The sequence below is a fragment of the Theobroma cacao genome, chromosome 1 (genome assembly GCF_053813885.1).
Source record: "Theobroma cacao isolate CCN51 chromosome 1, ASM5381388v1, whole genome shotgun sequence".
Taxonomy (NCBI): Eukaryota; Viridiplantae; Streptophyta; class Magnoliopsida; order Malvales; family Malvaceae; genus Theobroma; species Theobroma cacao.
In genome coordinates, this window is record NC_142639.1 from 36083791 (window position 1) to 36225367 (window position 141577).

Consider the following 141577-nt stretch of genomic DNA (forward strand, 5'->3'; position numbering starts at 1 on the left):
CATTTTGAATAAACCTCTCAATCAAATACAAAACAATATCCTCCTCTCCACTGCAAATTTGCCAAATCTTTCTAATTATTCTCTCTTCTGACCACAAACCTAGAGAAGCCTTGACTAAAGTGCTCTGTCACACAACTTCACTAGATACCAAATTTAATATCATCAATCATTGCACTTACTAACACCAAATGGAAAGTCATAACCAATACATTTTCCTCAAACTATTCAGTTCTGAACCCAATATTCAGTATGGAGCTCTGACCAACCTAAGCCATTAGTAGGCAACAATTTGATTCCCCAGTTCTGAAGCGAGCAAAAAACCTTCAACATTATAGGCTTGGCAGGATCTAAGCTATAAAGCTGTCAAATGTGCATAAAGAAATCTCAAATCCATTAATGATGACCAATACCAAAGCCCTCCCAATCCTACAGTTGAGCAATAAAGTCTTACAAATGAAGCCTACCCAGTCTATATTTTAGAAACAGTTCCTCAAAATGAAAAAGTAAACATTAATTAAGAGGGAAAGAAAGTGCCAAAAAGGCTGTTACTTTATTTCTCTTTTTCCCCTCTAAGGAACAAAATCTTCTAACCACATAGCAGATAAATTAAAAAATAGGAATTTTAGACTTATAGGGCAATTGAAGTCAAATTAAAACATATTAACCTAACCAAAATTACTTTATAATGCACGATTTTGAAACCAAGATCTCTACAAAAGTTATCATAACAGAATGTCATCTTGAACAGAAGAACACAAGATAAAGGATAAAATAAACAGAGACTGAGAATGATCACATACTGGACGTAAAGGAAGTCCCATTGGGCTGAGGACACAATTTGTTCGTGGCACAACCCTGTCTCTAGGATGATGATACCTACAAGATGATCCAAATTTACAGTCACCAGTCCTCAAATAGTATTGGCATTCAGGTTCACCAGGTCTCTCCGGAAATGTTTGCTCCTTCTGGTTACTGCTTGCAGGGCCAGTAGAAGAAGGCACGGAGGAATAAGGTCCTGCAAGTGAAGGTGTTGAAGAAGATAGCTGCGTTAGTCCATAGAGAGAAGTTGCTCCAACAGCAGGTTGTGCACCAGGAGAGAGTACTGGGCTTACAGGCGCCTGCACCAAGACAAGCCAAAAACAGCTTCAGGAATCCCATATACTTTTGGCATTATCTTAATGCAATTATGCTCATCATCCTACCGAGTAGTGACTCCAACCCGGAATAGGAACCACTCCTGGGGAAAACAGTACAGGACCATAAGCCCCTTGAACATATGACCCAGGTAATAGTGGAGGCCTTGCCACTCTCACACTGGTGGATGCCCCCCCATACTGTTCAGGCATAGGGACTGAAGGAGACTGCACCGGCTGATAAAACTGAGGTGCAGACGCTGGCATTGATGTGCCAGCTGGTTGAGGATGATGGAATTTACAAGTAATACCAAATTTGCATTGCCCCGTTTTCAAATAGTAGGAGCATTCTTTCTCACCCTGTTAATAAATGCACACAAAATAGGGGTGTGGATGTTTCAGAAATCATCAACCTAGATAAATACAAATTGAGGAGGAAAAAATAATAAGAAAAGAGATCATCCAAACCGGTCGTAATGGGTATCCATATATATTCAATGGAACATGGCTGAAGGATCCGCCTCCATGTTTTGGATGGTGGAACTTACAGGATGCACCAAATTTACAGGTCCCAGTTTTCAAATAAAACTGCGTATATACACCCAAAAAAAAAAAAGAAGAAGAAAAGGCACAAGTTAAAAAATATGAAAAAAAAAAAAAAGGTCTCTGCAGCATTAATTAGCAATGGAGTTGGCTTGTTGAAAACAATTTTACATGAATTAATAAATAAATTTATCTTTTACCTGACATGCGGGTTCCCCTGGTCGTTCAGGGTACTCCCCTGTAGCTCTTACAGCGGCCTCAACCTAAATGGCATCAAAACCAAATCAATATGAGTAACTGAACTCTCACAAAAGGCATAAAGCTGAGTATAAGAAAAAATTTATCTCTGTTTAAAACCACAGACTAATGAGAGGAGGTAAATATTTACTCTAATATTGTTCTTTTCTATCAAGAACTATCCCTCCATTAATTTGTAACAAGTAGAAATGAACCATAAAAACAATAATTTGAATCATGGAATTCTCATGCCTGTGCAACAAATAAAAGAAAACCTGAGGTTTAGCTTTAAGTTGAGATGGGTCAACAGGAAGCAGAATTCAATAGTATATTATCCTCTTTATTTGCTTCACTGAACCACAGATTAACAAAATATTACGGATAAAACATATTAAACAAAAAAGAAACCGACTTGCCCAGACATCTGACAATTTGGTAAAAAATATTAGCGTGCAAGACAAGGGCCAAGCCAATGACCAGTGTTAGGAAGATGCTGAAGAAATATGACTACATAAACTTAAGTTGCAGGTCATTTAAATCATCTAAATCCAGAACACAGGATGTCAGCATAACTTTCAAATTCCAGTATTCCGTTTCTATTTGGATGGAAAAATGACATTAAACAAGTGGTGTCCATCGCAGCCCCTACAAGTTGTAAGCAATAAATATATAAATGCAATTATCAGGAGAAACTACTGACTGCATTTGATAACTACCACATAAGAGTTTTCTTTCATTGTTGCAGTACAAATATATATATTACAACAAGGAAAGGTTGCTTTGGTTATACACTTAACGACGCATCAAATTGTACCGTGATAAGTTCAATGTTCCTAGTGCATTTTCTACTTTCATTGTTGATCTAGTTACACACCGCTGTCACCAGTAACAGTCAAATTCGACAACATCAATAAATATTCTTCATTCCATTTCATATTAATCAATATCATTTCAACGCAGAACCACACATTGCAAACAAAACCAAATAAACAAAAGAAAAACCCAACTTCATTTAAGAAATGAACGAGAAATTTACCGCAGCGCGGTTGCGAGGGTGATTGTAACGGCACCTATTCCCGTATCCACAGAACCCGGTTCGCATGTAGTAAACACAGTCGGGTACCCCGGGCCGTTCCGGGTAGGATTCGGTGCCCCTCAACGACAATTGCCACATCGATTCTGCATTACACCAAAGAAATACTAATAAAAACCCTAATTCACTCCCCACATTATAAAAACCCTAAAACCACAAATAGAAATAAGCTTTACCAAACAACATCGTTACAATGCGAGTAGAAAACCGGAAAAATATTGAAATGAATGGAAAATACCTTCGAGGCCGGTTTCAGGACCGGCGGGGCTCCACTCGGGCTGGTGACCCGACTGCGACCCATTCCGCCCCGGGTTGCGACCGTACAACTCCATCAAAACGGGGTTCTTCTTCTGGGGGGTTTTCTGTACAGTAGTGCCTTACCGGCTCTACAGAAAAAAAAAATCAAAAAAAAGGGAGAAGAAAAAAATTGGAAGGTTCTACGGAGAATTATGGAATGTTCTAGAATGATCGCAGAGAGCTCGATCGATAGTGGAACTTTGCTAAGAAGAGTAAGAAGGAAGAAGAAGAAGAAGAGAGATAGAGATTCTTTCACTGTAATTGAGCTTTTGTTTTTTCTCTCTCTACTCTCTCTCTCTCTCTCTCTCTCTTTCTCTCTCTAATGCCGTACGACCTGGGTTAGGGGGCCTTTTTTGGCTGTTTGATTTTTCTAGTTCTTTTTTTTTATTTCTTTTTCCTTTTGGTTTTTTCTCTCTAGCTTTTCTATTTTTGTTGTCTTTTTTTATAATTTGAAGGTTTTTTTTCCGTACCCGCCAGATAAAGCGCACCAGGAAATTTGGTAAATTTTCAGCGGAATTGTTTAAAACCCGGTTTGTGGACATAAAACAGGTAACCGACACTGGTTGTAACTGAAATTACCTTAAAACCCTCCGTTTTTGTTCGGGCATCCTTGTACTTTTGAACTGCTTGTGGGTGACACAACCGGGTTTCCTCAGAGCATGTGTTGAAGGCTTGTCCCGCAAAGGGGACAGGTTTGTCATTTCGACTATAAAGTGTACGAACTTTACAATTTATTGGGGCAGGCTCTGGTTCTCCGGACTGGAGTGGAGGGCAGTCACAAGGGAGAGAGCATTCATTAGGGAGCCTTAAGGCTTGGCAAAGCTAGGCTTTTTCTTCTTTTTTTTTTGGAAAGCTTTGGTCAGTTATAGTTCCAACTGCGCCGCGGACGTCTGGTGTGGTTACGCTCGTGGCATCTAAGTGAGTGGGGCAATGCTACATGGCGGATACGTGGAACAGCCTACCTGCGTACCCATGTATTGATAAAAAAAAATGGTTAGGTTTTTTAATGCGATTAATGATTAATTGATTTATTTATTAAAAGGCCAAACTCTTTCTAGATTTTTGGACCCATATGTCTTGTACTAGACCATGCTAAACTGTGTCTGGGACGTAAATTGATAAGAGGAGTAATTTGTCCAACTTCCACAACAAAAATGTTATGCGTTTATTTATATTAAAATCGGCCTACATTTGCTTTCACCAAATACAAAGTTCTCCATTGTGATATACAATGTGGTAACAAGTTTTAATTCAAAGTATTGATCAATTTAATTGATTAGCATTTTTACCATAGGTTCGACTTTACATTTGTACGATACATTAGTACCTAGTGATGATAGAATTTATTTAAGTAAAGATTGATTGATTGATAATAAGGAAAGGTTCTTTTGATACTTAGCTTTATGGCTTTTATCGAGATTGATTCATATTTTAGCGACTTTGCGATGTTTAAAAAGTTGTTGCCTTCTGACGGTCCAGAGCATTCGAGCGTTACCGCATTTATTTGCTTCATAGACCAAACTTGGTTTCTTTAACAAACAACTAACGGGACTGTGTCGGTTGAAAAGAAATTTTATTAAAAAAAAAAACAAAAGTATATGCCAATAAAAAGAAAGGAATCTTTTATTACATTTGGCTTTATTTATTTAATATTTCAAAAGTGATGTTCATTAAAATTCAACACGTACACAAAAGAAAACTATTAAAAAAATTCATGTTACTTTTGCGTATGCATGTATATAATTATTGTATTCTTATTTTTTTCAATCGAGTTTTCTTAATGCTACATGGATGATTGCGTTATATGAAACTAACATGTCCCCGTAGAGACATCCCAATGGATAGTGATTACATTGATAGAACTTGTGAGATCATAAGTCATAACCAAAACAAAAGCAAACATTGAACAGTCCAAGGGGATCACATAGAAACCAACTCAACTCAATCTTCGGCCAAAGTAACAACAAAAAAGGAAACTTTGACTGTGAATGCTTTGATTCTTCTAGAATCTCAAAGGAACCTTAATTTATATACTTGCTTCTTTAGGAAGGCCAACCTAAATCCAGCTACCATCTTTCTTTCAAAATTCTCATGGATTACAATTGAAAAGAAGCTTTTGTCATATGTCAATTCTCAAGTATACTTTCTTTAGACCAAAGCAATTTATTCATGTTACTTACGTACCAAAGAATTAAAAAGCATTTACTCACCTTCTCTCATCACGGATGGTCCAAACAAACCACAACAAATCTCCTGCAGAAAAAGAAAAGAAAAGGAATCGGGACAGATATATGGCATTGGAGACTTCATAACTTATGAAAGTAACCCTACAAGAAAATGACACGCAAGCTTTCACTCATGTTGAGTCAGCAAGGACTCGGCTGCTTTATCTTTACAATCATGAAATTTTGGAATGAAAACGATGCCTGAACCGGTGAATCCCCTTTTCTTTTTATGCTAATAATGCCTGAACTTCTCCTTTTAGTTTTCTATTAGTACTGTAGATAGTATAATACATTTGTCAGGGCATTGTTTGGCGAAACGCATGACTCCAATCTTAATGGTTGGTAGTCCCAACTCCCAACGGATAGTCAGTCTCCTATTTTTGGCATAAATAGGTACCATTCATTGTTCTCGTCCGTTGGATCACAATTTGTCCTATTCTTTGACCACAATTTATGACATGTGTTTTTGTTTGTGATGGTGATGGCCTAAGATATCTGAGAGAATTGTGGCTATGCATTGGCCTCGAGGCCCAATATACATAGAGTTCAAGAGGCTTAATCTCCAATGGTGAGAACTCTGGAGCCCAAATCAGTCGACAAATTGGCAAATCAATAACTTATGGGAGGATTGACACCAACCGCTAGGACAGTGACATTAGCACGCAAAGGTTCTCGAACGGCCTAAGATAACTACTTCCTCCCTCGCCATCTTTTCTTTTTCATCATTCAGCTACTGACTTAAGCATCGGAGTATGCCATGGTCTTTTTTTTGTTTCTGTGCTAATTCAGTTATTGATTTGAGCACAGGAGAAATTCAACTGGAGCTTCCTTTGATATCTTTCCCCTTTTTATTCGCAGGTCGTTTGGCCTATGCATTCGGTCCAACTTTATTCTCAACAATCTTTTATTTCTTAATTAGCAATTAGATCACAATTACCATTTCTTTATCCCACTCTCTTTACTTTATAATTTCTTCCTGCTTAGTTTATTGTACTTTCAACAACTTCGGCATTATTTTCACCGTTTTTGGAGAGGATGAGGTAAAAACACGACATAATACTTCAAAAATTTTGTTTAATTATTTTAAATAATTTAAATAATTTTTTTTATTTTATTATATTTAATCAATTTTTATTTTTTACTTTTTGAGACCATAATGTATAGATCAATATCCACTTATCGTAATCAACTCATCTTAAGTCCGTAAGAGCCTCATTAAAACCCTTTTTATAAAAAACCCAATGAGATAAAAACCATAAATAAAGAAAAAAGAATACTTTTACTGTCATATAATTATTGGGACATTTACATCCATATTCAACTACCTAACATAATCAACTAGAGTCTTTAAGCTCTTAATCAATCACTAATTAAATATGCCTAGGCAAACCAGCATTGATTCTCCATAAATTAATATATTTACTCATACTTTTCGTCGTCTGTACCACCATATAGACTTGGTAATTTTAAATACAATACGTTAACACGATACGAGAAAACACTAGTTAAATAAGTTATGAGTTTACTCTTAACGTGTTTCGTGTCTAAACGTGTCTGACACGTTAAGACACGAAAATTTTTGTGCCTTAACGTGTCAGACACGATAAACACGTTTAAACATGTTTATTTAATCGTGTTATCTTGTTTAAACGTGTACACGTAACATGTTTGTTAACCTGTTAAACATTAATAATTAAAGACTATTTTAACCTCATATAAATAATTTTAAATAATTATTTTAATTTTTTTTTAATTTTATAAAAAATATTAATGTAATTATACATACTCAAGTACCTTAACCCTAATTTTTCACCTTTGGTTATTATTTTGGATGAGGCAACGGCTAATGCACGGCGCACCACGGCACCACCACCAAACACCAGTCACAAGATCTTTTTGTCTTCACCAGATCTTTCTTCTCTTCTTCAATTTCTTTTTCCCCTTTCACTTCAGCAGCTTTAAATTGGGAGTGTTGAGCGGGTTTCTTCAACAGCTTTAGATTGGGAGTCTTTAGAAAAATGTCATTTAGCAGTTTATTAGTTCCTGGGTAGTTGCCCCTTATATATGAATTTTGTTGGTTTTCTGGGTGGGCTTTCTTGGAGAGTCAGGGGAGGGATATCATAGGGTGAGGTTGGAGTGAGACGTAAGGTGGACATTCTGGAAGGAGGAGCGGGCTGTGATGCTAAGTGCGGCTGCGACTCTCTATCAGGAGCTGCGACTTTTGGTTGTTGAATGGTTTTGGGCATTTGAAATATTGAGATTACATTTACTTTTGGAATGGGCAAGTTTGTTTATGGGATCTGTATAGGGAATGCTTGTTCTTATGCATGCAACGGTTTATTCTATTTTGTTAAAATATTGATGCTTTAGCCACTTTTGGAGTACCCATTTGATGCATTTGAAGTAAATCTTTTTGCTTCTTGTTTTGATAAAGCTTTTGTTTTCAGTTTATTCTTCATCTTCATTAGTTTGTATTTTATTATGTTTAATTTAAATTTAAATAATAAAATTATATTTAATTATAAATATTTTTATTTAATCGTGCTAAACTTGTTATTAATCGTGTCGTGTTGTATATTGATATATTTAATAAACGTATTAATTATGTCATGTCGTGTTACATGTGTATTAAATGTATACGTGTACGTGTTTTAAATTTAAGACACGAATATTAAACGTGTCGTGTTCGTGTTTTGTCTTAACGTATTTCGTGTCTAAACGTGTCTGACACATTAACACGAATTGCTAAGCCTACCACCATATGAGCCACCTTATTGCATGCTCTTGGACAATAACTAATAAAGTTACAGCTAGCATGCCCCATTAGAAGCAAGGGCGACTCAATAGTCTTGCAGGCTTAAAGTTAAATATTCAAATAAAATTTTTTTTATTAAAATTAAAAAAATATTAAAATTTTAATTAAATTTATAATTTAATAAATCAACTATCATATAAAATAAAGATAATATAATATAAACTCTAAATTAAAGTAAAAAAATTTACAAAAATTAAAATAATAATACCTAATTGTTGGATGATTATTGTAAATAACAAATGAGACTCACAACTTTATAAAAAAATAATATAACAGATTTCGTATTTTTTGAATGAAAATTGAAGGTAAAAGAATATAGAGCAAATGAGGAAGAAGAATTCAAATGGATATTATAAATTGAATAAAAATAATTAATTTTATATATAAGAAAAAAATAGATGTTGCATATCATTAAATACATATTATTATTAATTGATTGCAAATAGAAGAAATAGTTGAGAAAAAAAAGCTATTAAAGATCATTAAATATATATTACCATTACTTGATTGAAAATAAGAGAAATTGTTGATAATTATATTATGGTAAGAATTAGAAAGTGATAAAAAATTTAGATTTATTAAACACATAATTAAAAAAGTAAGAGAATATATTATTTTATTAATTATCTTGACTTTTATATAAAAAATGGGCTCAATAGTTGATAATAAATAAAGATATAAAAAGGAGATAAAATAAATATTTATTAGTCCTCAGAGATAGGTAAATATTTTAATAATTATCTTAATTTTTATATATTTTTAATATAATTAATTATATTATTATTATTATAAAATTAGAAGGCTTACTAAAAATTTAAGATCTAAAGCTACCGTTTTGATGGTTTTACCCTTGAGCCGACACTGATTAGAAGGACACAATCCTCCACAATATTTCCGAGTGCACCAAAGAATGTTTTACTTTTAACCCAACCCGCTACACTTTGACAATTCATTTCAATTTCAGTAATCTCCAACTTTTCCTTATAACAGTGCATATTAAAGCCTAGGCTAACGCCCTTAATTCAGTTTCCTCAATGCTAGCATCATATAAAAATTTGCTCACACCTACAAGAGATAGTTCAGCATTTGAGTTCCGAACTATAAACCTGCACCAACCCTTTTTACACTATCATCCGTGAATATCGCTGCATCCACATTTAGTTTGCAAGTGCGTGGTCGACACCAAAAGACTTTCCTATCCAATTTCAAGGAGATCCCACAGTCACTTCCTACGTTAGCATTTCTGTATTGCCTGATCATATTGCATCCCATCTGTACTACCTGCACAAGATTCAGCCTTTGACTTTTAAAATCAGCAAATTTCGCGCCTTTCATATGGCCCATAAAACTCCCACAAAGTTCTCAAACCCAGTCTCTTCCAATATATTGCACAGATGTTGCAACCAATCCACTAAAGTAGCAACACCTGCCTGAAACCACACCTTGATGTCATCCTGCTCTTGCAAAGAGGCAGCAACACAAGCAATGATACCCAGTCTCCAAGTCTTCACCACAAAAGGGGCAATCTAACTCGACACATATTTTCCTCTGATTTAGTGCTCCACATGTAGGAAGATTACCATGCACTACTCTCCACACAAATATAGTCAATTTTCTGGGAATCCTTAAACACCGTAACCTCTTCCATAAATCCGATACAGTGCTTGCTGAGCTACCTCCATCCGTGTTCATAATGGAAAAACAAATTAAATTATAACCCGATTTAACATTGTATACCCCCTGTTTATTACCAGACCATATTTACCTATCCACAAGTCTTCGAATACTAAGAGGTATTGATAGGATTAAACTGCATTCATCTGGAAGGAAAACGCAGGTATTGATAGGATTAAACTGCATTCATATGGAAGGAAAACGCTCCTTACTTTGTCTTCATTCCAACTCATTAAGCCTTCATCCATTAAATCACACGCATCGAGTCATCTATTGCATCATCACATATCATGACCGGCCTAGGAGACTTATACGATATCCAGCAATCTCTTCTCACACTTATATTTTTACCATCTCCAATCCTCCAAATTAAACCCCTTTTAAGAACGTGATGGCCTTCTCTTAAGCTTCTCCACAAGTAGCTTGGATTAGTCCCAATTGGAGCTTCCATAAAATCATTTTGTGGGAAGTATCTAGCCTTAAGCATCTTATAAGCCAAAGTATTTTCTTTCATTTGCAAGCTCCACCTCTGATTAGCAAATAAAGATAAGTTAAAAGCTTCTAATATCTAAAAAAAAAAATTTTAATTATTCGAAAAAAATTTAAATAAATTTTTATTATTTTATTATATTTAATTATATTTTTATATTTTTATTTTGAGTCAAATAAGCACATATAACTAATAGTTTACTTAGTAAAAATATAACTTATCATTTTATGTCACATGTTATTAATGTGATATATTGACATGTTATAATGAATGATAACGTAACATGTTGATGTGACACGATAATATGATTATATAATATTTTTTACTTTTGATATCAATGTTATATGAATATAAAATGATAAACGACATTTTGAATAATGACAATTAGTCAACTATTATTTATAAAAATTTATTTAACCTCAAATAAAAGTACAAGAGTTTAATTGAATACAATAGAAACAATAACTTATTTAAATATTTACATAATTCAAGAGCTTTTTCAAGTACTATATCTTTTTATTTTTAGTAAAATTAGTTTTATTATTAATAGTTAATTAATTATTATTAATCAAAATCATCACATAAAATGATAAGTAATATTATGACTAATGATAATTAGTTAAGTTAGTCGTAAGAACTTATTTTAGTCTAAAATAAAGATTTAATTAAATGTAATAGAAAAATAATATTTATTTAAAAATTTTTAAATAATTTAAAATTTTTTTGGCGTATTATATCTAAAAACATGAATGACATAATGCAGAGTATAATTCTAACTGGTACAGGAATTCGTTATCTGCTGTGGGAGTAGAGTAGGAGAGATTTCCAAACGCGCCCCTTAACTTGCCAAAAAGCAAACAGGCGTGGAACGTTATCAGTTGGGATAGTTCCGCTGAGCCACCGTGTCTTTTCCTTAGCCGCTCGGTCCCGCCCTCCAACCTTTGTCGCTCACTTCACATTTTATCCGTCATTTATTCAAACAAATTTCTCTCTCAGAAGTATTAGCTGCGACCGCAGCAATGAACGGCCTTGCGATGAGCTCCACAGCTCGAATGTTTACTAGCTTCAACCACTTCCCAATGAGACACCGTCTTGCTCCTCAGTCTAGAGGTTTGGTGGTGGCCAGACCTTGGCTTACATTTAGAGCTCCGAGAATCGTTTGCATAGCGGTGCGTTGACAGGAACTTCGTCTTTTTTGAAGAGAAAAATATTGGCAGAGATATGGCAGAAGTAAAATTTTTGCTGATTTTCTTTTGGGTTGATTTTTACAGGAGCCATATTTGATAACCAAACTGGAATCTGCAGAGAAGACGTGGAAGGAATTATCGGTACGATTTTTAAATTTTTGGTCTATCTTATGATTACCTAGTTTTTGATATCAAAATTAGGATTGGATTTATTGATTTCCAAGCGTGTTAGATTTATTATAATTTTTAAAATGTTTTCCGCATGGTTTTTGTTGGCTTGCTTGGCAGAGAATGTAAAATGCTTAATGGAAGTTAGTCATTTAGCCACTAATCCAGTAATAAGGAAACATAAAATTTGCTGAAAAAAGAAAAGAGGAAATCCCAATTCGCCTATAGTCTCACCTATTCTCATAAATGCAAATTTATTCCAGCCATTGTGGACTAACATAGAAGGTCTGTCTTCTAACCTTATCATAAAGCATAAAAGTTGCTACCTCTTTAGGAAGTTTTTCATTTTAGGCATCTACTGTTTCTGATATTTGTAGGCACAAGTATGGGAACGGTTGTGTTTCTGTATGGCAGAGGAGTAAAACTACCTATCTATGGTTTCTCCACCTTAGGCATGGAAATGTTGTTTCTGTGCCCTTATGTAGTCACTTCATGCAGTTGTTTAAGTAAGTTTTGTGTTTCTTGAAACAATGATACTGTAGGTTAGGCTTGCTGATCCAGATGTTGTCTCAAATCACATTGAATACCAAAAACTGGCACAATCTATGGCAGAACTTGATGAGGTACTGAATTTCATCTTGCTTCCTCTTATGCTGACTATTGTACTCAATCTCTGACATAGGTAATTAGAGTTTTCATTGAAATAGATTTTGTGTTCTATTTTCTTGATGGATAGGTTGTATCAACATTTAGGAGATTTAAGGATTGTGAGAAGCAGTTAGAAGAGACCAAAGGTTTTTCTTACATTTATCTTTTTAAAAAATTTTTTACTGTAAGATAAAAGTTATTCAACATCCTCTTTCTTCTTTGTAATTTTTGGCAGCTTTATCAGAAGAGGAGGGCACTGATGAAGATATGGCTGAGATGATAGCATCTGAAATCAACTCTTTATCCAGTCAATTGAAAGAACTTGAGGAGAAGCTTAAGGTTTTTGGCAAAAACTTTTGCGCTATACCTGAGTTGCATCTCTATAATTATTTTCAATATTTTGGAGCCATTTTCCCATTAAATAAGTTGTGTGTATTGTCTGCTTGGTCAAGTGCATGATTAGTAGTTTCGATTATTTCTTTTTGCATTGTAAAAATGTTTCACTGACTATTTTGGTTTTCAACAATTTGGATTTGATTTATACTTAAACTATTTCTGATTGGATATATTTTATATAATATTGTTCATTGATGAGCATTAACCCTTATCGGGCCTTGTAGAGGAATCACCCTGTGCTTTTTGTCGTTCTAATTTCTAATTATCATTCATCTTTTCTTGGTTGAATATGTCCTGTTTTTGCTGCTCATGTTATCTTTGCTTTTTGCTCCTCATAAATTGTTTCTCAAACTACAAGTTACTTTCTGTTTTGACAGGTGCTGCTGCTTCCAAGTGATCCTCTTGATGCGAGGAATATAATGCTTGAAGGTAATTATTACAATCTTTCTTAATCTTGTTGAGAAGATATTTGAGTAACCAAATTTGTAGGGTGCACAACATTCAGGCTTTAGCAATACCTATCTGTCACTTTTGTGCTGCATTGTGAGCAATATTCATGCGCAGAAATAGGCACGATTTTCATTCCTCTTGGGTGGATGGTTCCATCTACTTAAGCAATGGTCAAGTTGAGCATCCCATGTGATACAAATAATAGTTATAGATGCATCATCTGAACTATGCTTGTCCATTTTCCAGTGAGGGCAGGTACTGGCGGTGATGAGGCTGGACTATGGGCCGGTGATCTTGTAGGTACATGTTTCTTTTATCCTTTCAAATTTATGGCTTGGAATCATGCCTTATCATTGTTTTGAATGATGTAAGGCAGTCTAAATACAGTTATTATTTATATGGCAAAGAAGTGGAAAGAAAATTTTACAGTTAAAATATGTAGAAAAAATTCATGGCCTTGAAACAGGAAACCATTTATTTTTCTGTATCTGCTTATTGTCAGCATCACCAGCTTCATGGAACTAGGCTACATGAGATATTTTACTTGTTTCTTGACCAATTTTCTGCTATATTGTTGAATAGAAATGGGCTAACCTTGCTTTTAAACACATCTTAATGGACCTTCAATATCCTTTTTCTAAATACCCAGGTCAGGATGTATCAAAAGTACAGTGAGCGGAACTCTTGGAAATCCACCCTAGTTTCATACTCTGAGGTATTACTATACGTCTTATTACAATAATATTAAGTTTACATTTTTAAAAAATAATTTCTTACTAAAATACTATGGGTGTCATTAGCAACTCATTCTATTAAACCATGACTAGTGGTTAACATGACCTTTGGTACTTATTGCCAACAATTTTTAGTTAAAATTTTGTGTATAAATTTTTCTAGCGTCACTACTTATAATTTTCAAAGACCAGCAGAAATATCCAGCCTATTGTTCTCAATATGACTGTCAGAGATGTCTTATATTTTCAAGGCTGAAAAGGGAGGATTCAAAACCTGTGTGATAGAGGTCAAAGGGAATCGGGTCTACAGCAAATTGAAATATGAATCAGGTGTTCACCGGGTTCAACGTGTTCCTCAGACAGAAGCACAGGGCCGTGTACACACTTCTACTGCAACTGTAGCCATCATGCCTGAGGTAGTTTACATTTCAGACCTGAATCATGTTTGCCTTGAGACATCTTGTTTGTGAGAGATGTCATTTCCATGTTGTTTCGAGTCAAGGGATAAATGTTTATTAGTTAAGCCTATTGAAGGGTTATTATTTGCCTGCATTTGTTTAATATTGTAATGTTACATTGAATCTTAGCTGCTGTGTTCTATATATTTCATCACAACTTTTTTTTTTTTTCATTTGAACTCACTTGTGATTAAGATGAATCTTGGGTTAGGCCGATGAAGTTGAGGTGGAAATTGATCCAAAAGACATTGAACTTACAACTGCAAGATCTGGTGGCGCTGGAGGTATATATTCACAGAATATGGATTGTATCATGATCAAGAAAATTTGCAGCTCTTCATGTTGTCTCCCTTGCTTTCTCCCATGTGTTGGTGAAGATTTTCTTATACACAGTTATCATGCAGGCCAGAATGTCAACAAGGTCGAGACAGCAGTTGATCTCTTCCACAAACCAACAGGGATCCGCATCTTTTGTACTGAAGAAAGGACCCAACTTCAGAACAAGAATCGTGCTCTTCAGCTACTACGAGCAAAATTGTGAGGCTCAACTTAACCATCTACTGCTATTTTCTAAATATTCATATTACGTTTACTTTACTTTTATTCTTAAAAATATTTTGGAGAAAAATGAAATTTCTTATGAGGTGCTTTTGTTGTGTACAGTACTATTTATTTTACTCAATAATTATAAATTGTTACCTGAGATAAGTAGTCAGCATCCTGGGTTTCTTTTCTCTCAAAATTTGCTTGTATCTTCCTCTTTGGTCCATTCCTTATGATCCATGTCATCCTTACAGGTATGAAATAAAAGTAAGGGAGCAGCAAGAGCAGATAAGGAGTCAACGAAAATCACAGGTATGTACTGGTTTTTGTTGATGCTTGTTACACGAGTTTGCAGTTTCATGGGAGCTAATTAGAATGGTTTTTGATGTCAGCTTCAAATTGCCCCCATTCCCTCCCTTCTTATTTTGCATGTACATTATAACTGTTGGACAGCAACTTGGCAATTTTCAATTGTTGGTGGGATTATCATCGTCATCATTAACTTTTAGGTTATAGGCAGTAGCTAACACATACAACTAAACACTGCAATTATTGTTTTCTTAAGAGAACCTAGGGGAATGTTTTGAAAGTCTTCCATGTATATGGACATCATGCTCACTTATGTATGTTAGCAACATCCTTTGCTGGTCATTGTTTTGCCTTTACTTGTTTGTAGTTTCATATTCTCTCTCTAAATATCAGGATATTCTTTGAGTGATAAACTTCTATGCATAGGAAAATTGAGTTGATTTTGTGTAATTGCTTTCTTTAAAATGGAATTTACTTTTCTATGATTGTTTATTGGGTATTAAATGTCAGGGAGTGGATTGAAGTGCCTTATGTATGTATGTTTATATGTAGGTTGGTACTGGTGCTCGTGCTGAAAAGATTCGAACCTACAATTATAAGGTCTGGCTACAACATTGCTTTTGCTAAGTTGCTTTTAGCTCACTTGATACCACATTTTCACCTTATTAAAACCATATATGAACATTTGAGCTAAATTTACGCAATTTGAAAAAAGAATTCACACACACACAGACGCACATATAATTGCTCATATGACTAGTGGTTAGTTTTGTTGCCTTAGTTAGAATCCAATGGCTTAGTACAAGACATTAGTATTATGTCACTTGTGAAAACTTACGAATATTATGCTACCATTTATCAGGACAATAGGGTTACTGACCATCGGTTAAAGATGAACTTTGAGCTTATGTCATTTCTTGAAGGTGATATCGAGAATGCAGTTCAGGTACTATTTTTATCTCCATTTCTGTTTCCATAGTCCTTCTCTTTTTGTTCCCAATATTTTGTAATAAACTTGTTTCTGGATAAACTAGAAAATTAGTAGAATAAGGTTCCATTACTTCCGTTCAAGAATGATTGAAATTGCACTGCTAATTCTTGCCTTTTGCAGGCTTGTACTGCTATGGAACAGAAGGAACTCTTGGAAGAGCTTGCCGAGTCTGTCACTGCAACACCCAGCTAAACTGCAGCATTCTGTGATTTGTGCATTTGGAGTATTTGGATGTAAGGCAAGAAATGGCGTAAACTTTGAAGAAGTCAAGAAATTACCCATCAACAAAGAGTCAGCTGGTGAAAGTACATGGAGGTCACTTGCACTACATACCAATGCTTTCACTTAGGTGGCTGAAAATCGTCCAAATATAAGGGCAACTTCACATATAAAAATGCAATGACCGGGTTTACCAATAGTTTAATCTTGATAGATCGAAAGGCAAACCATTTTCATTTGTAAAATTTAGACGCTGGAATGAATTTTATTGTAATTGTAATCCTATACACTCAATGCCCGTAGATCCAATAGTTCAAGGAGCACCCATTTAACATGGTTGTTGTCCAGTTGTACCCTCGAAATGACAAATAGACTAGATTTCGCATTTCTGAGATCGCAAGTATTAACTGATGCAGTGGGGAGATGGGCTAAACCCATCTAGTATTGGCCAGTTAATAGGCAGGTACTTCGGAGCTGATGTGCTGTCCAAAAAGGGGATTTTAAAGTTTAGACTAATTCTTAGATGACACATTAATCTAATCTTTATAGTTTTACTTTGTATGATGATGAATTTGATGTGAATTTTTTTTGTAGTAAATATAGGATTAACAAATAGAGTTGTACTATTCCCCACCGAACTTGTGGAGCTCGGTCCTACCCTACGACTCGTTTAACTTTTTTTTGGTTAAATTGGAATTTTTGTTATGAAAAAGTGCTTTGCATAAGGACCAATCCAAGAGGTTGCATTATTATTATAAGCTTATTGTTATTATTAACATCCGCTACGTAGAAGAAAGCGTTCAGCGCAAGTTTATCCACTGGGAGACTTGCTGGACGCGTGGGCAGTTGTCACACCTGAAACCCCGTCCAGCACTGAGATTTCCACATGTCACATCCTTCTCGTCACCATATGTCACTTCCTCCAAAATCGTTGCCCTTCTGTGTCTTCCGCTTCCCCACCGCAACCTCAACCTCCCCTACTCCCTATAAAGATCCTCCTTCTTTTTCGGTTTTTTGTGCTCTTTTTCTCCATAATCTATGCTTAAAACTCTGCTTCTCTTTTCTTCTTCTTCTCCTCCTCCTGCTTTCTTTTCGCGCCATAATAGATTCTCTTCATTACCAAGAAAATTCCCATATACCTACGCTCACTGTCCTTCACTTTCTTGGCCTTTCTCGAGCGTTTTCCCTCGACCCATTCACGCCTTCAAGGTCCTTGCCATGGCTGAAGGGACCACGACTTCAAGTTCACACTCACATAACTACACTAATCGTCTCGCAACTGAGCATAGTCCTTATCTTCTTCAACATGCTCATAACCCTGTAATTCTATCAATTCATTTATTTTGGGATATGCGACTAATGAGATTTTTAACATTCCAGCTCAGCAGATTTTAGTTTTTGTTTGATTTTATAAAATTTAGCAAAATAAATAAATATCATTTCAATAAATCACGGCTTTGTTCTAGATTTCACTTTCTTATGTTATTTATATGTTGGTTTAATTTGAAGGTTGATTGGTATCCTTGGAGCGAAGAAGCCTTCGCAGAAGCAAGAAAAAAAGACGTGCCAATTTTCTTATCAAGTAGAATCTTTTCATACATAGTGTCCTTTGGATAATTTGCAGTTTTATCATTACCAATATCTTACTAATTTTGGTTATTTGGTCGTGTACTTGATGCCGGTCTTCTATTTGAAGTTGGATACAGTACTTGCCACTGGTAAAAGTCTTTACTCGTTTGTGCAAATTGACATCTGGACTACTTTGTCATTTAATGTAAATAGTGAAATTATGACTCACGGAATCGTTTTTAAATCATTTGTGAAGGTGTCATGTTATGGAGGTGGAGTCTTTTGAAAATGAAGAGGTAGCAAAGTTGTTGAACGATTGGTTTGTGAGTATTAAGGTGAGTGTGAATTTAGTTAGTTTTCTTTTTGTACTTTGTACATCTTTTTGAATATCTAATGTCCAATTCTGCATTGGTAAGTCATGAACTGACCAAAAGGGCTTCTAAAGCATATGATCTCCCATACTATTTTAATTTCTACCATGCCCCTGCTACAGGTGGATCGAGAAGAAAGGCCAGATGTTGACAAGGTAAATGTGATCTAAAGGAATTATTTAGCTCTTTTGCACAGTAGGTCTGTTTGTTTGTGATTAGTGACTACATAGTTTAACACAAATGAATGCCCTTGTAAGAAAGAAGAGATGCAATGTACCAGAGAGGCACTTATATGCTTATACTACAGTTAGGATGTTATATATGATTTGTATTGCTTGACAACTGGTAATAAGCTAAATGTTGATCATGAACATTTGTCAGATTATCATCCAATGCTTAATATATATCATGCTAACAAAATAATTTCATTTTTCTAGGTCTACATGACATATGTGCAGGCCCTGTATGCTGGTGGAGGTTGGCCACTATCCGTCTTCCTTTCACCTGATTTAAAACCCTTAATGGGTGGAACTTACTTTCCTCCTGAGGATAAGTATGGAAGACCTGGATTTAAGACCATTTTAAGGTTAGCAATATTTTCTTCCTGAAACACAAACTTTTTTTTTTTTGTTTCTATCTTCTTTACTACTTCCTTTTCGGTTGGGTTGTAAGCAGTGGTTGGTGACCCTTCTAGGTGGTAGTGCTAAAATTTGAGTTTAAACTTTCCCTCTCAATTTCATAGTGTTTCAATAATGTATGTTATTTTTCTGCTTTGCTCATTGTATTCCTCCCCTCTCCTTCCCTTTCCTTCGACTGTTTCAGAAAGGTGAAGGATGCTTGGGATAATAAAAGAGACATGCTTGTTAAGAGTGGAGCCTTTGCTATTGAACAGCTATCAGAAGCATTGTCAACTAGCGCAGGTTCAAATCAATTGCCAGATGGGCTCCCTCAAAACGCACTACGCTTATGTGCCGAGCAGGTATGCTTCTATCTTTTGAGAACATGACATGGCCTATTCAGGAACACACATAGCTCAATCAAAATTAGTAGTGTTGGTATAACTTAATAGTTGATTTTTATTGATCTGGTAATTGTCTGAGTCACCTTATCTTTTTCTACAAACTTTGTTTGTATAAAAATGGAGTAAGCACTTTACTGTACCATTTGCAGCATTTACACTCATCTGATAGGACGAAAAAGATTAAAAAGTTTTTTATGTATAAGTACACATTTGTTGATGAGGAACTTGTTTTTAGCCATCTTCAAAAAAAAAAAAAAAAAAAACTCAATTTTTCATGTTGATGAAGATGAAACTTCAGTGTAGTTATCTCAGTTTTATATGTCCTGTTTGCAAGGGAATTTAATCTTGTGACTTGATGGGTATGAAACTGTTATTCTTTCCTGACCATCAATAATGTACCATATAGATCAATATTTTACTTTTCTGGAGTGTCTTACTGCATTTCTTTTCAGCTGTCTAGAAGCTATGATTCAAGGCTTGGAGGGTTTGGATCTGCTCCTAAGTTTCCTAGACCAGTTGAGATTCAATTGATGCTCTATCATTCCAAAAAATTAGAGGAAAGTGGAAAACCAGGAGGTGCAAAGGAAAGTCAGAAAATGGTTTTCTTTAGCTTGGAATGTATGGCAAGAGGGGGTATTCACGACCACGTTGGAGGCGGTTTTCACAGATATAGTGTGGATGAATTCTGGCATGGTCAGTTTCTCTTTTTTCTTTGTCTTTTCCTTTTTGACTTCCAAATAACGAAAATATATTAACATGATTGCTACATATTTATCTCTATTTCATAGTCTACTATTCATAATTACCACATCATCTATTTTTGTTCTTACTTTTTTTATGGTGTATAATTGTTCCAGCAACTTTTTTTAATAGTAAATTTTTTTGTTTCTTCTTTTGTTATGATGGACATCATTGTAACTGTTATCCTTTCTTGCAGTTCCTCATTTTGAGAAAATGCTGTATGACCAAGGGCAACTTGTCAATGTTTACTTGGATGCTTTTTCCATCACTAAAGATGTATTCTATTCATTTGTCTCCCGTGATATCCTTGATTATTTGAGGAGGGATATGATTGGGTCAGAAGGTGAAATTTTTTCAGCAGAGGATGCTGATAGTGCTGAATTTGAAGGTGAAACCAAGAAAAAGGAGGGAGCCTTCTACATATGGACAAGCAAAGAGGTTCTTTTCCATCAATTTTGATTGTGCACACATAATTCATTAGATTAGAGTTCTTGTGCTTAAGTTATAGTGGGAGAAATAAGATTTTATTCAGCAATGATTCTTGTCTCAATATGATTAGGATTTTAACATTAGCATTCCTGTGCTTCGGTTAAATAGTGGAAAAATAATTTATTTATTCAGCATGATTCTTGTCTCAGTATGATGAGAATTTGGTTTTGAATTATTTTGAATGTTTGTTTTTTACCTATTTCTCTTCGGCTGGTTAGAATGACCGTGCCTTTTATTGTATTTTTCATATCTTAATTGAAGAGGTTCTAGGTGTATGCTGCATCATTGTTTCTATCTGCCGGTCTAACACCTCCCACTTCATCTCTCACCTATCTGCTTTAAGCATACATGCTCAGAAACAATTAAATTGTTGTTTACATGGGTAAGTTCATTTTACTCTAATTTCAAACTTCATGGTTGAATAAAAGATGGTCATTCTTGTTGTTGGACAATGTCAAATAACCCTTTCTGCATCTACTAAATAGTTTTCTCAGTTGAGCTGTGTATGCAAGCTGTGCATGTGTTTGTGATTAGCCATAGCGGTTAGCATTGGGTAATGTATATTCTTTTCTATTATCAAATGTTTGAAAATTTTCCCCCTCTTTATCCTAAATTTCTGAACAATATTGTTGATCTTTCTTGTTTAAGATTGATGACATTCTTGGAAAGCATGCTAGTCTTTTTAGGGAACACTACTACGTGAAGCCCTCGGGAAACTGTGATCTTTCTAGAATGAGTGACCCACACAATGAATTCAAAGGGAAGAATGTGCTCATTGAAAGGAATGATTCTTCAGCACTGGCATCAAAACTTGATATGCCAATCCAGGAGTATCTTGATATTCTAGGTGAAAGCAGAAAGAAGCTTTTTGATGTAAGGTCAAAACGACCCAGGCCACATTTGGATGATAAGGTATTTTTCTGATAAATTGTGAAATAATGTTAGGTGACTCATCTATTACCTTTTTTCTTACCGGTCATGCACACTTACATTATTTGCTTGCTAGGTGATTGTATCATGGAATGGACTTGCAATTTCAGCTTTTGCAAGAGGATCTAAAATCCTCAAAGGTGAATCACAGGGCATGTGTGTCAACTTTCCTGTAGTTGGCTGTGATGTAAGATTTTACTTTCACTCAGAGAAGTGAGTTGAATTGTCATACTTGAATTAGTAGCGGTTGAGCTTAGCATCATGGTAATGGTTCAACCATGCTTATTTTGTTTAGTTCACGTCCCAGCTCAGATGCATCATGCCATTTACCGAATCAAATCTATAGCAGTAGGAAAATAAATGCGGTTGATTTTGTTTGTAGTAAACTATGCATGTAAGACCTTTTGCAGCAAACATGCTAATAAAACTGCATTTAAGTGGTTGTTGAGCTAGTTCTCTGGGACAATATGCATTTTAAAAATTTTGTCTACTGTCACTAAATATTAGATTCTATTTGTATTATCTTAGTGATTAGTGAGTTCATCTGATGCTGGAGCTTGGTTATGGCTCAAATGCTTAGCCAAAAAGTTATCTCCAGCTCTTGATTGGGACATGAAGATCCCAGGAATCTAATTACATTTTCAATGATTTTCAAACTCCATGAGTAACGTTGACAGCAGGGGCTGTATTTTCTTGCTATTCATTTTTTATTATTATATCTTTTTGCTGGGTAATTCTTTTTTGAATATTAATTTTGCTAATTTGATAATTCCAGCCTATGGAGTACTTGGAAGTTGCAGAGAAGGCAGCAAATTTTATTAGAAGACATCTGTACAATGAGCAAACACACAGGCTTCAGCATAGCTTTAGGAATGGCCCATCCAAGGCACCTGGGTTTTTAGATGATTATGCTTTCTTAATTTCAGGGTTGCTGGATCTTTATGAGTGTGGTGGTAGTACTGATTGGCTAGTTTGGGCAACTGAACTGCAGGATATGCAGGCCAGTGTTATAGATGGTCCAATTTCCATAGATTCTTCTACTATTTTCCTCCCCAATATTCTTCTAGCTTACTTTTCACTTTTTGTGGTCCAGGATGAATTATTCCTTGATAGAGAAGGTGGAGCCTATTTTAACACACCAGGAGAAGATCCTTCAGTTCTTCTCCGTGTAAAGGAAGATCATGATGGAGCAGAACCATCAGGAAACTCAGTCTCTGCAATCAATCTCGTGAGATTGGCCTCCATGGTTTCTGGCAGTAAATCTGATCGTTACAGGGAGAACGCAGGGCATCTTCTGGTCTGTCTTACTTCATTGAGATTGATTGATTGATTGATTGATTTTCCTCGACTTAAGCTTGCTTTTATAAATTGTGGCTTGATTTTGGGACTGTGTCTATGTTTTGCAGGCTGTTTTTGAGACAAGATTGAAGGATATGGCAATGGCAGTGCCGCTGATGTGTTGTGCAGCCGATATGCTGTGTGTTTCTTCCAGGAAGCAAGTTGTATTGGTTGGCCATAAGTCTTCAGTAGAGTTTGAAAACATGCTTGCTGCTGCTCATGCCTCATATGATCCCAACAAAACAGTAAATACAATACTTAAATACCTTTTCTCGATCTTGTAGTAAGTTATCTACTCTGACCTTGGTCTCATTCCATACGTGGCAGGTAATTCCCATAGATCCAACCAACACAGGAGAGATGGAATTTTGGGAAGCGAATAATAGCAAGGTTGCCCTCATGGCAAGACAAAATTTTGCCGCTGACAAGGTGGTTGCTCTTGTATGCCAAAATTTCACCTGCAGCCCCCCAGCAAGCAGCTCTAAATCCCTAGAAGATCTGCTCTCGAAGAAGACCACCTCGGTTGTATGAGTCAATCAGAAGCTTCTCTGAAAGCTTCTGTCTTAATACTGTGATCAAAACTTGCAACATACAGAATGGCAGGTTCACTTGTAGTACACCGTCTCGAGTGAATGAATAATTGTAACAGAAGAAACGGTTTCATAGAATACTTTTTTCATAGTAATATTACATTCTGTTTTCTGCTTCTCTCTTTTCTAGTAAGAACTTTCTGCATAAAATCTCGTCTGTGCCGAGGGTTTAGACCTTTTAGGAATTCCGTACTGTAGTCTAGTTAAAAAAATAAAATAAAATACACATACTTTTATCAACTTTTGATACGTAATTATATTTGAGTTTATTAATTTTCAAAATAAAAACTTAATCTTAAATGTGTAACGGTGTTAATATCTAAATATAAAATATTTAAATTTTTTCTTTTTCATTTTTTTTTCTTTTAAGTGGATTGATGGTGTTGTTTTACACTTACGATTACTTCACGGCCGAATTTGATCATGAAATGCCAAATGTGATTGGATCTCCCTAAGGGAGCATGAGATTTGGCTGCACATTCTAAATCTCGAGCTCCTCTTGGAAGGAGCACTAGATCGAATTTTTTTTTGAAAAAAAGAAAAAATTTATAAAAAAAAACACAGTTTATATAATAATAATTTTTAAAATTAATAAAGAATAAATTTATCCGAAAATATTATCATCTTATCAAATTAACGAAAATATTGACAGTTGACTAACAAAGAGACTTATGTATCTAATGAAAATATTCTTTTATGGTTGAGTATTTGTTTTAAAAATTAATAAATTCGTATGTAATCATAATTAAAAGTCGAAGAAATCATAAGATTTGACCCTTAGTTTAATTTTCTCTCATAAAAAAGATGGATCTATTAATTGGGCTGTTGGCTTTGGCTAGTTATACAAACACTTATAATATTGTATCGATGTTTGTGATTATAAATATTGTAAATAAATGTATTTTATCAGGAAAAAACAATAAAGAACATACTGAGACTGAAAGATAATTTTTAATTTATAATAAATATTATCATTATAAATGTTCAAGGTAAAGTGGAAAATTTTAAACTTCACAAACCAATTAGAGAGTTAATGTGTTTTATTTAAGTTAAACTTTTTAAATATATTAATAAAATAATACATAATTTGGGCATTCCATGGTCCAAAGTTGAAGCCCACTGCGAAGGTGGGAAGAGAGTTGTCGCAAATGGTTTGTTTCTGGAATGTCCAAAGATACTGATCGTTATCGTCATCTTCATCCTTCACCGTCCACTCAAACTCTACAATGGCAGCACACCAAAATTTTCAGACCGTGAGACTGAACTATCTTTCAATCCCTTCTGTACTACTCATTGCGAAAAAGCCAACCCAACTCAAAAGCCCCCTAGCTGAGCTCAAGCCTACACTCGTCTCTCTTCAAAACGAGGCTTCCGTTAAACCCATCACCTCCAAAACCACTACCAAGCAACACTCTTTCACTATTACTTATCTTATAAACTCATGTGGGCTGTCCTCGGAGTCTGCCATTTCAGCTTCCCAAAAGGTACGGTTTCAGTCTCCAGAAAGACCTGACTTGGTTTTAGCCCTTTTAGAAAACTACGGGTTCTCCAAAATCCAGATCTCAAATCTCATCAGGAAGCGCCCTGTGCTTCTTTTAGCTAATCCTGAGAATATCCTTTTGCCAAAGCTTGAGTTTTTTCAGTCTATAGGGCTGTCAAGTTGTGACCTTGCAAGGACTCTTTCGTCAGACCCAACCCTTTTGACAAGAAGCTTGGAGAACCAGATTATACCTTCTTATGATTTTCTGAAGAGTGTCTTGCTATCCAATGAGAAAATTGTTTCCGCTTTAAAGCGCACTACGTGGATTTTCCTAGAAGATCCTTCAAAGAATCTTATGCCCAATGTTGCTTTTTTGAGAGAATTAGGTGTGCCCCAAAAGTGTGTTGCTCTGTTGTTGACTCATTTCCCTGAGGCTGTGATGCAAAAGCATGAAGACTTTTGTGGAATTGTGAGAGAGGTTAAAGAAATTGGGTTTGAGCCACGGAAATCTATGTTTGTGTTAGCGGTGCATGCCCTTTCAGGGAAGGGCAATAAGTCAATATGGGAAAAGTGTTTTGAGGTTTACAAGAGATGGGGTTGGTCTAAGGATGATATTCTTACAGCATTTAAGAAGCACCCTCATTCTATGATGTTGTCAGAGAAGAAAATCATGAAGAGTATGGATTATTTTGTTAATAAGATGGGGTGGCCATCACGAATGATAGCTCAATGCCCTGTGGTCTTGTTTTTCAGCTTGGAGAGGAGAATAATCCCTAGGTGTTCAGTTTTTCAGATTTTGTTGTCAAAGGGATTGATAAAAGAAGATTTCAGCTTAACTACTGTATTGCTGCCTGTTGAGAAGCGCTTCTTGGAGAGATTTGTGACCAAATATCAGGAGGAGGTACCTGACTTGTTGAGTGTGTATCAAGGGAAGGTCAAATTTGAGGGAGCATGAAGTGTATCTTCACTTATCAATTGCTAGTAAATATCAGTTCATTCTCATTATATTAACTAAGCATTGGTGGTTCTGGGCACCTAAGTCTCACTGGTAGTTGCATTTCATGTATACAGTGCCTGGACCTGGAGTAGTGCATGGAATTTTGCGGTGTGTATTATAAGTTGCTTTTCATGTATATATTGGTTATTGTTGTTGTCAGATATTTTTGCAGTAAGGTAAACAAAATGGCTGTCCTAGATGCTTGTTTATTTGAATTTTTCTGGCTTCTGTCACGCAGGACGATGCCAGGAAGTTTACTCTTGAACCTGATATAAGTTTTAATGTATTGAAAGATCTCAATTAGTTTACCTTCCCTCAGAAAAGAAGAAATTCATTACTAGGGATGTGGCAAGTAAAAGTAGAAGGTTTTGAAAATTTTCATATTCTAATTCTACTCCCTGATAAGTTGCAACTAGAGCCTTGGAGAAAGATGAACAACATGTAAAAATACTAGCATTTTCAAAGAAGGTGGTGCTGGAGTTTCGGGCAATGCAACCCCTTGGGAGACACAGAGAGAAAAGGAACGAAGGTACGGCATTTTCGCCATTTTGCGGCATAGTGAGTGGCTCTGTGGCACCCCGTACTGGGTCACAGGCCCAAACAAGCCCTGAAAGTTTTAATGCTTTGTATCAAGCTTTAAGTTAAAGCCCGGCCCAACCGAATTGCTGACATTTGAAACCGTTATATAATGGCGTCAACCTCTGCAACGAAATGAGACCAACTTACGAAGAAAGGGGCTTTCATCGATTTGTGTACTTCAGACTTCACGGTCTCATCCAACTTCAACTCTGGAACTGGAACTAGACAACCATGTCTCCTTAACTTCCCCATTTCTCCCCTCTTACTCATTTCTATGATTAAATCCGAATTAGGGATTTTGCCGGTGTTTTTAGGATGGTGGGAAGAAGGAAGCCGCTGGTGCTCTCTTCCACTAAATTTCTCGTCCACTCGGTACTGAGTTCCGCGCGACTCGATGAAACCGGCCCAACCAATCTTTCTGCTGACGGCTTGCATTTAAAGGCGGGAATTCTTAGGTTTTCGAAGGACGAAAACGACATTTCTGATCCCAAGTTAGCTTCTCTCGACGATTCTGCTTTGGTGGGGCTCTCTACTTCTGTGTTGAAGAGACTGTCAATAGTATCCGGCTCGCTGGTGGGTATAAGTTTCTGTTTGGTTGCTTAGAAAATATGGGAAAAGAAAATAACTGAGCTTTTAGCTTAATTCTAGTTGCTGCCTTTGTAGCTTAGGCTTACTAGTAATTCCTATCTGGCTATGCATCAAAACCTTTTTTTTTTTAGCTCTGTTTGTTTGCTACGAAAATGCTGTACTGAAACAGAAATGAAATTTGGACTTTTTTTTTAGAAATTATTAAGGTGCATGATGTCAATTTTTTATTTGCGTTCAAGATTTCTCTTGCTTCAAAATCAAAGTCTGAATCTTGAAATTGATATGATTATCAGTAAAAAGTGGAATTAATATACAATAATTTTAATGTAATAATGATGATGATGATGATCATTGCAAAAAAAAAAAATCATGTGCTTAATAATGTTAAAATGACTGACCTCAGTTTTTTTTTTTTTCCCTTTTTGTGTTTCTTAAAAATTATAGGTGATTGTTAGAAACGTGGAGACAAAGATACAAAGAATTGCTCATGCTGTTGTTTTGGATCCTCCAAATGCCCATGTCGACACATCTCAAAGCAAAGAACTCCTATCCCATTCTCCACATGTAATGCTTAAGTTTCCTGCGTACAGTTTTCCTCAAAATGACTCTGTATTATTAGACTGTGACGTTGCCTATATATCTCCTTTATTAGCTTTTAACCTTAACCTGCACATATCATGCTTGAGATCTCTTGTCCATGAAGGGAAAGAGACTTTAGCATCTCTCTTTGAAGCTGATGTGGATGATAAGGCTGGCAGGGAAGGCACTGATACTTCTGTTGTCAGTCTGTGGTTGGAACCTTTGGGTCGACTGCCAAAATATGCATCACATTTGAGGGTTTCCTTTGTTAAGATACCAGAATGCAGTTCCCTGGAATCTTTGAGAGGAATTTCTTCTATTGAAACTGAAGATCGCCAAGAAATGATTGATTCAGCATTACACAAGTACTTTGAAGTTGATAGATATTTAGCAGGGGGAGATGTTTTCAGCATTTTCTTAAATTGGAACTGCAATTCATTCATTTGCATTCCTTGCTGTTCAAGATTGCAAAACAGGAGTAATAATATCATCTATTTCAAGGTAATAGTTTTAGTTTGTGTACATGTAACCAGTGGAACCATACACACAAGGAACGTTACAATGTTCCAGGCTGTCATCAGATGGTAATTCTTGTCTTCAGGTTGTTGCTATGGAGCCATCAGATGAAGCAGTTCTTCGAGTCAATCGTACTCAGACTGCTCTAGTTCTTGGAGGGAGTGCTCCATCTGCTGTTCCCCCTGATATGTTGATTGCTGGAACAAAAGGTTTTGTGCCTTTGCAAGGGGACACAGTGAAGATTTTAGCATCCATTCTTACACCACCTTTATGCCTCTCTCCACTTTCCTTGAACTTCAGAGTTTCAGTTTTACTACATGGTCTCCCAGGTGTGCTTGATGCTGTTTGATACATTCCTGGCTTCTAAACTGCACTGCTTCCTTAGTTCATAAATATTTATTATCGGAAAATGAAATCTTTGATTGATGACACAATTTTATGGTCCTCCTCTTTGCAACTGCTAAAACTATGCTGGCCAAACTTGTTACTAATTTGAATGACGCAACTTGGTTTTCCTAGTGACGGCAATAAGTTATAATACAAGATTGATTGCAGAGAGGAGGATTGCTTTTAGCTTTTGTATGCATGTTAATGTATAGTGTAGCTATGTCCTGATCAAGTGCTTATTGCAGGGTGCGGGAAGAGGACCGTTGTTAGATATGTTGCTAAGAGACTGGGTCTACATGTAATTGAATATAGCTGCCACAATCTGACAGCATCTTCAGAGAAGAAAACCTCTGCTGCATTGACTCAAGCTTTCAACAGTGCGCAAAGGTGAAGCAGCTGACTTCTTGGGAACATGCCCAATTGCCTATGGTTATCCTGCTGCCTATAGATGGAAAATCAAATGCATATATTTTCAAAATTTACGAAAGTGTCAATTGCGGCTCCTTGTGATAAATGTCCTATATCAGAATGTGTAATATTGCATCTCTAACATTTTATCATCATATGTATAAATATCTTAGTTTTGGAAATATTTCATGATATGTTAGCTTCTCTGACTATTCAATTAAGGTAACAGAGTAATATCACTCCTTTCAAACTTGATGCTTCTATGATGACTCATATCACGCAAAATAACTTCTCTATTTATATATTTGGTGGCAGATACTCACCAACAATACTTCTACTTCGCCATTTTGATGTTTTTCGGAATTTGGCCTCTCATGAAGGTTCCCCAAGTGATCAAATTGGGCTTTCCTCTGAAGTTGCATCAGTCATCAGAGAGTTCACTGAGCCAGATGAAGATGGTTATGCTGAAGACATATCAAATGGTGATTTTGTAAGACCCAACTAAATAGCAATATCTTTCAGTTGATTAGATTTTCAGGCATGCTTTTATTATCTTCTATTGGTTTTTGTTCTTATGATTTGTCATTTCTTATTTGATAAGATGTTTATTTTTTTTTTCACTGTCTATTTAAAGTATCCCCCCCTGTAGGTTTGTGTACTCTCTTGATTTGTCATTTCTTAATTGATGAGGTGTGCTTTATGCACTTTCCTGAGTGCCACATAGATCTGTTATATCTAGCCAGAACTTGAATTGAGGAATTGAAATCTAGGAACAGAAAATTGATTGTGAGAATTTTGCTTGCTATTCATTCTGGAACTTAGAACAATAATGCTTTAAACTTATCACTTGTATGCTGTTGATGCAGCCTGTAAGAGAAGGTTATTCCCCCCTGTAGGTTTGTGTGTTCTCATGATTTGTTATATCTTGATTGATGAGGCATGCTTTATGCACTTCCTGAGTGCGACTTAGATCTGTTATATCTAGCCAGAACTTGCATTCAGGAATTGAAATCAAGGAACAGAAAATTGATTTTGAGAATTTTGCTAGCTATGCATTGCAGAACTTAGAACAATAATGCTTTAAGCTTATCACTTGTATGCTGTTGATGCAGCCTGTAAAGGACACTGGAAATGTGGGTAGGCATCAAGTGATGTTAGTTGCAGCTGCTGATGGTTCTGAAGGTCTGGCACCAGCTATTAGGCGTTGTTTCACCCATGAAGTAAGCATGGGTCCCTTGACTGAAGAACAAAGGGCTGAAATGTTGTCCCAGTCACTGCAAGGTGTTGCTGAACTCCTTTCTAATGTAAGCAAAGAAAACATATTCCATCTCCCTTTTTTTATAACTTTGGCTGAATTTCTTTATGAATAAATTGAACCTGAGCAGGGTAAAAGGTTAATGTCTTGAATGCCTCATTGTGTAACATATTTACACCAGCACTGAACCCCAACGTTCAAATTTTATATAAAGGTTGACAAGGATGTCATAACCTGTTAAGTTTATCGAATATGGAAAAATAAATTGTAACTTGTATATGTTTTTTGGAATGAATAAATGAATAAGTAAAATCTCCACATGTGCTAAAAGCATTTGTAATTTTTTTTAATTGAGGTGATTCCTTGCAGACTTGCTTAAAGGAATTTGTGAAGGACATAGTAGGACAGACATCCGGCTTCATGCCTCGGGATTTGCATGCTTTAATTGCTGATGCTGGTGCAAACTTAGTCCCCAGGAGCAATTTTCAAACTGACGAAGCAGAATTGTCACAATCAGATGGTCCTCTTAGAGTTAAAGCAGTACAGGGTACGTCAAGCAATACTGCAGCTTATACTATGGGGAAAGAGGACTTGGCAAAAGCATTGGAACGATCGAAGAAGAGGAATGCCTCTGCATTAGGTGCTCCAAAGGTAACTTGTACAAAGCAAATATAGAACATAATGTCATGTAATTGCTAATTGTAGTAAAGATTCTTCATGTTTTACATATTTTAGTATTTTGGTGAACTCGCAGTGAAGTAATTATTTAGATTGCTGACTGTAGGACAGATTTAAACCTCAATTTATTTGCTGCAGGTTCCTAATGTGAAATGGGAAGATGTTGGTGGGCTGGAGGATGTGAAGAAATCAATTTTGGACACTGTCCAGGTAGGTTTTCCTGTATTTCTGATGACTTTTTACCAATTATAGATCATATTTATCTAAAATATGTCTTGAGCTTTTGTTTTTTGGCCAATGTCCCTTGAATTTTAAAAGCATACCATTTGTTGAATAATTTTAATCCCTCCGTTCCCCTTAGGGGGACAAAAATGCTATTTGTGATCATAGGATGTTTGTCAATTGAAAATATAAAGATTATAGGAAAAACATGGTACATTTTTGCTCATAATACACATGAAATGACATGTTTGCTAAATGGTGACAATGATTGAGTATGTCAGCCATCGATCAAATGCTAAGGAAAAGATATTTAGAATGGTTTTACAATTGCACATTATCTGGTCTCCAAACAGGTTTCTATTCAGTTTATGCATATGGGTGGTCCATTTTGCTTAATATTTTATGGAATTGGAAGCCTGCTAGTCTTGAATTCAATTACTCAATGTTATTGTTTAACTCTGCAGTTACCTCTCCTGCATAAGGATTTGTTTTCATCTGGCTTGCGCAAGCGTTCTGGTGTTCTTCTCTATGGTCCTCCTGGAACAGGGAAAGTAAGTTCTGATGGATCAAAATATTATTCTCAACCTTCCAAATTGTTATTTTAAGATACCTTCTATAACTTTTCTTTTTCCTATTTTTTTATTGTTGCTTTAAATGTCAGACTTTGTTGGCAAAAGCTGTAGCAACTGAGTGTTCCTTAAATTTCCTTAGTGTAAAAGGGCCTGAACTAATTAACATGTACATAGGAGAGTCAGAGAGGAATGTTCGAGACATTTTCCAGAAGGTAAACAAAAATAAACTTGTTTTGAGTATAAAATTCCGTTTCTTGGTAAATTGGGTTGCATACAGGCTTTTAGTGCATGTTATGCTGTAACTCCAGTGTTGTGATATTGTAAGTCTTGCAGGCTAGATCAGCGCGGCCATGTGTCATCTTCTTTGATGAACTTGATTCTCTTGCTCCTGCTCGTGGTGCTTCTGGGGATTCTGGCGGTGTTATGGACAGAGTGGTTTCTCAGGTGATGACATTATTGCTATGGCATTATTTGATCAGCTCTCTTTGCTTTCACTTGTTGTTACTAATCATGACAGTTTCCTTTTGTTTCTAGATGCTTGCAGAGATTGATGGCCTTAATGATTCTACACAGGTTGTTTATGCTACTTGTTACTAGAAATACTATATTCCACTGCTTTCTGTCCAAATAGCATTGAAACTAGTCCTCTGGCCGGTTTTCCAGGACCTATTTATTATAGGAGCAAGCAACAGACCAGATCTTATTGACCCAGCTCTTCTAAGGCCTGGCAGATTTGACAAACTGCTATATGTTGGAGTCAATTCTGATGCATCTTACAGAGAGCGGTTAGTTTATACCTTTGGCCCTTTTTTTTTCTATTCATGCTTGTATGTTATACCTACTTTTGAATTTGATTTTTGTTCTTTTATATGCCAAATTCCATTCTTGGTCCAGAGTTCTCAAAGCACTTACAAGGAAGTTTAGATTGCACGAAGATGTATCCCTTTACTCAATTGCAAAGAGATGCCCCCCAAACTTCACTGGTGCAGATATGTATGCCTTATGTGCAGATGCTTGGTTTCATGCTGCAAAGCGCAAGGTGAGTCAAGATCAGCGCTTTTCACTGAAGAAACCCAGTGAAAGTGTCATATCTTCAATGTCAATGCAATGTACATTGAGGAATTTGAGCTTATCGTGTATCAAGATACTACAAGCACTGCCAACAAACTGTTCTCTTCATTGCTTAGACTGGTTTTTTTTGTGTAGGTGTTGAGTTCAGATTCAGATTCTTCTTGCACAGGTCAAGCTGACTCCATTGTTGTACAATATGATGATTTTATGAAGGTATGATGTGCATCTTTGCTGACAAGCAGAGCTTTGGTAGAAACACGTGTGAATAAGATTTTGAATTTTGAATGGCAATTAAATAGCTGAAAGCTAATAAAGAAATGAGGTGAATAAACCATGAAGAGATGTGATTAAATTAGCACAAACTGCAACCTCATGGTTATCACTGCTTGCTAAGTTTCAGTTACTAAGATGAAAGATGCAGCTAAAGTGCACTTTAAATCACAAATCTTGCCTTAACACAAATGATTCAAAGCATGTTTTAAAGTCTAATTACTGGATGGCCATATTTACATGATTCTGCAGACATTTCAGCATTTTAATTTGATATTTACAGAAAAATAATAATAATTCTCATAGTTTTTATGAGAATGTCTTGTTTAGACTCCTTGCCTTGGACAAGCGTCAAATGTCTAAATATTAATTACTGACTGGGTGCAGGTGTTGGGAGAGCTTTCCCCATCCCTTTCCATGGCCGAGCTTAAGAAGTATGAAATGCTTCGAGATCAGTTTGAGGGGTCTTCGAGCTGAATCTGTGGTCAATTCTACAAGTATGTATTGCAAAAATACAAGCTAAAAAGAAAAAAAGCCAATAGTTTAGATCAATCTTTATGATAGATGAAACTGTATACAAAGCTGAAATTTTGTATCATTGTCAATGTTACACAGTAGAATATTCAAATAAAATGCTTGATTCTAGAGATTGGAGCATTCATTTTCTTAACAGTATTTCAGATTCCATGTTTCGCATTGCAACAATTCTTTATATATATATATATATAGGTACAACATGCTGGCTTTGTACAGTTGTAACACGGTTGTATTGTGTATGCTTGGGTTTGGCTGATGGGGTACGACAATTAAAAGTTGTCATTCCGTGAGCTCCTTCATGTGCTGTTTTAAGATTGTGCTGGAACGTTGGATTTTGGGACATCACTTTCCACTCTGATTCCTCATTGTTGTAATCTTCTCTAAACCACATCGATAAAGTTGGCGTCGAGCAGTGCGTGAATGTATTTAATTTTTTAAAAAAAATATTACAAAAAGAATATTAGGATTTTGACTCTTAAAACTATTGAATTACTTTCTTTTTTAATAGAAAATAGAGGTATTTTTAAAAATAACCTTAAAGATAAGATGTTTTCAAAAATAATTTTTTTTATAATTTTAATTATTTTTAATCAAGTTGAACAAAATTACTTTTACTAAAATTACACACTATGATGTTACAAGTCATGTACAAAAATATGTTACACGTCACGTACAAAAATATGTTACATATCATGATTAAGTTGTTACACGTCATGTGCAAAAACATGTGACACGCCATGGTTAGGCTGTTATACACTATGTATAAAAATATGTAACATGCTATGTACAGAAACATGTGACACGTTATGATTAAGTTGTTACACGTCATGTTGAAAAAATACTGTTGTCACATGCCATGTACAAAAACATATTACACGTCATGTTGAAAAAAAATACTATTGTTACACGCCATGATTAGCTTGTTACACGTCATGTGCAAAAACATGTGACACGTCATGGTTAGGTTGTTATGTATAAAAACATGTGACACTCCATTGTTAGGTTGTTATATGTCATGTTGAAAAAATACCGTCGTTACACGCCATGTAAAAAAATATATTACAAGTCATGGTTCAAAAAGGTTGTTTCACATCATGTTGAAAAAAAATACAGTTGTTACACGGCATGTTGAAAAAATATTATTATTACACGTCATATTTAAAAACATTTTGTTACACTTTAATATCTAAAATATTGTTGTTACTTACGAATCAAAATTTCAAATTCTCTCAACTCTCTACATTTCTTTTTTTTTTTTTACAATTTGACACTGATTAAAATGTTTCTAACATATTTTCATAAATCAAAACATAAATTTTCTTATCTAAAACATCTATTTTAACTAAAAAAAAAAAAAAAATTTATTTGAAAACCTAGGTTTATAAATTTCAATTTTTTGAGTTTATTGGTATCTAGGTACTGAATTGATTTAATTGAAAGCTATTTCAAACATCTATGACAATTTCTACCGTTTTAGTTTTACCCAAAATACCTAAAAATCAAATTTTCCCAATAGTTATCCACCCAAGCACATCAAAACTATTGTTTGGTGTCTTGAAAGTGAAAGAAAGAGAAGTTTGAAAATATGAGAGAGAGAAATCGGAAGCATAGCAGACGACTGCTAAAGAGATAAATCGATAAAATTTGAGAGATTAAGATGGTGAGAGAGAAATCAGAAACACAAATTGGAAGAAATTGTGATGAATGGTTTAATTTATTTAAAATATTTTTAAGTGTATTTTTATCAAGTCATGGCTAAATATGGTTAAAAACAGTTAAACTTATTTAGATGGTTATTTTTAAAATGTCTTTATCAAGAAAGACTATTTCTCATAATTACCTTAAAAAGAGAGAGAATATATGAGATGTACGGGACCCACTCCCTTTCAATATCTTTCCTATCATTAAAAAAGAAAGAAAGATATGTATAAAGTTTAAGGATGAAGCAAATAATTGCCAACTTCCTAGTTATAATTGTGATTCTTATTTTCCTAGTTCCAACATACTTATAATATATTCTGTCTGTTAGGACGAGTTATCCCAACCAAACTGGCAGTTGACAACCTCCAAAATTCAATTTAAATTTCATAATTTTACGAGGACTTGATTGAAACCTTTGCCTTAAATTTTTGTTGCACATTTAAAAGCGAAAAGATATTCCAAGTTTGTTGGAAGAAAAGGCATAATTTTGCATGCGCTTTGATCTTAAGATATAAACTTAAAATCAATATGGTAGTAGAAAGCAATTGGCAAAATACTAGATTAATCCCAACAGAGGGGCACAAATCGGAGCATATCCATTGATCCGGAAGGTATCCAAGAGGCTAACAACACCCTTTTGTGGATTTGATTTGGGTTTCTGCCACGTGGCACAGTCGTGTTAATTTAGTGTATCATAAGTCTTTAATTTCTTGAGAATTTTCAAAGCATTTTAAATAGTTTTGAAGCATGAGGTACAAATAGACTTACAAAATTATGATCAACGTACTTATCAAGTTTTTGTATTTATGTATTTTGTTTAATTTAATTTTTATATTTAAAATTAAAGCACTTTAATCTATTGATTTTGAAAATTGTTTCAATTTAATTTCTCCTACTAACAACATTCAATTTTACCGTTAAAAAAATGAGATCAGCGTTGACATCAGTATTAGCGTGACATATTTTGATGGCGTGGTATGCCACGTGACACCAACTTGATGACTTGGTAGTGCCAAGTGGCTCTAATACGATGATGTGGTAATGCTGATATGTCATAGGGATTAAATTAAATAAAAATATATAATCTAGGAACTCAATTGAATAAAATTGAGACATTGAGATACTAAATTGAAAAAAAAATTTAAAAATATAAATCTTTAAATAGATTATAAATATATTTATTGATAAACTAAATATTTAAGTGTAAAAATTTTATGATGTTAACAAATATATATAAATATTTTCATACTTGATTATTTGATTATAAAATATGTACATTAATTTATCTTCTCTGTAAAAATTAAGTTTGAATTCTCTTTCTATAAAAAAAAATGAAAAAAAATTTCTTATCTAAAGTCAAATTTAAATAAATAACTTGTATTATGTTGAAATAAAATAATATAAAAAACTAAACAAAATTTTTTTCTATTTGTAATAGCATAAAAATTTGAAATTTATTAGACTTAGTTTTTAACTTGAGTTAAACTCAAATAAGCAACATAAGTTGATTTAGTTACAACTTTCACAATTTTTAAACATCCATTCTTTTGAAATTATTTAACTCTTATCCAATTTACTTTATATTTAAATTTACTCAAAATTTATTATAAAACGATTTTATTTAAGTTCAAATACTACAATCAAATTATGTTAAATTTAAATTTATATTATTAATTTAGATCTATCAAAAATTTGTAAATACAAAATAAAATTGTATAAATATTTATAATTATATTTAACTCTATCAACCATAAATGCAGTATTTAATCTAATAAATTTTAACCCAAATAATATAACTTGAAATATTAAACAAAATAAAAATATAAATAAATAAATAAATAATTGAAAAGGTTAAGTAATTCAGATTCTATGGTTGTAATAAGAAGTTTGTTATGTCCAAATTAAACAAGTCACAACGAATAATTATTTTTATAATTAACGCTAGCTCTATATCTCCTTTCTTTATCTAACATAATGCAAGTTATTATTTAAATTTGAATTTAGGTATGAAGTTTTTTTCAATTTTTTTTTTTATAAAAGGAGAATTTAAACTTAATTTTTACAAAGAAAATAAATTAATGTACATATTCTACAATCAAATAATTAAGTATGAAAATATTTATATATATATTTTAATACCAAAAATCTTTTACACTTAAATATTTAGTTTATTAATAAGTATATTTACCATCTACTTAATTTAGTCATTGTACAATCAATTTAGTCATTGTACTATATATATATTTTTAATTTAATCTCTATAGCGTGACATAAAAATTCTTTTTTTGAAAATTTTTTTATTTGTCACGTGGCATTGACACGTCAACATGTCAGTACCACATCATCACATTAGTGTCACGTGGCATTATCACGTCATCAAGTTGGTACCACGTGACATGTCACGTTATCAAAATATATCACATCAGCATTGATGTTAATATTGACGTCATCATTTTAACGGTCAAATTAAATGCTGTTAGTAAGAGAGACTAAATTAGAGTAATTTTTCAAATTAAAAGATTAAATTATTTCGATTTTGAGTACAATGATTAAATTAAATAAAATATATGAATACAAAGACTTAGTGGATATTTTGATCAAAAATATTAGTTTCTTGAGTTTGAGATTATCCTGGACATCGCTTGACAAATTATTATTATTATTATTATTATTACGAGTATGAATCCGGAAGCAATATACAAGAAAGAAAGCTTACCCCACACCGTCTCTACTCTAGCGGTGGGTCCTTCAATTTCTTTTCGTGTTTCATGATTGAGATGTTTTCAATTTCCCACCTTAACATTACAACACCTTTTTTCATTTTAATCTGAAAGTTCATCTCACCCTTTACTGTTTATCATAACATCACTCGCACAAGACAAAAGTTCGTACGTATGTTCTATGACCACTATCTCTGTTAGTGAGGCAACAATCAAAAATTTTTTTCTTTGCTTTTCATAATTTATTTCCAAGCTCTTACATGTAGAAAGAGATGATTAGCAAAATGCACTAAATGAAAGACATTTGACAAAATTCATCTAAAACTACAGGGAGATAAAGTTAAAATCTAAATGTTCCTAATAGTATCTTAAAACAATATTTATTTTAAATTATAGTATTTTTTTTAAATGCATTATGGTTTAAAAAGTTTCAAAATTATTTATGAAAATTAAAATAATTTTTTATCTTTTTACATTGAATCAAATAAATATTTATGATTAACTGTCATTAATCAAAATATTATTTATTATTTTTTTACTCACATGATACTTATGTTCTATTAAATTAAATGATAAAAATGATACGTTGTCATATCATCATTTACTATAACATATCAATATATTATGTCAGTATTATATAATATAAAATGATATATAACGTTTTAACAAATATAGTTAATTAACAGTTAGTTATAATAAAAATTTATTTAATTTAAAATAAAATTATAAGATTTTGATTGAATAATAAAAAAATAAAAATTTATTTAAAATTTTTGGTAAGTACACGTGAAATGAAATGAATTGAAAATAGTTATATTACTAGTCTTTATTTATTTTGTAAGTACAGCTAGAAAATTCTGCACGTCAAAAGCCAGCTAAGTTGACATTTTCTCAACGAGTCAAACAAAGCCACCTTCCACCTTCCAGTTCCAGACTCCAGTGAAAGTCTTTTAGCCGCTGTTGCCAGCCGCTTCCCCCCCACGTGGTTAATGTCTACACGCTGTCTCCTTCTCATGTGTAATTTTTTACTTTGCCTAGTTAGAACACCGATTGACCAAGCCATATTGTATTAGCCTAATAACAATTTCACCTACACCAATAATGGGTCAAAAATAAATCATGGTAGATAAAATTTACGATGAAAAATCAACTATTAAATAAGTTATTTTCTGACGTATCAGATAGTGTTAAAACATATAACTGTAAAATAAGAAAAAGGTTTCAAGACATGTATCAATATTAGTGCCTTTTAAGATTTTATTCACTTTCACTTATAATGTAAAAATAAGATATTGACATATAAATTTTAAAAATACAATAAAATCTAGTGATTGACTACATTGAGTATTCATCAAAATATGACACTACAAAATTTTTATGCAATAAAGCACTATAAAAACAATATAAGAAGACGAGATGAAGAAACTAGAGAGAATGATTGTAATTTTGATTAACAATAATTGATCAATTATTAATTATAAAGATTTTATTTTACTTAAAATAAAATACAACAACTTGATTAAATATAATAAAAAATAAAAATTTATTTAATTTTTTAAATAATTTAAATACCTTTTTAAATATTATATATATATTTTTTAAGAAAATGACAAAAATAACCACATGTATCATATTAAAGTGTCACAGCTTGTTTTATTTTTTTAATTTAAAAGCAGGAAAACCATGGTCATGGATTTCAATGGGTTGAAGTTCAATTGACATAAAATCCTAGTGAAGATGCAACTTTCACTTATTCCATCCAATTTACTATGTAGAATGTGGATTATGATCAAAGCTGGTTGACTCAAGTAGCTTGAGAATATCGGATAAGCTTGAAAGGTGAAACATTCTAATATTATCCATCCACAAACATCTTTATGTCCTCTCTCAAAGCATCGAAATGAAAACAAAAAACCATTTACTTTATCACTTTTTAATAATCATGTGTTTTCTATTTAAAATTCAAATGGCTTCAACCCTTCTCTCTTTTCTCACTTTATCTAAGCATCAGTTTCCAGTTTTAAGTTCAAATCAAAGTAATAATAATAAAAAAAAGCAATAATGATGGTCTTAAAAGTAGGACAAATATTATTGTTCAAAACTTGGAAGATGACGGAAAAAAAAAATAGAAGAATTGAGGGTCCCAGGGTTTGGCCACGAGAACCACACAGGCATAAGGGCAAAATTGTCAATACAGATTGCTTTCGGGTCAACTCGACTTCTGAAGTGCGAACCGTGGGGTAACATCAATTTCGTCAAAATTTCCAAAATAGAGAAGAAAATGAAATGAAATACGTAAAAGGAAAAGAAATTATCCAGAAATTATATATATATATATCTATATAAAGTTTCCAAGGAGGAAAGAGAAAAAAAATAGTAGTAATGTTTTGTGACATGCTGGATTTAGCCGCCTGACACACATGCGGCCAAGCAGTCATCGAAACCCACGCGCTTCCGGAAAAGCGTTTTCCCAGCTCCTTTTCCACAGCATGGGTTAATCGGCTATTAATGAATTGGATTTTAATTGTAAATATTTTTAGGCATGTTTTTAATCATTCATTAATTTGAAAGGTGCTATAGTGAAAGTAAATCATTCTATTACAACATTTAAGTGAGTCAAGGATTCATCATTAGATATATATTTGTCTAAAAGTTAGCAACAATTTAAACTTGCCATTCTTCAAAAAAAAAAAAGGAAGAGTTTAACTTGCCTTCAAAAAATTGTTTTTACATTATATGCAACGTATTATTTTAATTCTCATAATTTTCATTAATATTATGAATATAAAATTATTGACTTAATTAAGATAGAAGTTTAAACATAGGTTAAAGCAAAATCCTTGATTATCAAACTATGACAAATAGAGGGATAAAAATAAAAAAATTTCATTAAAAATTTTCAAGTGCAATCTTAAAGATCTATTTGGTTTGATTAGAGTTTTTGTAGTAAGAAGTATGGTTCAAGTAGAGATGCTTAAAATTACTATAAAAAGAAACTAAAATAGCATTAGGTAAATTGAATGTAAAAGTATTATTGAACATAAAAAATATTTAATAATATGTTAATTTATTTTTAATAACTAAAAATAAAAGAGCTCAACTTTGTTCAACAAAATCCTAAATATGAGGATGAAAGAAAAAATAAAACAGAATAAAATAAAATTTATTAATTAAAAATAATAAAATAAATTAAATCAAGAGAAAAAAAATTAACATAATTTTTCTTGTAATTTATGAGTTATTGATGGCCAAAGTAAGTAGTCAAAGAAGTCTTATTAAACATTATTAGCAGACATTAATATTTGTTTGAAAAAATTTTGATTTCTCATGTAAAATAAAAATTTTAATAACCAAACATTTTACTTTTTTTTTGTGAAGTGAAAAAAAATTATTTGATAAGTTAAATCAAACAGGCACTTATGAATAATAATAATTAAAAACTTAATGATAAGATTAAAAAAAATTATCATTTATATGCATATATTGATAGACAATATATCATGTGCAAAAATATCCATACACTAATAGAAACCATTATATGATTTGGATATGAGAATCTCATACATAAATTCATATATGGTATTGTTATTAAAGTAGTCTATCACGTAATAAATTTCAAATTCAATCATAAGATCACGTTTAGATTGAATAAAAAATGTATTAAATAATATTTTACTTTTTATTTAATATGTTTATTTGAAAAAGAAAGAAATATCTGAATTAACTTGGACCATAAGGAATAAACTTGATCAAGAACTGAAAAAAAGAAAGGCAATTATTATGAATGATTATAAACCTTTTTTTCCGATACAAGGATTTTGTGACGCACTTTCCCTTTATTTGAACTTTTGCTACTCAATTCCGATAGCTTCTGCGACAAGTTTATTTTCCACGCGCTAAAACGGCGCTGGCATCAATCACCATATGTTTATTCTTCGGACAAGACGCTTGAGTAAAAACGAAAAAACAAAGGGACCAAAAGGTAAATAAGAACAAACTCAAAATTTCATGCTCGGTTTAAAAAAAAAGGAAAAAACATAAAAGGGAAACCATTTTCTCTCATCTTTGTCTCTCTGTGGTTATTTCATGTGGACTTTAAAACAATAAAATATTTTCCTTCAAAGACAAAGAAAGAAAGGGAAATTAACAACCCCCCTAAAAAAAAAAAAAAAAAACAGAGAGCAAAAATAAATAAAAAAATAAAAAAACGCGGCTGCCCTGTGCACCAAAACCAGAGGGAGTCCCTCTCTTTCTCTCTCTCTTTCTCTTTCTCTCTGTGCTAATCGATTCCAGCTAAAGAGATCGCACCAAAAAAAAAAAAAAAAAAAATCCAAAAAAGCCCCCCAAAAAATAAAATTTCGAGAGATCCATGTGTTTAAGTCGCTTTATTTTATTTTTCTGAAATTGAGCCGTTTTAAAATTTTGGTTTGGTGTTGGATTCGCGATCGAGTTTCAGTTTTGATCGAAATTAGGGCAGAAGCCCCCCTTTCCCTTTGGTGGGTTTTAGGGAGTTGTAAATAATGGTTCGAAGAAACTTCTGGGCTTTCAATAATAGAAAATTTCGTTTGAGAACTTGATTATTGGGGTGAGGTTTACTTTATTATTATTTTTCTGTTGAATGATTTCTTTAGGGAGTAACGATGCGAGGAAGGGGCTAGGGCTAGGGTTTGGTGGGAGAGAAATGGAAGATACTGAGCTTGAAGAAGGAGAGGCTTGCTCTTATAATAACAATAACGATGATGATACCACCACCGACCCTGAGAATGATCTATCTTCTCTCGCTTACATAGTAAGAAATGTTGGCTTTTCTTCTTTTTCTTATCTGCAAAAAGCTTTCCTTTTGTTTTTTGAGTTAATGTTTAATTATATTGTGTTGACTTGTTTTGTCTTTGTTGGGTTTTAGATCCAAAGTTAAGATTTTTATGCTGAGTAATTGCAATGTTGGATGTTGTATCTTGAATTTAAATTTGTTTAATGTTTAATTGTGTTGCTTATAGAAATATAAGATATGGATTTGGTATTTCAGTTTTTTTTTTTTAATTCTAATGTAGCTGAGTTATGTTTGGTTTATGATGGAGGTATGTAGAGAATCTAGTTTTTAGGTGGTTTAATTAAGGGAAGAGAATTATTTTCTGCAACGTGTTTAGGGCGGTTATAGATGAAGCTTTTTCATGTAGTGGTGTATCGATGGTTTTAGGGTTTTTTGAGTTGTCGGATGTTAGTTTGACACCACATGTTTACTGCAGAAGGCATTGTCGGTAACTTTTGTTCCATGTAAGGTTGGTGATGTTTGATGATGATAATCTTGACTGTAACGCTACAGATTTCATAATTGGAAGTTAGGAGAGTAAGATTCAAGCACATTAGGTAGCCTAAGTCGTTTAATTAAGTGAGGAAAATTATTTTCCACAACGTGTCTAGTGCTGTCATAAATGAAGCTTTCTTGTCTTGTGCGGTCATAAATGAAGCTTTTTCGTGTAGTTGTGTATTAATGGTTTTAGGGTTTTGTGAGTTGTCGGATGTGAGTTTGACACCTGTTATTGCAGAAGGCGAAGGCGTTGTTGGTAAGTTTGTTCCATGTAAGGTTGGTGAGGTTTGATTATGGTAATCTTGAATGTAACGCTAGGGATTTCGTAATTGGAAGTTAGGAGAGTAAGATTCAAGCACATTAGGTGGCTTATAGAGTTGCAGTGTGTTATTACTGCTTCTAGAGGATCAGCAGCTAACTGTAAGAAATAGGACTCAATGTAAGTAGACCTTTTGCAATGTTTTCTCACTTGTCCGATGCATGTTCTTAGCCCCTCTCCATGTGTTTTATGATCTTTTAGTGATATGTGGCTCCTGTAATGTTTTTGAAGGACGAGAAAATCCAACATGTTCTCGGACATTTTCAAAAAGATTTTGAAGGTGGAGTTTCTGCAGAGAATCTTGGTAAGTTAAAATGAAGAGAATCATGGTTCTTGTGAGGTCAAGAGTCACCATAAGTTGGAGTTAATTTGAAATTGATGATTTTGGGATTGTTGACATTTTGCCACAGGGGCAAAATTTGGTGGGTATGGATCATTCTTACCTACTTATGCACGTTCTCCTGGTTGGTCTCATCCGAAGAGTCCACCAAAAGTTCAGAGTTGCAATGCACCTAGATCCCCAAACAATATGCAATTGGAGGTAGAATTTTTACAATTTTTTGTCTCTTTTTCCCCCTTTGGAAATATAGTTCATTTTCTATAAGGAAGGAAACTTCACTGGATCTTGGTTGATTTGAGAAGTCCAAGTTAAAGTGAGCACGTAGTTTGTTTTGTTATATAGGATGGTCGTAATAGCTCAGCAGGTTGGGCAAGTGGTTCACAAGCATTGAGGCCTGGACCTCCTACAAATTTTGATACCCTCCCTGCTTTGAAGGCACCATCTTCGAATGACTCGAATAAACAAGAGGTTGGTGTAACATCCACTCATGCTGATGAGCTTGCCTCTAGGTGCGAATTTGCAAACAAGAAAGCTGCCAATCTGCCAGACCAGAAACCGTTGAAGGTGCGAATCAAAATGGGGTCAGATAACTTGTCAACGAGAAAAAATGCTGAATTCTACAGTGTTGTTGGCCTTGATGTCTCACCATCTTCCTCCTTAGATGATAGCCCTTCTGAAAGTGAAGGGATGTATCGGGAGACACAAGAGCCATTATTTGAATCTCCAACCAGTATTCTTCGGGTAAATCCTCCTGTAATATTTTCATTAATCTCCTCCTTACAAGAATTTTTCTCTTTTTTCCTGTAATCTTGTATCTTCTTACATCTTATGTACCTGAAATAATCAGATTATATATAACTTTTTCTGTATATTGTTGAGCAGTTTATGACTTCGTTCCCAGTGCCTGGAGAGGCACTACTATCACCTCTCCCTGATGATCTGCTTAACTTCACTATAAAGGAAAAGATTTCAAAAGAGAACAGATCTGATTCTGGCAAGGTTGATGGAATAATATTGGGAGACAAGAAAGCTAAGTCAATGGAGAAAAAGAATTTTCCAGCAGAAAGGAAGAGTGGCAATAACAGGGAAACAAGGAATGATAATGGTATCATGTCAAAGAAGGAAGCAGATATTGACACGTTGGCTTGTGAGGAGCTTGTTTCTAAAACATTGAAGCTTCCTCTTTTATCTAATTCATATTCTGCTATTGACAGGGTAAAAAATAAGGGCATAGCAAGAAACAGAGGTGCCCATGATGTAGCAATGGAGGAATCACTGGAGCCAATACTTACCCAAGAGGTTGGCTGGGATAAACCAAGGGCTGGTTCAGCTCGAAAGGTTTTGGAGGAACAAAAGACAAGTGTTCTCAATGATATTTCAGGATATGCAAGAAAAGATGGGTGTAGTAAAGCAGAAAAAATTTATGATCCCATGAAAGCTGACTCCTATACTCTTAAGGGTAGCAAAGCTCTAAATTGTGAACCAGTAGATCCTCCCAAGCAGAAGGTCAGCCAGAGAGCTACATCATATGAACAAGACAATATGAAGTTACCTCCTGCAAAGCAGCATACCTCTTCTGGTGGAAAAAGAAAATCAAAAGGCAGTCAGGGTCATGGCAGTCTAGCTGCAGAGGTACCAAAAGAAAGCTTGAGGGCTGGTCCTTCATCGATGCTGAAAAATAAGCAGACTGCTCATGTTAACAATTATACAATCAAAAGGGAATCAGGAGAACCAAAGTTAGAAAGGCCTTTTCGAAAGGCTGAAGATAGATATAAAGATTTTTTCGGAGATATGGGGGAACCGGAACAGGAAGAGAACCTAAAAATTTCATTGGAGATTCCTTCTGAAGATCGGCTGAAAGAAGCGGATAAGGTTGAAAGAAATATATCAGCCATTAACAGTGCATATAATGATAGACTAAGTGTTAAGAAAACTGAGGATCTATTGGCATCCGAATCATACCCTAAACCAACTATGGATGGTGCTTCTAATTCTGCCAATGTGAATGTAGCTGGAACTTCCCATGCATCTGCAGCTCCTATATTGATAAAAGAAAATTGGGTTGCTTGTGACAAGTGCCATAAGTGGCGTCTTCTTCCATTAAGCATAAATCCAGCTGACTTACCAGACAAGTGGTTATGCAGCATGCTTAACTGGCTGTAAGTTCTTTATCAGCACTACTTTGAAAATTTTTATGAATGTAAGTTTAGTGGGTCAGACACCTAAAGTTTTTGTATTGTTAGAATTATGTTGGACTGAACATGTGACCATTTGTGTTGATAGTTAACTTTGTGATGGATTGTCGAATGTTATTTCTCCTCTTTCAAATTTCTAACATTTTTTGTCTTGTAAATGTTTAGGCCTGGAATGAATCGCTGCAGTGTTGATGAGGAGGAAACTACAAAAGCTGTTTTCGCATTGTATCAGGTTCCTGTTGCAGAGAATCAAAATAATTTGCAAAATAATCCTGGCAATATAATGTCCAGATTACCCTCAGCTGATGCCCTGCAACCTGACCAAAACCAACGGAGTTTTGGTTCAAATGCCATGCCCAGTGCTGGAAGGAAGAAACATAGTTTAAAAGAAACATCAAATGCAATGGATAAAGATGGGCCAACTCCTACAAAGAAGAACGTGCAGTCATCAGCCCGATCTGGAAGCCTAACTGATGTGACTCGATCTCCTGTGGTAGGTGAACCTGGTTTACAGCACCTAAGCAGATCTTCTGATTTATCTGTCGAGAAACATAAAAATAAGCAGAAAGAGAAGCATAAAGTGTCAGAGCACAGTTCTGATGGAGGTATTCTTTTTAAACAGATATTTATTGTACTTTTTAAACTTCATTTTCATAAATTATTTAATGTGTTGCTTTCATAAAACATGCAAATAGGTGATGACAAAACTTCGAAGATGAAAGGCAAAAGGGTCACTGATCAAGATTCTTTAAGGGCCTCCAAGAAAATTAAGACTGAAAGTTTGCATCTAGCTGATGAAGATTGGGTGTTTGAGCATGCTGTTAAGGGGGGGCCTAGCACAAGTAATGGTTTGCCTACCACATTGGTAGGAAAGGATCAGCCTAAACACAGTGAACGTTCTTCTCATCGGGATTCAAAGTTAGATAAGGACCGACAACAGGCCTATGTTAAAAGACTAAAGGACAAAGTTCAGGTTTCCTTAACTGATGGATCGCTGGATATGGCAAATTGTGATGGTGGGGAAATTTCAAGAAAGAGGAAAGTTGATGAATGTATTGATTGTCAATTAAATACAGGTTCCCTCCAAAGTATGGGTAATAACCTCCAGGATAGCAGAGTGTCTGTAAAGGAAGAGTTCAGCGAGAATGACTACAGAAGGGAAAAGAAGGCCAGGGTATCTAAGTCTGGGGGTAAGGATTCCTCTGCCAGTAAAAGCAGTGGTAAACTGGAGAAAAAAAGTAGGCATACAAAGAATCACCGAAGTGGGCAAGATCCAGATATCACTCTGTCCCAAAGGAGCTTGGATGGTACAGATTCATTGAAAAAGGATCTTGGATCTGCCCAACCTTCTTTAGCAGCTACCTCAAGCTCATCTAAGGTTTCTGGTTCACATAAATCAAAATCTGGTTCGCATAAATCAAAAACTGGCTTCCATGAAACAAAAGGCTCACCAGTAGAATCAGTTTCTTCATCACCTATGAGAATTGCTAATCCAGATAAACTTTCATCAACAAGGAGGAATGTTAGAGGGAAAGATGAGTCTCGTGATGCTGGTCTTTTGGTTGCAGGTAGCCCAAGAAGATGCTCAGATGGTGAAGATAATGATGGGAGTGACAGGTCAGGGATAGGAAGGAAGGACAAAACTTCTGCTGCAGCTCAACATGGGTCCCTTGAGTCCTCTGCACTTCATTTGCAGTATAAGGACGGTGGTCAATTAGGTGACAGTAAAGCTAAGGGACCAATTGAATCTTCTCCTGATATTAGAAAAGGTCAATTTATGAATGGTACTGTTGATTATTTAGGCCAAGAGGCTCAATATGCTGGTAAATTAGCTACAATGGATGAACACTGTGATGAAGAAAATCAGAATAACAACCATGTTCTTGCTGATGCTTCTCGTCCAAGAAAGTCAGGCAAGGGATCCTCACGGTCAAAGGATAGAAGTCGTAGTTTTAAATCTGATTCTGTTGATGAACAGCAAGATCGTGCACCGTCATATGAGGTAAAACCTAGGGATCAAAGAAATAAGTTTCAGGAGAGGTTTGGAGTCAAGTCCGATCAAAGTGAGAATAGATTTGTTGATAATAAAGAATCTGTGGGAAAATTGTCCGGTGAGAGTAGCAAAAGAGAAAGTCAATCAAATGTTGGGGTTCAGGGCCGTTCGGATGCTAAACCAGATGCCACAGGAGTTCAAGATGTAATGTCTACTGTGAAGCAGAATATTGTGCAGGACAGTGATGGTGAAAAATATACAAAGAGGTTCCACCCTGACAAATCTGATCATGCAGAAATTGCTTCTGGGAGAGGGAAGTCAGTATCATTACCACCCTCTGGAGGAACTCAAAATGAGATGCTTTCTCGTTGCCCCCGCCCAGTTTCTGGGTACCAAAAGGGAAATGGAGTTGATGGATCTCAAGGTGATGATGCATTGAAGATACAAAAACAAATAAAGAAGGCTGATCTTCAAAATGGAACTCAGCACAGTAGTTCAAGACATACTACATCAGGTGGACGTAGGATCAGGGATGTTGATGCACCAAGTCCACTGAGAAAGGATTCCTCAAGCCAGGCAGCTACCAATGCCTTGAAGGAGGCTACAGATTTAAAGCATTTAGCTGATCGTGTCAAGGTTTTACCTTGCTCTTTTATCTTATCTGTTGCCTTTTTCCCCCTTTTTCCTAACCTCTAGCAAACTGATTTTTTTTTAATATTTGTTAAAAAAATTCCCTCAGAACTCTGGTTCAAATGTGGAGAGCACTGCACTTTACTTCCAGGCAGCACTGAAGTTTCTTCATGGTGCCTCTCTACTTGAATCTTGCAACAGTGATAGTGCCAAACATGGAGAGATGATTCAGAGTATGCAAATGTATAGTAGCACTGCGAAGCTTTGCGAGTAAGTTAAATATTAGGTGCTCCAGCATTTGTTCTCTTCCTTTTGTAATCCTAAGTTGCTACACTTTGTTGGAGCTGATCATGTTTTAGTTGAAAAAATTCCTGCAACATTGAATCATCTGTTATTGCATTTTGTTTTGGGATGATTTCATTTTTGTGGTTATTGATTTTTTGTTGTTGTTTATCAATTAATTTTTCAGGTTTTGTGCCCACGAGTATGAGAGATTAAAGGACATGGCTGCTGCTTCTTTGGCCTACAAGTGTATGGAGGTGGCATATATGAGGGTCATATATTCATCTCATGCCAGTGCAAGTAGAGATCGACATGAATTGCAGACAGCTTTACAAGTGGTTCCTCCTGGTAATTCAAAGGACCCAGTGATTGTACTGGCTGAAATCCTTCTTGCTAGTAGTCTGTGTTGCGTTTAACATTGAAATTGTTGTTTAGTGGCTCTTCTGCACCTATGCAGTGATCAGAGAACACCGGCCTCTGATATTTACTTTGGAATTTAGTTGCTTAATTTGTGAAAAGATCTCTGCATCAGAAAGTTGCATCTTAGAAGCAGATCAAAATTGATTGCTCTACATGAATGATTAGTTTACTTGCTTCCTGTGTGTGTCTCTTTTCTTATATACTGTGAATGTGTTCTTTGGTATCTTCAAATCAGAGGAGCTTCAGACATAATGTCTTTCTGGTCACTTTTTTTTTTGGTGTTGTTTTGTTCACGCAGACACAGATTCTGTATTAGTTGGTCGACTTGAGTTTGTATATCATCAGTGTTCTAGTTGCTATTTGACATGCAAGGTTTACCAATTTTTATAAATTTGGCATTGGACCTAAGTTTAGGACAGGCCTTATTGGTATGCATGCATATGAGTAGATATTTTCAAGTAAGCCTACTCATCGGTCTCTCGGTTTTTCCAGTCCCTTTTATCACCTTCTTCTTTTGTATGTTTTTTTATGGACATTCAATGTCTCTATGAATAATGTTAATATGGCACTGAATGACACAAAGTTACTTTTAACTTCTTCTTTTAATAATTGTTGTCTTCATATCAGGTGAGTCTCCTTCTTCTTCTGCCTCTGATGTTGATAACTTAAACCACTCAACAACAGCAGACAAGGTTGCTTTTCCGAAAGGTGTTACTTCTCCTCAGGTTGCTGGAAATCATGTTATTTCTGCTCGAAACCGTCCTTACTTTGTGCGGTTGCTCAATTTTGTAAGTTGAGAGTTTTGCTTCCTATGTAATTTTTTTTATAAAGCTTCACATATAATTTTGAAATTGTAATTCATGTGTTTTTGATATGGTATGAGAGTGAAAGCATTACTGAACACCTCTCCCCCCACCCCCAGTTCCCCTTTTTGCTCAAAACAGTTTTTCTTTGGTATTAATCCCCAAAAGCTTTTTTTGCTTTCTCAGTTCTCCCAAACCTTTTCTCCCTTCTATATCCTTGACCCAAAGGCTACTGGTTCTGTATGTTGAAATTGCACATGTGCCCTAGCAGCTTTGTGCTTCGAAGCACAAGAAGATTTATATTCTTGCCTGTGACCTGTGTCTGTTGTCTCTTACTACATCATGTCACTCTATGATCTACAGCTTTTATCTCTTACTTTAGAGTCTTATCATAACCAAAACCAAATGTGATTATTTGCAGGCACAGGATGTAAATTATGCAATGGAAGCTTCCAGGAAATCACGAATTGCTTTTGCAGCTGCTAATTTAAGTTTGGGAGGGGCTGAAAGTGGGGAGGTTATATCTTTTGTGAAAAAGGCTCTTGATTTTAACTTCCAAGACGTAGAGGGACTGCTACGTTTGGTACGCCTGGCAATGGAAGCCATTAGCCATTAAGAAAAAAAAAATGTGGTTGCTGAGGATGATTTTATACTGGAGGAAATTTCATTTTGACGGTTTGTCCTTGGGTATGAAGTCCTAATGGAGAAAAGGGGCCAGTTCTTCCTGCTGCAATCCCTAACACTTCCATTGTAAAACCGACAAGTGCCTGCTTTCCAACACTCACTGTACATGTGTGCAATACTAGATAAATCTGGGGTTTTCAGTGTATTCTTTCAGAAGCTTCAACTGCATTCTGACACAGCAATGGGATGTCCTCTGTTAATGTCCTTCTCAAGATGGTATTGAGGACATGTAATTCATAAGGTTTATGCGAAATTGTTTTAAGTTGTATAAATAGGTGATTATACTCCAAAAAGGATAGTGGTTGAAGAAATAATTTTGTATAAAGATAGAGAAGCCAATTATAGATTGAGGCAGGGTGGTAGAATTCTAATAGTAGAGTTTGCCATTGTTTTGACATTATTGTTCCCCAGAGGCAGTTTTAGTTCACCTGACTAGTTAATTTGTTAATACTATTTTACTTGGAGACCTCTTTAGGAAAATACTGGGATGTGCATCAGCATGTGCTTGCTCTTTTGCCACAGTGACTGCTGTTTTCTCAGTTCAAGCACTATGAAGCAGGGCACTCTACTTTGCAGTCTCAGGTTTGCTACTCTTAGAGCCTGCTTTAAAATATAAAAATCACCACGTCGAGTCAATTTTCTTTCTGTTTTCCTTATCCTTTTCCATATCTGCCTTTCCATTCTTTCAGTTTCACCTTCAGTATTTGTATTTGTGCAGATCAGCTGCTGTAGAACCTGCCATGGCATATACTTCCGATTGATCAAGATGAGTAGAAAGAATATAGGAAAAATTATTTGGTGCAAATTACAGTGGTAGAGATCCAAGCAAGGTTGCAAATTTTTTTCTTTTTTCCCTTTAAAGGTTGGTGTACTTTTTGTTGTTTATTTATTGCATGATGTACTGTTTTGGTGCATATAGTTGTTTCTAACCGTTCTTATTTTTGTGGCAGTAAATATTTATGTAGCATACACATCTCTGTATGATTCTCATTTTGGAACGTGGCAAGTGCTTTTGTTTGTGGGAGAGATCATTCTAATATCTTCAACTTGGCCGTCTCAATGCTGACAGGTAAAAACTCTTTCAGTGGCCCATACTGTTCTTTTATTGAATGACAATTCTCTTTTAAATGTCTTTGCAACATTAAATTTGTTTGGACTTAGGAGGGTGCAAACAGTTTTACTAATCCTCATTAGTGGACTAAAAAAGCCTTTGCTAGCAATTGGTATCAGAGTCTATAAAATCTGCAGACAATTGCCTTTATTTTAGGAGGCCTGACACAGGCCGCAAGAGCTACCTCAGCAGACTTTTGAGCTGTAGCTGAATTGCATCTACCATGGGCATAGTGGTAACAAGCCAGTAATCCATATTTAAGGGGCATGAGCCTCACGTTCCCTGTGTGCATGTCCCTATATTACTGGGAAGCTGTGCCTTTACTGTGTGGTACCGTTGGGTGGTTGACTCATTTTTACACAAGATACCAGTTTAGGGATTATACTTATGAAGCAAAATTTGAAAAAATGAGATCGTTCAATGATTGAATATGTGAGTCACAAGAATTGACTGTGCATTAATCAGAGCGGACACGTCTTTGTTGAATTATATTACTGGGAAGCTGAGCCTTTACTACTATGTGGCACTGTTTGATGGTTGATTAATTTTTATGCTAATCGATGATATGTCTGGATGACTGAATATGTGACTTGCCTGTGAACAATTATTAAGTGGCATTAACGAGAGCTGAGACATGTGTTTGCTTGTTGAATTTAGCAGTTCCATGTGGTTAGGCGCATGATTTCTGCTAATGACACAATATGTATGGGAATGGTTTCAGGTTGAACAATGTGGGCAGTTGCATCAACAGCGAAGCTGGCTATGGATCGACTGCGATGGCAAAATTGCTACTTTATCCTCCCTCTTTTTATATCTTGGTGACATCTATACGACAAAAATTTTGATCTGATTACTGCACGTCTTCGTTGTATGTACATAGCTATAATAACATTTATTCAAGTCTTGAATAAAATTTGAGCCTCTGCTTTTGGTCATGCATCTCAGTAACTCTGCTCCTCTCGCATGCTGGGGCACTGTTCCTTTCCTTTAACGACAACCTTTAAACATATTAAAGAAATTTAAGGATAGAATGTGCCCTTCATGTTTATCTATTCCAACCCATAATCATCTGATTCCCACCCTGTTTTGTTTTATATCGTAAAATTATTTAGAAAAATTCAAGGTTTGAATTAAACCTTTATCCTTTATTTTTATAAAGATTATATTAACTTTCTATTTACACCCTACTTGTTAAATCATCGAGTGCAATAACACATTATGACAACAAGGTACTTGAAACTTAATATATCTCATTTGCTTCGTTCTTGAAAATTGCTGTTACAACGTTTGGATCCAGCCACTGCTACTAGAATTATTTTTTGCGGAAAAAGAGAAGCAAACTTGTTTTAAAAGGTAAACTACGACTTACGTAAATACTAATTAATTTGAAGTGAAAATACTCAATGGAGACAAAAATTAAAATTAAAAATAAAAAAAGGACTTTGTTAAACTTGTACATACTTACATATACTAGCCAAAAAAAATTTAGGATTTCGGTAGGGGCAAGTGCATGCCCCCATTGCTAAATCCGACTGTACCATGAATTTAGGCCAAGTACCTAAACATGTTTGCATTATCCTTGTCTCTCTCCAGATAGTCTCGTGTGATGAGATCTTCCATCCGCTTCTTGATGGCTTTAATATCAGGCTGCGTAATCCCCAAAACCACAGCATATGTTATTGCTGCTCACTTGGTGCCAACAATTCCAAAAACAAGATGCAGTAAAACGCTCTCAGTTATATCCTTTATTTCGTTCTTCTTGTTTTAAACTCATAACTCCCATCACCTCCCCTTGCTTCTCTTTTTTTGCTTTCGCATTAAACAACCAATCACACCTACTTACTACTTTCCGATTTCCATGCTCACAGACACAACATATTTAATCACACCTACGAAAGTCTAGTCTATGCTCTTAATCCTACTTGATAACCTCCCTTTTCATTTAAGCTAAAAAATGGATCACCTCTCATCTTGTATTACATTACATGCATCAATCCCTAAAGCATACTCCCTTTACATAAGGTACCACTTTCATTTTTTTCACCTTTCTACCCAAAACTCCTACTACATCTTTTTGTCTTCTAACTTTGCATTCTTTAAATAATTATTTTCATACAGTGTATGTTAAACTAGCATGCATGTTTGTGTGTCTTTTATGTCAGTTAGGCAACCAGAAATCCACATTCATACATCTAATGTTTCTCTCATCCACCAGGGGGAAGCATAGATTAATACCTTGAACATGCGACTCAACTGCTCAACGCACTCTGAAACTAACTGTTGGTGGCCCAAAACTTTCCGACTCTTCATTATGCGCACAATTGCAGCATCAATAGCATAACGCCGGTCTTTATCAACATCTTCCACAACTTTCTTCCTTTCATCCACCGGAGGGAGAGGAATCTACATAGGATAATTTACAAGTTTATTACCAAAGTTGAAATCTTCCCAAAACAATAAATATAAAAGAGAGAGTTACAAAACTGTCCCACACCTTTATCCTCCTCAGCTTGTCAGTAAACTTAGAGTTGAACTCAAAGTAGTCACTTTGGGAGATGGTTTTTGTGTTCGGCTCTTTACTTAGAATCTTATACTTGGCACATGACAGCGAATGTAGTAATCTGACCAAGTCATCATGGGTCAAGTTCAACTGAGCCATGATCTCTGAATAGCTCAGCCGATCAGAAGCATTAAAGAGCAGAAGGACAGCAGCCTGTTCAAATTGGCAACTGGAAATTAGTTCCCAAAATCAAAATTGAACACAAGAACCCAGCAAGAGGCAAGACATGAATCCAACCTAACCACAATTTTTTAATATAAAAAGTGCACAGTCTAAAGAGTCTGTTTACCTGATAAGTTGAGACAATGAGTTCAATAGTTTTCTGCTCAAACTTGCCATTAATGTGGCAAGTTCCCAATGAGTATATCCATGTAAGCTTTCTGTGTTTTGTTTTTGTTTCATAAAATCCTTTGAAAACTTCTACACACTTGACCTGAAACAATGACATTATTAAATATAAATAAAATTTCTGAACACATGACAGAAGAAGAAATTTAATAGTGTCATCATGAAATAACATTTAAAGTCATTACCATCTCAGCAGGGAGATTGAGATCAAATGATTTATAACTTGGCCAGAATCCTGTGGTAAGAACAGTAACTGTTAAATCAATCCCAGGATGTGCAGCTGAGTTACTTCTAAGATAGTCCTCAAAGCTGGCCTGGTTTTCCCTTGCCAAAGTCAAATCTGTGACCTGTTAGGAAGGTAGAAGACAACTCACATCACACCATAATCAATGCAGACAAATTAACTAGGTAAAACCCAATCCAACTCACCATGCCCTCCATCTTCGAAGTGAACTGTCCACCACATTGCTGCTTTAGCTTAGTCAGAATACTCCTTTCGTGATCGTCATTAGCACTTCGGTCAAAAAGCAGTCGCCGAGCAAGCTTCTTCCTGTCAATGATTGAACACAAAAAGTTAGGATCAAAATGTACCACAGAAATGACTTTACAATTTAATTTTTTTAAATAATAATCATAAAAAAAAAAAAAAGATAACAAGAAAACATGAAATTAATTGACACAAAAATAAAACCTTCACCTGTAGAATTCAGCAAAGAGGTCTTTATCACTAATATAGGCAAGCAGCTTAACTACCTGCAGAAACCAAACAGAGAGTTCAGAATCAATTTCAGATCACAATAAATTTAGCATCAAAAGGTTGACAAAGCTACCTTCTCAAGTGTTTCTTCAATGGCTTCATCACTTAATTTCTCACTTCCACCCTTCTTGAGGATATTATCACAGAAAGTTGCCAAAAGCTCTGCACTTGAGCTGCCAGCAACAGTTTTGTTGCAAAATACCTCAAAAGCCTCTTTCAAGGCCTATTAAACATTTTTTTTACAAAAAAAAGACATGTTTTAGTTGAAATGATTGAAAACAATCCATACTACAAGTTTAGGTATTCCGACACAAACCTTGTGGAACAGAGTATGGTTTTGAAAACAATCAGTCACATACGTCATATACTTGTCGTGCAGCTCAATTATTTTCCTGATAAGGACCTGATAATAACAACAATACATCAATTTTCAACATCTATACTGATTTCAAGAGAATCCATATAGCTGTATAAGTTGGGAAATTCACCTGTTCCTGCACACCTGCAGCATTTGAGGCCTGTGGAAATGAGTGACTATCAGCACTTAGAACCGGACACAGGTGAGAATTAGAAACAAAATAAATTGTGTAGATTATCATCTATTTTTTCCCTAAATGGCTGAAAATCTCAGCTCATACTAGTTGGGATTAGTTCATTTTCCCCTTTTCTTTTTCAGAACAAGAAATAACAAGGGAAAGTTTGCAACTGGCATGTCAAAGCCATATCAAACTTAACTGTTAAGAGAAGCGCACAACCACAATAACAAATGAAGATAAAAAACACCATGCCTGACTGATGCTTAAATACTACTCTTGCACCCATTAAATTAGTTCAAAATAAAAAGATTTCATCCCCTCACAAGCACACAATTACTATCCAGCAAAAATCTGCATGAATTATCCTTATTACAGAAGGAAATCAATATATGTATCCTGTGTCCAACAATTACACTTTCTATCAGAAAGGACAATAACAAAATTAACCTGGTTACTTGCAGCATCTTCTGCCTGTTGAACCAAGGCTGTACCCTCAGCAGTAATATGCTGCAAAAAGGAAGTACTCAGAAAGAGTCAGTAAAATCATAAAATAACATGAGAAAGATGGCCATTTAGCTTGCAGAATAGAGTAAATAGAAAAGTCAAACCTGCTTGAATATATTAGCAACAGGATCCAAGCCTCGAGGTATTTTACAATAAAGCCTGTACATCCTAGAAAGATCCTCCACCTACAGAGTGTAAAGAAAGCTAAATAACTATCTAATGCATACATTTTGCCAAAGAAATACCCAGAAGAGTAAACATTGCTAGCAAAGAACAAGGTTGAACAATACCTTGTCATCTCTAAGCAAGGCCCTGCATCCAGAATGCTCCTTATCAAGTAACTGATTAGCATGCATGACCAACAACTCATGTTGCACTTTCTAGATAAAGAAGAAACAGATATAAGTAGAATGCTCTAGGAATTACAGAGCTGCCTTCATAGGATGACTATGCAAATGCTTATCACAAGCATAAATCATTTCATGTCTTTCAAATATATTAAAATCAAGCAATCTCAATCACCTTGATGAAAATAGATAAAATAACCAGATCTTCCCATATAAAGAGAATTCACACAAGTTCTAATGTAATATCTTAGCAACAACTTTGACACATCAAACACTATTCATTTAAGTCACCTCTTATAGCATCAGTTTAATGAATTTTCTCTAAGGAAAGGAAAAAAAGGTGCACCATCAAGCCAAACTTAAGCTCAGAGAGCAAGCTATTCATTTATCCTAGAAATTTACAACCATTCAACTAACCTCAGACAATTTTGTCTCACTGCTTGAATGCAGGTAATGAGACACTCTGTCCCTTTCCTTCTTCAAGCACTCTTCAGACTGCAATTACCATTAAAATTAAAATATTATATTAGAACCATTATATTAGAACCATCACGGTTAAAAAATTTTAACCTATAAAAAAAATGCAGAAGCACTTAATCACTTGCCTTTAACATGTAATCTGGACAAGAATCTTCCAGAATCCAGTTTGATGCCTTCCGTGAATAGTAAGCACCAGTATCCTGAAGCATGTGTGCTTCAAAATCTTCTTCATAACGATCCATTAGTCCCATGCCAATCTCAACAAAAATATCTAACACATTCTTCAATAATGCTCGGTCTATCTGCTCTCCCTCACGTTCTTTATCAATCTGGTAAGAAGTAACCATTACTCTTAGTTCTTTATTCAAAATGTGGCCTAAAAATACAATTAACCATGAAGCAATGATGTAAACTTACAAGGGTAATTACAGCATCTCTGACTTTGACATGCACATCATTATATACCTGAAATTAGTAAAACAGACAGTGAACAATTAGTTAAAAGTATATTTGAAACAATGGGCAGCAAAACTCTAAAAATCCAACTCATTACAGAATAATTAGTATTGGATAAGGGTGTCATTATAAGAACCAATAACAAACCAGATCACGGAAGCAGGTCAGCCCAACTTCATTAAGAGCAGGAAGTGACCTACGGGCAATGAAGTAGCGGTCAAGGTAGTGGAAGAAGCGTGATAGCCACCTAACCATTATTTTATGGTTCGCCCATCTTTTAACAAGCTCCCTCAGCATGAACTCATCATGCCTCTCCCTTAAAGATGGCAACACCTGGTTTGGAAAAAAATGGAGGAAAATTAAAACAAAAAGCAAATTTCCCACAAGTAGATGGAGTCATAAATTGCTTTCATATCGAATCTATTAAGGAGAAAGCTATTAAAAAAGAAATTTACAGAAGTATCCAACAATAAAACCATAGAGCTTTAAAAACAATAAAAAAAAAAAAAACGAGTAACTCCAATCTTTAAACAACAACATAATCTATAAACATCAAACAAATGCAATGAAAGTTCTTTAAATATAAAAGCTGAATCAGAGTTTATATGAAACATAACATCCGTTTCAGCCCTTGTTATATGCATTGTAAAAGATGCAGGTCAAATCCCTTTGTCGTAAGGTAAAACATACAAGGGTTCAGTAAGATTTCACAGAGAGAGTATCAATTACATTAACATCCTTGAAATCATAGCAGTAAAATAATGCCTCCAAAATAAAACTGAATTTTTAACACTTGTATCTACACAGACCAGTAGTCAGCAACCAATGATGGCTGACACAACACCAAATTCCTTACCGTTGAAGTAATATATTCTTCAAATGCCTCTCGGTACTTGTCATAAAGCTGTTGAGAATAATCATGAGGTGGCTTTTGAGTACACATGTTGTAGATAGTCCTGCAGTAGTTCCAATCAAAAAAAGATGAGAAGGATAAAAAATGCCAGATAATTAAGAATAATAAGTAAGTAGCTCAAAAAAAATCAAGAAAACTAAAAATAAGTTAGAAGAGATACGTGTAAAGCATCATATATTCTTCTGAGCTAAATGGCGGCTCTGGCAAACCTTCCAAAATCCTCTTAAGCTTTGTGATCCCCTTTTGCATATAATCCCATCCCTGATCTAAGTCAATAGTCTTGCGCTCCATTGCAGTAAAGAAGGAGCTAAAGATTTCTTCAAATTAAAATCTGCAAAAGCAAATGACAAGGAAACCATCAAAACCTCAAAATCAAACAATCGAACCACATAAATTAACAAAACCCTAGCATGAAAACTAGCAAACAAAAATTCAGCAACCAAAATTTTCATATCATACAGGCCAAACATTGATGAAAACCCTTACAAAGAAATCGGTAGGAGGAAAAAAAAAGGCGAAAATACATATAATTTTAAAACAACGTCAAAATATCAGAAGTCAGGGCAATCCACCGAATAACATACTCAAACAGTCGATCACGCAAAAGATTGAAAAGAAAATAGAATTGATTACGATTTTCGAAAGAAACAATAAAAAAAATGCTGAACTGAGATTACCGATTATAATAAACAAACACGCAACGATCAATGCCGTTGTGACATATAACCAATTATTAATTAATCATCAATAAATTAAAAAAATATAAGCCGAAGAGATATAAGCAAAACCCTAACGAACCAAAAAAAACCATAAAGTACGTACCAGAAAGATGATCGAATTTGAGAGTACTTCTGCAAAAGAAACCCTAAACCTAGCGCTAAAGAAGAGTAGAGAATCGGAGAAGGTAATGGGGGGAAATAATTATATACGAGAGGAAAGGTTAAAAAAAGTCTGCGAAATATGGGAAAATAGAGAGAGAGAGAGAGAGAGAGAGAGATGGGATTTTCTTGCCTGCGACCTGTGTTGTGGCTTTAAATAAAAGGCTAATGAAATTCTAGCAAGGACTCTTTTACTTCACTTCACAAAGAAAAATTCCATATGGAATGGACTCTTAAAAGAGTATATAGGTTTAATTTTTTTTTTGCTTTTATTTACTCCTAAATATGTATAATAATAGTATGAAAAATAAAATATGGTACAATAATGTTGGATGCACATGACTTGCCTATCATTAATCCTAGTAGGGAAGTAGGGATACGTCCAATTCCATCTCAAAGTCTCTTTTGCTTCTTTTCTAGGGTGGTTAACTATGGTTAGGATGTGATTAGCTTCACATTTTGAGTTGTATCCTTTTTTCTGCTTGAATATAACAAAAGCTAATTCTTTCCTTTTCAGAAAAATAACACAAAAAATAAAAGCTAACTTTAGCTAATAATAATAATCAAGTTTAAGCCTTTTGACTCAATATGTCTCAGGCATCAAGTATTTTGTTTTTTTTCTTTCTTCTATTAGGATGTCTATTATATAGAAAATGTTTCTTCTGTTTTCAATGGACAATCATAAAATTAAATTACTAATTAACTATAATTGTCCCTCGTGGATGTATACATTGCATGTACGTTTGTACCTGTGATCTATGTTTGTGTTGCATTACTTGTGTATATACATGTCCATGTATGTAAATTTATTTTTTACAAATATCTAAACAAAATTTTAAAATGGTGTTCGATCTCTTCGTTTTTTTTAATATAATTTTACTTTTTTTTTATAATGAGTTTTACTAAATTCTTCATTCCCATAAATCTTTTAAAAAAATAATTAGCTAAAGTCAAATTAGTTGCTGCTAAAAGATTGTGCCCTGGTAAGAACTTCTTGACTCCAATGTGTATACAAAAATAGTAAAAAAAAAAGAATTAAAGCCAAATTAGGTGCCACAAAAATATTATCTGAATATTTTTTGTTTCTTTTTGAAGATCCAGTGACATCCAAATTTTAAGGTAAATTTTCATTTCCTTTAATTAGTAGAATGAAACTACATGTTTGATGTCTGTATCTAGGCGATCTTTTAATACTATTGGATATCCACGCCAATTAATGCTCATGCTCTACAACGTGGCATTGGGGCAGAAATTTCTTTAACAAGGTGACCTTGTGGGTTCCGGCAAGCTAATCGCGGTCAACCAAGAAATCTATGGTGACGCGTGGTTCACGACATAAAATAAAGTAAAATAAGATAATTATTTTATGAAAATAAAATAAAGTATTTTTATTTTTATATATTTAAAAATAAAATAAAATAAAATTAGATATTAGGTAACTTGATTCTTGAAATTGATAATATGACATATTTAAATTTTAATTGATAAAAATAGTTTTAGAATAATAAAGAAATTAGTAATAAAACTATAAAAATGTATTTTATTATAATTTATGATTTTTTATATAAAATATTAATTTTTTTATAATTTATAAAAAAATATTAATAATTTTTAATTAAAAATTTAGTCCAATTATTTACTTTTGTGTTAATTTTTAAAGATATCAAATGTTAATAATTTATAATTTATTCAAAGTATTTATAATTTATCATTAAAACTTTAATTTGATTTTTAATTTTAAATATTATTTTTGTCATAATTTATTTAAACTATTAATGGTTTTAATGCTTTATAATTAATTATTAATAATTTATTCCTATACTTTTTATTTTATAATTAAAATCTCATTTTCTTATAACTTATATAAACTATTAATAATTTATTAAATTAATTTTTAATAATTTTCAATAATTTATTAATTATTGAATAATAATTTACTAGTATTAACTGTCAATAATTTATAATGAAAATATTAATAATTTATCTTATTAATATTTTTAATAATTTATTTTATAATTTTTTAAATTTATAATTAAAAGGTTAATTTTTTATAATTATTTAATATATTAATAATTTATATTTTATAATATCAAATGATAATTCACAAAATAAAATCTATTTTTGTCTAAAAAAATTTTAACTCATTTTGACTTGTATGAAATAGCAATTTTTTTTTTGGAAAGAAATTATTTATATTAAAATCAATCTGAGGAGACAAACCCCTAACATGTCATACGTGATAATCTCTTTAACACTCGTAGAAAGGTCATTATAAAATAAAAAATGATTATTCCAAAGAGAACCTTCTATATGCCATAAAGTTTGCTAAGACATTCTTTTCTTTGTATACATCTTTTATATGAACATCCCATTGTCTTTGAAGAAGCATCTTGATAAAGTTTATAAGGTCCAAGTTGACACATGGATTCGTCAACTATGAAGAAATGCTATTAACCACTAACAGGCGATCAATTTGTAGATCAATCTTGCGAAATCCCAACTCCTATGCCAACCTCAATCCTTTATATACACCCCACAGTTCCTCGTGGTATGCAATGCAAATATTTAGTTTCATTGCAAAGCCACCAACCTTTCTTTGGTTGAATTTTTATGCTTCCTTCTCTTGATACCGCTTGACCTACATTTCTTTTAAGTACACCATTTATATTAAGAGCACACCACACCCCTTGTGGAGTCGACCATCTTACCAGAATTTCGTTATGTCTAGAGTTGGAGCAATTGATACAATCTGCTGCCACCAAGTAAGAATTATGAGCTGCCAATGAAAAACTCTTAATCAAGGTCAATCGACCTTCCGTTGGTATTCTTCTACCTTCAAACAAAAACATGTTTCTCCATTTCCATAAAAACCAACACATGGTTCCAAAGATTACACTCCCTGGTATTCCGTCTACTAACCAATTGTACTTACTTAAATTATGCAGTAACCACTCAACTATAGAAGAAATATTAAATTGCCCAACGTTACCATTTAGAAGTAACTTGGTCCTGATCACTTTCGTTGCAGAACAGTCTATTAAGAAATGCAAAGTGGATTCCTCTTCTATGCTGCATTATGGACAAAATGAGTCATTTGACAAACAAATGATGCCTGACATGCTTTTTATTTGTAAGCAGCCTTTTTTGTAGACACATTAGTAGATTGTCTCTCTTAAAACTCAGTCTCATTTGACAAAACTACTGAGATATATAATCACTGTGCTGTCTTTTTGCATATAAGTTTACTTAACAAATAAGTAAAATAATTACACTATTCATTTTATAAATTTTACCTAACAAATAAGTAAAATAATTATACCATGCATTTTATAAATTTTACCTAACAAATATGTAAAATAATTACACATTGCATTTCATAAATTTTACCTAACAAATAAGTAAAATCATACAAAATATATTTATATGGTACATAGCATTTTACAACATATGCAAAATAATTGAATTAACAAACATTTGCTAAACTCATATATATATGTTTTGGAAGAAAAATAATTTCTAATATATAGAACATATTAAAAAAATGTGGTTAATTAACATATTAATTAACTATAGTTATAATGCATGTGAATTTAATAAAATAGTAACATGTTAAAAGCATAAATAATATTTTGATTTTTTTAAAATTTACGAAAAAAAAATTTTTTGGAGTCATTATGTAAAAACAGAAACTCATGAGGTAAAAATGTAATTAAGAAAAATATATCATTTGGTGTCATGTGGCTACCACATGAGGCATTTTATGGCAATATCTGAACCCTTTTGGTCTTTATTATTTGCTGCACTTTTATTTTAAGGATGCTTTCTTGGTGCAGTGGTTGAAGGATATTTTTAAAGTCTTAATGACCTTTTCTTAGTGTAGGTTCGAATCTTGCTTGTTGCATTTTCTTTTCTCAATTTTTTTTTGTTGCCATCCATAAGGTACCACGTGGCCTTAGACCAATGCACCTGTTTACATTGGATTAAAGCCTACTCCTTTTTATATCAGTTTCAAAATTAATCAGTATCGGTAATCATAATCAAAACAAACTTTCAAAATATATACAAATTAATAGGATGAAAGCAAGTCAAAACCTTCTCTGATACCACTGTTGGGATGTAGACTTACCTTTTCAACAGAATATACCACTCCCTTTCTGATCGAAAAAGCTTGCCTTACAAATCTTCCTTCGTGCACACAACAATTTCTTTACTCTCGTTGTTATGGAGTGGCTATTAGAGTCCTCCACAAGGACTTACACGTTCCAAAACCCTCTAGCTTTTGATGGTGCCTCAAGAATGAAGAGAAAGAAAAAGTGAGAAAAGAGTTTTTTGGTTTTTCTAACTTACAGAAGAACTTGCATTCACTCTTTTTCTATGTGTTGAAACTAGTATGTATATTCACTATTTATAGACGTATTAGAGATATAGAGATAGGATATTATGTTTAAATTTAAACAAATTAAATTTAAAAATAATTAATCATTATTTAAATTTAAACAAATTAAATTTAAATATAATGGATAGATAATTTAAATTTATCCTATCTCAAACATTTATTATTAATTATTCAATTAAGTTATATCAGAACAATATCTAATATTAATCAATTGAATATTAGTTAATTATCCAAAAATAATTAATAAAGTTGCATGCCATATGGACGCACCACATTTAAATGCAACACTATCAATAAGATTCTTAAATACATTTTCAGAACAACAGAAAGGGGATTTTTCAAAGCTAACTTTTCCACTAGAACAAACATAAAAGTCCTTAAGAACTCCCTTTATAATCTTTAATTGTGAAATTAATGCTTCTGCAAAAGGAATTAAGTTATTTATGAAAAATATGAGTAAATGGGGGCCCTTATCGACTTAACTGCACAAGTTTCCATAACCCTTGGGACACTGTCTCTTTAATTTCATAGGATAAACGTTCCATGCATAAGACAAAGAGATACAATGATAAAAGGATCTCCTTATCATACGCCTTTAGAAGAAATGAAGTTATATGAAAATTCATCATTCCAAATAATTTGCGACTTACTACAATTCCAACTTCGAATTATAATTTCAATCAAAGAGTTAGGAATTCTAGCTTTCATTAAAGTATAGTAGATGAATTCCCAATGAAGTTTATCATAGGCCTTCTCCCTATCAATTTTAATCATCCACCCTAATCAACCTTGTTTCTTTTGAAAAGAGTGAACTACTTCTTGTACAATGATAATGTTATCTATAATATGCCTTTCAGGAATGAAGCTAAACTATGTTTCTACACCTAAATCACTCATATGAGATTTTAAGCAATTGATAATAACTTTCATTAGCATTTTAAATACCACAAGCAATAAACTAATTGGTTGAAATTGTAAAATATTTTTATGAACATTATTTTTAAGAATCAAAGTTACTATTGATCTACACAATTCTTTACCCACATTTGTTCTCTCAAAAACATTCTTCACGTATTTAACGATATTAGGTCCTACTGTATTCCATTAGGATTGAAAGAAGAAAGTAGGAAAATCGTTAATCCTTTATGCCTTCAAAGGTTTCATCTCAAACAAAGCATCATATACCTTCTTATATTCCACAGCTTTAATCATTTCATCACAAGCCAATTGATCATGTCACGACCCGGAACCTCCCTCAGGCCCATGACAATCGCCGCGACGTCCCGATTGACACTCATTATCCGGAATGCCAACCGGAACCCCGCAAGGCTGACATATCAGTTTCTTTCCTTTCTTGTGAGCAATCATTGTTAGATATCGAGTCTTTAGAGAATATATACTATTTTAGATCAAAAACAATCAAAATAAAATTTTCGCCACATAGGGGTATTTTGGTCATTTTTTTCTCAAAAATTTCAAAACTGGCTAAAACGTAATATACAAGTACAAAATACATAATTCATATTCAAAATGAGTTTAAAAGTCTAAAATCTTCATTTAAAACGAAATTACGATTATTTGAATAAAATAAGAAAATAAAAGAAATATTAAGGGAAATATTCTATTTTCTTATAAAACAATATTTATAAAGTTATACGTGAATAATTTTTATAGCGTAAAAGCTAAATAAATTTATACATACTGAAATACAGTAAGCCAAAATATTTAATTTAATTTACAATAACCAGAGGGCCCCCGAATAAACAAAAGTAAAGAGGACTGTGAACCTACGATTTGGAAAATGCAGATCCAATAGTAGTCCTCGATGAGATCAGCTATCTACAGTCTATACTGAACCTGAAATGGGTGGAAAGGAGTTGGGTGAGATTTTGCAATCCTAATGAGTAAACAGACATTATCATAAATATCTAAAGGCGAGTAAAATGGAGGCAAGTTTAAACAATAAATTTCAACCCATTTCATAATGTTTTCAATTTATTTCTTAAACCATAAAATATTTGTAATTTACCAAAACAATTGTTAAGGCTTATGTCTTTTATAAAAACAAGGCTCAAGCCAAAACTAATCCTCGGGGATACCTTGACCGAGGCATCTAACCGAGTCCGCCAAGGGTGTTAAAATATTCACACGTGAAACACATTTTTATTTTTAAAACCAGCCGTTCCTTGGCGTTGGCCGAGTTACACATTCACGTGGGGGTTCGACGTGAAGTGAACTCTAATACTACCCCAGGAGTTACCCTCCTCGCCTCTACAACCGGAGTAACTATATAACTGGGTTTACCGTGCCCCTCTAATAGGCAGTCCACGGAACCCCGTCACTGCAGTGACTAACCCACCAATTTTAATAAAATTTCGACAATATAACGTGACTTTTATTTATTTATCCAGCCTGCATAGTAAAACAACTTACATAAATTTCCCAATGCATTCACAAAATATAGCCACATATACTCATTTCTCATAAGTCATTCCTAGGAAAATATATATTTTTCAAGTCAATTTGTAGCCTCCAATTACTCAATTTCATAATTAATATAATATATTTTTATTTGTCACATTTATTCCTAAAACATCAAAAATCTCGTTTTAATCTCGTTCTCATTTCATAAAATACATAAAGGGCATTTAAAAATAAACTCTAGATAATTTACAATAATAATAAGTTTACTCACCGTTTGTACAAAATAAAAGCTTTCTAAGCGCCCCGATCACTACTCGTCGGGTACGACTTCTTTGCCTTTTCCGGAAGGCTCTCCTCCTATACACATTACAAAAATTTACACAATTCATCACATTGATGCTAAATCACTATATAATTAACTTAAATCCTATACTAATGCATGGTATGAAATGCAATAGCCTAAAACGACTTAAATGCGGTATTAACCTATTTTTGGCACTTTGCCCGATAAATTGCTAACGCGCTCCATTTTAGCTCTAAATCATCCCATTCTCTCTCCAACATTTCTAACCATTAAATATCAGCCAATAACCTTCTAAAAACAACAAAATCAGCTCACTCCCTTCCTTGGAAAATTCGGCCAAAAATGGGACATTAACTCGGTAAATTTTCTACTTTGTTTTTCTATCACGTTTAATCGTTTTTCATCATTTCTCTTCATTTTCCTTAGAATAAAATCAATTCATCATCATTGTACAGCATTGAGCATCCAGCCAAGAGTGGGTATTGTGAAAATTTACTGATTTCTTGCCCAATTTAATTTCTAAACACGTTTAACTAACTAAAACTATCAATTTAACTAAAAATCAAAACCTAAAAATTTTAATTTCTCTCTCCTAGAATTTCGTCCAGCCCTTGATATCACTTTTTGATCTCTCTCCTCAAGCATGCTAAATGGAAATAAAGGCATAGGAAAGGTAGAAATCAAGCTAAAATCGAAAAATCTTACCGTTAGACGCGTAAACGGTCGAAAACCGCGAATTTCTCTTTGAATTTTCTTGTTTCTCTTTGGTTTTTCTTTTCTTCTTCCTTTCCTCTCTATTTCCTCTGTTTTTCTTCCTTATGGCCGGCCAGCACTCAAAATTTGGGTTTAAATGGCTGACTTTTCATTAAAATAATATTATTTCATTTAAAAAATGCCATGTGTCACTTTCCCGTTGGCCCATTTTTAAAATTTCATCCATTTGTTTCCAAATTTTCACCATACACTTGTCTCATATATTCATAGCTTAGATAAAATTCTCAGACTCATCCAAAGTCTCGGTGGAGTAATTTTTGCAATTTACACTTTTGCCCCCGTAAAAGTCAAAAATTACATTTTTGCCCCAAAAATTGAAAAATTGCCCATAGACATATTTTTCATCCCTTATACTCATACCATTCTCCAATTTGTCAAATTTGATCAAAATTCTCTCAAAATCTCAAATTTTTGTCCATGGGTGGCAAAATTACGATTTTGCCCCTACACTCCAAAAATCACCAGAATTAAACTTTTTCACTTCCTATCATTAAATTATACTCAAAATAGTTAATCTTGGTCAAAAATTTCACTCCATGATCAAATTATTATCTTAGGTGGCAAAATGACGATTTTGCCCTTGAATATCAAAATTTCTAATTTTACCCCAAATGAACCCTCGAACTCCGAACAATCATTTTTAGTCATTCCTGAACTATAAAATATTAAATTTCATCCTACAATTCTTATTTGAACTAGTTTGAGGTTAAATCAACTCAAGTGTACCGTTAGGTACGATATCGGGTTTCGTCTTTTCTTATGTGCTTTCCTAGCATAATAACATGCTACTCAGTGCATGTATGTCATGACATGTATTTATAGGGTTGGGTTTTACAGATCAAGTCGTGGAAAAGTATTTCTAATAGGGTACATAGGAATCACCTCCCTTTATTTAGAATGCAAATTGCTAAAGAAGTTAGTGGCATGCAATTTAAGTGTGTTCTTATCATTGCACCATTCGCCATTTTCTAACCGTAACCTAAGAATCTTGAGCTTATTGCTCTTACAAGTTGATTTAAGGTGGAAATATTTGGTATTTCGATCACCAAACTTCAACTAATCTAATATGGATTTTTACATCCAAAATAATTCTTCTTGTTGTAACATTGTTTCATACTCCAAACAAAGATTAAATTCAAGCTTTTATAAGCCATCTAGAGGATCTATTTTCAAAAGCTTCTTCAATACGTCCCAACCGTGCCAATAATCTTTTTTTTTTTCTAAAAAAGATATTGGCAAACATTGATTTGTTCCACTGTTTAAGTTTAGTCGCAAAACTTTCCAAAGCTTCACGAATGCTTCTTGAACCATCCCACGAGCTTTAAACCATATAACTAAAGTCATTGTGCATTACCTAGGTAGCTGGGAATCTAAAACTCATATGTTGTTGTGATGTCCTATTATCATTCAGTCAAACCAGCAAGGGGCGATGGTTTGAGTAAATACAAGGGAGATGTTGGACAGTAGCATCTTATAACTTCACCCTCAAATCCTAATTACACAACGCTCTATCCAATCTTTCAGAAACCAAACTTCTCTGCCATGCAAACTTTGGTCCTTGAAACCCCATATCCAAGAGACAATAGTTAGGCTTGTGCAACGACAATTTCAACCATCAGCCTTGTTGGCTGATCGGTTTAATCGCCAAGAGGGATTCTCTCCCCCGAACTGACTGAACAATTGATCAACCTATATATTTAAATTTGGGAGGGGGGTGAAATATTTGTTATACCCTTCATTAAACCCCTCCAATTCATTCCCCTAGTCGGCCAACCCACTCTCCTAATAAAATCCCCTAATTCAAATTTCCTTCCCCTTTCTTTAAACCCTAACTCTCTTAATCAACATCTCCCTTACCTGTCATAGCCTGACCAGCACCATTTGTCACCTATGACGTAGCTCTAGAGAGTAGCTAGTTAGCCATTGCTTCCTCTAGTTATTCTTGGCACCAAGGTAATTTTTATTACCTAATGATATGTTTGGTTTTTAATGTTTGGGAATTAATATTTTTTCTCAACCATAGATTAAGTTTTATTACCCAATGACAAGAGAACCTTGCTTGACATTGAACATTTTAAAGAGCTTAATGTTTAGGAATTATATTAGGGAATTAATGTTTAGAATTGATATTTAGGTATTCAATTAAAAAGATTGATAATATGCTAGAATTAATGATTGGAATTAATATTTAGATATTATTTTTTGTTGTAGATGTCAACTAATAAGGAAACAAAATTGGCAATTAGTGAGACACCAACACCATCAACATCTACACCTCATGTTAGTGCTAGTTCTACGGAAACCAACAAAATATATGAAATTGTAAGTAAAGTGCTAAGCAAAGGGAACCACCTCAATTTACATTGGTTGTGTGGGATCACTCATCAAATTTGTTGATAAGAAAGGTAATAACAAGACTAAATGTACTCATTGTGATAAAGAATTGTGTCTTGATACAAAAAAAAAAAAATGAAACATCTTCATTGAATAATTATATTAAAGTTTGTTCAAAGTTGAAATTGGTCTGTGCTAGTGAGGAGAATAAGCAAATGTAAATAGTTTTTACTTCGGGAGGAGATGGGTTGGGTAGTTGGAAGTTTGATCAAGAGGCAATTAGGAAGAGTTTAGCAGAAATGATCATTTTAGATGAATTGCCTTTTAAGTTTATGGAAAATCAAGGATATATGAAATACATAAAAAAATATGTCCTAGATTTCGTATCCCGTCACGATAGACTATTGTTAGGGATTGTTATAAAGTTTATACTAATGAAAAAACTCGGATAAGAAAATTGTTAAAATCATGTCTTAGTAAAATATGTCTCACCACTAACACATGGACTTTGGTACAAAGAATTGATTATATGTGTCTGACTGTCCATTTTATTGATAATGATTGAAAGTTGTACAAAAAGATTTTGAACTTTCGTCCCATTACTAGTTACAAAGGTGAGGCCATTGGGAAAACAATTAGTAAATGTTTGCTTGATTGGTGGATCCAAAAGATTTTTTCTATCACTGTTGATAATGCTAGCTAAAATGATGTTGCATTAGAACATTTGAAGGCAAAATCTAATGTTGCCGGAACTAGAATTTTAGGAGGTAGATTTTTTCATGTGAGATGCATTACTCATATTGTTAATCTTATGGTGTCTGATGGATTGAAGGATATCAATACCTTAATTGCTGATGGTAAAAGGGCAATGAGAGAGGGGTAATGAGATATGTTAGATAATCGGTTGGTAGATTAGCCAAGTTTAAAGAGTGTGTTGCTGGTGCTGAAATTGAGAGTAAGTATTTATTGTGTTTAGATGTGAGCGTTGATGAAATTCTACTTTTTTTATGTTGAATACAATTTTGAAATTTTAGAGCTTTTGCATCATTTGAGTTATGTGATAATTGCTACATACTTAAGTTATGCATTATTCATATTGTTAATCTTGTGGTGTTTGATAGATTGAAGGATATAAATAATGCAATTGTTAATGTTAGAGGGGCAGTAAGATATGTTAGACAATCGGTTGGTAGATTAGCCATGTTTAAGGAGTGTGTTGCTAGTGCTAGAGTAAAAAGTAAGTGTTTATTGTGTTTGGATGTAAGCATTAGATGGAATTTTACTTTTTTATGTTGGACACAACTTTGAAATTTCAGAACTTTTGCATCATTTGAATTATGTGATAATAGCTGCATACCTAAGTTAATGAGGTTGGGAGATGGGGTGCCCGATAATAGAGATTGGGCAGATTTTATGAGGATTTCTTATTTTTTGAGAGTTTTATGATTTGACCTTAAGTGTTTCAGGCACATCTTATATAACTAGTAATTCTTTTCTTGATTCCATTTATAATGTGTATACCATTTTGATTGAATGGCAAAATGGTGTTGATGTTGATTTATGGTCTATTATGTCTTGTTCTGTTTTGTCTAGTTGCGGTGTCTTTTTTTGTTGATCATAAACATGGGCACCAATATGTGCAGATGTGATGAAAGGTTATTAAGTTACAATATGGTTATGTGAAATATTAGTGTGATACTTGGATATAATGAATGGAATATAAAACATGTATTTAAGACATGAATGTTGGATTTGTACAAATTGGTAAATATGAATTTCATGTGAAATATGTATATGTTTATAGACTTGCATGGGCTTTGTGGGCTACGTCCATTGAGCCTTCGTGCGAGTCACAATCCAGTAATGGGGTGTGATAATTTGTAACTTTGCAAATAAATATTACTTTCATGACTTTACTGAGCATGATAAAATGCATCTAAACTATCAATTGAATCTATTCAAGATTGATTTCATAATTAGGCTTTGAAAAATGTATCTACACTTTTTGAGTTATGTCAAGTGTTGAAGAAAATTGAAATATCAAAAGTTTACTTCTTTGTTAACAAATTGATCCAGCTTGTCTTGACTCTTCTAGTTTCCACTACATCGTCATAACGTTAATTTTTTTCTATGAAACTCGTTAAGAATGAGATTTGTAATAAAATAGTTGATCATTCTTATTGAAAAAGAAATCATTTGAAGCTTTGACATTGATTCATTGATAGATGCCTTCAACTCTATGAATGAACGTTGAGCTCAATTAAAGATGCTTAATCTTAACATGCAATAATTGTTAAAAATTTTATTTATTTTGTACTTAACACATAGTTGGAGTTATTTGTATAATTTTCACATGAACTTTTTCCATCTAAGTTATTTTATATTTTTTGTCAAACATTGAACTTTTGTATGATTATTTTATAGACATTGTCTTTGCCTCCCAAACGTGAAATCTTGGCTTTGTCATTGTTTCACTACTTGGTTTATCACCCTTTGAATCCACAGATTGTGAATCCATATCATCATTAGAAAAAGAAATCTTCCCCCTTTGATTGTAGCAATGCCTTTTTCAAAGAGGGATTCTCATGAATAACTAGCACATCATTCATAGAAGTAGTATTGATACCGTCATTTCGTAATCTCACTTTTTTTTCTTGAACGGTTGTCTAAAATCACTGGTGATTGAGATTTTTGGAGAGAAACCTTGTTCATCGCGGCTGTCGCTATATTCTCTATCTTTTTATTTCAAATGTAGAGCTTAAATAGTTAATATTAGGTGAATTGGTATTAATTATTCCATGTTTTTTAAGAAATGATTGTTCCCTTAGATAAAAAAATGAGACAAAGGAAAGCATATGCGATTCCTTCCATCAAAACATGCTGTTATTACCAATCATTATATTTTCTATAATTATGTAATATGCATTTTTTCTAATATAAATTTTTATATAATATAGTTTTTGATGTATTTGTTTTTTGACTATAAAATGAAAAATAAGCCTCACCTTTTGACAAACTTCATCTCTTCTTATCTTGAAATTTCAATTTAAAACTTTCAAGAGAATTTAAAAAAAATTAATTAATGAAGACTTTTACTAGAAACTATGTTAATTTAAATTTATATACAGCAACATGTTAGCAAACACAAAATCAACAATAAACATCCATTATTTATAAAATAATAAACTCCACTTACATATGATTTCAATTTTTTCATATAACACATTGAGTTTTTATTTTATTCCAATTAATTATTTGGTGATAAGTTGTGTTTCTAAAAAAATTACATCATTAATTTCACTCGATAAAATTGTCAAAAAGCTTTAAGTTCAAAAGTTAACTTATTTATCTATAATTAAGGATATTTTCATAATTTATTAAGAATAATTAATGGTGTAACTCCTTACTCATTCACACAAAAGATCATTAAAGAAAAAAGAACATATAAAATATTATACAAAAAAATGAAATTAAAAAATTTAAATGAAATTTACCTTTAACGAAAAGCCACGATGCATATCCAAATCACACATTAGACAGGTGACATGTTGAGTCAATAATGCTTGTTAAAAAATATTATAGTAGCAGGGGTAAGAAAAATAAAAAAAAGAAAAGGCCGAAAGGAGAACAAAAAAAAAAAAGGGGTCCCGGTCCAGAATATACGCGCGCCCTTGGTGATTAGAGCGCGTGTTTAATGCCTTGAAAGTGTTTGTTTGGGCTTTACTATCCTACCTCGTCTGCACCCCCATCCGCTGCTCTTTCTCTCTCTCTCTCCCTCTCTATTCGATTTTCTTTCTCTAATAGCCAAACCCTAACCCTAATCAGTTGTTTTCGATCTAATAAACTTCAAGTTTTGCCCCCTTTTTAATTATTCTTGGTCTTTTAATTACTGATGCACTGAACTCCAATGCGAGGCAGGCATCGATCTGGTGCGTGGAGCTTAGAGTTATCAATCTGGAGCGTCGACGATGGACGTTTTGAAGGAGAATTTGGCGGAGGTAGAGATTGGGAACACCGTGGAGTCGCTTCAAAATTTCATAGACTTGCAGAGGGAGCTCTTCCACAGCCAGATCGATCAGCTTCAAAACATCGTCGTTACACAATGCAAACTTACAGGCGTCAACCCTCTCGCCCAGGAAATGGTTCGTCAAATGAGAATTTCTCTTTGGTCAAAGATGACAAAAGAAAAAAAACTGAAGCCAAAATATTACTAAAATTTTTCTTTGTTTACTGTTTTGCAGGCAGCTGGTGCTTTGTCAATAAAAATTGGTGAGTGTCTACTAAAGTTGCCTTTTGGGGTCAATTAAGATCCTGTTAGGAGCTTCATTAGTATTTCTTAGAGAAAATATGGCTATAATTATGTAAATTTTTTTGAGATTGTTAGCTGCAACTGATTTTCGGTGCTTATTCTTGGCCAACTATATTCTAATGTAGAATATGGGATATGTATAAGTTAGGATGGTGGTTTGTTACATCACTATCTAATCGTATGATTGAATATTTATTCTAGGAAAACGACCGAGAGATTTGCTAAACCCTAAGGCTGTAAAGTATATGCAAGCTGTTTTTTCCATTAAAGATGCGATTAGTAAGAAAGAATCTCGTGAGATTAGTGCTCTATTTGGTGTTACACTCACGCAGGTATGTATTTAATGATTTATATCCTTAATTTCTTTAACATTAAGTTATGTCCATTCCCTTGGGCCAATGTAAAATTTGGAGAACTGGCTTTGCTGTTATCTGAGTGGATCATCTTTTAAAAGTGTTGTAAATTCAAAATTCTTATTGCATATCAACATGACATTGTTTCCAACAATACCATCTGTCAGAGAATGCGGTAAGATTCCTTAGGCTGTCATGTTAATATGCAGGTGCGCGATTTTTTTGCTAGCCAACGCACTAGAGTAAGAAAGCAAGTTCGGCTGTCGAGGGAGAAAGCTGTAAGATCTAATGCATGCAAAGAAACAGAAGAAGGGGTGGTTCTAAGTGAGTCTGATGCCATGATACCTGTTGAGCCAGTTCCCTTAAACTCTGTTGGCCCTGTTAATGCCGAAGAAGCACCATCTTGCTCAACACTGGATGATGCTCTTACTGGCATAGATGAGTTGGATAAACATTTTGTCGAAAATATATTCACTAAGATGCGGAAAGAAGAAACTTTTTCTGGGCAAGTGAAACTATTGGAGTGGATCTTGCAGATACAAAATCCTTCAGTATTATACTGGTACCTATTGAGGAAACTTAATACACTCAACAATAAGCATACTGCTTCTTGTTTTATCTGAGTAATGTCTCTTTATCGTGTAGGTTTTTAACTAAAGGTGGTGTTATGATTTTAGCAACATGGTTGAGTCAAGCAGCTGTTGAAGAACAAACTACTGTTCTCTTTATCATCCTCAAGGTATAATTAGATTCTATACAGATGATTTACAGTCCTGTACTTGTAATTTACGAAGGTTACATTTATCGTCTGGAATGTAGGTTCTTTGTCATTTACCTCTACAAAAAGCTCTCCCTGAACAAATGTCAGCCATACTGCAAAGTGTGAACAAGCTGTGTTTGTACAGGTTTTCAGGTATGCATTTGTTGGTTAGTATTTAATTCTTCTTCAGCCCTTTCTTATCTCCATTTCTCATTCTTGTGCTTGTCTCATTATGGTTGGATCATTATCTCAAATTTATTCAATGTGTCAGATGCTATAACGATTTATGGCCCTATTAAAAGTGTTTGCACTTCTGTATGATTGTGTTAATTTTGCTGGTATAATTAATGCTTTGGTTTTCTTTTCGCCCTTTCTTTGAACTAAGTTGTTTACAGTAAAATGCTGGGAATCACTTTACATGATACCTGCAGTCTCTATGCTTATGGAATCTATCTTGATGGTTGCATTTGGTTTTCTGACTATACCCTCTATAATGTCAGAAGAAAGGGAAATCAATTATGGGAAATTAGAGTGGTTATATTCTTTCATATTGGTCATTAAATGATATGTAGTAGGTATGGACGTGCTTCAGTTTGTGATAAAAATCTGCTTGTAAAAAATCATCATTTATGATGAAAATAATTTTTGTGCTTAGCTGTATTTATTTATATGCTTTGTGGTACTTTGAATCTCATTTATCTGATTGGAAGATCAGACATATCACACAGGGCAAGGCTTTTGATATCACGGTGGAGCAAGATGTTTGCAAGAAGCCAAGCCGCGAAGAAACCTAATGGTTTGAAGTCATCTGCTGATGCGCAGAATGAGTTGTTACTGAAGCAGAGGCAAGTTTACTTCGTTGCCTCCTATATTTGCTTGGTTTTCCTACCACTGAAGCATATGGTTTGAAGTTTCTATTCATTTCTTATTATTGCAATCTGGCTCTGCAGTATCAGTGAAATTATGGGTGATGAACCGTGGCAGTCAAATGTTGACAATTCTGTAAGTATACTACACAAAATTAAACAAAAATATGTTAAATATGCTTGTTTAGTGTTTTCTAATTAATGTTAATGGTTTTCCAGGAAGAGATTCTCGCTACTTCTAATGTCAGGTGTGGATATTTATATTTTTAATCTGATAATCTGATATTTTTATGCTCTGGTTGTCATTCTTAGTATTTTGTAATTGTGGAGATACTGAGGGTAGACTTATTGTTCAGGAAATTGGAGTCTCCACAAGTTCTGAAACTGCTGCCGGCATCCATGGATGACTCCACAAAGAAGAACATCCTTGGTGTATCTGGTTCCCGTATCCTTGTCATTGTTGGGTTGTGTTTCTTGATCGTCTCTGTCGCCTCTCTTCGTTGTTTTTTTTTTATTTGTTATTTCTTTATTTTTTGGGTAGGGGGGGAGGATGTGATGCATTTTGACTCATAGACCATCTAAAGAATTAAAAAAAAAAGAAGAGAAAATCATTTCTTAAGGAACAAGTTCTCTTATCAGTTTGAACTCTTAAGTATACTTAGTATGATTTGGGTCATTTTTGGTCACTCCTATCAAATATTTTTCATATGAAGTCATTGACATCTGATGACATGTCTAAACTAAAGATATGTTAATTGCTTCTCACATAAGTGGTAGGCTCAGCATCTGTTTTTTAAGAGTTTACAGTTCCTAAGTTCATCTAGGAGGTTGATTGTATCTCATCTGTTTTAAGGGTTTGACCTTTTTGTTTTCGCTGGGGAGGGGGGGGTGGGGTTTACTGATTTCTTTGCTGCTAATTATGATCCATTTGCTTGAACTTCTCAGCAAACTATTCTTCTCTTTTGCCACTCTATCTTAATTGCTTGAAAATGTGCAAGATTATGTACATGCAATTATTTGGTTCCTTTCAAGAGTAGCATATTGCCTTAGCTAGTCCAGATAGCAGGGAACGCAGGAAGGTTCAGTTAGTGGAACAGCCAGGGCAAAAGATGGCTGGCAAAAGCTCACAGACAACAAGAACAGTACCTATCAGCCAAAGTCGCCCCATGTCCGCTGATGATATCCAAAAAGCAAAAATGCGTGCTCTATATATGCAGAGTAAATATGGAAAAACGGGTTCCTCCTCTAATGGAATGAATGAAGCAAAGAGTGAAGGTCTAAACAAACCTTCAACTTCTCAGGCCAGCTTTTCTCCACCAGTTTCTAAAGTTCATGTCCGGCCTGCTGAAGAACAAAAGAAACCTGTAATACTTCCCCCTAAAACTTCTAACAGGCTGGGAACTTGTCTTGATCCAAAACAGAATATGGATTCAAAGGAGCCTCCATGGGAGAAATGCCAGAAGGTCAAAATCCCATGGCACACACCACCAGGTACATTTGCTTCTAGTGTTTTTTCATTAGTTGCTTGTATTAACTCCCTGAATTTTAGATGGTAGAGTGTGCCCTTTAAGTAATTTCCAAAATTATCATGGAGGAAGATTCAATTGTCTTTGCAACCACAGCTGCCTACTTTCTTTCATCCTCCATCCCATTACCCGCAATCTTTTATCTTTTCTACTTTTTTCCCATTAGGAATAGAATCACAACCTGAAAATATTATTTGTGTGAAACTTGGGAATTGTTTTCGTTGTATATACACTTAACCCTCTTTTCCTAAATATTGAAAGTAAAAAAAAATTGTTTCAAATATATCTCCTGATATGTGATCATATTTATGATAATTGTATCGCCAAGGTGGAAATGTCCTGTTGTTGAAAACATTAGAATTCCCGTTAATGAATATATTGACTTTTGGTCTATTGCAAAATTCAGTTCTACACTTGATTGTTTTTATTCTGATGTGTGCACCAACATTTGGAATGCGCTTGCAATAGCTTTAGTGAAGTGCCATCTGGCTCATAACCGTCAAAAATTAAGGTGCTGGTGAGTTGTACTTCCAAAACGTTTTGCAGAGAAAATGAAAATCATTAGTTTGAAAATTTGATGACAGCTAGTCATGGTAGATAAAATTCTTATTCATTTAATGAAGCTTTTGCTAACATAATGGTTAGTCCTTATATTATAATCTCTACCAGGTTTTCATTATCAAACTATGGAGGATGGAATTGCTTCAATAGGATCAATGCTGGCCGTTTGAAATGTGTGTGCCTTGATCCAAGGCAGATGTTGCCCAAAGGCTGTTGCTAAACCAATAACATGCAATCATTTAATATTATCCTTAAAAAGAATTTGCTCAATTGAGTTTGATTGAAGCCTTATGGAGCTTCAACCTTGAATGACCAGTGATTCCAAGGTGTAATGATCAGACTGATGGCAATAAGGGATTTTCCTTTATCCTATTAACTTTGGATAGCTGGATGCTAAGAAATTGAAATTGAAATTTCTCTGGATAAAAGTGGTCACACTTGTTCTCTGAACACATTTGGTTTAAAATGTGGTCAAAGCAAATTTTTTCATGATTTTGGAACCAAAGTTAGGAGTATTTTGAAGAGGTATTATTTTCATCAGCAAAATTGACCAAGGAGGCTTGATGATATCACAGATATATGGGGCCATAAGGCAACGGTAGAGGATTTTTCTTATGATGAGCTTGAAGCCACTCCAAGTTGCATTGACATGCATTGCTTGTTGCCAGTAAATTGTTGTTGAAAAAAAAAAATTCAGGTTTCTTCAACCTGCCTCTAATATTTTCTGCATTTTTAAGCCAGTGTCAGTAACAGTACCAGCTCAATTACTATTCATCTATGACCAATTTTCAGCTTCAAAGGAATTGTCAGAAAAGTTGAGGGAGGCAGACATTTTAGTTGAACTGTTATCTTCTACTTTGTTTCTGATTTTCACTGGTTGGAGTATCTTTCGAGGACATTTTTCTTCTCCCCATCATCTTTCTTTTTTTGTAATTTTTTCTCCCCTTAACAACCATCCCAATTACGATGATTCAACAACCTTATACAGTGCTAGGCCATCTGTAAGACGAGCAATCAGATTGTACCGCTATGACTTTCTGACTGCTTGATTTTGATTTCATTCTCTTTCTCTCTCTAAGCTTGTTTTTGGTAAATATTCTGTATCTTATTCTTGTTGGTGTCATCTCTCACTCATGTTACTCGATCTGCGGGTTTCAAACTGTTTTAAGTCCTTTTCTTTTCTGCAGAAGTAAAACTCAACGAGCTTTGGAGAGTTGGTGCTGGTGAGAATAGCAAAGAGGTTGATGTGCAGAAAAACAGAAACCGTAGAGAGAGGGAAACATTCTATTACACAATCCAGGAGATACCATCTAACCCCAAGGAACCGTGGGACCGAGAAATGGATTATGATGACACGCTGACCCCAGAAATCCCAACTGAACAGCCACCTGATACTGACTCTACTGAAACACAGGTTACCCATGGTGAACATGTAAATAGTGCAGCCACTTTGGCACCTTCTTCCTCCCACATAGGTGGTGGCGTTGCAGCTGAACCAGATCTTGAGTTGTTAGCTGTACTGCTGAAAAACCCGGCTTTGGTTTTTGCCTTGACTTCTGGCCAAGCTGGTAACTTGACAAGTGAAGAAACAGTGAAGCTGCTAGACATGATTAAGGCTGGTGGGGCCGGTAATTCAAATAATATTGGTAAAAACGTGGAAGAGAAGGTTGAAGTGTCTCTTCCATCCCCAACTCCATCGAGCAATCCTGGAACGGTGCGTGATATTGGCTTCTGCCAAGAATTTATTTTCAGTTTCTTAGGGGCGGGTGGATTAGCTCCTCGTTGCACTCCTTTGATCCACATTTCATACATAAATATAAAATACCAGATATAGAGGATTGGCATGCACTGGAAAAGAATTAAATAATCCCCGTCGAAATTAAAGGTTAAACATGGGATCTGCAATAGAAAAATGGCTGACTGTTAAGACGTGGGCATCCCACATGGGGGAAAGCGAATGGTTAACGTCAACTAGTGATGGGTCTCTTCATCAGTTATCCAGCAGGGAAAACGTGGCAAAGGGTAGGGTAGAACAGGTTAATCAGGCCGTGTGGGTTCTTTTTTTGTGGATGCCTGTGCTCTGGGTCTGGGAAATTACAGGAGCCTTCGCATCATGCTATTGACCCTGACCCTCATCGTCGTTACTATATTTCTCAAATGATGAAATATAGTACTTTTGTACTATGTCCGAAGATGATATACTTATCTAAAGAATCTCTGATTTATGACATCATTACATTATATGTTCATGATTTTCATTTGACCTCTAATTATCATTATTATCTCATTATACGAAATTGAAGTATTTGTTTAACGTGCAGAGTGGATGGAAACCGGAGGCAGTCAGGAACCCCTTTTCACAGCAAAGTCAAATTGGAAACACAGTTGCCCAAGCTTCTCTTGGAGTTGGCACCACCACTCCTGTTGCGGAAAGGCTTCCTGCTACTAGCATGGCGGCGCCACAGCAAGACGCAAATGGCCAATTATTAGCCCAACAGCTTGCAGCGGCCATAGCACAGTTGTTGCCTCAATCAAGCGCCATGACTCCTGAAAAGCGACAGTCTCCTAATGTTGCTTTTTCACACCATGGTCATCCATCTAATTCTCCAGCTATGCAACCACCGGCTTCCGAGATAGCCTTAACCTTGAAAAATCTACCCATTGCTAACTCTTCCTTAACAAACTTGTCAGCTGCAGCTGGTCCCTCATTGCGGGTTGAAACCTTGACTAATGTGAAACCTGCACCAATCTCCATGACACCAAACGCACCAGAAAAACTGCATTCTTCATTTTCTATTTCTCCCTTGATGCCAACACTGTCACGGCCGCAAACACCACCACATCTACGGCCACAACTACCCCAAGTAACTGATCCTCCTCTTCATACGCATCTATATTCATCGAGGCCCCCAGTGGGAAACATAGGTCCAATGTCTGATCCTTGGAGGGCGAGGCAGAGTTTGGCTTCTAATCCTCTTTCTCAGGCTAATCAAACCAATTATAATGCATCGTTTGGAGGATCTGTGCAGCCTCAGTCGCGGTCAGGTCCTCCTTGGGAAGGAAATGAGTATGTGGGGCATGACGGGTTTGAGTCATGGAGTCCAGAGAATAGTCCAAATAGGTTTTCAGAGTATGTGCCAGGAAGGAACTACCTGGAACCCAGAATGAATTCCGGTTGGAGTTATAGACCTGACAGGTCATGGCAACGGAGTACTCCTGGTTACAGGGACCAGAACAGAGAGGGAAATAGAAGATGGCGTGATAGAAGATGACGAGACTTGCTCTGCCATTGTTACCTTGGTTGGAAATGCCGGCCTGTCCATACACAGTGAGTGTTCTATAGTAGTAATAAAATTTTTTGGTGGGTAGAGGTGGAAAATGGAAGGTAATGGGACAAGCGGAACGTTATATATACTGGACATTACAAATGCAATTGCAGCTTTTTGGATATTCCGGAGCTTGCGCTTGGTATTCAATTTGACAAGCACATGAAAAGACAAAAACAAAAAAACCTCTGCCTGGAGTTTCTCTTTTGTCTTTCTCTATCTCAGCCCTCACGGACGAACCCCAGTTTGGACCGTGCCATCATTGATCAAAATCCTAAAAATAGCGGTCAACGTTTTTATCCAGAGAAGAACGTTGCTTCCTCGTGATAGTAAATGGAACTATTGTTAAGGAATTTACTTGTAATGGATCTGGCAACAAAATTTTGGGCCAATGGCTGAACACCGAACCTAGATATGAAATTTTGAATGGGATCCCAGACTCAAAATCTTGTTGTGGGCCGTGTGCCCATTTCTAGCCCATAAATAACACAGAATGCGTGCGCCGAACGCCGCCGGCGAATACACTAATCAAGCAATCCTAGGAATAGATTTCCCCAAGTTGCAGTTCATTGACACGGCACCGCTCTTCCTGCTCCAGTAGCTTTCCTAATTCAATAACTAAGCAGATTGCTAGCTTCTCTCTATATATATATTTTCCAATTTTGGCTTTTGAGAAAGGACTCCAAAACAATAATGGGATTCAGGTTCCAAAATCTAAATCCCATGTACAGGTCCTACCTCTCAAGGCTCTCTTCACCCAAAAATCCCCATCCCAACCCCGTCATAGTCCAGTCCCTCAATCCCCATTTCCATATCTACTCTCCCCCTCTCTTCTCTGATAACCCCAATTACAGCATCCCCAGACGGTGGCATTTTGGTCATTCTCATGATCATCACGATCACCACCATAATATAACCAAGGAAGGAGAGAAAATATTCCGGTTGGGTCTAGGAGCGGATATTGGGTTAGCTACTACTAAAGCTTTGACTGGTTATTTATCTGGAAGCACCGCCATCATCGCCGACGCAGCCCATTCTATTTCCGACGTGGTAAAATTATAGTCTTGCAAGAGTTTATTTGTTAAAACTTGTAACTCAAGCAATTGATTTTGTTGGAAATTTCTTTTGTTTGTAGGTTCTAAGTGGGGTTGCATTATGGTCATTCAAAGCTGCAAAGGCTCCCAAAGACGAAGAACACCCATATGGTCACTAATGATTGTACCTACAAGCTACTCCATTTTTCTTAATTTTGCTCATAGTAATGAATGTTATGTTGTAGTAGCTTTTTTCCTTCTCTTTTTTTTTTTTTATTTCTTTTGTGTATTGCTTCGACGTCTCATTATTTTTTTTATTCTCCTTAGGACATGGTAAATTTGAAACTCTTGGAGCCCTGGGAATTTCTTGTATGCTTTTGGCGACTGCTGGTGGTATTGCTTGGCATGCTTTAGATCTCCTAATTGTATGACCACATTTGTTTTTCTTCCTATATTTTATGATTTAGACAGAATAAGGAGTTAAAACAAAAAAAAAAAAAAATCCCAATATCAATAATGCTGAAACAATTTCAAAGTATACATTACTGAGAAAAAAGGTTATATTTGAAATGAAACTAGATTGGACCTTACAGTAAGTTGAGCATTCTGTGTTCAGGGGTTGCTGTCCACTGTTCCTGAAGTAGTTAATAATCATTTGTTGGCTCATGGACATATCGATCATCATGGTGGAAATCATCATGGAATTGATATGGATCACCCTATACTAGCTTTGAATGTGACCATTGTAGCAATATGCGTTAAAGAAGGGTATCGAGCTACCCTTTTGTTTATTCTACTTTCACTTCTTTTTTGATAACAACTCTGTTTCTTCTTTTTCACATGTGTGGTTGCTGCTCTAAAAGTTATTTTCTGTATGTTTACATGTAGGCTTTACTGGATAACAAAAAGAGCTGGGGAAAGGCAGGGCAGTGGACTGATGAAAGCAAATGCATGGCATCACCGTGCAGATGCAATTTCATCTGTAGTTGCACTTATTGGGGTTGGTAAGAGATCTTTTCGCTGATTATCTTTTTTGTCCTGTATTCTTCTGAGCAATGCTTTGCTGAATTGGTTATAGTATTGGTAAGCAATACAAAATGGAAGTCCTTGCTTTTGGCTTGAGGATTGCTAATTAATATTGGTTGTTTTAGCCTTTGGCTTGTTCTTTACCCTTGCCTTGTCATGGGCTAGGATTTGTCTCTCTTCGGAAGGAATTTTCCACATTCAAGTTATACTAATTATGAAGATATTTTTTTCTTGATTATTGTATCTGTAAAATTACTGAAACTTCAATAACATCCTTTGCCAAGCTCCTTTTTCTTTGAAAATCTCTCTTGTTGGGGGTGGTTGGTTGTTGTCTGGAAGGTCTTTACTACTGGATGGTTTATTTGTGAAATGAAAATTTCACTGTGCTTGATTGTTTGATGAATCTGAATTACAAATTAGTTACTCAACTAGTTTCCACCTCCCTTCCTTTTCCCTACCCCTTTAAATGTTTAAGTCTATTCCTGTGGATTTCCTTCGATTGAATTGTATGTAAGTGAACACTCAATGACTATATGCCTTGTCCATCATGATCTAGGAGGCTCTATTCTTGGAGTAAAGTTTTTAGATCCTCTTGCTGGACTGGTTGTCTCAGGAATGATTCTAAAAGCTGGTCTGGAGACTGGATACCAGAGGTGCATTGCTTCGTGTCCTTCATATAGCTCCATTTCTCTTATTGTTTGCTTTGTCATGGTGTCCTTTTAGGCATGTGAGCTTCAAAATGATTGTGGCTATTCTGCAATTCAAGAGGTCAAATGGTATCAGTCAGCGTGGAAATAGTCAAACATACTGTTATGTTTAGGATCTAAAATTTCTGCATTTATTCTTTTACCTCCAGTTTATTGGATAGGGATGAAGTTATCATGCTCATGTCTTCTTGATTGAGTGGATTTATACATCACCTGTTTTTGCCGTGTTTCTTGATTTTAGGTATGTTCTAATATGTTTCCATTACAGAAACTGATAAATTGATAAAGTTTGGCTCATAATTTCATGTTTGTAGTCCTATTATAATTGGTAAGCCTTGTTTCGCTGGAAGTCTGTCTGCAATGTCTACCGAATATTTAGGCTTGGTTTTTAGTGTTTGAGATAACATAGATATAGATGACATGTTGTTTGTATAGAAATCTCCATAATTTACATCTTCTTTTTGGCCAACTTTGTAGTGTCCTTGAACTTGTCGATGCTGCAATCCCTGCAGAACAGTTGGAGCCCATAAATCAAACAATTCTACAAGTTGAAGGAGTCAAGGTAAGTACCATAATATGTTTGTGTATCTGCATATGAAGACCAGATACAGCTCTGTACCTAAAATTAATTTCTCAGTAAATATACTTCATCATTCTAGATGCATGCTCCCGGTATTTTATATCATGATCTGTTGGCTTGTTGCTACTGGTGAAATTTACAATTAAGTTTTGCCTTTTCCTTTTTTGGCTGTCTTCCTTAACTACTCTTTTCACAATTGTCTGTAGGGATGCCATCGTTTGAGAGGAAGGAGAGCTGGTTCAAATCTGTACCTTGATGTACATATTGTGGTGAGTTTTTACTACATTTTCTAATGCTGGTGAAATTGCAAAAGGACATGAATGGAAAGTATAAAAATTGACCTCATTATTGCTAGGCTTACTGTGGATATGGTCTTGAATAGAGTACAATGCCACAATGTGAACCATATAGCCAATCCTAAATAGTGGGATAGGGCTTAGTTTGTCGTTTCTAGTACTTTATGTTGTTCAGTTTTAAGTTTGACTATAAAACTGCTTATTTCCTGATGCCCTTCATGATATTTCCTTTATTTTTGACCTGCAGGTCGATCCCTTTTCTAGTATTAGTGCTGCACATGGCATTGGTGAAAATGTTCGTCATCAAATTCATAAATCACACCCTGAAGTGACTGAAGTTTTCATACACATAGGTATGTTGCATGGTTACTTTGTCTCGAAATTGGCTCAGACAAATTATTTAAGATGAGTGCTGTAATTTTGGCATTGGCATAAGATTTTCTGTTGGAAGATGACTATCTAGAAAAGACAACTGATTGTTAAGGGAAAGAAGAAAAAGAAGAACGAAACTAACTTTCCATCTAGGTGATCACATCATTTGTCTTCTGTTGATAATGTCTCCTCACTGGGTAGTTACATTATTTCTAATTTCCATGGATGATTTCTCCTACCATTAAGCTTGATGAATTTAACCTGTGGTCATGGGGAAACAAATGTTCTTGCAGCATGTGACTTTTGACCAGTGTGAAACCTGAAAACTGAGCTAAGATGTACTTCTATGGAGTTTAGCATGTAATGAAACTTTTTTGTTTTGCCTGGTAGAATATCATGGTAGATATATGATACCTATGGAAGAGATTACTGGTAAATTGGACTATACAATCAATGCCAAAGTCAGTCTGTGCGTCACCAAGTTGTTGGCATATTTACATTCTGATAAACTTTCTTTTGGCCTTCAAAATTGTAGATCCTGCATATGTAGAGTTCTCTCCTGATGTAATGGACCAGAAAGAAAGTTTGAAGAGAATCATGGAACAGAAAAGTAATATTTCTGCCAGGGAGGAAGATGTTGAAGCAATTGTTTGTGGCACGTTTTCGTCAAAGTTTCCAGAGGTATCTGTTTGCATTTTGTTGAGTGTTTAAGTTTAGGCTCACTATAAATAAAGTATGCCGTAGATAGAGCATCTGAGCACTGAAGTAGCAAGGCAAATGTGGTTTGGACTTTGGTCAAGCTCAAGTGGGCTAAACTTTTAACTATTGTTGAAAGGGAAAGTGAATTTTGTTATTTGCCACACCACACTTTCGCCTTGAGGAATACATGGGTTTGTTCCACCTTTTTCCTACTGTATTCTGCCATACTTATTGTCAAACAATGTTTTTTTTTCTCGAATGTGAATATGCAGAAGTTTGTGGTTGAGCGCATAACCCGTCACATGTTGCGAGGAAAGCTATTACTCGAAGTTGAGGTTGGCATGCCTCCCGATATTATGATTTGGTATGGTACAATCTCTCTTCTTTTCACCTCACTACATATAGAACCATAAAGACTCTGACATATTCAATACCAATTGGTTCCAGCGATGCTATGGAAGCGGCGAAGGAAGCAGAAAAGGAGATACTGAATGCAGCTTCAAACATTGTTCACGTCAATGTTCAGCTAAGATTAGGGCGTCCCATTCCAGAGTTCAGGTACATATAGCAAAGCTTCAACCATAAACAAGCCCCCAGAACGCTCTGCCTTATAGTGATGGAATCTTTTTTACACGTGTAATTCATTTTTCCACAATTTTGTAATAATTTAATACTAACAAAAATATGTTGATGGATTCTACTGAGGCATGTAACCCTGGATGAATCTCTTATTGTATCAATTAACGAAAATGTTTTAAGAAAGTTTAAGCAAGGTTTATGGCTTAAGCCCAACGTTCCAGTCGTATAAATCCAATTAAAATTGTCTCTCCATTTTTTATTTTAAAAAAATAAAAAAAATTCAATTTTCACAATTGAACTGGTGAATTCTTTTTTTTGTTTTTTTTTATAACAAAATTATAATTTGGATATAAATAAACTGCTACCTTTTTTTTTTGAAAGTAAATAAACTGCTACCCTGAACTCTAAAGACAAAAATTTTCCGTAAGAGGGATAGAGATTTAGAGATTAGAGAGCCAAGTTGATCAGATAATTGTAGTCTGATTTCTTTAGTCGACATTGTATTTTCAGAAAAGATTATCATCACATCAATGGCTCTGAATCAGACTGAACGAAATTAACCTCTAAAACAAAAAGGAAAATCAAGAAGACAAGTAGAGAAATTTTTAGCAAAGTTGGAATCACTCATCATAGGAAAGAAAGAGAGAGAAGGCTCAGAAGGATCCATTGGTGACTTTCTAATCACAAAAAGGCCAAAACCCTTCATAAAATAGGTAGTTCTCAACATCACCGCCTCTCCTCTTTCATCGCTGAAAAAATGAAACATAATCGACGCTTTCACATAAGATAACAAGCAAAAAAAGAAAAAAAGTAAAAGAAACCCCAGCCTTGGCTTCAACAGCAGAGTTGGCCATTCGCTATCGCGTATATATAGAAGGATCCAAATTAGGGTTAGGGTTTTTTACCCGTCGATACAGGAGAGAAAGGCCAAGCCTTATTACGAGACTGCCCCTGTCTTTACCAGACTTGGTGGCAGATTTGGTTTGGGCTTTTTGGCTACAGGTTTCGTTTTGGGATTTTTAACTTTTCAAGGACTCCATTTTGAAGTTCTGGGCTCAGCCTTCATCCTAGTCTAGCCCCATTCTTATTCACTGCTCATTTGGACCAAGAAGTTAACGTTGAATCATTGATAATTTTTGGCATGACACTTCCAAATTTTAAAAAATTATTTTAAAAAATTTAAATAAAATTTTATTTTTATTATATTTAATTAAATTTTTTTTATTTTTATTTTAAATTAAATAAATTTTTATAATTAACTATCGATTATTTATTATTAATAAAAACACTACTTGACGTAATATATTGAAATATCATATTGAATGGTGACGTGATATATTAATGTAACATAATGATGTTGCGATATGATATTTTTTACTCTTGTGCCTCAGCAACACGTTGACATATAATAATAAGTGGTATTTTGATTAATGACAATTAATTAATAAATAATCTTAAAAATTTATTTGATCAAAAATAAAAAAATTATAAGAACTTAGTTAAACACAATAAAAAAATAAAAACTTATTTGAATTTCTTTCAATAGTTCACAACCTTTTTAGAGTATTATGTTGTAATTTTTTTTAATTCATGTTCTAGCTTTTGATACATACAATTTTATTCACGTTTGTTTTAATCTAATTAGTATTATGTAAATTTCATTTTCAACTTGAATTAATTTTTTGTTATTTTATCAGAAATTTTTATGGAGTTCAATTAGTATATTGCAAGATTATCTCTAATTTTATGGGAGAAACCAAACAAAAGAGAGTTGTGTTTGTTTTTCTTTTTTAGGAGGAGAAAGAGATTATGAGTTTTTAGCTGAATAAGAACAAGGTACTCAATTGAGAATAGGAGAGAGGAGGTTCCTAGTTTGATGCAATCAGTTTCACCAAAAATTGACTTGAAAAATGGCAAAAGAATACATAGCGATGTAACCCGCGGGGGTGGGACAAAGTTAAGGAAATGATGGTCCTTACTGGAGGGTAAAAGCAGGAATTAGGTAAAGATGAAATATGTGCAATTCCTATGAGTGCGATGGGGCAGGTGGAAAACACTTTCCAATGGCAGGCTCCAAACAGGGTTCCACAGTTTAATTAAGATTACATTTCTTACTCTAGTGAGTTTTTTCTTGCCTTTCTTCTTTGTCGATACAAATTGGCTGTGGCTTCTGGGTTACAAAACAACAGGAGTCTCATATTTGTTTGTTCAACTTTGAAGAAAAATGAGTCTGGAGGAGTGGCCAGACCTGGTTATTTCGTGACCACACACATACACAGGGCTTTCCCACTGGGCACGGAGTCATTCATGAGTGGAAGGAATTCAGGCCCACGGTTTGACGATAGATAAGTGGGTGAGGACCCTGTGAACCCCATTTCGTACCTAATGCCCAAGTGGCCATCTCAGCACTGTCACCACACAAAGAACAAGAAATCTTCCAGGGACAAGCTGACAGCTAAAAGTAACAAAAAGTAGAAAATATAAATATATATATATATATATTGCTCTCAGACATCCCAGATTGGCTTTTCAATAACTGAATCCCCATGTGAGAGCTGTTGCTGGAAAGGGTTTATTATTGGCAGTCTTTGTTGGCTTATTGCTTCCAGTTCCAATCTTTGATGCTGATGCTGCTGTTCGTGCAAATTGGCTTGCTGCCTTGACCCCCCAATCCCCATGAAATCAAGGGTCGTCATGTTACTGCCTCCAGTAGTGCTCGCTCCAAATATTGATGGCCCTGTTGGGTTCCTTTCCATCGCCGGAGTTCTTCCTTGTAACAAGCTAGTGCTACCACTGTCTTCATGTTCCATGTTCTTCATCAAGCTTTGGTTTCGGTCAGCTCCGTTAATGAACATGCTAGCGTACATTCCCATATCATTCAAATTTGCTGAGCTTCCTGTGACAGCATTAAAAAGTTGGGTCATTTCGTTGGGGCTTTTCTGCATGAGCGGGTTGGAGAATCCTCCCTCGCTGATCCCAACCATGCTTGACTGATCAGTTTGTGATGGGAAGTGATCGTAAGATGTGTTCTGCTGCTGAATTCCACCAAAAGATAGTGGTCTAATGGACTGGTCAGTACCTGCGATGCTATTAGCAAAGCTTTTTTGCATCACGGGAGAGTTTATACTATTGCTTGCAGTTGCACCCATTTGGGCTGCTTTCTGTAGCAAGGCTGTTGCAGACATGTTGGGCGAACCCGCAATTTGGCAACCATTTTTGCTGTCTTGTAAATAATTGAAGCCAGAGGAGCTATTTGAACTAAGCTGTAGGCTAGAGGAAGCTGCGGAAATGCTTCTTGGGCCACCAAACAGAGTGCCTGAGCTGCTTGAAAACATGCCTCCTCCCATGTTCATGGACTTAAATGGCATTGGCACTAGCTCTTGGGGAAGGGATTTGAGCGGGTTCTTCGGGTCAAAGTTGTTGAAGTCAGATATTCCCATAGATGTGTTGGCATTACTAATTGGCATTGATGACATGAGCTCTGGCATTTGGTTTTGCAAGTTTGATCCCATGTGGTTCATTAGTCCTTGGTTTACCTTGTTGTTTTCTTCAGCTAATGCGTCACAGAAAGCTCTGTGGGTGATGAAGCTGTCTCTCCTGCACAAGGAAATATGCAGTGGGGTCAAATTAGGTTGTTATTGGATAAAAATCTTGATAAGAAACAGTACTTTTGATCTAGAGAGAGGCTTTGTAATATCATAACTACAAAAGTCGTCAAAAAGGAAGAACGAAAAAGCCTATCAGTTGTTGGCCATTGTCTAACATTTCTCTATCTGGAGAGCCTAATTAAAGATGATATCTCTATAATTAATGCATAATATAAAACATATGCAAGACAACCTATATCCATTAAGAAATTTTTTAAAATCCGCATTGCTGTAGAAGCCCATAGATTACCATGCAAAAACTGATAAACTTTGGGGTCACCAAATGATCATTGGACGCCTTACAGTACTGAATCATATTGTACCTTTGTAAAGGATACCGTATCAATTTCCGTTCTCCATGCAAAATGCAGATGCAATATCTTTTAAGTTTCATTAAGTGGAAAGATCTAGTATATACCTTGAAAAGATGGTTCCACAGTCACATTTGTATTCCCTAGTACCACAGGTCTTCTGATGAGCTTTCCAATCAGATTGCACAGCATATTTCTTTGAGCACTTGTCGCATTTCCATTTCTTCTCACCATGCTTACGGCTGAAATGCTTCTTTATTCCCGTAAGATCCCCTAGTGCACGAGCCGGGTTGTGGTGGACACAAGTCGGCTCGGGGCAAATGTAGACTCGTTTCCTGACCTCAGTGGTCGTCCTTTGCCTTAGCTTCCATGGAAGATTGTGACCTCGTCGGTGCAGTTGTAGGTTTTGGTCCCTTTGGAATCCTTTGTTGCATATCTCACACACGAATCGATTTGTCGCCATAAGCGTTGTTGGTGATAGAGCAATAACTTCAGCGTTTGGATCTAATTCAAACAACAGTATACAATAAGTTCAAAAGACTACTTAACACTCAATGAAAGCATGACGGAGTAGAAGAAGGTTTGCTTGAAAAAAAATAAATGAATTAAGTATTGTTTGTATAATCTTAGCAAGCAAGTTCTGTCTTGTACAGTAAAGATCCAGTATTGGCCCAAATAGAACAATCAGAAACAAAAAGAGAAGTAAAAAGTGCAATCAAGCAAACAGTTCTTGGCAATTATTGTAATCTCATAGCAATAATTGAACCCTTTATATAAGAAATTAACAATTAATCTTTTCTTGCAAAAAGCTGTCAGCTTTTATTTCCTGGAAGATGCCCCTATTAGAAAGCTTGTTCTTTTGTTCTGCTTAACTGGATCAAATCTACCTTGGCATGCATGCTTCTATTGAAGCATGTAAAACTCAAAGCCATGCATCCAAATCAAATCATATTTTAAATCTGAAAACCAACATCAGCTATCTGAACTTCCCTGAGCAATTCTAAGATCAAATGTCACCTAAATTACATAAACTTAGCATAGAAGAAAGCATAATTGAGATTCATGGGTAAATGAAATTGCCTGGAGTTCCTGGTAAATTTCTTTTCTTCTTAACTGGTTGATGTGGCTGTTGAGAGGTAGAACCATTGCTGTTAGAAGCACCAGAAGGTCCTGAACCAGAGCCCGGAAAGTTATTTTGCAGCTGTTGTTTCTGCTGCTTCTGTTCAAGCTGCTGAACTTCCTCTCCAGTGTTTCCTGAAGAGAAGCTTCTATCATCACCTGAGATATTTGACATTTGAAACTGAGAGGAAAAGATATATTGATACTATACAAGCTTGTCTGTTTCTTTTCCTTGGCTCCAAATTCTATTGTTTCTTTCTTCTTTCTTGTTGTTGGTGCTCTTAACTAAAAGTGGGGGCTTGTTTTTTGGTGAACATAAAATCAGGAAGCTGCTCTGTCTAGAGGAAGACAAAAACCAGGGAATTCCCCTTCATTTCTGGTGAAGAAGAGGGCTCTAGCTGCCACAGGAGTAACATTGGAACCTGGTCTTCTTTGGCTTTATATAAATATATATGAAGAGGGTTAAAATTTGACAAAGGACAACTGCATGGAAATTGCCCCCCTAATTTGCTGATTATTAATTTAATTGCCATTCTCTTTCATAGTATTAATTAATTTTTTCTTTCATAAACTAATTTGGTTGGTTCTCCAAGATGCCTCTTCTTGTGCAGTACTAATAATGTTATCATGACCCATAATGTTAAAATTTTTGTTACCTAGTTTCCAACAGTGATATACGGTTGGCTAAATATATAATCAAATCAAAGTTTCAGAGCAATTTGAGGATGACAAAATTACTAGGAATTCTTGTCAACCTAGCATTGTAGCCAAAAAAGAGGGGATTTACAATCTGCCATAGCAAGAGAGTTATACACATAGCTCAAATGAAGAATTTCAGAATTGAAGGGTGCTTTGGTGGATGGCCAAAGTTGAATTATTATTTGACAAGATTGGACAATTATTGTGTTGATCAAATTCTAATAAAATAGTAGGTGTCCACATCTTAACAATAATCATCATCTTTAACTCTAATTCAACTTTTGCATTTTCTCCTTCTATGCATATATCCAACTCCCTGAAGTTGGTATAAAAAAAGCAGCTTTGCAACCTATGTAGCAGGAGAAAAAAAGAAATGCAAGAAGCCTATCTTGTCAATAGGATGAGTCTGTTAAAACTGTGCCGAATCCTGTTTACCATTTGATCCAAAGGACCCAGGAAAGCAACAAGCAGGTGTCCGGATTTTCAATTTCTTATTACATATTTTAATCACATTATAGAGATGGTTGCTGCTTTGTTTTCTAGGTACACTATAATAATATTTTAGAGTAAGGACGACTACTAAACGTTTATTATCTTAAAAGAATTGTATTGCTTTGCCCTGCTCCTACCGGTGGATTTGCTTTACTCTAATTTGTTTTCGGTGAGTTTTTATCCCTAATCACCCTAAACGATCTCGAGTTTTCTATGTTCCTTGATCAAGAATAAGCTCTGCTTATAGTAAAAAATTCTTTATAACTTAGTTCTTTTGCCAAGAACCTTAATTATATATAATATATGTGACATTCTATAAGCTTTTAGTTTCCATGATTCTAGCTAAATTCTTCTTGTAATTGTCTAAGAATATTATAGTCTTTTTCGATAATTCTCTAGGGATACTCAAACCTATCTTATTTATGGCCAATCGGTTTTGTGTGTTTCTTTGTTCCTCATTGATCGTGCTGGGGGATGCCACTATAGCTCAATCAATATGAGAAACCAGAAAAACAAAAAAAAAAAAGAAACAAGTGCATTAGCCATTTCCCTAACCGACAAGACAATCCCTCAACTCAGGGAAGAGCTCTACTTGTTCAATCCTACGAGTTGAAAAAGATGGAGAATCAGTTCACAACCATCCCATTGATATATTGGATTAAAACTAAAAGAAAATCCCAACAAATCACCCAAACTTGTTTACTGATTAATCGTTTTGGAGGTCACTACTTGAAAGAAGAAATTAAGTACCCCATGTATGTAAATTCGAAGGATTAATTCAGGGTTCCAAAAACTTTTGCACAAAGTTTAATAAGAAACAACAAGAAGCCCGGCTGTATGGAATAAGAAACAACTAAGAGACAGAAATAAGAACACGAACCATGGGCTAAATTCTAAAACTCTGGTCAATCAGGTTCAAAAGACCATTTTGCAAGGCATCTGCTACTTCCCCATCAGCAACTATTAGTCCAGACAAATAAAATTTACTTAGTTATCACCGATGATGGATCGATGTAATCTATGAAAACAAACTTCAACACAACAATGTAAAAACAAACATATTTTAACATTATAAGTTTATATATAGATATATATTTTTAACAAGATCGAATATAGAAGACGACCTAAACACCATTCAGATGCTCGAATGTCACAAATGTTGAATAATTTAGAAAAAACCCTGTTGCTAATTGACATAAGCTAAGTAACCCCATGGATAAAAACAACAGAAAAGACGGCCATGGCCTCATATTCCGTTCCCCCCACCCCCTTTTCTTTATTATTATTTTTTTCTCATGAGAATGATGTTTGATCGAGGTAAAAGAAAACTTATGAATATTCTATTGTTTGTTGATATGGACGTGGTGTTGGCGATAAAGAAAAGGAATAAAAAGTAATTAGGAGAAATAATTATTAAACGATTTAGTCGTGCTCAAGTATGAACCTTGTCTAGTTTGTGTCTGATGGTTAATGTTCAATTCCAACTATTGTAAATTGATGGATTTGAAAGACTTTGTTTCATTTTGACTGGGTTTAAAGGACAAGAACGTTAGCTTTCATAATGGACCCAAATTAAAATTTAAAATTTAAAAAAAGGAAAGAAAAGAAAAAGCGTACTTGAGTAAGCAAAGGATGGAATTCATCATGACATCAATATTACCTCACGTATTATCACTAGCTTTTCCTTCTTCATGATGCTAAATCCAAGCAGATTTTGCTTCTAATTCGTACCAATTATGGATTTTTGAACACTTGAGCTTGTAGGATCAAACCCCTGGAGCATTGATGGAGACTGGAGGGAGAGAAAAAAAAAAGATCTTTTGGAATCCAGCACCTTTTTGACTCGTTAAAGATTATCTAAAAAGTGAGAAGATGAAAAGCATGATTTAGAGTACATAACAGCCATGGGTTTAGAATTTAGATGGTTAATGATTAACATCATCATCACCACCGGCCTTGAAGAAGTGGGGTCTCTTGAGTCTATTTATGCAAGAAAAATTTCAGCAAAAATATCCAAAGCTCTAGGCTCGAAACGGAAATGGGCCAAGCGATGGCTCGTGGCTTTGACCATGTGATCAACAATTTTAAGATTTTGCTTTTGCCCTTTGGATGATTTCTACCACATTTCCTCTCAACTGTTTTCACAGTTCAGGATTCGGCCATAGGATGTGAACAGAGCATGATTTCTGAAGGGACCCTTGAGGCTGAAGTGAGCTTACTGTTGTTTGACTAGTAAATCAAGCAGCGGTTCCCTCCCGGAAAACATGGCTCATTTACACCTGTTGAAATGTGTAAGCATCAATGATCTGCACCCATTCAATAACTCGGAATTGGGTAGACGTCAATTTCAGTAATTTTCGGTGTCATGTTCCGATCTAGCTAAAGAATGCACCTGCTTTTCCTAGGGGAAAAAAATAATAAGTTCCCAAGGAAGATTACTTGGGTATGGTTTTTATTTGCCCTTTTTCTTCCCTTGTCGTCCGGTGAGTAACGTGCAAGCGAAGAAAATTTGGCGTTGTAAGTATGATTGATTGAACATTTGCGTTTTCACTGGCTTTAAGCTGCTTAGTTTTTCTTTGCCTCTGAACTTGTAACCAGAAAAAACTCACACATCATGCAATGGCAATGCTATCTTGTTGCAAATATGACATTCTTTTATATGCTTTTCATAAATAAATAAATAAAACAAGAAGACAAGCTCTATTAAATTGCAAAATCTTATAAAAGTAAACCATTCTTTTGCTCTATACACTTTTTGAGGACAACACTTTTATATAGAAAGAGATAAAATTAACTGGAAAAATTACTGTTATGTGCATCAAGATCAAAGATTGGCATTAGAATCATTCAGCAGTCAAACCCAAATAAGGTATAACCTTTGCAAGTCAATTATGTAGAAGACAGTAAGAACCTACTGTGTCAATCGCCCTACACTGAGAAAATGCTACTCCAGTCGAAGGAATTGTATCCCTGCCTCTCCTTTCTCATATTATAACGCCGCATCAGACCATCGGTTTCATCTAACTTATGTAAGATGAACATGTGTGATACTTTTAATTTTTCACCAGACATTGGTCAGGAATCTGCAACTAGTTGGGTGAATGGAGTGTTGTGTTTTCCTAGTATGATAAAGGACATATTTGGTCTCCAATTATTGACTAGAAAATCAATACCACTTTGCAGGACATGGGAGGTGGTTTCAGGAACAGCTTAGCAATTAGCCCACTCATTTCTCCACGTAACAGATTCAAATTTTGAGACTGACTGGCTATTTTTTGGTACTGCAGAACCCATCCTTATTCTCCTCTATGTTGGGATTACTAGCACCATTTCTAAAAATGGCACTAACAGCAGGCCTCGCACGAACTCTTCGGGAGTTATTCTGTGGAGCCTCTGCGGCCCTTCTCTTTCTCTTTGGACTGAAGAACCCACATTCAAGAGCTTCTAATGCTTTTGTGGTCAATGGTCGGTTCCTAGTACTCTGCCTCCGGTTGTGCATTATTGGCTGCTGGTTGACCTCTGCATCTTTATCAGGAAGCTTCAATGGCTCAGGCTGCACTGTTGTTTCAGACTGAATGAATGACATATGTGCACAGGAATTGTCACTATTTTGCATTGTCTCCATAAGAAAGGGTTCATCAGTTTCCATATCTATTGAAACTTGAGGAACATTTAAGTCTATCAATGTATGGGACTGAGTTTTCGTTGGAGATTCTTCTCTATGCGGGCAGTTGCCCGTGACAGTGCCTTCCTTTCTCTCATCTGGACTGCCTTTAGCCAAAGAACTGGCAGGTGACAAGTTTTGGGATCCCATTTGAAAAGCCGTATCTTCACAAGCATCAGGTGAGTTTGACCTACAGAGGGAATTGTCATCGTTTAAAATCCTGTCAGCAGATATGTTTTCAACACTACAGATTGATTCTTCATGGATGTAATCTGTTGAACCCTGCTGTTTAGTAACAGGAGCCAAATATTTCATAACCTTTTGTTCCTCTTCATCAAGCAGACTTGTGTTGTGGCTTTCATAGTTTTCCACTGATAAAATGGTGGTACCAGAGGCGTGAGGAATGCCAACATTTGAGTTACTATTTACACAATCTGATAAGTCCACGCATTCTCCCCTATCAGCCATCACCTCTGCAGCCGTGGAGGTGCTAGTTTCTTCTGCTTCATCTTCTGAGTCACTAGATGTATCCTCACAATCACTAGAAATACTAGAGGGGGAGGATAAGCTAGTAGCTTCAAGAGGTAAGCTTCTCAGCTCTCTAACCTTGGATCGTTCCCGCCCTTCCACCGAACTAGTATCTACAATTGTAAACTTCATTAGATCTCGATTGCAGCCAGAATTTCGTGGCTTGAGGTAACCATTACATTTATTTGACATAAAACCAGGATCTTGTTTTATTACCGGGTCCCACTTATTTTCTTCTTTCTCTCTGCTGCCCTTAGTCACTTCAATTTCAAGCTCAAGAAGCCACGGTTCTGATGCAACTTTATTAAGAACATCAGGTACAGAATCAAAATAGTGGTTCCCTTTCACTAGTCTCCTCCTTGAAAACTTCTTAACCCCAGGTATAAGAAACACTAGAGAGTTCTTTGAACCAGAAAAAACGTGATCCTTTGACTGTTCAGAGTGCCAACCTCTTGCTAAAAGGCGAGGCCAAACAGCTTCCCAGAAAAGATCACTCGATCTAGCCTTGCTCAACCTAAAACCTCCTGTTAGAAACTTGATAATATCTGCTGATGTAAGAGCAGAACATGCTTTGCCAACTGGTATTTCAGGACGAACAGAAACTACATGATTGGCTTTTACTGGCTCCATGGCATTGCCAGTGAGGTCTTGCTTTCCTTTGCCAATACCTATGGCTTCTATGAGCGTATGAATGCCAACTGCATTCTTTATAGTGAAAACGTATTCCTCAAAGGAAATTTTTCCCTCACCAAATGTCTTAGAAACCTGCAACAATCAAAATTCAAACATCAAGATGAAATATTTTTGTCTCCCAAAAATACAGTCCAAATATAGCTGCGACGGTATAGTTCAGCAGTAAAATGAGAATTTCAGCTAAGTAGACTTGACTTGATAACAAAAAACCAGGAGTTCGAATGAAATTGATAGATCTTCAAGAAAGGTAGCTAAGAATAACTGCAATATGAATGGTAATTTTGAGATGCTTCTCTGCTACATGTATGGTTTAAATTATCAGTTCCAAGTAGTCAAGATCAAATAAGTGAAAGAATCATTCCACATTTTTTTGAGGTAAAAGGGAAAATCCATATGCACATGAGACACGATTAGTGGTGCTTTCAGTTAAAAGAAATTTATTCCTAATTAAGAGATCAAAAGGACCCTTCCTAAGAGAACCTGCAAAGAGCTGAATATACTGTCAAAGATAGTGCCAACTGCTATTTTCCATGAACTATAAGATATAACTAGAGGAATAATCCCAGTTTATCAAGAGCCAGGTATCACATTCTTCTGGAGAGATCACTTGGCATAAAGATGTTTTAAGTTCCTAATAAACAAAGTCAAATACACATAAAAGGGGCTGAAAATGCAAAAGTGGAAAAAGCATATCAAGCTTTCTCCTTTCTCTTGTCCATTCCAAAATTCAAATGAAGCCCGACTGTGGATATGCCTACAAATTTCAGGGGAGATGCAATTCCTAAGAACAACAAACATTTCCATGCATAATTGTAATCCTTTACAAACAGATATTCTCCTATGTTTCCCAAACTGAGCCAAGAGTTCCAAGCAATTTATAGCAAAGAGCGTATAACCCCAGACTAAGAGATTAGCCTCAATATATCCAAACAGAAAGCCAGACACTATATCCACCCTGCTTCAAAAATGGAGTAAGCAGTCCAAGCAGGAACCAAAAGGCACAATGCTTGTCAGAAACAAGACATTGAAACACCAACAACCATTTTTATTATCAAGCCAGTTCACATAAGTAAATACCTATGAGCAGGCCTAAATGAACCCGAAAGATGAAGAGGCCAAGATAAGAACAAAAGTATGGGGCAAACTTAACTACCAGCTCCTCATTCTGAAGAAAATTTAGGAGACTGATGAGTCACATAGTAATTGACACTACAGAGCTCTTAGTAAAAGAAAAAATTTCATTTTCCTGAAGGAAAACAACAGTGTTAAAAGGAAAATATGCCTTAATATTGTCAGAGACAAGTCATTGAAACACCAACAACCATTTTTATTATTAACCCAGTTCACATAAGTAAACGCCTATAAGCAGGCTTAAATGAACCCTAAAGATGAAGAGGCCAAGATAAAGTCAGGGGCATCCTTAATTTCCAGCTCCTCATTCTGAAGGAAACTTTAGGAGACTAATGAGTCACATGGTAATTGGCACTACAGAGCTCTTACTAAAAGCAAGAATTTCGTTTTCCTAAAGGAAAATCAGCAGTGTGAAAGGGAAAATATGCCTTAATAAACAAAAAAATAATAATAAACTATTTATGTTTACTTTGTTATTCCATTAATATATCAACATTTCTGATGGTGTTAGTCAACAACCAATATCTTGCTCATTCCATTTTAGCCTTGACAAGATGGGCCTTTAGTTAGTTGTCCCTTTCTTTCTCGAAAGACAGGTCCTCAAAGAGAAGCACTGCTCTGTTTTATCAATCAACAGAATACTATATGAGCATTCCATAATGCAAGCATGGCCCCAGTTAAACCTTCATTCTCTGCTAATCTGCTTTAACTACCCCATCTCAAATCCTAGACAGCATCTACATTATTTTATTAGGTCACAATATTACACTCCACAAAATCATAGCTAATTGCCATGCTAACTTAGGTTGCTTAAAGTGGTCTGAGTTGGAAACACCCCGAAAAGTTATACAGTCAACACTTTATATATCCATGCAGTTGGCATGGAGCAAACTTACACAGATAACACTTGAAAAAGAAATCAGAGATCATGTTCAAAGTTCAGAAGTTGATAAATCATGCTAATAAATTAACAAAAAATAAGGTCACCATGGACCTAATAATGTTGTGTTCCTAGACCATGTGCTACGGGAGTTGAGAAGAAAATAAAATGATTAGAGAAGTGTCTATGTGTACACTTCACAGCACCAGATGATACATAAGAACCAATTAACAAAACAAATATATGTCCAATTATTTAGAAAGATCAAATGAGCTGGCGCGTGTGCATAAAAAAGTCAGAAAAATACCTCAAGCAGCATATCTTGACAATCTTTTGATAGATGAGAAAATAATCGTGATAGCAATTCCTGTTGCCTCCATCCTGTGAACAGCTTTTGTCCATGAATGCCCCGTCTGCCTCTTAATTTTCGGCATTCTGACCATCTACGATATCCATCAGACCTGTAAAATTTTCCATAATAGAAGGACAATATCTCTCCCATCCCTTTACTCTTAACAAAATTTTTCACAAGAACAAGATTTTTCCCAAAGATGTATAGCCCTAGAAGAAAACTGTCATGCTCGATATCCTTCCATACTTCACCTGGAGAGCCTGGAAGAGGATAGGGACCTCTATCCACCTGATTCAGCTTAGATTTTGGCTCCTGTGGGAAGTGTAAATCAACATCCATCTTTTCAGTTCCAGTTGTAGGTTGATGCTTTGAACATCCTCTCATGTCTTTCCCATCACCCAACACAGAATCTAGAGCTTGAACTTTATATTCTTTACATCCATGGCTTGATGTAATTTGGCTCTCTTCACTGTTTTCAAATTCAAAAGCACCACCTGTGCTTTCAACTTCAGTACTTGTCCAGATAAAAGGGATAGGCAATCCCATTGGAAAAGGGTTTGGCACACTGATTATGACTTCTGAGTCGATTGGTTTATTTATAACCTGTAAACTATGACATTCTCCAACTAGAGGTGGAATTTTTGCTTGGTATTCATCTCCAACACGAGGAATCATCTCCGGATCTCCAAAAATTTTATCCAAAAAGGAACATGAAGCAAGTAATTGTTCAGCAGATTCATCTTCGATGCCCTTCATATCATTATCCAAATGAATAGTATCCATCTGCCCAAGAATTCAGTGAAAAGATTTAAACTGAAAATCTTAAAATGGACATTTGATTTATACTTAATATGGCATAAATCAACCCTGTAGCCCTAATTCAAGGAGACGTCATGAGTGCAAACTTGGGATGTCCTTAGAGGGATGAAGAAACTATCATTACATATTGAACTTTTCAACATTTTGAGATAGAAATACATGCAGACTCAATTTTCTACTGCTAGACCTCAAGTATCTGCTAAAGTCAATTTCATTTTAAGTTAAATGCCAGATGCTATTTGTTTAAAGTATTTATTTTAATTCAAAATAAAGATTGTACAAAAAAGAGTAGAGGAATCCTCCTATGCATGAAATTTGAAATTACCACCATTGAATGTGGGGGTGGAATCCTACCACTGTTCCTTATGCTCAAGATTCAGGTAGGACCCTCAAGAATTCATAACAGCGTTGAAAAAGTTTATGATTGCAATGAACCAAATCAAACATTAATCAAAAAGAAGAAGAAGAAGAAAAAACACTTGTGCAGACTAGTTCATCAGGAAAAGATGATAATCATCTCTCGCAAATAAAGCCAAAAGATAAACAAGGTATTATACCTAGCTTAGCGAATAAAATTTCCAACATATTTCTCGAAGCAGAACAACTGGAAGCCCTTAATCCAAGCATGAGATAAGCTTATGACTACAATTAAAACAGATAACATTTATATTCCTTGCAATCTGAATTACCAACAGCTAGAACCAAAACCAGGTGGATACCAACATTCAAATGTCAAGGCACATGTTCACGTGACATAAAACCAAATTTAAACAACCCCAACAACACAGAGCTCTGAATAGTTAATACATCAACATTAAACAATCTCATTGAAACGTATAGTATTCAGTGAAATAAATTCAACCAAGAAAACATGTCCATTTTTCAGTGAAAATTAACATGTAAGTCCATTTGATTAAACATATATCGAACTAAAAAACTATAGAAACAGTAAGAAAAAGTACATTAACTAATAAACAGTTGATAAGAAATGTATATAAACATGCAAAAGAACGATTTTTTTTTTAAAATAAAAACATATGGCTAACCTCCGTAGAAGAAGTTGAACGTTAAAACCCACGTGCCAAAGCCAACCTGGACAAATGGGTTTTCATTGTTATGCATCTATCAACCTCGATTGTCAACTGTTTTTCCTAGTTCTTTTTTTTTCCTCTCTTCGATCTTTGGTTGTTGCCATAGATAAAAGAAAAGAAAAGAAAAACTACAAAAACAAGCAAAAATAGAAAAGAACAAACAAGACATGGTAAAGAAGATTTTAGTTACCTTGTAGGAGGGAGCTTAGCTTTCATGAATACGAAAGTTGAATTCTTGAGGACTTGGCAGATAGAGAGAGAAAGAGAGAGAGAGAGAGAATAAAAATAAGAAAAAGGAAGCAAAGAAATTCTCTTTAGTTTTGCTGTTAAGAGATAGAGAGCAGATTAACGCTTGTCTTCGGTTTGATTTATCAGAGTTGAGACCACACGCGTTCGTAGGTGGGTTTCGATGCATGGACTAAATGACCAAAATGGACATGTCTATGTCCCTTTCATGTTGTCCTTGGACACTCCTATTTTGGGAATTTTAGGGCAGTCTTTTTGGGTTTCGCCTCCAACCAACACACATTTTATTTTGCTTTCAGGTAACGCTTTTGCAATGAGAAACCCATATTATTTCATGCTGGAATTTACATAATAATTAATAAGGTTAATAAGGCCTTTTTTCAATAGTAAAAGAAAAGGTTTAATAAGGGGTAATACAAGATTTATACACATAAGTTTTTTATAAGTATATAAAATTGAAGATAAAAAAATTATTTTTTATCTTTCAAATTAAAATTAGATAAATCGTTTCACACAGTCAGAACTTACCTATTAAATTTTTCTTTAATTGATAATAAAATATATAAGTAACTGTTTTTTACTTACAATGGTTGAAAAATTAAAAAATCCATTTTTTCCCTTTTATATCAACTCTTGAAAAGCCAATCAAGCATACCATCTTATTCATCCAAATAATTTTGGAAACATGCAAGAATTAGATTCTAACATGTCAAAATAATATCGAAATAAAAAAAAAGAGGATTTTTGTGTGTGTGTGTGTGTATGTATGTGATGTTAGTTGTTGAGATCTATACATTAGAAACTAAGATACAAATTTTGTAGTATACCATAGCTTATGATTGACATTATTTTCCGCTCAACCTAATTGAATAATATTCTCGTCGTAAAACACTATAATACTGTAATGTATATATCATTCACCTTTAGAACAATAATTTTTTTCAAATATCTTTACTTGTTTGATATGAGATTGACATATTTTATATAATTCTTTTAAAACACTTGAGGTGACATTATAAGTTTAAATTTTAAATTTTTACTTTAACTTGTTTTATAAGTTATACTCTTCTTCCAAAAAGTGGGATCATTGAAACACGCCCGTAGGGAAAAAGGGAAAGAATTGAAGGTTGGATGCAAGGTTATCAGGTTAAGGTATCAATATATAATTCAATATCTTCCCAATCGATTAAGTTAGTTTAGGAAAAGATAAGCCTGATATTATCATTTAAAAAATAAACTAATTTATTATTATTATTATTATTATTGTTATTGTTATTGTTGTGATTCGTTGATCTCTTCCATTACTTGTCTTCCCTGTTAAAGTTTTGTAATGACAAGCGACAAAAATATAAAATGTAGTAATTAATTTTTATACAAATATTATGGTATTGACTTGTCAAATAGAAAAATATTGGTTTTTTGGTCATAACCCTTGATATTATATTTAAAACGGTTTGGATTTAATTTGAAAATTTGAACGAACTACTTCTTTGAACCTCGGAGATGAATAAAAAATTATAAAAGTATATAATAGACAATTAGATAAGTTATCAAATGATGAGAATTTCTTGTTTTTTGCTTTTGTGGGGAATTAGCACAATGTTAGAATTTTGTTTTTATTAGAATGAAATGCATTGAAGGGAGCAAGGAGGAGGAGCCCACCCTGTTCTTTGATCCCCATCAGAAGAACTGTCATTTAAGGCCCCGGGGGACCCACCCAGGCACGAAAGTTTCTCCAAGGCGACCGTTTTACCTTTATTTTTCCATCAAAACCACCCTCCAATCATCCAAAAGTAGTATGGATTATCAACGAATTTGATCACCACATGGCTCATGGGGCCCCTTAAGTGGACGGCCCTGATCCTCGTATTGACATGCTATATATTCTCAGTGTTGCGACGCGATAGCCCCTGGTTCCTATCTGCCAATCCCATGTTTCGTAGGCGATGGCCCACAGCCCAGCAGCCACACAAACAAACAATCGGCTCCACTCTAGAAATTAGAATTAACCCGTGGTATGAAAAGGTTGCATGACATAAAAAAAGGTTTCATGCATGTTCCGGTTCAGTTCTTGTCTAGAGTTTTTAATTATGAAGAAACTTAGTCAGTGTTAATATTTTCAACTGGGATGGGTATATGACTGAATGTATGGGAATGAGAGGCAAAATCTTGCTTTGTTTGGGCTGACAAAACTGTGTGCCATGCCAATATAGCAATATCCAATCCCGATGACTAAGACTGGCCTTTCATCACAAGTCAATGTTTCGGAGTACAAAAGTCAAATAGAAAAAAAAAAAAAAGGTCAGAAAAGAAAAGAGGTAGAGAAACAGCATGAAAAATTTGAACACCACAACTGTTACCAAGCAAGCACTGCGTACAAAATAATTACAGCAAAGCGAAACCTTCTTCTAATTAGTTGTAAGGTGTTTTAAAAAAAATTATGAGAAACAAAAGAATATAAAACAAATAAAAATAGTGAATGACTTGGGATGTGGTATCACATAAAAAGATTGTAGCAGATATTCTCTAAAATTTAACAGATCTTTTTTTATACACAACCCATGTGTATATTTGCACGCAGGGAAAGAATCTGAAATTTCTCAAAGCCTGGCCCAATCTTATGTGCACGTGAGTGCATTCCGTTTTCCTTGCTTGCAACAAGTCTATAGTGGGTTTTCATATATAAAGCATTCACATTTTTTGTATCTTGGCAGTGTGAGATGTTTGAACCTTATGAAATATACTATTTTTCAACAAAGAGTAACCCTAATTAATTATGATGTATAATCTTTATTATTATATTAACGTGATAGTTTTTCTGTGACACCTAGTACCCTCGTATTGTGAAACCTCGACCTCCATAGACCCATAACTAGAAGTAGACGCAATAACACAGATTAGGGATAATTTCGTCATTTTCTTGGTGAGCTCTTAAAAGTAGATTTCCTAATATTATTAAGGCCTAAGGAGGCTTAAGGAATAAATGAATGATGTATATCATGATAAATAAACAAAGAAAATAGAAATACTAATAATTTTTATAATAGGCACAAAACGGTCATTTTGCATCTCGGGTAAAAAATTTTACGTTTTTGTGAATCCGAGTATTTCTAAACTATTAAAGACTTTGTCTTAATGTCAAAAAAGTAAAAAGATTGCACAAAGAATAGGAGGAAGACAAAGTCACATTGTTGAGGGCATTTTGGTATATTGCATGAAACTTGGATAAACTTTAAGCATAAATATCTCATTCCTCTAGCAACTTCTTCATTTTTCTAGCAGCTTCTTCTTCTTCCTCCCATCTCATGTTTCTTTCATCCAATTATCCTCCATGAAAGTTTCTCTCAAAGCTTCCATCACCTTCTCAAAGTAACCTTAAATTTCATGCTTTTGCCCATTCTTTCATAGGGTTTTTCATGCTCTTCCACTTTTACACCTCAACAACCTTCAAAAGTCTTTCTTTAGTATATTCACTCACTAGCTGGACGTGTAGAGAGAGAGAGAGAGAGAGAGAGAGAGAGAGAGAGAGAGAGAGAGAAAGAGATTTCCTTTATTAGCTTGAAGAATTTTGAAAGAGAATTCAACTACAAAGATCATCAAGGTGAGTATGAGTTAGGGTTAATCTCTTTAGTTATTGATAATGTCTAGTAATTAGATTTGTGAGTGTTTTATTGTTGAGGTTGTTTATTCATTTTTAGTGTGACTAGAGTAGTGCAAATAATAGCCATTTAGTAGTAGTTGGAAGTTAGTTAGGGATGACTAGTAGAACTTGATTTAGGAAATAGCTTTCGAAATGGTATTAATGCTTAGTTGGGTTGATGACGATGTCGTTGTGTGTGATAGGTTCCAACGAAACCCCACACCTTCATTCAGAACATTAATCGAAGTTAGAGCCCACCAAAACATCAACAAAAACTGGTGAGTGAACTTGCATTTCAAAATATTTTGGGAAGTGTCTACTTGTTTAAATAAATCATTTGAAAGTTTCAATTGTTTTTGCTTTAAAAATATATTTGGAGAACAAGCCCTTGATGAAATGTTTCTATCTTGTGAAATGTGCAATATGAATAGTTCATGCGTTTTCACATTTTATTGATATGTATATTATGCTTTGGATGCTCTTTTTGTGTGATAATGTGGACCCGATTATGTGCAGTGTGGGAGTGCACATGAGCTAATGATGATGATATTGCATTGTGCGTGTAAGGAGTGCACATTAGTTGAGTGTGGCGGGATGGTATGCATGATGATGTATGTATATATATAAATGTTATAGAAAGTTTATGAAAATATTTGTGATTGTGTTGTATGTGGGCATTGTTAATTGCTCCCAAATTGCTTTTCATTTCAGCAAGAAAATAGTTTTTTTATATGACAAGACCCCTTTTAACTAAGTTGCTCTGTTTCTCGCTGCAGCGAAAAACTCTCGGGTTGGGGGGGTTACACTGGCCTGGTTCTCGCTACAATGAGAAACTCTGGAGTGGTCCCAAGATTCTAGTGTAGTGCTTTCACTTTGACAAAAATTTTGACCACCTTTCGATTAGAACTGGGCAAAGTGGTAAACATCAAAGTTGTAGCCTAGCCTCTTAGCTTTCTAATGACCAAAAAATCATATCAATTGGACTTTTGTAGTAGGAGTTATACTTGAAAAACCAAAGCATATGCAAACCGAGATTGCCTATTCCCTGCAACGAGAAAAACCTCTATTTGCTTGTCTTGCTTGGTCATTGCTGAAATTTTCAGTCTATTTAACTTCATGGTTTATCATGGATCTTGTAACATGAAGGAATTAAACATTCAAAGTTTGGGATGGGGGGTTTTAACCAAAACTTAGATTAAATTGCATGGTTTTATCGTAAGTGCATCATGTTTTCTAAAACATTCCTTATTGTTACTTGTTCCCTTCTTATGTTCACTCACTAAGTTTATACTCACTCTTTTAAATTGCATGTTTTTAAATCCGTAGCTAGTTGGGATCGAGATTAAGGAGACCACTCGTATTCACCCTTTGGTAGGTATATGGCATTCGGTAGCTATGCCCTCACCCAAGTCACTCCGCTGGTCGTTAAGAATTTTGTATGTGGATTTACAGTCGATGTAAATTGCTAAGATTTAGGCTATAAATAATAGATGTATATGTGATATGATGATGCCATTATGAAATGGCAATGAATGACAGTATTTTGGATTAATACAAATATAAATATTTGGTTGTCTTGTTTATTATCGAAATATGTATAGTTGAGAATAAAGATTTGTGGTTAGAAATGACGGTAGGAATGATGAAATAGAATTTCATAAATAGGCTTGCTTAGGCTTAGTGGGTTGTGCCTATTGGGCCCTTACGCCGGTCATGGCCTGAAATTTGGGTCGTGACATTTTCATAACATTAAATGACTTAGTATAATAATTTTCCAATAAGTATGACACTGTTCAGATGTATTTGAATTTTATTATAGCAAAATGTAATATTTGACATACATATTTATATTTGATGCATTGATAATATATAAAAATTATACATTATTAGGTCACTAATATGTGTCATCCCATTAATGAGATAAAACCAAAATTCATTAAGGATTTAAAACTAAACATTACAAGGTTTTCAACATTTAATGACGTAAAAATTAAAAAAGTTTTGTCTCTCTAAACTCTCTTCCACGCATCTCTTTAACCCTTTCTTTAAAAAATCTTTAGCTCTTCCACGCATCTCTTTAACCCTTTCTTTCAAAAAATCTTTAGAATCTCGCATTTTTTCCTTTTAGTTCAAGGTTTTAAAGTGCAAAAAGGGAGAGTAACTTTCTCTCTAAACTTTAATCCACCCTTCCCTCTACCCCTTCTCTTATTCTCGTTAAACAATTAAAAATTTATTCAAGTTCAAGTTTACTTACATGTTATTGATTGAGATTTGACATTGAAAGTGAAATTTTCAATTTAAAGTGTGAGATTTGGGATTGAGAGTCTTCAATCTATATTCTTGTTATTGATTCAATTAGCTATTTTTGTAGGATCATAATAAAGTATTACTTTTTTATATGTTTTATAATGAAAGAGCTCACAGATTGATTTTATAATTTAACTCCTTAAAACACGAGACATGTATGATTTTCATTTTGTTTAGCTCATATGGTCATTTAAAATTCCACATGCTTACTTAGTACTGGACAAAAGTTATGTATGTTATACTGCTTCAATAATCGCCCTAGATCCAGATTTCTAAGAATAAGTAGAGAAGATAATACTGTTGTATGTGTGAGGACTAGTTTCAAGATGAGCGTATGTCTCAACTCTCTCAAAGAAGTCTTTATAAAAAAAGAGTGAAAAATAATTATACAAAGAAAAACAAGTAAAAAAAACACATTCTCTCCAACAATATTCAACTATTGAACATAGATAAAGTTTCAGCATACATATGATGAGGTATACAGAGATGTGTGGGAGAGAGTTTAGAGAGAAAATGAAAACTTTTAATAATAATTGTTCTTGAAATTGCATAATTTTTTCAAATCTAATCTTAATGAACGAAGAAGAGGAAAAAGAGAATAAGAGATAAAAAAGAGGAGAACAAGAAAGGATGAGAGGAAGTTGGAGAGAGAAAAAAAGAATTTTTTTTTAAAATTATTTATATTCACTTTTAAGTGTTGAATGAATTTTACTTTACCTTATTAATAAGGTGGTACATTTTGGTAACCTAATGTTATATATACATTGCTAATATATCAAATATAAATCTATATCATAATTAAATAAAATAGTAAATAATATTTTATTGAAAAATAAAAATTATAAGATTATTCTGGATTGTTATTGTGGCTGAAGTTGAGATTTTGGGTCATAGATGGTGCAATTACTTGAACTAAGGAATGCCCGACTTCTGCACCAACAAAGCATAAAGGTATATTAGTCCCCTAAACAATTGCCTACCAACCAAACGAAACATAAGAAGAATTGCCACGGTGGCTAAGCCAAGCCATGGCTGTGATTCAACTCTAAAATCTTCATAAATGTAACTTTAGTCTGCAAGGGTCGAAACCTAGTTGCCCACAACCTTACTATTTTCCTCGAAAGGAACTGAATGGCTGAAAAAATTTAAAAGGATGATCCTGACTTATCCTTTTTAAGCTTAAACCCAATTTCCACACCAGTCTTTGGACCAAAAGAGGGCTCGTTAATCCTATTCAAAGAGGCCCTACTATAATTGCACAGGTAAAGGCCCAAGATTCTCAACACTTATTAGGCTTGGCTAATTGACCAGTATGGTTGGCTCATTGTTTTGATTGATTCTTTAATTTTAAAAGCTTTTCTCCGCAAACCAGATTCCAGAGTGCTTGACAGATCCTCTAAATCATCAAATTCCTCCAAATGTAAAAAATGTCAAATTCTTAAAATCTTTTCGACTTTGGAACTTGGAAGCCTTTCTCTTTTATTCTCAACTTTCACCTTTGAAGGTGTCGTAACGTGCGGGTCTGAGAACCCAACCGCTAGACGCGAGAGAAGATTAAATCGATTTAGGAGTCGCCACCAATCTTTTTTTTATCTAGGTGTGATTGGTCACCTATTAACCCGATTCTAATCGACGAAGTTCCTAAATTAATTTTAGGTCTGTCGAAAGAACGAGAACTAATCCACATTTTTTAAAGATGGGTTCGGGAAGTGCGGTTACGCACGGAGAAGGGTTAACACCTCCGTGGCACCCGTTCCACGAACGGTACCATTTAATCTTAAGTTATCCTATTATAGCTTACTTTTGACTTATTCCCTACTTATTAACTAAATTTTTATTAAACTGACTGCCTGAATCTTTTATTTGGTTTTACGTATGCATGTGATGCAAGCGTAAAATGATGTCATGACTCATTTATTTTAAATAATGGGGTCGGTAATCTTTTATTGAAAAAATTATTCAAAGACCATCCCAACGCTTTGGTGAAGTCTCGAAATTCTCCTCACCTAGAGAAATCTCCGAAAGAACTCGTCTCTACAAGCTTTTCGAGAAAATCCCATCATCGGAATTCTCGCACCATTTGCAAGATAAATGTGGTGTGCTATGACAGGATAAAATGCTGATATCTACATGCGCGCATTTATTGAATTAGGTGGTTCATAATTCACTCAACTATGTATTTAATAATTTATCATTTTGTTTATATGTTTATTATTATCTATTTTTTTTCATGGATTATTTATTTATTTTTATATTTTTTTTTGCTTTCTACTTAAATCCATATCCTTTAATTAACGTTTTTTTATTAATATTTTACTTGATTATATAGCTTATCAAATAATTAATTAATTTATTTTCTTTAACGATTAAATTAACTTTATTTAGTAATATTTATTTAAACTAATTAACTAATACAAGTTCAAATACAATATTATATAAATCTATTATTTTTTAATATATATGTCATTTTTTAACAACGATTATTTGACTTAACGGGTATTGGAGTTTTAGAGTTTGAATTTATCCCGACGCTTCGGTGAAAATTCGTCTCGAACTTCGCACCCAAAAAACATCCACCCGAAAGAGGCAACTCTTTACCCATTTTTTAAGCAGAATTCTATTATTGGATTAACTCAAATTAACCACTTGATTTTTTTAATACTTGTAATTTAATATTATATTATACATTCTATATATTTATAAATACCTAGAACATTTTATTTTCTCTTGCCTTTACAACTAATTATACTTTATTCTCATTTTTTATTTCTTTTCATTTTTTAGACCCATTTCTATTATTTATTAATTATTTTATACATATTAAAAAAAACTAAGTACTTTCTAATCTTTCATTTAATTAATTAATAATTTTTTTTGCCTTGTTCATTCTCCTATTTTTTGTTATATGTTTATATATATATATATATTTATACATGCATATCTATTAATTTACTACATCTACTATCTATTGTATTAAAATTTTCATTTTTAGCTTTCATATGTTTTATTTTTCATATGCATAAATTTCAAACAACACCAAAAATAATAAAACTATTATAACACTTAAACAGGAAATTAAATAACCACTTTCAATAACTCAAGCCCAAACCATTATTTAATGAATAAGTCCAATACCTATTGGGTTGTAACTAACCCACTGTTCCAAATGGGTTCAAGCTCCATTGGGCTTCAAAGGTCTCCTCCAATTCGGTCTGGGCCCAAAGGGCCTGCTGCACTTGTTTTTTTGGTTTGGGCTTGAATAGTCCAAGAATGCCTTAGCCCAAGGAGGAAATCAAGCTTGCTGCAACAGCCCACTTAATCCTCTTCAATGTGCACCGTTTTTGGCTTCCAAAAATGCTTCAAAACGATGTCGTTTTGGTCTTTTATACCTAGGTATAAAAGCTTCTTTTCTTTTCTCTCTCTTCACTTTCCTCTCTCACTTTTTCTCTCTTGTCGCCACTCTCTCTATCTTCTCCTTAAGCTTTTCTTTTTTTTTTCTTCCTCTTTCTTCCTCTCTCTCTCAGCCGTAACACTCCCACCCCCGGCGCCTCTCTTTCCTTCCCTACGCCGACCTCTCACCTCTCTCTTTCTTCGTCTTCTTCCTTTTCTTTTTTTTCTATTTTTTGTATTTGATTGTGGCTTTTTTTTTTGGGTTAATTGTTGTGTTTTTTTTGTTTCAGTTTTTTTTATGGCTTTTTTTTTTCAAGAGATGAATCCGATCCCCTTTGCTTTGCTCTCTCATCTTCTTTAAAAATGGGGTTGTCCAAAAATTTGGACAACCCAGTAATGGGGTTCTGGCACCAAAGAGTTGGTAGCTAGAGCCCCATTACTCATGGTGGTTGGGGAAGGGATGGCTGGGCATACGCCCAGCCATACCTCTTTTTTTTTTCATCTTTTTTTAATTTTTAACTTTTTATTATTTTATTATTTTATTTTATTATTATATATATTTTAGAGGTGTCTACAGAAGGCAAGAAAGGTGGGTGGAAAAACCATGAAGAGGTATATTCTTGTACAGTAATATGAATATCCATAAAGTTGAGAAGCATTAACAATTAAAACTACAAGAAAAGGTGAGCTTAAAAAAAAAAATAAACATTACGAGTTTGAGATTGACATTGAGACGTCAAACCATAGGAATGTGACTAGGGGACAATATTATGTTGAGTCTTGAGCATATTGTCGGAGGAGATAACAACTCCATATCTTTTGTTTTCCTCTTCCTTTTCGTTGTCATTATCGTTTTTAGGGCTTTGCAATTGTCGTTTTAATGAGCTAGCCGCTGAAGGATTGGTTTCACAAACTTAATTAGACTTGGTACCTACAATTATATCCCACCCATCATCTGTACAAAACACATCGGAACCATTCTTGTTTGATCCTTAATTCTAATTTGTAATTTTCTCTTCAATTTTTATTTTTATAAAGGAGTTAGACCGTTAGAGTGAGAGAAAGATGGGATGGAGAATCAGCTAGGTGAGTGGATAATGCCTAAAGGCACTAGCCAAGCTAGGTGGATGATGCTAGCTTTACCATCTAAACTTAAGTCCATATTAGCTATGTATGTATTGTTTCTGAATTAATATAACTACTTTGAGTTTTAAATACTAATTTACTATTTTCTCACCAAGTATTAGCTAAAACATGCTATCAAGTAAGATTTTGGTTGGTCTATTTCCTTTGTTGCATTAATGATGGCTATTCTTTCTTTATAAGAAAAATTCAATGTACCTGCAAATAACTAAAATTATATGTAGTTGGCTCCTTTATCTGATTTTCCTGATTGGCTTTCATTCCTATTTGCAGAACATGCGGATCAAACAGTTAATGACTGTACATATTACTGGGGAAATTTTTTTTGTGACCCTAGAAAACAAAGTGTTTTTAAAAATAACCTTCCAGATAAATTTAACTATTTTTAGTCATCAAAAGAGATTTTGGGACAAAAATGCCCTTAATGAGACATTTTCGATGATGCGCACTCTCAAACAGGCGAAAAATTAAAAAATAAATATGCAAAGAATTTTCGAACATCGACTTTTGTGCAAAACATCTAATTTTTTCCCCAAAAGCTTGTGTAAAACAAAATAATGGTTTTTCAGATATTTCGGACATGGCATTTAGATAATACGAAGGGTGATTTTAAATCGAACAAGGAACCGATCGTGATGAATCGAAAGCTTCAAGAATGATGTGAAACCAGAAATCCCTGATACGGTGGTGAATCGAAAAGAGAAAGATGTGAATCTGAAGCAGGAAATGGTCGTGCTAAAGTAGGCCATATGGTCTGTGTGATGACAGGGTTTAGAGTTTGTGAAACGGAATAGTGCGAATGTGTGATACGTCATGGTGGGAATGTATGACACGTCATGGTGAGAATATGTGAGACGGGTGTGACACGGCAGGGTATAGAGTTTGTGACACGACATGGTGGCAATGTGTGACACGCCATGGTCAGAAGTGTGACACAGCAGGGTTATAGTGTGTGAAACGGCACAGTGATAATGTGTGACACTAGTGTGACACGGTAGGGTTTAGAGTGTGTGACACGCCATAGAGGGAATCTGTGACACGACAGGATAATAATGTGTGAGACGGCACGTTGAGAATATGTGACACGTGTCACAACCCGAAACTCCCATCAAGCCCGTGATAACCGCCGCGACGTCCCGATAAGCACTCATTACCCCGAATGTCGATCGAAACCCCGCAAGGCTTAGCATCAACTTCCGCATCTCCCCGGTGAGCGACAGTTATTAAATCTCGCATTTCAAGAAAACATAAGTTGTTTCCAACTCAAAACAATAAAATATTATTTTCTAGCTCACAGGGGCATTTTCGTCATTTTTTTGAAATTTTGAAATCCAAAAAAAAATGTAATATGTAAGTGGAAACACATATTTCATGATTTGAATTAAATTTTGAAGTCTAAAACATTCGTTTAAAGTAAAATTATAGCTATTTGAATATAATAAAAATATTAAATAAAATATTTTATTTTCTTAAAACACAATACTTTCAAAGTCTTCCTAAAATAACTTTTGTAGCGTAAGAGTAAAATAAATTTATTCATATAGTAATAAAGATAATTAAAGTATGAAATTTCGTTTATAGTGACATGTGGGCCCCCAACTAACTAAGAAGGTGTAGAGCTACGAACCCTTACTTCCTATGATGCAACTCCGAGATTAATTCTCGTCTTAATCAACTATCAACAAACTGTCCTGAGCCTATAAAATGGATAAGAAGAGGGGTGAGATTAAATAATCTCAGTGAGTAAACAAGTACCATCAAAAGCATTAAAGCCGAGTAGATGGAGATAATATAAAAACGTTATATCTCAATAATGTTCATAACACAAAATTCGTTTCAATCTATACCAAACAATTTCTTTTCATCAAAATTTCTTGGCTTTTGAATTTCTTAAACTTGACCCCTGCCAGAATCATTCTAGCGGGTACCTTCGTCAAGGTATCCCACTGAGACCGCCAAGGCTATTCAATGACCCATACCCATAAACATGTTTTCACATCTAACACACAACCGTTCCTTGGCGTTGGCTGAGTCTCACTCTCAAGTGGTGGCCCGAACGTGAGGTGCACTCAAATCATACCTCAGGAGATACTTCACCCAACATCTCCCCCCGGAGGTAAATATATAATTGAGTTACCGTACTCCTCTCATAGGCAGTCCATGGAAACCCCCACCACTGCAGTGACCGTTTAATATACCACCAGACCCATAAAATTTCCAGTAGCATAATATGGCGAATAAAATTTAATCCAGTCTACCGAGACCAATTCAAAACTGTTCATATATTTCATGTCAACCCCAAAAATTTAGCCATCATTCTACCATAGTGTCATAAGCCCCAATTTCAATAACATATAAAATCATAAATTTCAACACAATCTCCATATACTCAATTTTCCCAAAACAATATTAGTTTTCAAAACTAGTATAAATCTCATTTTTATTAAAAAATATTTTAATTGGAAAACATAATATTTTATAATTTAAACTCACCATTCAATAAAAGCATTAAACAAGTATAATTACTCTAGATATTTAAGACAATAAATTGTCCACTCACAGTTCTAGGAGTCGATGTACTCCTAATCCCAATCTTCAAGCATAATTTTTATACTTTTACCAGTGTAATTTGCTCACCACCTATCCACAATGTACAATACATAATTCTCCACATCAATGCTTGACCATTATAAAATCAATTCAGGCTCGATATATATGCATGATATGATATACAACTTATCCGACTACCGCTTAAATGCGATGCTGACCTAATTCGGCCTATTACCCGATTAAATTACTAACGCGTCCAATTTAATCTCAAATTAATTTTTTCATTTTCTATACCTCAATTGCACCCAAATTGACTTAATGTTCCTCAGTGTGGTGCAAATTATCAGTCTCGGTAGCAAATTATGAAAATACCCCTAGTGGGTAAAAATTCATATTTTTGCTCCAAAAATTCTCATTATTTTTCTAGGCTCATAATTTATCATTATTCATCATAATTCCTCAAATAAACATCAAGATCAGTAGCCAATATTCCCCTAGAAAATTCGGCCAATAATGGTAATAGAGGAAAATAAATTCTTTTCTTGTTGTTTTGTTCCTAAATATGCTAAACTAACTTAAAACATTAACATAACTTAGAATCAAATTAATCTAACAAGTTTCTCTCTCCTAACCTATTTTTTTCAGAATTGAATTCATCCTCAAATCACATGATTCAACCATGGAAAATGATGGGAAATGCATGGAAATGATAAATCTTAAGCTAAGCTTGAAAAATCATACATTTTTCACTTAATTTCCTTGAAAATTCACACTTTTTCTTTGATTTTCTCTCTCTAGGGTTTTGTTTTTGTTTTCTCTCTCTTCTTGCTGGTTTGGCCGGCCATGGGGTGGAAGATGAGCTGATTTTTGTGCCTTTTAAAAAGGAAAATAATAAATTAATAAAGGCATGACACGTGGCTTCATGTCATTGGCCCGTTTTTAAAACTTTAAAATTTTAATCCTTTTTATCCCCACCACACAATTAGTCAATGGTCAAAATGAGGATAAGAGATGACCATGTGCTGGAAAAATGTCCTGGTGGTGGAAAATTACATTTTTGCCCCTAGTGTGGTAAAATTACCATTTTACCCTTTTACTCCAAATTACACCGAAATTAAAATTTTTCACTTCTAAACCTCAAATCTTACTCCAATAAGTCAAATTATACTCCAATAAGTCAAATGTGATCTAAGTTCTTTCAAAATCTCAAATTTTGTTCGTGGGTGAAAAAATTATAATTTTGCCCCTAGATAGTGAAAATTTCGGTTTGACTCCGAATTGATGCTCGAACTCCTAATTACCATTTTGAGTAATCCCTGAACTGTGAAACTCTTAATTTCACCTTAAAATTCCTATTTGAACTAGTTGAGGCTTAATCAACTTAATGATACCATTAGGGGCAATATCGTCTTTTAACGATTTTTCGAACTTCCTAAATATACAAACATTCTATCGAGCATGTGAATGACATTATAATTATTTTACAAAGCAGGGTTTGACAACACGGGTGTGACACGACAACGTTTAGTGTTTGTGACATACCATGGTCAGAACGTGTGACACGGAATGGTCATAATGTGTGAAACGACACAGTGATAATGTGTGACACGGGTGTGACACGATAGGGTTTAGAGTGTGTGACATGCCATGGAGGGAATTGGTGACACGTCGGGGTGATCATGTGTGAGATAGCACGGTGAGAATATGTGAGACGGGTGTGACACGATAGCATTTAGAGTGTGGGACACACCATGGTCAAATGTGTGACACGGCATGGCTTGAACGTGCGACACGCCATGGTGTGAAAGAAGGCGGGCAAATGAAGAGGAAGGCGTTTGAACTTCCACTGAATGAATGAAATGAATATAAAAGGCCATTTCATTTTAATTAAATATTTTTCTGAAATCGTAAACGTCTGTGTGAAGGAAGTCAGAGAGTTTCATTCATTCCTCATTCCGAAAGGTAGCAGAGAGTTCAACTTCATTCTTTGCAAGCTTAACTACATCACAACAATAATGTCAGTTATCAGTGAAGAGGTCAGTCAGTCTAAAATTAATTTTTCTTCTGTTTGTTGATTTTTTGCTGGGTTGGTTTGATATGTTGGTGTTTTTTGCAATTGTTATGCTTAGCTTGAACTGTTTTCTTCTAAAGTGTCAGAACCAAAGTATTGTTTGCAATTGTTATGCTTTGCAATTGGTTTGATATGTTGTTTGCTTAAACTGGTTTGATTATGGTCGTACCAAAGTGTTGAAGGGGGTCCGCATCTACATATGGTGTGTTGTGGGTTAATTGGTTTTTTGGATTTTTAGCGTGCCACGATTATTCTTAGCGTGTTGTGGGTTTACTGGATTTTTGGATTTTTGGCGTGTCACGGCTGTTCCTAGCGTGCTGTGGGTTAATTGGTTTTTTGGGTTTTTAGCGTGTCACTGCTGTTCCTGGCGTGTAGTAGGTTAACTAGATTTTTTTTTGTTTTTCGAATGTCATGGTTGTTCCTAGTGTGTTGTGGGTTAACTGATTTTTTGGGTTTTTAGCGTATCATGGCTGTTCCTAGCGTGTTATGGGTTAACTAGAGTTTTTGGTTTTTGACGTGTCATGGCTGTTCTTGGCGTGTTGTGGGTTAATTAGTTTTTGGTATTTGTAGTGTGTCACAATTGTTGGTGTAATGAGTCAGTAATTACAGTGATTAGCGTGTCACGACACTGATATGCATGGCGTGTCACGATATTTGACTTAATATGCATGGCATGTTACAATATTTTACTTGATATGCATGGCGTGTAACAACATTTATTTCTTTCTTTAGTATACCTTGTTTCCACATTATGGGTTAACTCACTCGTGCATGTGTGCCATGTTTTATAGGTTTAGTCCAGTTAGTATGAAGATCTTGATAGTTTGCTTCTTGTGTTGAGGGAGAAGTGGGCGTTCAATGTCGCTGTCAACACCCATTGTAAGTGATCGCAACTACATTACATAAACAAGACTCTCCAAGAGAAAGGGGAGTACGATGTAGTGAAGCGTACATGTTTTGGAATGCTGCTGGACGTATATCCACAAGGCTACTTCAGAGCTGGTCTCCTGTACAACATCATGATTCGTTGAATCAATGAGCTAGAGGCAATGGAGCACGAGCTATGGTTTGCCATTGGCAAGAGCAAAGGGCGGATATCAAAGTAGGAGTTCTGCTTTACCACTAGACTGAAGTTTGGTTCAATGCTTGATGTGTTCAAACGACCATACGAGGTTGTTGCGGATGAAATTCATGCCAGATACTGGAACGGGCAGTAGAGCATTAAACTGTAAAAGTTGCTTGATACTTTCCGAGAAGGTAACTTTCAGCGACCAAGTGACGTGACCAAGATGACACTTGTCTTGATCGTGAATAACATTTTATTTGGTCAAGACTACCATAAACTGGTGACGCCTTGGCTATTGTCATTGGTGGAGGACATTGATTTCTAGAATACCTTCCCATGGGGTCACTATGTTTGGAGGCTGACTGAGGGCTACCTTTTGAAGGGGTTTGAAGTATCTGCGTTAAACTCGCAGAAAGCTACTCGTTTATGGTACAACATTTATGGATTCACGTGGGTGATACAGGTACTGTCACTAAACATTTATCTGTTTTGTTTTGACATAAAAATTTATGGTTGCACTCGTTTATCATTTACGGTATGATAATGTTATATTTGACTTGCAGTTCTAGGCAATTCGGCCTTCCAAAAAATAGTTACCCCCTCTGCTTCGAAGGGCATCTACCCACGTATGTGCAGATGACAATGCAATCAAAAACCAAAAGACTTCTACAAAATAGTTGAATAGTTGGAGTCATCTGAGCAGGTGGGTGAACAACTACTAATTTTTGCTATGCATTTGTATAATAATTTTGCCTAAAATTTAATCACAATCCCTATTTTGCAGTTGTGGGCAGTCGAGACCCTGGAGCCCACCTCGAATGAGGCCAGCAAGGAGTATTTTATGGATATTGATGTCCCGTTATCTGAGGGCCACCAGTACGTGCCAATAGGGCACTTAAAGGATTGGTCAGACTAGGGCTTAGGTGCTCGGGAAAATAGGAGAAAATTAAAAGAGAATAGAGCCACTGGTGGCATGAAGTGGAGGCGTACCATCATTGTTTTAGTGGATGAGCTGTCGGGCCTTGAGTTAATGGAGGAAGGGGACGACCATGGCAATGGTAGTGAACAGCAGGTAATGATGGTTCTAATGGTTTGTGTTCAACAATTCCATACGTGATTATCGAATAACATATTTGTGTTTGCAGTTGAACCATGTGACGACAGCTCTTCAACCACCGACAGGTCCTTCTCAGACGTACACTACTAATAAGCAGTCGGTAAGATCGGTTGTAACGGTTTGTGTTCAACATTTCAGCATATGTTTATCGTGTAACACAGTAATTTTTGTCATTGCAGTTGAGGGAGGCGACGGTAACTCCTCAATCACTGATCGGTCCTGCTCAACCGCACAGTAGTAATGAGCTATCAGTATGGATTTTAAAGTTCTAACGGTTAATGTTCAACAATTCTTTATATGATTATTGAATAACATAGTAATATATGTTATTGCAGTTGACCCATTCGACAAGAGTCAATGATGGAGTAGTCAGGAAGCGTTAGCTGCGACGGATCATGCACTTGCATAAAAAAGACATGTCGGAGCTGAAGGCTTCGATTCAGTCGTTGACTCTGGCCATGCAGACATTTGAGGACCATGTCGCTGCTCGTATTCTAGAGGGCTTGAAATCATAAGTATAATATTCTATCTTCGCTCATATATTGGTCGTTTATGTTTAGTAGGTGTAGTTCTATTTTTTGTTCTCGGTTTATGGTTTGTGGTATTTTATGAGCTAAGGGATTTTCCCATTTGTCTCCTTCTATATGGTGGTCTTTCATCTTGCGATGCTGGTGAGGACGATGATGATGCTGATGATGGGCAGCATGATGAAGCTGCTATTCACATTTAGGGATGTCAACAGGTAAGGTACCTGTTAATTTTGAGGGACCTGAACCCTAACCCTATTAAAAATCAAATACCCTAACCCTATTAACTACTTGAATAATTTAAAAATTACTACCTTAACCCTATTAATTACTCGAATAATTTAAAAATTACTACCCTAACCCTAACCCTAATATATTCCCACTACCTTATAATTACCCTAACCCATTTAAATACCAAATTAAATAAGAAAAACAATGGGAGTTTTCACCTTTGTGTGCAAGAGCAGCTCCGAGGAATGGACTGCCAAGCAGTTGGAGGGAGAACTTGAAGGTTTTGCTGCTTCTACTTACGAGCTCCAGAGGAAACTCGTTCAGTGTGTTGCCGCCGTTGACTCCTCTAACTGCATTACCTCATCTTTCTCTCTCATCACTCCTAACTTTACTGTTTTCCAGGTGATTATTGGAGGTGGAGGAGGTGAAGGTTTCTGAGGAGGAGGAGCTGCACTCCTGCTGGAGGCGTTGCCCAGCGGCAGAAGCACCAGCAGTTGAGGAGAAAAAAAAAGAAGAGAAAGTGAAGGAGAGTGACGATGAAGATATGGGATTCTCACTCTCCGATTAAGTGCCTTTTTGTTTATTACTTAGCAAGTTATTGTTTACATTTACATGTTTCTTTTCTTGGTTTATGTTACCCCAACTGACATTGGGTTTTTTGAGTTAGGAATTTGACAATTTTATAAGTATGTGGTTTATCTTGAGCTTCTATTTTCAAATTCTTGTTTTGTTTCATATTTCCTTTTCCTCTTATGTCATTGATTTTATGGTCGATTAGCTATTGCTTTGGTATGGAAGAGAATTGAAAGAACAAATTAAGTTGAGAAATAAAGCTACTTCTGTAAAAATAAATAAATAAATAAATAAAATATTTATAAATAGTAATCGAGTTCGGGTAACGGGTACCTAAGGGATGGTACTCGAACCCTACCAGAACTCGATTTGGGTAGTGAAATCACTACCCGAACCCTACTCGAACTAGTTTATTGAGTACTTTAACTTGGTATAATCGGGCAGGGTACCCGCGGGTACCCTATAATAAGGTACTCGTTGACATCCTTATTCACATTCACGATGATGTTGTTGGTCGTGACGGAGATGATGTTGTGGCAGGGGATGTGACCCTTCAATCAGATGATGCTGAAGGAGTCCATGTTCCTTAGGCTGATTCAGTTATCGATGCATCTGCGGGAGGTGAGGGGGACCTTCACTTGCTCGTGATTGAAGGAGTCCATGTTCTTGAGGCTGATTCGGTTATCAATGCATATGTAAGAGGGGAGGGGGACCTTCACTCGCCCGTGGTTGAAGGAGTCCATATTCTTGAGGCTAATTCGGTTATCGATGCATCTACTGGAGGGGATAGGGACCTTCATTTGCTTGTGGCTGAAGGAGAGCATCTTTCAGAGGCCTATGTAGTAGTCAAGGTAGCAGCAGGAGGGGATGGGAACCTTGCATCACTTTAGGTTGAAGGGGACCATCTTCCTCATATCACTCCTGAAGCCAACGAGACACGGTTGTTGTCAGCAGAGTATGATGGCCATCATCGTGCAACATAAATTTTAGACCCAAATGAGCCGACACGGGTCAAACTAGAGAGCAAATACATGTCAAGCCTGTACGTCGACCCCTCAGTGAGCCGTCGAGATATGAAGGACGCATTGGTGGAAGCATACGAAGCTTTCAAGAAAGACGAGTGTGCGAGGTAAGCTCATAAATAACATTGCAAATATTATTTTTTAATGAAACATTAATCCATAAGGCTTTTGAAATTCATTCTGTTACATATGCAGGCATAATATCGGGATATTAGGGGATCAAGGTGCTAAATTTTTCACAATATTAGAAGATCCCAAAGAAGAAATGAGTAGTGAACATATAAACGCATGCCTCAACGTACTCTGTAAGTTGATGACAGGGTCGAAGTTGAAGCTGTACACTGCCCATGCATGCGTGGTTGACATGATATTCTTCGTAAGTTTATCTGAAAATTTTTCAATTATGAAAATACTAAGTTTTTTATTGCATTAAGTGTAAGCTAATGTATACATGTTTCACAAGACACCATCCATCTGCTACACACCACATTTCCAAACTGAAGACACCCAGTCCACGATGGAAATTTCGGATGAGTTACGGGGGTACGTGGAGAGTGAGAGGCTGACATATGGCAAAAAATGGAAAGATGTCGATTTCATCCTCGCATCTTGCAATGTCACCGGGCATTAGGTGGTAGCGAAGATCGACTTGGTGAGGTGGACGATCAAGGTGGTGGACTCCGCAAGAACTTTGGATGCTAGGGATAATAGAGTGCGTGCGGCTCAAATGACACCCCTTACGACTTTTATGCTAATCATATGCCACCAAGCCGGTTATTTCAACAAAACATGCAGGAAGACACGGTATTTGACTCCTATGCCTTTGGAAATCCATTTACCAAAAGCTAAAGCGCATCGGCAGAACGATAGTGTCAGTTGCGGTATGTTCATGATAGGGTACATTGATGATATTTTGCAATTGAAAAATATCAGAGTTAAGCCGAATATGATTGTAAATATGCATCGCCAATACGCTCTAGAAAATTTTTTCAACAGTTGTGAGAGCGAACCTTGAACATATTGACCTTTGTATGTACATTAATTTTTTTGTATATACAATTACTTTTGTTAATTTTAATATTCGTACATTTTATACATTACTTTCCCATTACTTCTTCTTGATTAATTCAAACAAAGTGCCTATAAATATCAAAAGCTGAAGTAAATTTTTAAATTAATACTGCAACCATGTGGTGTGTCACCCTAGTGGGGCATGGCGTGTCACCCCACAAGATTGCAACAAGTCAGCGTGTCACGCCAGAAGTCTGCATCCACTTAACGTGTCATCATAATTTGCCCGTGCCATGTCACCCCACAAGACTGCAATAAGTTAGCGTGTCACGCCAGAAGTCTACATTCACTCAAAGTCTCACCACAATTGGCCCATGCCGTACCACCCCACAAGATTGCAACAAGTCAGCGTGTCACTTCATAAGTCTGCATGCACTCAACGTGTCACCACAAGCATCTGCTCCCACTCAGCGTGTCACCACAAGATGTCATTCACATATACCAATTACAGCCTAATCTCAAACCCCACACCAAATGATCAAAACTACCACGTGGCATTTCTTTTATTAGCTTAGCATCATTTAGATGAATTAATTTAATTTTATATCTCTTAGGAGATTTGATTGTAAGAACATCAAAGGTTAAATCAAATGAAATAGAAAGGAATTAAATCAAATCATTAATTGTTTAATACAAGTGGGAATAAAATGTGAGAAATGGGGTAACAGTATAGGGACTTCGCAAGTCTATTCAATGTTCAAAACTACGGGCAAAATGAAATGAATACTCAAATAATATATCTACAAAATTAATAAATAAAATAAAAATTCATCTAAAAAAGGAAACTAACAAACACTAAAAAATATGAATGAATGTAAGATACTATAAGAGAAAATTATGAGAAAGGTATTGCACATGGGTTACCCATTTAGTTAGGCGGACAAACTGTCTTTATCCACAACACACCCTACATCTTCAACCAGCTTCATCAAGCTCGCAAACGACAAATCACTTCTAACCCCCTGCATTCATGACTCACCACCCTTGTAAATGTCATCTACCCACTGACCATCATGTCTTATCACAAGTCGCACAATTGGAACCCCACTAAAATTTTGAAAAAAAAAAATTTGTCAATCATTTTACACAATACATGCTGTGTTCAAATATTTGTCAATCATGTTGTTACACGCAATGCATATAACGTAATATGTGGTAACACGCCATGCATATAACGTAAAATGTGGTAACACGCCACGTATTTAACGTAAAATGTTGTAACATGTCATATATATAACGTAAAATGTGGTAACATGCCAACGTTGACACGCCTAAAATAACGAATGTCGTGACATGCTAAAATAACGTTAACACATGTTATAGATGCATGGTGTGTAACAACTCTGGGCAATGTTTCTAATCCATGTTCTAATTTACACCAAATGTTTTAGAAATTTAAGTGTGTTGCAGCAATAAACCCAATAACAAGTACCTTGATGTCATCTCTGCTATAGGGTCTGTTAATCTACGACAATATGGCCAGATGCTGAGAGATAGACCACAGCCCGATGACGATGGTGCTTTACAGAGAGTTGACAGAGCTCATACAGTTTAGAGATCTGAGAGAGCTGACAACGATGGTGCTTAACAGAGAGTTGGCAAAGTTGAGATAGTTCAGAGAGTTGAGAGAGAAAGATGACCCAGCTCAAACAGCTGAGTATTTATTTATTTATATTTTCTCTCTAGCGAGAGGGAGATATCGGGACCCTAATTTGAAACGATGTTTTTAAGAGCATTTTGGTCTACTCATGCTTTTTTTTTTTGCTAGAAACAGATAACTTTATATAGTTGGTTATTTCTGAAATCACCTTATCATGAGGTCATTTTCTCACAATTGTCTCTATATTATTTGTATCATTTCTTAATTTTCCTGATTATTTTCTAGAATCTAATTAATATTAATTGATGAAATAGCTATTCAATGACCTAAATAAACAAGTAAAAATTAAGGATTTTTTTAAGTAGCTAGCAGTGCGGCACCAAAAGAATACAAACAGCAGAAAAGACGTACTCCAAAAGCAGGCAAATTTAGTTGTGTGGTACGTACTAAGTTGAATATGAAAGAAGACAATTTCTATTCCTTTGATGTAAACTTTTTAGCAAAAGTATTTAGTACTCCAAGTCTTACTACTGTAACAAAGCTTCAGATTCAAATCTGCTAAGATGCCCACTAGTGCAGATGGAGAGGAGAATCTTAAACCTAAGTGGGGGAGGTGGTCCCTAGCTCAAAAGAGGAGACGAGAATGTTTTAACTTTCTTAAGCTCCTCAAAAACCATGAAAGACTTTCGGATAATTAAATTTCTTTCTTTTCTTAGTACCAGCACCCACCTTCTAAATGGCATTTCTTTATAGCCCTACTTGTGGTGGAGAATCCCCCCATTAAGTCCAAATCCTCAAATAGGTAAATTCTGGACTATAGCAATTTTTCTAGTCAAAATGTATATGATGATTGATGACTATATATAGTTTTTGTTGGTAAATCTTGGAATGACCAACTAGAATTATCTTGATTATGAAAGCATTGTTGATTTAATGTAATTGCTTTGCAAGCCGTACGTGGCTCATACCATGAGATAGTAAATTAATCTACTTTTGAGTGTACTAAAGTTTAAAAGAGAGTTTAAGATGGCCATGAGTATGTCTTTTCTATTGTTTCTTTTTTCCCTGCTTTTGTTCAAACGCCTCATGACGAAGAGCAAAGCATGTATTTGTTTACTAATCATGGACCACAAATCATGTTCTCTAAACAGTGATTTCGTGCAGAGAAGTACAGTTTGATGCAGAAGATTGGCCATTATGCACTGAGCTTTAGCAACCAGCGAAGTCCTGGGAACATTGATCAAGATATATGGTAATATTAAATTGGGGATGGGATATATTCTTGGACAACACATACATATCTATTAATGAGGTATTTGGGGAATATATACAAAGGTGTGCACATGATTATTTTTTTTCAAACTGTTGATTCACATTCTTTGGCTTTTTATTCACTTTCAAAATTTTTAATCTAATTTTATACTTGTTAAATCTTTGGTATGCTCTTGCAATATGAGAATTAATTAACAGCACTCTTCCATTTTGCAAGTTGCATATGATTCTAGTCTATTGGGGGGTAATAATTAAGCATTATCCACATCGTGTCAATAAGGGATTAAGTATCTGCAAAAGACGTTTGTCTCACTTCTTAATTAATTTATATCTTTTTCTTTATTGCCCCTAATGTTTTAAAATCTAATTAAAGAAATAAATTGCCCAATTAGTAACTTAAATTGGCAGATTAAATTAGTCTTCAGCTTGCCAATGTGCCCTTATGTTTGTGCCCCTGATCCTACTTTAGGCAAGTTACCCCTTTGGAATTGATTTTATATACTACACCTTTTTCCCCAATTTGCTCAAGAAATCAACAGAAAAAATGCAACAAAAACCTTTTTGACGTACATAAACCTATGATTTAATTCCTTCTATATATCCATGAAAAAGTTTCCACTCTGATTTCATAGAAGTCTCATATCAAAATTATTTTATTTTTATTCTACACAAATTAAATAATAAACAATATTTCTTCTGACATTTATTCTTGAAAAATCACAGTGTAATCTTAAGAAAATAATTGAATTCTCTTATTAGCATATAAGACATCGAATATTCCTCTACTTCTATTTATTATCTATGATTTATTTTTTTTACGAATATTTGATTTTATAAGATGACATGATTGATTCGAACTGAATAAGCATCTAATAATATATTTAGTTTACATAATCAAATAGCTTTCATCAATCAATAATTAATTTAGACCTTAAAGCTTACGCTGAGTATTATAGACTGCTTTAATTAATAATTTATTCAAGTCATATTTATCGTGTTGGGGAGTGGGGGATGGTTTAACAAAGCATAATGATCATCAAGATTATGACCTGTAAATCAACTTGCATAATAAGTTCTCCTGATTATCAAAGGATCAATCTTTCACTAATTGCCACGTGTGTACCCTATATTTTGTGTCCTTTAATTGGTCCTCTTAGGCTAGGTGGCATTATATACGAAGTCCAGAGTTTGAGGTGTACCCGACCATGACCTCACAAAAGAACAAATAATTTCTTGTCGCGTAGAGTGACATAATCTTATGTAAAAACCTAAATGGTAGGTAATCCAACTTTAGTGTTTTAATTTATAATTACTGGGTTTCTTTTTAGGTCTTAAAGTTTGGTTGCATCTATTGCAAGAAGCACACGTGCATATATTTAGTCCACAGATTTCAAATTTGCAGCATCTTTTAAGGGTTGTCAATTTGAACTTATTGAGAGCACTAGGTGTTAAGAAGCAAAGAAGGGGACCATTGTCTATAATTGATAAATTTGAGTCTTTTTTTTATAAGCCTTTAAGGTTTAGATTGCTTGCACAAGCCCCCTAAGGAGCGGTACTTCAATATTTTTCTTTAAAGAAAACCCTAACTCATACCAATAATGGAAATTTACCGTCATCGTGTCTCATAAAAGTTGACTAATTTACATTATTACTTATCACGTCATTTAGAATAACCTTTACCTTTTTATAATATATGTATACATATATGCACAAACGCACACTTAACTATACATCTATATAATAGCGAATTAGTAATTAGAAACGACGTGTCTGAGTTTAACGGGATATAATTAGTTTTCTCTTTGTAAAGATGACTGATAAAATAGGAATTGATTCAGATAGAGAAGATCATAGCTACAACTTTGCAGGCGCTGGTGGTGTCTCAGGAGAGGATGGCATCGTGAAGGAACAAGATCAGTTGCTTCCGATAGCTAACGTTGGGCGAATCATGAAGCAGATTCTACCTCCTAACGCAAAGATCTCCAAAGAAGCTAAAGAAACCATGCAAGAATGTGTATCCGAGTTTATTAGCTTTGTCACTGGAGAAGCATCTGACAAGTGTCACAAGGAAAAGCGTAAAACTGTTAATGGGGATGACATTTGTTGGGCACTTGCAACTCTAGGGTTTGATAACTACGCTGAGCAATTAAAAAGGTATTTGCATAGGTATAGGGATCAGGAAGGAGAAAGAGTTAACCAGAACAGGGCTGGCAACCATGAAGAAAAGCAAGAAACATCAAATTACAGAAGTGAACTGCCAAGGAGATCTGCAGTTCCCTCAAACCCATTGAAGTTCAATGCTATTGACAGGAGCAGCTCTCTCTCCAGGCCGCTTTGAAAGATATAAAGCATGGTAATTGTTTCCAGACTTGAAGTTACATTAAATTAGTTCTCTATATGTTTTTGATGAAATAGGTATGATCATAACGCAGCGGGCTTGGAGTTGGGGGGTGTTAAATGTGGTAGATTTTTTACCTTTCTGCTTGTGAGGCTTCAAATCTTCACTTTGTCCTCTGATTGATTAATATCTGCTTAAGAAGTATGAGAATTGAAGCTAGTTCTTGTATGTTTCCTCCTTGAATTATGAGTTTTTATTGCAGGTATTTAATTTGTTAGACAACCAGTAGCCTATCTGAGTTCATAATTGGGAATTTATGTATGAAAATTTAGGGTTTGGTTTATGCTCACTAGACCTTGCTAATATGATTTACTCAATGTCGATTTTAAGCTGAATTCCTTAACTGTTTTGAGTGATATTCACCAGTACCGGATAGTGAAGACTATTTTCAGGGAAAATCAAAACTTAGAAAACTTATTATGTTTTATTTGATGCATATATATATATATATAGAATGTGAATTGTAAGGAATACAGTCAAGATTGTAAGGGTTTTCATCTTTTCCCTATGTTTTGTATTCCGAGGACTTTATACTGAGGTTTGTGCTTTCTACCGCGATTCAGATCTAATCACCAAATCCTTTTTTCTTTGTTATGTGGATAATTATCAATTAATTTATCGCATTTCCTAACTGACCTAGCAGTCTAGCTAGTAAAACTAAACTTTATACTCTTCAAGCTTGTTTTCCCAATCTGTGCTTACAGTTGAAATGAATGAATAGTTTTGACTAAAGCCCTGTCTTCTTTTGGCCTCTCCCTCAGTCCAACATTTGAACTAGCTAAGACATGCACATGCCCTCCTAGTCTTCTGCTCTGAGGCATATATTACTCCGAGACCAAGTTACCCTTTGAAAATGAAGTAGTGAATCCGGCCGCATCCGCAGCTTTTTTCATTTCTTCATTTACCCTTTCAAAATGGTCATAGTTATCCAAGGCTAGGGTTTCTCTCTGAAACTCCTAGATCCTGGGACCACAGTTTAGTATCTGTATTTGGACATTTTTCTGTTTTGTCGTGAAAATCCCCACCAGGTCTCGATCATTGTGCCATTTTCATTTTTTATCAAGGTACATTATTCAAATGGATGTTGAACAGGTTTCCTGCAACTGAGGATGATTCAAAGTCAAGGTTTTTTGGAACTTCTGCTTATAGGTTGTTGGCAGATGCAGACAATGAATTAGAGAAATTAAAATATCTGTCTTTTTCTAGGATTGAACTTCTTGTTTAACCGTTTGAAAGATACTGTCTGAGGGAAAAAACGAAAGAAAAAGCTACTGTTTGATTCTTTCTCTTGATAATTTAAGAGAGAATAGAGAGGATGATACAAGGATTTCAGACAGGCAACAAATTGTGAAAACCTAGACACAACCCAGTGAGCTATACACACTTCATTTTGCTTTAGTTTGTAATGGAATTTTCTCCTTTATAAAATGGGTAATTGTCAGTTTCATTGTCCTTTGATTAATTAGATTTATAGAGCGGGAATCTAACATCTATATTGACGTATAAAAGTTCTCCTCCTTCGCTTTGTATCCATGTAAAGGGTCACCACTCACCTGGTTGGAGATGAACCCAAATGAACAGCCAAAAAGTAACTTATAAAAGAGGAAATACATAGGAGTGAAAGAGACCATGGATAGGAGAGATATAAGAGAGGCCAGGAAAATGGATAGATTTATACATTTTGACTTAATGATTTTATTTACAATTTTATCTTTAATCTCTTTCTTTCTCTCTATTTTCTGTCTTTTATTATATCAAACATAAGGACCTCTCCTTCATTTTTTCTTTCCCTCTGTTTCCCATCTTTTATATCAAACACAATGAAGGGAAAACAACTTTGCTTTCTCCCTGTCATTTTTTCTTTCATCACCTTTTTGCCTTCCCTCTCCTTCCTTGCTACGATACATAGTTGATGCTTACCTAATTGGGAGAAAACTGCCTTCCTTGCGTGATCGGAAAACATATCTCCCACAATTAGTTAGTTAGTACAATCACCAATATAAGATTCATTAAAATAATATATGAAATTCACATTTAGAAATGATAGATCTCTAAATAATTTTTTATTATAATTAAATAATTATAGAATAATACTCCTGCTTAATCCATTTATCGGTAAATCCTAATTCATGAGTCCTGCTTGTCACATCTAGCATCTAGGCATAACAAGACTTGTACCAATGTGCAAGAAGTAATATGCTGGAGTTGGTGAAACAGACACTCGTTTAATTTTCTAGATAAGTAAGGAATTTTTACGGGCCACCTTTAATTTTTCTATCATAATCATTATTCATATCCATTAATTTAATTTCTCATCCACCAAAATTGAATTAATGAATTAAGCAACATCACACAAAATTTTTATACATTTCTAACCTTTTTGGCTTTTTCATGTGAAAGGTTAGAGTAGCTCAAGTGTCTTGCGATGCTTTACTTGAATTCCTCAGGGTCGTACATGGCAAAAGCCTTAGGTGCTTTATGCAATTCCTAAGTCTAATTTTCTTTTTATGAGAAATATTTTCATGATAGAATTACCCTCAAATCGATCACTGGTTGAAAATCTCTATCCTAGTCAAGGAGGATAGTTCGTTTAAAAGTTCAATGTAATTATATATATATATGGCAATGTGTTCATATACGAATAATTTCATATAAATGCAGTGAGTTCATTGGGTTCATATATATATATATATATATATATACACTATCTACAACTTTATACTGAGACAATATATGGGAAGAAATGTAATGCAATTTTTTCTTTTTATATTAAAAAGAAATATAAAGCAATTTCTTTAATTTTGGGATAAATAATAGTATAATGCAATTCCATTTAGTATAACGCAATTTACTTTTCAAAAAAATTTAGTGTTTTGGCTACCAGATTGAATCCTAGCTAGGGTAACACAAAAAGTTAAAAGTTTATATATATAAATAGAAAATCATAGGTAATTAGATATATGTTGATTTTCTACATAAAAATAAAAAAGGCAATATTACAGACCGTTGAGTACAAATTGAGCTATCTTTTATTCTTCTTAATTTCCCATGGAATCCATATGATTATTAAGAAAAATAGTGTAATGAAATCATGAAAGTTTTACATTCATAATACCGGCGCTTACAAATTAAAGAATACATGCTAAAAGCAATGCAGTCTGTTTTTTTCTTTACAAGGTAGAATAATTCCCCGCAACCTAAATTTCCGAGTCAGAGTTTAGGAAAGCCTTGTAGTGCTGTATTTCTATAGCTCTAAAAATGCAGCAACAATACTTTCAAACCCATCCAATTCTTCATAATATATTCTACAACTCGTAAGTCATACCAACCTTAAGCATGCGCCTGTGAGGAATATCAAACACTTTTTCATCACTTTGTCTCAAATTTTTCTTCAGGAAATTAAATCCATTAAAATCCTCTTCCCTGTTCCAGCTCCTTTGCTTGCGATCACCTCACTCTCACCAATCAAGTGAACAACACCAGCTTGCTATGTTTTATCTACTGTATTGATTTCTTTCTCCATTATCTCTTGCCAATCCTCTTCAACTTGCCTCACGTTGTCTTCTCCATCCTCCTTGTTATCTAGTCCGTTATCCCATTCCTCACCCCTTGTAGCAGTACTCTTTCTATTGCTGACTAGTACATGAGACAACCGTACATTTTCTTTGATAAACTCTTTCAGCCCTTCAACTAAAGTCCACTCAAAAGATTCTTGTTCATTTCGAATATCTGCATATCCATATCTAACAACACAACGAAAGACATTTAACTCCTTGGGTTCCACTCTTCTAAAAAGAAATCGTTCTTCAGCTGCTACCTTGCTAATCGGTAGAGATTTGATAGAGACAAAAACCAGGACTGAAAGCAGTGCTGGTACATTTGCCACATAATGCTCATATATGGGTGGAATACAATGGACAAGCTCTGAGTAAAACATTGCAAGTCCAGGAATTCTACACAAGCTTGTGTCCGCAGTAATTTCCCTTAACCTTTCAACAGAAATTTTGTGATCAAGCTCAAAATTGTACCTTTTTCGGATACATTCTTCCAAACATACATCATAGTCATTAGGCCTGCTGCAAAAGCTAAGGGCAAGTATCCTCCTTGATCAAATTTGTAGAGAACAGAGCTCAAATAAACTAACTCCACAGAGCCAATGACAAGAATATAGGCGGTAACCAAAAGTATGCTGGTTTTCCAAATCATTATCATGAGAAGAACCAACAACGATGATGTTGGAGTCATTACAAACACCACCGCGATCCCTGTACGTAGTTATTTCTCATTAATGTTAATGCTTAAGTTCAGGTAATTAGAAGACTGACCAATATGAAATAAGATACATAATTGCATCAATGTTAATTAAATATAGGTAAAAAAGCATAAGCAGGGTTGTGAGAGTTACCATATGCATCGCCAATCTTTTCAGTGGTCCTGACTCCAACAGTAACCCCTACACAAGCCAGCATCAGTAGGTAATTCACCTCAGGAATATAAACTTGTCCTTCATATTTGGCTGATGTATGAACAACTTTGACACGAGGAAAACACCCCAATGAGAGTGACTGCTGGATTATAGAGAACGCCCCTGAAATCATTCTTGACTTGCTATAATTGCAGCCGCCACATCTAGCACAAACATTGGCCAATACAGAGGGCCTGCAATATCACAACCAGACACCTTAATAAGAAATACATCGTACAAAGGAGAATAAAATGGGGAATCCCTGTGCTCGACTTTTGTTTTTCACCTGGAATTGATTTGAAAAAGGCATCAGAAACAAAATTTTCATGTTTACGAAGGAAGGAGAATTGTCCAGTATAGGCCAGTATCAGAGCTGGGCAGGTCACGGTGCATATGCTTATTTGTATGGAACGAACTGTGAAATGGCCAACATCAGCAAACAATGCTTCAGTCCCTGCATCAAAGTGTAAGTTTGTAACCAATATTTAACAGTTCTTTCAATAGGAAGAGTTAAATTGAATAAGGGAGCAAAATTTTGGAACCTGTTATGGCAAGAACGATCCCACCTAGGGAGACCCATGCATCCTTTTTGTTCCTCCTAAAGTAATCTACAGTGTATTTTTGGGTTTATTGGCTTTAATGACTATTGGATCATATTTGATTAAGTTGTAAACTCCAATTCCACCAAAGAATGCAAACCAAACACAAAGTATAGGAGCAAATCTGTAGCCCACTTTATCAGTTCCAAATCTTTGAACCATGAAGAGGCAGACCCAGATAGCTACCGATATCCAAACAATCCTATCTGTTTACACCAAATGATGTTATTGTGAGCAGCTTGCTTTTTGTTTCAAGAAAAGCAAAAAAAAAAAAAAAATGAGATCAGTTTATTTTCAATTTCATGGCATTAAAATAAGTTACCTTCTGTCATTGCAGCTGTAGCTTCCTTGATGCCACCCACAGCTGACAAAACTGCAATCAAGTGTTTAAGAAAATGTAAAATATACTGCTTCTTAAAAATTGATTTCTAATTGGTAAAACAAGTAAGTTACGACGGAAATGAATAGAACAATTAAAAATTAGCAAACCTGAGATACAGGGGGTGAGGACACCATCACCAATGACCATGGGTGTGCCAAGCATTGTGATGGTCAAGAGAAAAAGTTTGGCAAACTGTCTGTTCTCCAACTTGGACTTGATTTTTGATGCTCTTTTAAGGCCTTCGGTGGGCAATTCCAGTTGGAAATTGGATACACCACGATCCTCTGCTTGTTGACTTGGGATCAAACCCATCCTCGCACATCGGCATATAAGCGAGTACAGGGCAAATGTTCCCCCTGAAGGACATCAACTACATAATTGTTCTCATCCATTCAACTTGCTGAAAGTGAGATTGTATCCTCTATTTGTCATAAGACTTTACTTGCTAAATTAGATAATCCTGGATGTGAACCTGGTTCTTTTACAAGAATGATGTAACTCTCCCTCCACCATTGTTAGAGTGGTAATATTGCGGCCCGCATTAGGGTGTCTTACTGGGAGTGACCAAAGTTCAACATGCTAATGAAGAAGGTGGTTTGTTTAATTAGGCCCGTTTGACAGGGAGTGCTTGCTTATATTACCTCAGAATACTACCATTCATTGAAATTCTTATTAATGGTAACTAAGATGTGAGAAGCAATTTAATTTATTGGTGATGGTTTTATTACAAGTACTATTTGTAATAGTAAAGCATGAGAGGAACAGTAAATTGGAGGAAAAAGATTAATGGCAGAACACACTACATTCCATATACTAGTCTTTTCAAGGAAAAATGAAACAAAGTAGTCGTTGAGAAAGTTTCCTCGTTAAAAAAATATATTAAAAGTTTCTTCTTTTTAATTTTATTGGTGAGAAATTTTTTCTTAACCTACAATTGGATGACTATTAATTAAGAATTGTTATAGACATGGGCGGACCCATGTTCATGAGAGTGGTGTCACATGGCATCACTCAATTAAAAAACAGTTATTTATTATATTATTTTTTCAGAATTTTTTATTTTTAATAATATTATGAACCCATTAATTTTTTTATAATTTTGTAGAAAGTGGGGACAAAAGGTAGATTTTATTAAAAAATTTAGATATTAAAAATATTTAAATATTTTTTAAAAAATAATATTTAATTATTATAAAAAATTATATATTAATATTTAAATTCTACATAGAAAGATAAAAAAATTTCTTTCTATAATTTAAGATTTTATTAAAAAAGTTAAAACCTAAACTACTTTTCTTCTTAAAAAATTCAAGTCTTACTCTTAAGACCTATAGTGATTTTCCTCTTTTTGATCCTTGGCTGTGTTTTTCACTCTTTCAAAACAACTCAACTAGATTTCTATTGTAAGTAATTTTTAATTCAAGTTAAATTTTTAAATATTTCATGTCTAAATATTTTTGATTAATTTGATAGTTTGGATTCATAATTATAAAGCACAGGCTACGCAATCAAATGAGTGGTGAGTGGATGAATAATTAATTAGTGATATATATTGAAAAAAATATATTTGATAATATTTCTATTGATACTATCATATAACGTTTTCAAAATATGAAAAATCGTCTTAAACAATTATAATTCTTTTAGATATTTTTACTTTGAAGTATTAAATGAATGTATTCAATTTACATTTTCTTTAATTTAATGTTAAGACTTTTACTTTATAAATTTTAATATATTTATTTTTTAATTATATTTTAATTATGACATTACTTAAAAAAATTTTTGAATCCGTCCCTATGTACTTATAGATATGACAACCCAATTTCATGGTCATGTATAGTTGAATGAATGTTTAAAAAAGATTGGGTTAACAGATACGTGCAGATATTGATTAAGGGTAGTGTTTTCTATTCTTTTATTCTAATTACTCTTTTATGGAATATAAATATCCAATTCAGTTGCCACGGCTTTTAAATTGAAAACGCTGTGCTCAGGGTATTAAGAAAAAGAGCTTAGCAACTCAACTAGTAAATTTCCAACTTCATGGATTACACATGCTCAGACAGAAAAATATTTTTAATTAATTGATTAATTAATTACAATTATCATAATTTCTATTTGGCTAACTAATAAAGAAAAGATCCACTTTGGTATCTATCGTAAAAGTCAAATTTCTAACCTCGACAAGTTCATAAATAATCTCTCTTTAAAGACCCTGCTACATGGTGTTTACATTATATTTGCTAATAGTTTTTGTTTTAGAAAAAAAAAAGGAAAAGAAAAAGAATAGAGCATGTTCACTAAGCAATTACTGTTCTTTTCGTAGGAAACAGCTTTGGTATATGGATGGGTGCAATCATGCAATATTTTACTATTAAATAGAGAGACAAGAGCATGCTTCTTGGATCTTAATAAATTAATTAGTAGTAATCTTAATCTTACGTACCTTCACCATTATCATTGGCTTGTAGGACGATGAAGACGAATTTGATCTAAGGGATGAGAGTGATGGTGTACAAGATCAAAGAAAGAACTCCGAATATGTCATCCCTGTGATTTATACCTTTGGCAAAGGTGCCTGCATAAACATAAAGAGGCGGTGTACCTATATCTCCATACACTACTCCAATGCTCTGGAATGCTAGTTGCAGGATCACCGACCATTCCACAACCTTTACATTGCATTGAACAAATGATTCAATGATCTAAAATAATAATCTCAGTTATACATATTAGGTTTGTCCTCCCAAGGTAAACGAAAGAAGAGGCAGCGTGCGGTATAGACCTGAGAGACACGGTCTTAATGGCTTGAAATTACCTTGGCGGATTCCAAGTCCAGGGAATCGTATCTGCGCAGGCACTTATGCCCTGGGTGTTTTTTCCCGTTAGAAACTTCCTCATGGGTGTCTTTTGATTCGACTTCCTGATCCTCACCGGTTTCTTGAATAGGGTGCTGTTCAAAAACGCTAGACATTTTGCTTGGACCCAGATATAAACAACAAAAGAGAGCTCAAGGTTTTTTATATATGAAAATATAAAAATCAAGGAAAGCCAATTCCAAGCCCCTGTTTCTCTGACAGACAAAAGGGTTGGCAGTAGGAAAGGGTCATGGAGTGTGTGAAAACTGAAGAGTCATAGCTCTCAAATGTGAGGGCGGGGATGGAATTATGTAGTTTCCTGTTATAACAACTCTCGAAAAGGCAATCCAGCATATTCATTTGACTTGTCCAAATAATTTTGGGAAATTCCAAGAATTAGATTCTAACATGTCAAAATAATATTAAAACTAGATAGGAAAAGAGGATTTTCTTTCTTTCTTTCCTTTTTTTTTTTTTAATGTGATGGTAGTTGTTGAGATCTATACATTAGAAACTAGGATACAAAATTTGTGCTAAGTTGTCAGACAGGATCTATGAAGTTGCTTACTACTGTATGCTTGTATTAGTTGGATAAAGAGAGAAAAAAAAATCACAACTCACTATTTATATGTTCAAGAAAAGAGAAAAGTGTAAATTATTACTAAATTACAATTATAACCTTAATCATTGAATTACAACAATACCCTTTAGCTCTAACAAATCGGGCAACATACTAAACACCCCTCAATAAAACTTTTAATATTCTTCTTGTTTCAAAATGCATTCTTGGCTTTATGACTTTTTATTACTATTAGTCAATAGTTATTTATAAATATAAAAAGTCATAATAGAATATTATTATTTAATTTTTTTATTTTTTATTTTAAATTATGAGTCTTTTTAATTGTTAATAAAATAATTCTAAATAATTTATTACTTTCTTTTAATTTTTTTATCATTATGTGTTTTTTTTATTTTTTAAGTTAAATATTGACTAAAAATATTATTATTATTATTTAATTTAATTAAATTATGATATTCTTTGTATTTTTTATTTTTTAATTGTTTAAAAATAATATTGTTTTTTTATATTTGCAAGTAACTGTCAACTAATGGTAATGAAAAGTTTAGGGGACTGGATAATATGTTTTAAAATAAGAGAAACTAAAATATACTTTAAAAATATATTAAAAGAAATTTTTGTATTTTAACCCTAACAAAACCAACTAATCAAGGAAAGCCAACACCAAGCCCCTGCTGGGTACATTTGCCAAATAATGTTGTCACCGAAAAGAGCAAAGGGTAGCTTTATTTGGGTCCATACATTGTTAGACTTATCACTTTCCAAAACCCAACGAATTATTAGATATTTTAATTATAAAATATACTTTGTGCTTAGTTATACATATATAAATTATCATGGATCCCAATCCATATGAAATCTAGTTAAGAGTATCATTAAATTCTTATGGCAAAATTTTTTTTTAATGTTATTGGAGTAACCAAACTTCGAGATTAGATCAAGAGACGTTAAACAAAGACAGGTACAAATAACTTTGTGACAATTATTACCTCCTTTGCTTATATTTAAAGTGAGTGTAAATTATTTTTTGTGCAGCCAATTAAGCCTGAACACAGATTAAAACTGTCTTAATCAGGATAAACTACATATCCAACATTTGCACACAAAGCCAAAGAATGTGCAAGTCTGTCACACTTATGTTCATATTGGCCGTAAAATGGGTCCTTAAGCCGCAAACAGTACCATGGCGTATGAAAAACATTGTGTTGCCTCTTGAGGTGCTGAAAGAGAAAGCTGTAAATTGGAGCATCAACCACACCCCGAGAGAACCTACTGGCCTGGCAGACTCACTTGCAAAAGCTGGGATCCAAAGAGTTCCTGCAGGTTACAGGTTTGTGCCTGATGATCTTGTTGATTGGTTATGATTTGCTTACTGACTTGAAGCTATAGGCATGTGCCGGTTTTGCAAACTACAGGATTGGCGATGAAGGTGGTTCTGGTACTGGGTATGATGAATATGTACATATCATCTTTTTAGTGAGGTTGCCCTTTTTGAACAACCTCGGTTGGATTGGGTGTTTTGACCTGGTGCCAGTTTGAATGTCTGGTGCTGGTTTTTGCTTTTGTAAATGTCATATAAGGGGAAGGAGTAGGTTGAATGCCATGGGAACATGTACGGCATACCTGTAAGCCCCCACTGTGTAAATTTTGTTTGCTCCGTTTCTCTTACAGAGCTGAAATGAATGAAAGTACTGTTCTTTTCACCAAAAAAAAAAAAAAAAAGAGGAGTTGATGTTAATTGACTTATATCCTATGTAGTTTTATTTCTTATTTTCAACTTCTTTTATTAGTAAGCCAAGTTGTTTTAGTTCATTATTTTTTATAATTTATTAATATCAATAAGATAATAGAAAGTTCTTCATGTGCAGCAAAACTAGTTTAATTAAAAATTGGGAGTTTCTTACAAATTGATAATATTTCCATCGATCGTAAAGTTATTGCATACATACAATTAGAATATATGCATTAGAAGACTGTAAAACTTTTTACTATCAACAAAAATATTGTCCCATCAACATGCATCCTATGTACCTTCTGCAATCGGTTTATTCTTTGCAATGTAAATTACATTTTTTACTCTTAATTTTCTCCTTTTAGACTATAAGAAGACCAACAAACTCTTGAATAGCGACCATTGTTTCGAATCCACCCAACATTTCATCTCTTGTTCTAAAGCTCATAAGTCATACCAACTTTAAGCAACCGTTTGTGAGGAATTTCGAACACTTTATCAGTTTGCCTCAAATTTTTCTTCATAAAATTGTAAGCATAATCTATCAAAATCTTCTTCCCTGTACTAGCTCCTTTGCCTGCAATTACCTCATTCTCACCAACCAAGTGAACAACACCAGCTTGCCACGCTTTGTCCACTAATTCAGTTTCTTTCTGCACTGCCTCTTGTTGCTCGCCTTCTCCATCTTGCTCCATGTTCTCATGTTCAATGTCTTTGTTGACAAATCCATCCTCCAACTCTGTATCCTTTCCAGCTGCTGCCCTATTACTAGCTAGCCTTTGAGTTAACCAAGTGTCTTCTTTGATATACTCTTTCAATCTTTCTAGTAAAGTCTTCTCAAAAGTGTCTCGCTCATTGTGCACATCTGTATACCCATATCTAACGACACAGCGAAACATATGAAGCTCTCTTGGTTCCACTCGTCGGAAAAGAAATCTTTCTTCAATTGGAACCTTGCTAATTGGTAGTGATTTGATAGAGACGAAAACAAGGACCGAGTGCAATGCTGATACATTTGCCAAATAATGCTTGAAGATGGGTGGGATACCATGAACAAGCTCCGAGTAAAACATGGCAAGCCCAGGAATTCTACTGAAATTTGTGTTGACAGTTATCTCCTTCAACTTTTCAGAAGAAATCTTGTGATCAAGCTCATAATAGTACTTTTTTCGATAAACATTGTTCCAAATATACATCACAGTCATTAAAACTGCTGCAAAAGCCAATGGCAAGTATCCTCCCTGATCAAATTTGTATAGAACTGAACTCAAATATAGTAGCTCCACAGAACCAATGATAAGAACATAGGCAATTGCGAAAAGTATGTTGGTTTTCCATATCATTATCATGATGAGAACCACCAAAGATGATGTGAGAGTCATTACAAATACCACTGCAATTCCTGTACGTAGTAATTTCTTATTAATTTTTTAATATTTAAGGTTAACTTTTAACAGATCAACTAATATGAAAATACATATGTATGTGTGTAAGCGTCACTGCAAATTGAACAATGTATATATGTATATATATTAAGAATATGAAAGTTTTGTGGATTACCGTATGCATTGCCGATCCTTCGAGTAGTCTTGAAACCAGCAGTAACTCCCACACAAGCCAACATCAGCAGGTAATTAACCTCAGGAATGTAAACTTGTCCTTCATACTTGGTGGATGTATGGACAACTTTCACTCGAGGGAAACACCCTAGGGCGAGTGATTGCTGGATTATAGAGAAAGTCCCTGAAATCATGGCTTGACTTGCTATAATTGCAGCCGCCACTGCCACCACAAACATTGGCCAATACAGAGGGCCTGCATCATAACAAGCCACGTTATCATTAATATAGAAATCAAACAAATGTTAATTTAGAAGAAGAAAATTGCATTTCCTCGAAAGTTCATTGTTCACCTGGTATTGATTTGAAAAAGGTATCAGCAACTAAATTTTCGTGTTTACGAAGGAAAGAAGCTTGTCCAGCGTATGCTAGTACTA

General features: G+C 34.8%; 13 protein-coding genes, 2 non-coding genes and 2 pseudogenes across 22 annotated transcripts in view; 9 read left to right on the forward strand and 8 right to left on the reverse strand.

Annotated features, from left to right (window-relative positions):
* The window catches only part of LOC18613492 (Zinc finger C-x8-C-x5-C-x3-H type family protein), a 5780-nt gene extending 2058 nt beyond the window's left edge, over positions 1 to 3722 (reverse strand). Inside the window, exons 1-6 of the mRNA XM_007050752.3 lie at positions 3245 to 3722; positions 2950 to 3092; positions 1877 to 1939; positions 1602 to 1721; positions 1203 to 1493; positions 801 to 1118 (exon numbers count right to left, since the gene is read on the reverse strand). Of these exons, the coding sequence (XP_007050814.1) occupies positions 801 to 1118; positions 1203 to 1493; positions 1602 to 1721; positions 1877 to 1939; positions 2950 to 3092; positions 3245 to 3338 (1029 nt within the window). The 5' untranslated portion in view covers positions 3339 to 3722. The remainder of the gene's footprint in view (positions 1 to 800; positions 1119 to 1202; positions 1494 to 1601; positions 1722 to 1876; positions 1940 to 2949; positions 3093 to 3244) is intronic.
* Positions 3723 to 11397: 7675 nt separating this feature from the next.
* Positions 11398 to 16995, forward strand: APG3 (Peptide chain release factor 1). The gene is made up of 15 exons (XM_007050755.3): positions 11398 to 11676; positions 11779 to 11835; positions 12405 to 12485; positions 12599 to 12656; positions 12746 to 12849; positions 13284 to 13335; positions 13603 to 13652; positions 14006 to 14071; positions 14342 to 14506; positions 14760 to 14832; positions 14953 to 15085; positions 15346 to 15403; positions 15953 to 16000; positions 16263 to 16346; positions 16512 to 16995. The coding sequence occupies exons 1-15, from the start codon at positions 11527 to 11529 to the stop codon at positions 16581 to 16583; spliced, it is 1251 nt and encodes a 416-aa protein (XP_007050817.2). The 5' UTR covers positions 11398 to 11526; the 3' UTR covers positions 16584 to 16995.
* Positions 16996 to 17523: 528 nt separating this feature from the next.
* Positions 17524 to 23775, forward strand: LOC18613495 (catalytics). 2 transcript variants are annotated; one of them, XM_007050757.3, is made up of 15 exons: positions 17527 to 17930; positions 18120 to 18192; positions 18307 to 18328; positions 18436 to 18514; positions 18673 to 18705; positions 18988 to 19136; positions 19373 to 19529; positions 20024 to 20264; positions 20509 to 20750; positions 21450 to 21713; positions 21808 to 21918; positions 22507 to 22731; positions 22825 to 23028; positions 23138 to 23314; positions 23397 to 23775. In XM_007050757.3, exons 1-15 carry the CDS (start codon positions 17649 to 17651, stop codon positions 23598 to 23600), a joined length of 2463 nt encoding a protein of 820 aa, XP_007050819.3. In that variant the 5' UTR covers positions 17527 to 17648; the 3' UTR covers positions 23601 to 23775. The 2 variants fall into 2 exon arrangements, with proteins under 2 accessions (XP_017985462.2, XP_007050819.3); XM_018129973.2 differs by having other exon boundaries at positions 17524 to 17930; positions 22507 to 23028.
* A 981-nt stretch (positions 23776 to 24756) lies between these two features.
* Positions 24757 to 26295, forward strand: LOC18613496 (Mitochondrial transcription termination factor family protein). The gene has a single exon (XM_007050759.3). It carries the CDS (start codon positions 24886 to 24888, stop codon positions 26092 to 26094), a length of 1209 nt encoding a protein of 402 aa, XP_007050821.3. The 5' UTR covers positions 24757 to 24885; the 3' UTR covers positions 26095 to 26295.
* A 184-nt stretch (positions 26296 to 26479) lies between these two features.
* Positions 26480 to 33908, forward strand: PEX6 (peroxin 6). 5 transcript variants are annotated; one of them, XM_018128261.2, is made up of 16 exons: positions 26480 to 27288; positions 27748 to 28383; positions 28484 to 28727; positions 29031 to 29172; positions 29509 to 29683; positions 30306 to 30497; positions 30818 to 31099; positions 31265 to 31336; positions 31813 to 31899; positions 32010 to 32132; positions 32254 to 32364; positions 32455 to 32493; positions 32584 to 32705; positions 32815 to 32959; positions 33127 to 33204; positions 33649 to 33908. In XM_018128261.2, the coding sequence occupies exons 1-16, from the start codon at positions 27031 to 27033 to the stop codon at positions 33736 to 33738; spliced, it is 2796 nt and encodes a 931-aa protein (XP_017983750.2). In that variant the 5' UTR covers positions 26480 to 27030; the 3' UTR covers positions 33739 to 33908. The 5 variants fall into 5 exon arrangements, 3 of the variants coding, with proteins under 3 accessions (XP_017983750.2, XP_017983752.2, XP_088662925.1); XM_088806799.1 differs by lacking the exon at positions 26480 to 27288 and having other exon boundaries at positions 27753 to 27867; positions 28062 to 28383; XM_018128263.2 differs by lacking the exon at positions 32010 to 32132.
* Positions 33909 to 42350: 8442 nt separating this feature from the next.
* On the forward strand, positions 42351 to 53243 carry LOC18613498 (cysteine-tryptophan domain-containing zinc finger protein 3-like). Its single transcript, XM_018126544.2, has 14 exons — positions 42351 to 43008; positions 44078 to 44150; positions 44257 to 44387; positions 44529 to 44927; positions 45069 to 46345; positions 46547 to 46986; positions 47077 to 49010; positions 49114 to 49274; positions 49474 to 49634; positions 50334 to 50494; positions 50931 to 51775; positions 51912 to 52055; positions 52144 to 52262; positions 53026 to 53243. Exons 1-11 carry the CDS (start codon positions 42838 to 42840, stop codon positions 51123 to 51125), a joined length of 5103 nt encoding a protein of 1700 aa, XP_017982033.2. The 5' UTR covers positions 42351 to 42837; the 3' UTR covers positions 51126 to 51775; positions 51912 to 52055; positions 52144 to 52262; positions 53026 to 53243.
* Positions 53244 to 53712: 469 nt separating this feature from the next.
* On the reverse strand, positions 53713 to 60252 carry CUL2 (cullin 2). The gene is made up of 20 exons (XM_007050768.3): positions 60028 to 60252; positions 59366 to 59536; positions 59149 to 59248; positions 58440 to 58625; positions 58254 to 58301; positions 57962 to 58165; positions 57774 to 57851; positions 57300 to 57389; positions 57114 to 57194; positions 56953 to 57012; positions 56458 to 56487; positions 56286 to 56372; positions 56043 to 56192; positions 55910 to 55965; positions 55642 to 55762; positions 55398 to 55559; positions 55154 to 55297; positions 54799 to 55017; positions 54540 to 54707; positions 53713 to 53951 (listed from the first exon to the last, which is right to left on the reverse strand). The coding sequence occupies exons 2-20, from the start codon at positions 59494 to 59496 to the stop codon at positions 53850 to 53852; spliced, it is 2217 nt and encodes a 738-aa protein (XP_007050830.3). The 5' UTR covers positions 59497 to 59536; positions 60028 to 60252; the 3' UTR covers positions 53713 to 53849.
* Positions 60253 to 74020: 13768 nt separating this feature from the next.
* LD (Homeodomain-like superfamily protein) lies at positions 74021 to 82140 on the forward strand. The gene is made up of 13 exons (XM_007050769.3): positions 74021 to 74457; positions 74557 to 74584; positions 74826 to 74956; positions 75187 to 75539; positions 75623 to 75716; positions 75797 to 75890; positions 76453 to 76582; positions 76688 to 76739; positions 76823 to 76851; positions 76960 to 77048; positions 77663 to 78094; positions 79878 to 80404; positions 81012 to 82140. The coding sequence occupies exons 1-13, from the start codon at positions 74284 to 74286 to the stop codon at positions 81960 to 81962; spliced, it is 3084 nt and encodes a 1027-aa protein (XP_007050831.3). The 5' UTR covers positions 74021 to 74283; the 3' UTR covers positions 81963 to 82140.
* A 156-nt stretch (positions 82141 to 82296) lies between these two features.
* Positions 82297 to 87502, forward strand: LOC18613501 (Cation efflux family protein). Of its 2 annotated transcripts, XM_088804774.1 has the most exons (12): positions 82297 to 83066; positions 83152 to 83221; positions 83378 to 83475; positions 83667 to 83818; positions 83939 to 84054; positions 84633 to 84729; positions 85261 to 85345; positions 85570 to 85632; positions 85907 to 86012; positions 86567 to 86712; positions 87003 to 87094; positions 87178 to 87502. In XM_088804774.1, exons 1-12 carry the CDS (start codon positions 82710 to 82712, stop codon positions 87296 to 87298), a joined length of 1503 nt encoding a protein of 500 aa, XP_088660900.1. In that variant the 5' UTR covers positions 82297 to 82709; the 3' UTR covers positions 87299 to 87502. The 2 variants fall into 2 exon arrangements, with proteins under 2 accessions (XP_088660900.1, XP_088660903.1); XM_088804777.1 differs by lacking the exons at positions 83667 to 83818; positions 84633 to 84729.
* Positions 87503 to 87767: 265 nt separating this feature from the next.
* Positions 87768 to 87842, reverse strand: LOC148764780 (small nucleolar RNA Z155). The gene has a single exon (XR_016024326.1). It is a non-coding gene; the product is annotated as a small nucleolar RNA Z155 (small nucleolar RNA).
* A 112-nt stretch (positions 87843 to 87954) lies between these two features.
* Positions 87955 to 88048, reverse strand: LOC148764781 (small nucleolar RNA R41). The gene has a single exon (XR_016024320.1). It is a non-coding gene; the product is annotated as a small nucleolar RNA R41 (small nucleolar RNA).
* Positions 88049 to 89366: 1318 nt separating this feature from the next.
* LOC18613503 (zinc finger protein GAI-ASSOCIATED FACTOR 1-like) lies at positions 89367 to 92802 on the reverse strand. The gene is made up of 3 exons (XM_007050772.3): positions 92348 to 92802; positions 91375 to 91771; positions 89367 to 90906 (listed from the first exon to the last, which is right to left on the reverse strand). Exons 1-3 carry the CDS (start codon positions 92559 to 92561, stop codon positions 89817 to 89819), a joined length of 1701 nt encoding a protein of 566 aa, XP_007050834.3. The 5' UTR covers positions 92562 to 92802; the 3' UTR covers positions 89367 to 89816.
* A 3476-nt stretch (positions 92803 to 96278) lies between these two features.
* On the reverse strand, positions 96279 to 103022 carry LOC18613504 (arginine-glutamic acid dipeptide repeat protein). Of its 2 annotated transcripts, none has more exons than XM_018117173.2 (4): positions 102926 to 103022; positions 102691 to 102736; positions 100781 to 101608; positions 96279 to 98534 (listed from the first exon to the last, which is right to left on the reverse strand). In XM_018117173.2, the coding sequence occupies exons 3-4, from the start codon at positions 101606 to 101608 to the stop codon at positions 96846 to 96848; spliced, it is 2517 nt and encodes an 838-aa protein (XP_017972662.2). In that variant the 5' UTR covers positions 102691 to 102736; positions 102926 to 103022; the 3' UTR covers positions 96279 to 96845. The 2 variants fall into 2 exon arrangements, with proteins under 2 accessions (XP_017972662.2, XP_088658988.1); XM_088802862.1 differs by lacking the exon at positions 102926 to 103022 and adding an exon at positions 102202 to 102286 and having other exon boundaries at positions 102691 to 102717.
* Positions 103023 to 121227: 18205 nt separating this feature from the next.
* On the forward strand, positions 121228 to 121591 carry LOC148764782 (large ribosomal subunit protein P3 pseudogene; annotated as a pseudogene).
* A 6714-nt stretch (positions 121592 to 128305) lies between these two features.
* Positions 128306 to 129181, forward strand: NF-YB5 (nuclear factor Y, subunit B5). The gene has a single exon (XM_007050775.3). It carries the CDS (start codon positions 128372 to 128374, stop codon positions 128897 to 128899), a length of 528 nt encoding a protein of 175 aa, XP_007050837.3. The 5' UTR covers positions 128306 to 128371; the 3' UTR covers positions 128900 to 129181.
* Positions 129182 to 132264: 3083 nt separating this feature from the next.
* Positions 132265 to 137382, reverse strand: LOC18613507 (potassium transporter 5-like; annotated as a pseudogene).
* A 2426-nt stretch (positions 137383 to 139808) lies between these two features.
* The window catches only part of LOC18613508 (potassium transporter 5-like), a 4679-nt gene continuing 2910 nt past the window's right edge, over positions 139809 to 141577 (reverse strand). Inside the window, exons 6-8 of the mRNA XM_007050777.3 lie at positions 141494 to 141577; positions 141142 to 141396; positions 139809 to 140983 (exon numbers count right to left, since the gene is read on the reverse strand). The exon at positions 141494 to 141577 is cut by the window's right edge and continues 84 nt beyond it. Of these exons, the coding sequence (XP_007050839.3) occupies positions 140019 to 140983; positions 141142 to 141396; positions 141494 to 141577 (1304 nt within the window). The 3' untranslated portion in view covers positions 139809 to 140018. The remainder of the gene's footprint in view (positions 140984 to 141141; positions 141397 to 141493) is intronic.

Excerpts from the sequence above, each read along its gene's own strand:
- LOC18613495 (XM_018129973.2), top strand. The coding sequence starts at position 17,649 with ATGCTTAAAACTCTGCTTCTCTTTTCTTCTTCTTCTCCTCCTCCTGCT. Across the intron at positions 19,530-20,023 it reads TACGCTTATGTGCCGAGCAG|CTGTCTAGAAGCTATGATTC; the intron begins GTATGCTTCTAT and ends ATTTCTTTTCAG. Across the intron at positions 21,919-22,506 it reads TTCCTGTAGTTGGCTGTGAT|CCTATGGAGTACTTGGAAGT; the intron begins GTAAGATTTTAC and ends TGATAATTCCAG.
- LOC18613503 (XM_007050772.3), bottom strand. The coding sequence starts at position 92,561 with ATGTCAAATATCTCAGGTGATGATAGAAGCTTCTCTTCAGGAAACACT. Across the intron at positions 91,772-92,347 it reads AAATTTACCAGGAACTCCAG|ATCCAAACGCTGAAGTTATT; the intron begins GCAATTTCATTT and ends TGTTTGAATTAG. Across the intron at positions 90,907-91,374 it reads TGTGGAACCATCTTTTCAAG|GAGAGACAGCTTCATCACCC; the intron begins GTATATACTAGA and ends TTCCTTGTGCAG.
- NF-YB5 (XM_007050775.3), top strand. The coding sequence starts at position 128,372 with ATGACTGATAAAATAGGAATTGATTCAGATAGAGAAGATCATAGCTAC.
- LOC18613504 (XM_018117173.2), bottom strand. The coding sequence starts at position 101,608 with ATGGATACTATTCATTTGGATAATGATATGAAGGGCATCGAAGATGAA. Across the intron at positions 98,535-100,780 it reads GTCAAGATATGCTGCTTGAG|GTTTCTAAGACATTTGGTGA; the intron begins GTATTTTTCTGA and ends TGATTGTTGCAG.
- LOC18613498 (XM_018126544.2), top strand. The coding sequence starts at position 42,838 with ATGATTTCTTTAGGGAGTAACGATGCGAGGAAGGGGCTAGGGCTAGGG. Across the intron at positions 46,346-46,546 it reads TGCAGCATGCTTAACTGGCT|GCCTGGAATGAATCGCTGCA; the intron begins GTAAGTTCTTTA and ends GTAAATGTTTAG. Across the intron at positions 49,011-49,113 it reads ATTTAGCTGATCGTGTCAAG|AACTCTGGTTCAAATGTGGA; the intron begins GTTTTACCTTGC and ends AAATTCCCTCAG.
- LD (XM_007050769.3), top strand. The coding sequence starts at position 74,284 with ATGGACGTTTTGAAGGAGAATTTGGCGGAGGTAGAGATTGGGAACACC. Across the intron at positions 76,740-76,822 it reads AGTCAAATGTTGACAATTCT|GAAGAGATTCTCGCTACTTC; the intron begins GTAAGTATACTA and ends ATGGTTTTCCAG. Across the intron at positions 78,095-79,877 it reads CCCATGGCACACACCACCAG|AAGTAAAACTCAACGAGCTT; the intron begins GTACATTTGCTT and ends TCTTTTCTGCAG.
- LOC18613496 (XM_007050759.3), top strand. The coding sequence starts at position 24,886 with ATGGCAGCACACCAAAATTTTCAGACCGTGAGACTGAACTATCTTTCA.
- CUL2 (XM_007050768.3), bottom strand. The coding sequence starts at position 59,496 with ATGGAGCGCAAGACTATTGACTTAGATCAGGGATGGGATTATATGCAA. Across the intron at positions 57,195-57,299 it reads CCTTGCTTAGAGATGACAAG|GTGGAGGATCTTTCTAGGAT; the intron begins GTATTGTTCAAC and ends TACACTCTGTAG. Across the intron at positions 55,018-55,153 it reads TCATTGTCTCAACTTATCAG|GCTGCTGTCCTTCTGCTCTT; the intron begins GTAAACAGACTC and ends CAATTTGAACAG.
- LOC18613501 (XM_088804774.1), top strand. The coding sequence starts at position 82,710 with ATGGGATTCAGGTTCCAAAATCTAAATCCCATGTACAGGTCCTACCTC. Across the intron at positions 84,055-84,632 it reads AGTTGCACTTATTGGGGTTG|GAGGCTCTATTCTTGGAGTA; the intron begins GTAAGAGATCTT and ends ATCATGATCTAG. Across the intron at positions 87,095-87,177 it reads CCTCCCGATATTATGATTTG|CGATGCTATGGAAGCGGCGA; the intron begins GTATGGTACAAT and ends AATTGGTTCCAG.
- APG3 (XM_007050755.3), top strand. The coding sequence starts at position 11,527 with ATGAACGGCCTTGCGATGAGCTCCACAGCTCGAATGTTTACTAGCTTC. Across the intron at positions 11,677-11,778 it reads CGAGAATCGTTTGCATAGCG|GAGCCATATTTGATAACCAA; the intron begins GTGCGTTGACAG and ends TGATTTTTACAG. Across the intron at positions 12,850-13,283 it reads AACTTGAGGAGAAGCTTAAG|GTGCTGCTGCTTCCAAGTGA; the intron begins GTTTTTGGCAAA and ends CTGTTTTGACAG.
- PEX6 (XM_018128261.2), top strand. The coding sequence starts at position 27,031 with ATGGTGGGAAGAAGGAAGCCGCTGGTGCTCTCTTCCACTAAATTTCTC. Across the intron at positions 29,684-30,305 it reads ACATATCAAATGGTGATTTT|CCTGTAAAGGACACTGGAAA; the intron begins GTAAGACCCAAC and ends CTGTTGATGCAG. Across the intron at positions 31,900-32,009 it reads GTCCTCCTGGAACAGGGAAA|ACTTTGTTGGCAAAAGCTGT; the intron begins GTAAGTTCTGAT and ends TTTAAATGTCAG.